Here is a 134141-nt window from a genome sequence, read left to right as displayed (position 1 = left end):
AATTCATCCACATTACTGTTAGTCATCCTGTTTTTCTCCCCCCCTCTCCCGCACTTCTTAGCATTATAGAGTTAAAGTTTAAAAGAGTCAGGTTTTCACACGATATGAAATCAATAGAATTTTTATTAGTCTTGACTGATTTGTGCATCATTATTTTCTGGATCACAGCAAGTAGCATCACCTACCAATTTTGAATGATCTCATAACAAGCTAAGCAGAGTTGCTTAACATTGCTTAACATTTGGATAGGAAACTCAATAATGTCCAAGGGTTCAAGGTACATTGAGAAGTTTGTTTGTTTGTTTTTTTAATGCAGTGAAAAACCATTTCCATATTGTTGTGAAAGAAACATCATAGAGCTGTCGAGGCAATTGGAAGTCAAACTTGGTCTGATTAACTTTATTCTTGAGTATGATTAAATTTGCCCACTATGTCTGTTCCCTTTTTATTTTGTTTTTGCAGCTGGACAGTATATGTTCTGAGGGGAGTCCAGGAAACATAGCAATGGAGGAATTGAAGTCATTAGAGAAACCATATATAGAAGAATTTCTACAGCTTGTGGGTGTAGATTTACAGAGCAAACAACAGGTTCACAATAAGGAGCTTTTCCTAGCTGCTCATTTCCTCCTCAGTGCTCTGGCAGGTACAAAAAAATAAATAAGCGAGTGGTTTTCTTCTAAAAATGATTTTTTGTTCAGAGCAGGTAGGGTTTTCCGTCTCAGATTTATAGTATTGTGTAGGGAGGGAAAACACTTTGTAAATTTAGTTTGTGAATATAGAGGAAATTCTTGGTGCATAAAGTATAAAGGAATGGAGAACTAAAGGTATGGTACTTGGATGTCAATCCTTCAAGGTAGACCTGATTAATGGTAAAGGTTTCCCCGCACATATGTGCTAGTCGTTTTCGGCTCTAGGGACGTACTTGTCTCCGTTTCTAACCCGAAGAGACAGTGCTGTTTGAAGACGTCTCCGTGGTCATGTGGCTGAAATGACTAAACGCCGAAGGCGCACAGAGTTCTGTTATCTTCCCACCAAAGTGGTCCCTAATTTCCTACTTGCATTTTTATGTGCTTTTGAACTGCTAGGTTATCAGAAGCTGCTGTCAGGGTTCCAAATAACATCCAAAAGTAAATCATAGGCAAAGAATTCCTCAAAGTTCCAAATTATTAAGAGAGCCATGTGGGCACATCTGGGAAAACCCTAATCTGAAAGCTTCCAGGTTTTCCCACCCAGTTGAAAGTTCAAGATCCTGCCCCTACACCCACAAGTCCATCACATGGTCCAATCTTCCACTGCCACGCTAGCAGCTTCAACCCATGCAGTTGCAGCCAGGTGCAGAGACAAAGGATGACCTTGGCTTTCTAGAAATAATTTTGTTATGGCCACATATTACCCAACTCCATATAATCCTCCCTCCCATTTTTCCTCAAAGAAAAATGCAGAGTAAAATAATAGAAACTGTGGCGGGTTTGAAGTCCAAAAGAAAAGATGGCTGCAGGCCTGACAACTGGGACAAGTAACAAGCTCACACCATTACACGGCGCTAGAGATTCAAACCGCTGAACTGCTGGCCTTTCTGATCAACAAGCTCAGCATCTTAGCCACTGAGCCAACATGTCCCTCTTAGCCACCTGATTAGGAAATCAGAATTAAAGTTTATTGAGATAAGCTATAATAATAACTTGTAAATCTGACTGTTTCTCCCCTTCTTCTTATGCCTCTTGTGAATAAGGGAGAAGTCATTCTGTCTTTCTAATATTTCCACAGACTTAAGGAAAGCTTCTGTCCTCTTCACAGTATTTACATAAGGGTTTCCAAAAATTTGCTTCAATGTCACCTCCCTAGCTTTCAGCATAGGAATTATTTAGCCTCAACTGCCTTTAAATGATGGCTTTTTCATTTGAATTCACATGGTGAATATTACTCATCTTGTGTGCTAAATTTATTTACTACTACTAAGAAAGAAACAAGAAAGGTTCAAGCTTTTATGTCAGTGGTATAAATTACAGTGCTTTGGAGTCTGTCTTAAAAGTAATAATTTAGAAAGAAATTGAACTAAACAAAGGAAAAGAATGCTGACTAGAATTGCCTACTTATTAATTAAATATTTTAATAATCTCAGGTAATCAAGTCTTAGATCATTAATTTCCATTTAAAATTCAGTATCTCTAAACAAAAAGGCTGTTTTTAAACAAAATTAATCTTTTTTACATTTTACATTACATTTCCTAGATATCTTTGTCATTTATCCTAGTTTTACAGATACTTAGTATTTAATTTATGTTTTCTGATAACATACTAAGATCATATTTATCATTTCTTCACTCTGTGTTCAGATCACTGACTCCTGATTCAGTGATAAAATAAAGACTCTATGTTTGGATCTTTTTAGAGTCTTAGAACTAATCACCTTCCCACCATTATAGAAACCCACACTTTTTCCAAGAATGACATTCATATATTTTCAAAGATTCTGTTATTATATTTGTCACCTATGTAAGATTTAACGCCACAGACTTTACATTGCAATGATTTACTTTAAATCCTACTTAGAGCCCCAGCTTAATAGCACTGTTTGTGAATCATTGCTCTAATCAGTCTTCGATGTCATGGAGGTATTTTGGGAGAAACACTTTCTCAGTGTTGAAGTATTGATCTTCTTGTGGACCCATGAAGTTCTTTGAAATAAAACTGAATTTTTTATAATCTCAGATTATTTTTGTTGTTAAACAGGGATTTTTAATTTCATATTTTTCCCTTTGGTATGGTTAATTACATTGTTATCTTGATCCTATCATGCATTAAGTTTCTGTCACTTATTCTTTTGCCTATCTATCTTATTGCTCATCCAGTGGGTGCTCCTACAGAATCACTCAGTATTGGGTCGAGAAAAAATATTTCTCTAATTTTTCCTTAAAGCCATCTGAAGGTTCTTTTTTTGATCCTCTGTTATCCTCTTACCTGTTTTTGGAGTTTTCATCATTTATTTGTTTTTCATTAGTGTCTGTATCATCATTCAACCAAGTTCTATACATATCTCCAGCAAGCCTTTCACTTCATCTAAAAGCCTATATGCTGTTGAGCTTGAACACCTTGTATAATTCAATATATCCAGGCTGTTCTTCATACCATAAACACTCTGCACTGGTACATTTAACTTATGACTGGTTGCCTCGTTTGAGGAACTTACCTGAGGGATACTAAAACCCAGATTCAAATTTCCTACAATTGTGTGACTGTAGTTCATGTATCAATGACCAACCAATATTGATGGTTGTTAGCAGCATCCTCCATTCACTTAATCAGATTTTATTACTGTGATGTTGAAAATTGATATTTACTCTCAGTTTTCAGCAAAATTCGCTCATGCTGAACCACAGGTTTGCTTGACAACTGTGGGGTTTGCCTTCTGAACCCCACAAAATTAATAAAATCAGGTCAGTCACATCATCTTGCTTTTTAACCATCATGAGTTATGTCTTTATAATCATACAGGTGAAACTCGAAAAATTAGAATATCGTGCAAAAGTTCATTTATTCCAGTAATGCAACTTAAAAGGTGAAACTAATATATGAGATAAAGACTCATTACATGCAAAGCAAGATAGTTCAAGCTGTGGTTTGTCATAATTGTGATGATTATGATTTACAGCTCATGAAAACCCCTAATCCACAATCTCACAAAATTAGAATATTGTGAAAAGGTGCAATATTCTAGGCTCAAAATGTTCCACACTAATCAGCTAATTAAGCCATAACACTTGCAAAGAGTTCCTGAGCCTTTAAATAGTCTCTCAGTCTGGTTCAGTAGGAATCACAATCATGGGAAAGACTGCTGACTAACAGTTGTGCAGAAAACCATCATTGACAACATAAGGAGGGAAAGCCTCAAAAGGTAATTGCAAAAGAAGTTGGATGTTTCCAAAGTGCTGTATCAAAGCACATTAATAGAAAGTTATGTAGAAGGGAAAAGTGTGGAAGGAAAAGGTGCACAAGCAGCAGGGATGACCGCAGCCTGGAGAGGATTGTCAGGAAAAGGCCATTCAAAAGTGTTAGGGACTTTCACAAGGAGTGGACTGAGGCTGGAATCAGTGCATCAAGAGCCACCATACACAGATGGATCTTGGACATGGGCTTCAAATGTCGTATTCCTCTTGTCAAGCTGCTCCTGAACAACAAACAACATCAGAAGCGTCTTACCTGAGCTAAAGAAAAACAGACCTAGTCTGTTGCTCAGTGGTCCAAAGTCTTAATTTCTGATGCATCTCATTTGGAAACCAAGGACCCAGAGTATGGAGGAAGAATGGAGAGGCACCAACTGCAAGATGCTTGAAGTCCAGTATGAAGTTTCCACAGTCTGTATTGATTTGGAGAGCCACGTCATCTGCTGGTGATGGTCCATTAAGTCCAGGGTCAACGCAGCTGTCTACCAGGGATTTTGGAGCATTTCATGCTTCCTTCCACAGACGAGTTTTATAGGGATGCTGACTTCATTTTCCAGCAGGACTTTGCACCTGCCCACACTGCCAAAAGCACCAAAACCTGGTTCAATGACCGTGGGATTACTGTGCTTGATTGGCCAGCAAACTTGCCTGACGCTAACCCCATAGAGAATCTATGGGGCATTGCCAAGAGAAAGATGAGAGACATGAGACCGAACAATTCAGAAGAGCTGAAGGCTACTATTGAAGCATCCTAGTCTTCCAAAACATCTCAGCAGTGCCACAGACTGATAGCTTCCATGCTATGCCGCATTGAGACAGTAATTGCTGCAAAAGGGGCCCAAACTAAGTACTGAGTACATATGCATGCTTATACTTTTCAGAGGTCTGATATTGTTCTATGTCCAATTCTTGTTTTATTAATTGCATGTAATATTCTAATTTTCTAAGATTGTGGATTTGGGGTTTTCATGAGCTGCAAGCCATAATCATCACAATTATGACAAATCACAGCTTGAACTATCTTGCTTTGCCTGTAATGAGTCTATCTTATATATTAGTTTCATCTTTTAAGTTGCATTACTGAAATAAATGAACTTTTGCATGATATTCTAATTTTTCGAGTTTCACTTGTAACTCAAGAATACCTGTATTCTTTATCAGTGATGCTATCTATCCATTTAACAGATATGAAATCTTTATTTTTGAGAAAAAATAGAAAATCTTTTATTTTCTATTCTATTTATGTTTTTTGAATATATACTGAAGTTGTCTCAGTTTTCATTTCTAACTGAATCATATCTCACAACGTGCTTAGAGATGCAATTTTGAAGTAGTCGGATTCCATTTGTCAAACCTTTTAAATGCAGGAATGAATTTTAGATTGTCTGAATAATAGTAATTTAAAGGCAAGATTCAATTGTGAAGTACACACAATTGGGAATGTTCTTTTCAGCATGGCGATATACATTCTCAAGACATTCTCTTTTAGGAACAACATAAATTGTTCTGTTTTGACAGATTCTAGTTTCTATGTGGACTTGGAGAACATACTGCCCTATTTTTTGAGTTATTCAGAAAGATTTCAGAGGCCTATGACTCAGTGCTCAGCAGGAATGATTCTTTTATATTTTAAAAAGTTTTTGTTTTTCTTTTATTTCTTTTCTTCAGAACTGTCAAGTTATTCTCTATGTCTGCTGATAGCCTGCTGTGACCTCCAGCTTGTCCCTACCCTGTGTTTCTTGGTAAGTCCTGTAAATTTAAGTTGGAAATGTGTTAAAATAGCATAAGCTCTAGCAGCTGGTTCTCAGTAGTACTTATTCATGGCATATCTCTTCCAGCCCTTATAAAATATATATTCCATTCATTTTAAGAAATTAGCTAGCACTAAATGGAAATTGTATTTTAATGTCATACACATTATCCTTCAAGGCAATTCACAGCAGGAAAGATAAGAAAAATTAGTACAAAACTGAATAAAAAGCAATCACTGATTTTATAAGCATTTTGTCAAAATTATGGTACTTCAAGTAATAATCTGATATCTGAAAAACATTATCAACATTTGGTCTGTTTCTTATACTAAAAAAAAATACACATTTTTCCAAATCACATAGGTTTTTTTTGAATTCATATTCTTTATTACTACAGATTATAACTCAGATTATCTAAATCTTAATAAAACCTACAGAATACAACCTATAATAGAGAACTTAATAAATACTGCATAGAAACTTCATACATTCCATTAAATAAGTCAGTAGGAATTAACAATTATTTAATAAAAGTATTTATTGTAACTAGATTTTTTGTTCATTTGTTGCTATCATCTGCACTTTTACTCCTCCATTCTAGTTTATCTTGTGGCCATAGTAATTCCATTCTCTTATCAGAAATAGATTGAGATCTTTTGTACACAAATATTTGTAGTTTGTCCCCTTCAAATGTGCTCCTTTAGTTCCTACTTATCTACCACTCCCTTTTGAAATAGATGGGAAAACAATAAAGGGGAGGGGCCAATATAGTTCTGACCTGCTTAGATAAAACCAGTTTTGATTGCAAGAAGCGATGACAATATCTTGCATCCTGACTATTGGCAGGGATTTGTTCAGCAACATTTTGATGTAGATAAGTTTTTGTGTCAACTTTTGGAAGTGTGAATGGTTATTTCTGCTTTTGCTTGCCCATTTGTAATGCTTTGTGGTCTTGAGCTGTGAACAGCAGAATCACAGGGCAAGAAGTGATAGTTTGATAGAATTACTCCCTTGAAACCAGAGGACCAGCTGAGTAATGATCTGATTCAAAGCGCTGTGTAATGTTTCAAAGTGCTGCACAGATAGAATGGCTTTTCTATTGCTTCTGGGAGACTACAGATAAAAAAAAACAATGTGCTGAGATATGAGGTACAATGATATTACAATGGTCTCTCTGTCGGTAACCTAAGTAGCCAATTAGATTGACCTGTGTCTATAAGAGTTCTTTTGGAGATCCAAGCCTTGTATTGTTTTCATTCATTTCTATTTGCTGTACAGGATCTTAACATTGATCTGCCTTGTTTTAATGGAATGTTCTATCCTACCTATCCAATTTTGAGGGTAACACAACTTTTAGTCAAAACTTAAAATTTATATAGTTGTGACAGAATTTGAGTTCTCAATAAAGATTAAGGTGATGCTTTGCTTGCTAAAACATTTAGTGTTTTTAAGAACAGGATTTATAATACTGTTGTAATATTCATCTTATAATATACAGTGGGGCAAAAAGTATTTAGTCAGCCATCAATTGTGCAAGTTCTCCCACTTAAAAAGATGAGAGAGGCCTGTAATTGACATCATAGGTACACCTCAACTATGGGAGACAAAATGAGAAAACAAATCCAGACAATCACATTTGGAAAAAATTTTTTTGCAAATTATGGTGGAAAATAAGTATTTGGTCACCTACAAACAAGCAAGATTTCTGGCTCTCACAGACCTGTAACTTCTTCTTTAAGAGGCTCCTCTGTCCTCCACTCATTACCTGTATTAATGGCACCTGTATGAACTTGTTAGCAGTATAAAAGACACCTGTCCACAACCTCAAACATTCATACTCCATACTCCACTGTGGTGACGACCAAAAAGCTTTCGAAGGACACCAGAAACAAAATTATAGACCTTCACCAGGCTGGGATGACTGAATCTGCAATAGGTAAGCAGTTTGGTGCAAAGAAATCAACTCTGGGAGCAATAATTAGAAAATGGAAGACATACAAGGCCACTGATAATCTCCCTCGATCTTGGGCTCCACGCAAGATCTCACCCCGTGGGGTCAAAATGATCACAAGAACGGTGAGCAAAAATCCCAGAACCACCCAGGGGGACCTAGTGAATGACCTGCAGAGAGCTGGGACCAACGTAACAAAGGCTACCATCACTACGCCGCCAGGGAGTCAGATCCTGCAGTGCCAGACGTGTCCCCCTGCTTAAACCAGTACATGTCCTGGCCCATCTGAAGTTTGCTAGAGAGCATTTGGATGATCCAGAAGAGGATTGGGAGAATGCCATATGGTCAGATGAAACCAAAGTAGAACTGTTTGGTAGAAACACAACTCGTCGTGTTTGGAGGAGAGAGAATGCTGAGTTGCATCCAAAGAACATCATACCTACTGTGAAGCATGGGGATGGCAACATCATGCTTTGGGGCTGTTTCTCTGCAAAGGGACCAGGACGACGGATCCGTGTACAGGAAAGAATGAATGGGGCCATGTATCGTGAGATTTGGAGTGCAAACCTTCTTTCATCAACAAGGGCATTGAAGATGAAACGTGGCTGGGTCTTTCAGCATGTCAATGATCCCAAACACACCGCCCGGGCAACGAAGGAGTGACTTCGTAAGAAGCATTTCAAGGTCCTGGAGTGGCCTAGCCAGTCTCCAGATCTCAACCCCATAGAAAACCTTTGGAAGGAGTTGAAAGTCAGTGTTGCCCAGCGACAGCCCCAAAACATCACTGCTCTAGAGGAGATCTGCATGGAGGAATGGGCCAACATACCAGCAACAGTGTGTGCCAACCTTGTGAAGACTTACAGAAAACATTTGACCTCTGTAATTGTCAACAAAGGATATATAACAAAGTATTGAGATGAACTTTTGATATTGACCAAATACTTATTTTCCACCATAATTTGCAAAAAAATTCTTTCCAAATCAGACAATGTGATTGTCTGAATTTGTTTTCTCATTTTGTCTCTCATAGCTGAGGTCTACCTATGATGTCAATTACAAGCCTCTCTCATCTTTTTAAATGGGAGAACTTGCACAATTGGTGGCTGACTAAATACTTTTTGCCCCACTGTAAATACTGGTATATGTAGTATACTATTCTGTGGCATTGGGTCTTATTGTATTAGATAGCCTCTATCAACATGCAGAATTCCCAGCTCAATCAGAGTGAATTGTAACACTGATAAAGGGGCCCTACTTGGAAGGAATCAAGTTTGTCAACTAGTAATGGCAATCTTCCTCGCACCCCAGATAACTTGGCAATCAGATGCAGCAAACATCACAAAGATATGTCTATGGTCATTTTTCAATATCGTTACCATACCAAGCCTGGACACTCACAGAAAGCAAGACAGAAAAATAAGTACTTGCTTCTTTAGCTGTTTATGAACTTTTTAAAGACCCTGGACATCTTTAGCATTGCTTCAATGCTTTACTAGTTGAGACACCAGGCTTTTTGCTAGACAATTTGGAGACTAACGGACTGTTCCTCTATTTCAAAACCCTTAGAGATACCTAGCTGATCCATGGAAGGATTGTTCTCTATTTCTGTATTCCATTTGATATCATGCTGCCGAAAATGAATCACCTACAGGCATTTAGTTAACCTTGGGCATTTCCTCCTAAATAGAACCACAAAGCAGGTTCATTCTCAAATCATGCCACTTCAGATCTCAAATCTGAACAGAATCAGGATTTGTGCTGATTTGTGCAGCCCTCAAATATGCACGTGCAAACATACTTAACAATAGATATGCTGTTCCTTTTCACAATAAATTGGAAAAGGAACGTGAAATAGAAATCCAAAGACATTTAAAGCCTGAGATAAAGAAAAGGACAAAGGGTTAAATTAATTGAGAGTTTCGAGATAATTAGTAATACTTTACATTTTCCCAATCTACCCTGAGAGATTGCTAGGAATTGTAGTTTATGAAATGCTGCACAGATGGTGTCACTATTGAAGAGACTGTTGCACAGAGCTTTGGCTGGAATAACAGATGAGTATTTTTATTTATTTCATTTCATTTATATCCAGCATTTCTTCCAATGAACTACCCTCATTTTGATTCTGACAAAAGCCTTTAGATCATCAGCAAAGTTGCCCAAAATGGGTATTTGGATTTGGCCTTGCAATCTAATATAGCATACTTTGACCATTACATTGCATTGATCCCCTAATTTGTTGCATTATTAAGAACGTGCAAAAACTACGGTTCCTGAATCTCTGAAGATTAATTTCTGGAAAACTGTTAGGCACTTTCAATGACCAAATTGATGTAATTTGAAATAAAATTCCAGTGTTTTCCAGATGTTCCATTCCCAGATTAGTTAGCTTCACATATTAAAAAATTGTCTTTTTTGCCATTATTTAAAAATTGTACTATTGTGGAAATGCTTTTAATCAATGTCTTTCTGTCTTTGAGCAGCCTAATATGACCTCAGAAGATGGTACAGTGACACTTGCAGACCCTGTACTGGCTTCACTTGCTGACCCAGGAAAGTTTCGGATAGCACAAAGGCTATTCGCTTTATCAAACATTAACCTTGAAATGATGGAATCTTCTATCAAAGCTACAACCATGAAAAAATCCAGCTTTTCCCCAGTCGTTCTATATATAGCATTGAATGGCCTCCATGCATTAGGCTGTGAAAAAGACAAGAACTGATGAAGCTGTTTCAATAGTTTAATACTACAAGTATCTCTGTTTAATGCCTCTTAATTATGAACCCACTAGATTTGTCTCCATGCAATTGGAATAGCTGCCAATGGGCTATGTTATTGGAGCAAGGCAAATGCTGAAATTAATTACCGTATTTTCACGACCATAAGCCGCACTAAAAATCCTAAATTTTGATCCAAAATCGGCAGTGCGGCTTATAACCCGGTGCGCTTTATATGTGGAAAAAGATCTCCCAGCTGCTTTGCTCCTCGCGACTGCAATAGATGTCCAGAGGCGGCTTTTGGGGCTGGTGGGGATTGGATTTCCGGCTCGGTGGCCCCTGTCGCTTCTGGACGTTGTGGGGAGCCGAGGAGAGTGTGGGGGGGAGCGCGCGGCGGTTCTTGGCGCTCTGGGAAGCGGGAGAGGCGCGCGGTTTGGTTTCTCCTCCCTGGGCGTCGCGGCGGCGGCCCCGGGCGCGCCGATCCCCGTGTTTTTCGCATCGGGGCATGCTCTTGCAGCACGCCCCGATGCGAAAAACACAGAGATCGGGCGACGTCCAGGGAGGAGAAATCAAACCGCGCGCCTCTCCCGCCTCCCAGAGCGCCAAGAACCGCCGCGCGCTCCCCCCCACACTCTCCTCGGCTCCCCACAACGTCCAGAAGCGACAGGGGCCACCGAGCCGGAAATCCAATCCCCACCAGCCCCAAAAGCCGCTTCTGGACATCTGTGGCTCCCGGCGCTCCAGGAAGCACCGAAAGCAGCTGGGAGAGGCGCGCGGCTTGGTTTCTCCTCCCTGGACGCTGCAGCAGCAGCCCCAAACTCACCGATCCCAGTGCCTTTCGCATCGGGGCGCGCTGCAAGAGCATGCCCCGATGCGAAAAACACAGAGATCGGTGAGCCCGGGGCCGCCGCTGCGACGTCCAGGGAGGAGAAACCAAGCCGCGCGCCCCTCCCAGCCGCCCTCGGCGCCCCCCGGAGCGCCAAGAACCCTCGTGCCGCTCCTCGCGATGTCCAGAAGCGTCGGGAAATGTGCGGCTTATAACCCGGTGCGCTTTATATGTGGAAAAAGTTAAAAAAATTAACGTTAATTGATACTGCGGCTTTTAATCCGGTGCGGCTTTTGGTCGTGAAAATACGGTATATGAATGAAAAGATGCAAAGATAAAAAAGAAACCCATGCAGGGATACTTGGCGAGATGTTTGATTCTCCTGTATTATTTTAAAGTTTAGAAAGATTATGTGTCCTCACTTTTCAGCCATTTATTCAGCAACCATTCAAAGTTACAACAGTGCAGAAAAAAGTAATTTTATGGTTCATTTACCACCATTCACAACCTTCACAGCATCCCTCAGCCATATGAATGCCATTACAGCTAGTGGCATGGACCAGACCTGTGATTTTTCTTCTTCTTTCATATATCCCTCACCCCTTGGAGAGAGAGATTTCAACAAAGCAAGTTCTTTGCTGTTCTACATATTATGGTCATACTGGCAGTAGGAAAGGAGAAATTGCCTGCAAAAATTGCTTGGTTTTTTTTCTTCCCATCCCACCCACATGTGAGTGGAGGGTTTGGAGAAACGGATTTCAAGAGAATGGCTCCAGTCCTAGTTTGTGACACAGTTGCATTGCTTTTGATGCATACAAGATAGCGAGGTCCATTTAGCAATGGCTTCATTTAGCACTAGACTTGCCATTGAAGAATTCCTTGTACTAATTATTGTGCTTCAGTACTAATCTTATTTTCCTTATAAACTAGAACAGCGGCTCTAATCTTTTGGGCACCAGGGATCTGTTCTATGGAGGGAGGTTTTTCCGCAAACTGGAGGGAGGTGGTTTTGCATGTTGCCTGCATCCCAGGGCCCAGTGCTGGTCCACAGGTTGGGGACCCCTGAATTAGAGTGTACAACAGAGTGTATTCAAAACTGAGCAAAGACCATCATGTAGCAGGAGAATAATTGAAAGGACCATTTAAGCAATTAACATTAAAAAAACAGCAGCACAGAAATAAAGTTAAAGCATGATCTGAAATGTTGGGACTTTCCTTTGGAGCCATTATTAGATTAGAGCCAAATGTCACAAAAGATGTAGCACGTTTCCATGTGTTTTTCTTTATGGTGTGGTAGAGAAGCTGGGAATGGCAGCATCCATTTTGAGAATCATATTTTTAATCTTTCTAGTTATAAAGGAATTTTTATTTACCCTATTTGATTCATGTGAAGTGTACCAAAATTCCAGGTCTCAGGGCTTCTTGTTTTAGATTGAGGAGTGGGGGGGGGGATGTATGTTAAGGAGTGAAATGTAATCTTTGTGAATCTGTATTCACAAAGGTATATAAAACCCATTCAATTCCATCCACTTGTTAGCAAAGCCATATGGCTTCAACCAGTGGAAGTTAACAGATTTTGGATATTATTTTCACGACACTTATTAAATGCTATTATAAGGTATATGGAATGTTTTTTTCAGCATTTTAATTAGGATATGCAGTGTAAAAATAGGATGACTTGTTATTTCATATTGATAAGTTTTTATATATCATTCAATATAAAATTATAACATCTATTGCAAGGAAGGCCTACTGTATTGCCTCTTTCCTGCTTCCTTTTCTGATGCCTGTTCTGTGCAGTAAGAATGCAATTCATAAGAGATCACACTGAATTTTCAAATATTAGATTTTATTTCATATATACAAAAATAACTTTCTTAGGAGTTTTCAGGATTTCACAGTTTTATACATTTCAACAATGATAAACAACTTAAATGGGGAAACATTAGTTCATTAAAAAAAAAGTTTAACTGAATAGTACACATTTGTCCTATGAAATTTCACCAAAATTTTTATGATTCTTTTTTAGAACTTCTTAATCTGATCTATGTGGCAATTTTGTTGTGATTTACAGTATGGAAAGACATTAAAATTTCCTATCCCATTTAAATCTTCTATTGTCCTAGGTGTGTCAATATTAGTACACATTTGAAAAAAGTTACCGTTTAATAGAAATGTTAAGAGTTGAAGCAATAAAAATTATACTGCATAAGTCTAACAGAAGTCATTATTTTAAAATGTACCTAATGATTTTCTATCATCTAATCTTAGAAACACAAAATAGCTACATATAATTCACAAAGAAATGTAGATCTCGATACAATACACATTTGAAGAAATGATATGACAGTGCATCCAAGATATATTATTTTAATAGTTTCCAAGTTAAAACATCTTTCTCTAGCTAACACATTACATTTTTTTTTAAAAAAAGTATAACTACTATATATGCACCTGAACCCCTAATCAGATTTTTTTCTTACCCTCATGTTGGGGCACAACTAACATCAATTGTTGTAAGACTGGACATGATTTTCAGCTATTGTACTTGAACATTAGGAAAATGTTCGATCTTATAAATGGACAATTCGTTTAATAGCAAGAAGCCTCAAAAAATTCAGTTATGTCGAGAAAACTGGTATAAGGCAAGGACATTGAAAGAAAAAAGATAAACAAGCGATCTGAGATAAAGGTATTCCTCAACTTACCACAATAATTGAACCTGAAATTATTATTAGTCATGATGGATTTTAAATACATCATCACTAGTCCATGCCCAGTTTTAGGGCCTTTTACAGTAGTTGTTAAGTAAACTCATTGTCCATAAATGAGTGCTTTTTTCTGGCAGCCAGAAGTAAACATCAGTTCCCCAAAAAATGTAAATTGCTGTCACATGACTGCAGGATACTGCAAATGCTTATTTATGGAACAATTATTCAGTATCCAGAGTATGATCATGTGACTGTCCAGAGGGTGGTCATCAGAACTTCAAATCCAGGTAATGTCCCTTTTTGTGGGGGGTGGGTTTTGTAACTTTCAACAGTTGCTAAGTGACTGGTTGTAAATTGAGGATTATCTATGTAATGAAATAGATACATAAGAGGCTCATTAGTTTGTTGCCTAAGATTTTGGTTTTTTTCTCATGGAAGTTGCCGCTTTAATATTCTAGAGAAAGGATTATCCAGTACATATTTCTAGTCACGATGAACTTTAATGGAAAACCAATCCAAAGCAATTTGCATCATGAACAAAAATATTTCAATATGACATGATAAACGCAGCTCTTGAGATAGTTGCTTTGTTTTCTCTGAAAGTTTCCAAGGTTTATGATGGGAACTCCTGCCAAATGAACCAAGACAAGACAGCAAAATAGTAATAATGTGCAATTGATTTAAACTATATTTGATTCTCAGCAGATAAAAAAATACTCAAGAACATGAATTGAATGAATTTCAAATATTCCAAAAAAAAAGTTCTACATTTTACATGTTTATTCAAAAAGTGCATACCTAACTAATATCCTTTCTATCAGTATCATATACAGATTTGAACAAGATAGTTTGCATTCAAAAATCTACATCTTTCTCAAAAACAGCAGTTGCTACTGATTCTACAAATTGCTGAAACAATACCTCATCGTTTTTAAGAACCCAAAGCTTGAGAAATTATTATTATTGATAGATTTACCAAATCTTGTGTAGATATCTTAGCAGTTAAATTATTGCTGTTTATTTTGGGTATTTTCTTTTTCCAAATCTTTTAACCATAAAAAAATTACTCAAATATTTTGTACATAATTATTTTAAGCTTTCTGCTTCTCTGTGACACTAGTAGGTTGAATAGAGAGATACAGAGTTTTTCCTGAAACCTGAAGGGGATGGTTCCACGTGTGCCTGCCACTCGCACAAATGGAACTGTACACACATGCTTGTCAGACTGCTGTGTGTTACAAGTAGAGCTGAACACACTTGTGCACTTGCCGCCTCTTCTGCAACTTGGTTTGGAATGGGCTATGGCCCGGTAAGTGGACTGCGGCCTGGGAGTTGGGGACTCTTGGTTTAAAACATCCCTTAGCTTCTGTTATTCTCTTTCTTTAGCTCTTGCTCTAAAGTTTTTTTTATATAATTTTCCTTGATTATGACAACTGTCTTTCTGAAACAGTAGCAGCTTTTCGTTGAATATTCAGTTATTGGCTATATAGAAATAGGCATTTTTACATTAGAAACTAAAATTAGCTTTGATTTAGGTCTGATTCAGCATGATTCATATAATTCTGCATTTTATTATAAATTTAAGATAAATGAAAAGCTTATATAAATATATAACAACTATATATTCCTGGAACTTCGTAGTCCCCATGAATTCAGTATGACCAATTGTAGTTTAGGTATAATTTTAAAGTTATCATAATTTACAAACTATAAATTTATGGAAATTTTTTTTTTAAAAAAAAACTAAAATACAATTAAGGACTGCCGTAATGGGTAAGTAATGTTTTAATAACTGTCATGCACTTTTATTGATTTTTTTCATTTCATAATTTTTGGTAAAACTATAGCACAGAACAATGAATAGTATTTACTGATCCATGTTAGTTTAGGCCTTTGCATAAACCATTGTTTTCTACTATTATTACATAGGCATACCTATACACTTAGCATATATATTTCAATATATATTTACTTTGGTACAGATAATTATGTACCCTAATATCAGCAAGCAATATTGTCATACCATTTCACATACACATGTTAAGCAAAGACGCATTTTCCATTTTTATACTGAACTTATACATGGAATCGCCCTTACATGATTTCTCATTTACTCTATTAATGAAGGAAGGATAAATATACTTTATCCTTTGAGGAAAGTGGTATAACATTTCTGGTATATTCTAGATTTATTATCCACAGGAATTTGCAATCTATCAGTTCAGATCATTGACAGGAACTCTGCAGTTGCAGACAAAGAGGACACTTAAAATGTTCTGCCTCCAATTTACACTTTCCCAATTAATCCATTCTGCACCTCATTTACTAAATTTAGCATAATAGTACTGTCCTTAGAAGCATTTTGCCTGTTACATACTTCTCCATTGCTGCCATTCAGTGGGAGGATAAATGCATGGGTCTCTATTCAAAGTTTTATTTATTCATACAGCCAGACAGCAAAATCAGTAAATGGCCTATATCACGTGCAGCGATATTCTGCCATTGAGCATAGAGGTGTATTTTATATCAAATGCAGTAATTCTTATGCATGGCAGCAAACTAACTCTTCCTGTTACATTTGGGACCTGTGGTTTAAATTTCCACATTAATGCCAAGAGTGAATTTTGTGATGAGCAGTTCTTCCAAGATGATATAAGAGTACCAGAACAAAAAGTCTTGTCCAGAGAAAATATAAAATGTTTCTTGACCAATTCCCTACTGTTAACAATTTCTTTAGAAAGCCATTAAGGCAAATACTGATATTCTGTTCTTCCTCCTTCCTGCTTTTGACAGCACTGAGCTTCTGAGCCTTAAAACCAAAATCACTTGCATTCCTTTAATCACTTGCTAAACTCTCCTTGAACTAAGGCCAATTGGAAAAACCTTCTGCTTTCCAACAGGAGTGGATAATACAGATCAAGGGCTAGAAACAAAATAAGACAGGAGTAGATTGAGTATTCTGCTTGAGAACATTTTATTTTTTTAAAAAAGATGGTTCAGGTAGAATCTGAACAGAATCACGGCTACTTAAAATGCAGCCCAAACTCTCATCTAGCAAAGAGCAGTAGCAACAAACCAACTGGAATGCTATATAATGTAATATTAGAAAACAAAGGAATGAGAAACAGTTATTTGACTTGAGGATTCAATAATGCCTTCTACTCAATCTCCAAACAGCATTATATTCAGTAAAAGTATAGTCATTTTTTCACTTTATCCCACTTCATAACCTTACAATGACATTGAAATTACAGAGTAAAATTTCATTTTGGGTACTGGAATTTCCCTCCTCCCCCCAGACCTAGGTATACATATTTTTAAATATTTAACATCAGCCTATCTACAGAATTAATGCAACAGAAATAAATTTCTGTATAATATTTCATATTGTTAGAAGCTAATTTCTAAATACCAATAGCAATTAAGACACATATGCAATTATTTGCATAACATTTACAAAATATACTTAAGTCTTTAAAAAAATACCACAAAGGGTTTTTTAAATCTACAATACCTTTTTGGTATCAACATTTCTCTATATAAACTAAAAATTATTGAAACCCTGTTTCCTTGTGCATCTTAAAAGCCAAAATACTTAAAAGCTAGCTTGTACTGTCTTGGCCCTTTCCAATATTTTTTTCATTGTTGGCATCTTGTGTATGATACTTTGGTATTGAAAATAAGTTCTGTAATCCTAGTGACCAAACTCATATGCAAAATAAAATGGGGGGATGATAACCACCTCAGGTCCTCTGTGTGTTAGCAATGGATGGCTCTATTTATAACAGCAGGCATAATATAAAATATGATCATCAGATTATTTCCTCTTAGTAAAGCAATAGCACAGACTTATATACCGCTTCACAGTGCTTTAAAGCCTTCTCTAAACGGTTTACAGAGTTAGCATATTGCCCCCAACAATCTGGGCCCTCATTTTATCCACCTTGGAAGGATGGAAGGCTGGAAGGCTGAGTCAGCCTTGAGCCTGGTAAAATTTGATCTGCCAAACTGCTGGCAGCCGGTGAGCAGCAGAAGTAGCCTAGAGTACTGCACTCTAACCACTGCGCCAGTATGGCTCATCCATATCTACATCCCCTCAATAGAATATCAGAAATGTATTTATGAAATCAGTAAATATGAGCCTAACATGATTAACTAACTAAGGGAAGAGTTATTGGCTAACACTATAAAACATGAGTGTGAAACAAAAATAAATTATTTGATAAATAACACTGAATTTTAGCATTTGACAATAATTTTAGTTTCACACTCTATTTGGTGAATAAAGCCATGTAACACAAAGGATCAGCTCAAAGCCCCATCACATCACGTTTTTATAACACACAAAATCACTCATAAATACTCTGGTATAAACTAAAAGCCAGTCGTTATAGAACGATATACAAATACAGAGCGAGGTCATAATAAAAAAGCAGATTTTGTTCCTCTAAGCTATGAGTTTTCCACAACTAAGAACATACATTCTACATGCTGAGCTCTTCACTAAGACTGTAGCATGAGGTTCTTTCAGGCTACTTCACCATTACCTCAAACACAATGAATTTACATTACGAGAATTATTTGAAAAATACTTACTGAATGGGTTGAAATGTTGGCTTTTTAAAAGGGTCTCTTAGGGAAAGTTCAAGATATTGCTTTTACATTTATGTAAAAAGAGAATCTACATAAAAGTCTACAGTACATCTGTCTAAGACAAAACAGCTGCAAAACATGAATAAACATTAAGCAAATATGCTTCAGTAACATGGCTCAGTGCTGGTTGCTTTATTAAAAGTTCTGCTTATGTCAAGATGATATGCTTATTAGAACAAGGATTATATCTAAATAATAAAAACTAATCAGATGAAACATTTGATTTAAAACAGAGTTTTACAAAAACCTTTTCAAGTATTTTTCTCCTTATCACAGTGAAAATGTAAGATCAAATGTATAAATGAATGACTGGAAAGTTCTTTAGATGAATAAAGGCAAAGTAGTAAATCAAAACATTTATTAAAATGCTTCAACGCATTTCCTTCATGTGATATGAATAAAAAGGTTATTTGTAAAAAGTTAGAAAAATTAAAATAAATTACATATTAAGTACACTTTCCCTTCAACATTTTGTATAAAATTTTTTGACTAGCATACTATTATTTTAATATACATAAAATAAAAACATATTGGGTCCTGCCAAGGATCTGGCACCACTGTACAATATTTTCTTAGTATAGTGTTTGTTTCAACATTACATGACGTTGTTTCATCTTTAAAAGAACTCAGTATACCCAGCTAATTGGGACCCACTGTGATTCCATTCTCAATTTCTCTGTAGCAGTTTGCAACTTCTCAAAAGCTTTGTCTAGGTTGTCATTCACAATAATCAGATCAAAGTAGTGACTATAAGCTCTCTGGATCCGTGCACTCTCATCAACAGTTTTCTTCAAATCGGTATCCTATTAAAATATTGACAAATATTAAAAATAAAACAATACTATAAAAAGCAAGTGACTAGAGTCAGATTTAAATCTGAGACACTGCATTTAAAAAAATCTTTAGAGATCAACAAGACCAGTTTTTTAAATATAAAAAGTATTTAAAATTAATTCCTAAAAATATGATGATACAGGAATCTGTGAAAGTGCAAACAGCTATTTAGATACAACAGATATTCTTAGTTACGTTACAGTCTAGCTTTAGGATTTTCATAGCTATGCACAACTCTTTAAACATGCACATAATTTGCATACTTTGAAATCTTTAGAAATGTTTCAATATTATTTTATTACAATACTGGATTTCATCAGAAAAAAATTAATAACAAAGCAGCTACATTTTGTGCTAGATCAAGCTGTATGGACCATATTAACCACTTACTTAAATGAACAGACTTGTCAATGAATATTTTCCTGGGCATTTTAATATGCAGGTGTTTATTTATAAAGCTGTATCAGCTGAGAATTAAGGTGTCATAAAGACCATCTTCTGTGACACTGATTTATCTAGCTATTTTGCCTGATAGTTTTCGCATGAAATTATTTTTCACTTTCTTTCTTAGAGCTTCACATACATTAGGCTAAATTTAGATTTAATTATATTCAGAATTATATTTGATATTTGAAATTATTCTTACTAGCTCTTTATCAATCCCATTGTCTTCCATATTCTAACACAATCTGAATCCAAACTATTATTTTAATGCATGCTATTCTGGCAATTTTAAATGGATAAATATAGCATCATATATTTAAATACAGGAGCTATGTCATAAGCAACAGATAACAACACATATTTACAGTATCTAGAAGTGTATCCCACTTTTCAATTAAGAAACTAGATTAGGAATGTTATTTGAATTAAAAGAACTTCTTGCTCCATAATATATTTTAAAACTGTATTGAGAGACATCAAGTACATTCTTTGCCTCACATCAACAAACTACTTAGTTTACCAAGTTTTCTGGAACACATGAGGCAATTATAACAAAATGAAATAAAAATCTGCAATAATCTATGCCTAAACAGTTTAGTAAAAGTCCAAGAACTACAAATGGCCAATAGAAAGAGGGAACAGAGTCTGAAGATGACCTATACTATATTAAGTGTAGCTTTAATAATGCTGATAAAATAAACTAGATTACTGAAGCTGAGTTCAATGTAGAGATATTTTAGACTGTGATTGTTCAAAAGTTATACCAGGTATGGTCTTTGGGAAGTCGGGGGGAGGGAAGGGAGGTGGGGATTTAGGGGGAGGGGGGAGGGGGGAAATACAATATGTGTTAAATTCCATGATTGTATTTGTATACTGTGGCTTTTCAATGTTAGTGCGAAAATAGAACAAACCGAATATACTGGAAGGTAATAGATACCGAAGGAGTCGAGTGAAAGAAGAAGGAGGGTGGAGAGGGTGAGAGAGAGGAGGAGGAGAAGGGAGGGAGGGAATGGAGAGGGAGTGAAGGTTAGAAAGAAGGGGAGGGGAAGTAGGCGTAGGGGGGTGTGTGAGAAGGAAGAATGAAAGTTGGAGGGGGTTGAAAGAGGGTGTATGGCAGGCCAAGGTGGTATACTGGGTTTGTATTGTAGAGGGCATTTTCTATATAAGTGAGGGCCGTGTTTATTATTCAATGTTATATGCCCTGATTAAGCACAGTGAATATGTGATTGTATAGAATGAAAACATAATAATATATATATATATATATATATATATATATATATATATATATATATATATATATATATATATATATATATATATATATATATATATATATATATATATATATATAAACTAGATTACTCACATATATTTTTTAAAAAATTATAATTTTCCTTACTGTTAGAAGCTTGGTTGTAATTCCTGCATCAACCACAGCTTTGTGCATTGCACGCAGTGTTTCAAGTTCTGGAGCAGCAATAAAAACTACATAGGGCATAAACTCTGATGTCCGCAACACTTTAAGTGCCTAGAAAGAAAATAATTAAGTTATGCATTCAATTTTTTGGATAATAGGCAGCGTCAGTGTAAACACAGAGGGTAATATGTATTTTTCACTATATAATAAACAACGTGCTTCAGTCCTTTCAAACGATGCCATCTATTAGGACACAGGAACTATGCTTCTTCTGTCACTGCATTCAGCCTCTTAAATTACATGCCACAAGAGATCCATGTGACTCTGCTGCCTTGAGGATGTTCTGGAAGCCTTTACAAATATGGCAGTTCTCCCAGGATATTAGTGGTGGACTTAGTAATGGTGGTGAGATACAGAATATGGTTCTCAGGATGTATCAGAAATTTTCTCTGGAATGTTTTCGTAAACTGTAAGTTGCTCAAAATTATAGTTAAGTCTAAATCTATATTTCAATTCAGTTATATACTTCTCAAAATGATAGCACCTAATGACAACACATGGTGTATTTATCAGGTTACAGTTACCATATTCTAGTTACATTTCAAGTATTTCTGCATACATTTTAGTAGTGAAAATAGCATTAGAAATATTTCAGTGTTCATTTCATTTTTTTTAAAAAAGCAAAATAAATAAATGCAAATATAAATGACTTGCCACACCACATGCTGAAGAATTAAGTGAGTTCTAGTCTTGCCTTGGGTATAAAGGCAACTGGGTGACTTTGGGCCACTCACTTACTCTCCATCTTGGAAAGGAAGCAATGATAAGCCATTTCTGAAATCTTGCCAGAAAAAAAATGTAGGAACCTGTCCAGGAAGTCACCAGGAGTCAACACTCATTGATAGGCATCCATTCCCCTCGCCAACAAAGCCTCCTTTTGGAATGGAATTTACACTAAACCAATAATTTGGGTTCAGAGCCATATCAAATTTTGTAGGATATTTAAAGTCAGACTGGAAGGGAACAACTCCCAAAACTGAGTGAAGGCAGGGCAGGATTAAATTCATATTAATTCCACTCCCTTCTCCAACCTTTTAATTATTGTATTGAGTTCTTTTCAAATTTTCTACTATAGGTATAAGCATACAGTTACCAAGCAAAGAAGCTTCCCTCCCACTGCCATTGACCTAATCTCCAGAGATTAAGAGAACTAGTTTGGTCTCATGATTAAAGTACTGGACTAAGAATGGGTGGGGGATTTCTTGTCCTGCCCTTGAGTCAACCTCCCTAAGCTGTAGATAAGAATGGTGAATCCCTTCTGAAAGGTTGCTAAGAAAATTACTTGACTTCTTCATGTAGTAACCTGAAGTCAACCTCAAACAATAAAAGAAATAAGAGGCTTATTCTTTATCCATCTACTGCTTCCACAGCCACAATCTCCACCCTTTGGAGACAGTAGCAAATATTGGCTAAAAAAGAAGATGGAAAAAAGTGCAGTAATGGTAGGGAACGTAAGCTCAAGAACAAACATTATGAAGCTATAAATGCTATTCCAGATGGCCTTTGGCTCAACTTTATAAGCCACTTTGCAATTCTACACATACAGTGAGGTTATGGGAACATTCATTTCAAATATGTAAGTTCTAGCTCTCCTTTAGCGACAACTGGGAAATCCACAACTTGCAAATTTCTTCAGGTAGGCATGAGTGATTTTTTTTAAAGACTATTTCTTCACATGTAGAGACTTGGGGGGGGGGGTTTAAGAGTCAGAATGGCCACTTAAATCTTGTGAAAATGACTTTTAAAACATGCTAAAATAGGAAAAGGACCAATACTGCTTTTTCTGGCCATCATTTGCAACAACAAGGGCTGATGTGGTCCCCATGTCCTGTTGAAAGCCTAGCCCTCTTGTGAAATCTGCTCACTACTCAAATTAATGTAATTACAGAAAATCCAACTCTTACAAAGTTTCTCCAACTTGATCAGATGCAAAATTTTCCCACTGATACTTGGCTATTAAAGTATTAAACTAGCATACCTGTGGATTCACATCCAAGATACATGTTCTTCCAGTCTGAACCACTTCAATAATAGAATCTATTTTTGTACCATAAAGATTTCCTTCATATTCCCCGTGTTCTAAATATCTTCCTGCTTTAATATCTGCCTCCATTTCATTTCGTGACACAAACCGGTATGCTTGTCCATCTTTCTCATCATCCCTCGATTTCCGTGATGTAACTAAATAAATTGACATACGAGCAAAACAACAATATACAAAAGATACAGCCAGGTGTGCTTTTATGTAAGAACTTTCTTACACAAAGATCTGAATACAATAGATTTCCTGTACTAGTAGAAAGGCTCTTCAACCCAAGAATAGTGTCCTATTATAGCTCACAAAATAATTCAGGTTCAGGAAATAGCAATAGCACTTACTTATGTATCACTTTACAGCCCTCTCTAATCAGTTAAGAGATGGCCTATTGCCCCCCAACAATCTGGGTCCTCATTTTACCAACCTCAGATGGAGGAAGGCTGAGTCAACCTTGAACTGGGGAGACTCAAGCTGCCAAACAGCAGGCAGCCAGCAGAAGTAGCCTGCACTACTGCATTCTAACCACTGTGCCACCATGGCTCATATAATATTTCAACCTTGAGGTATAAACCTGAGAGAAGGATTGGGGGCTGCAGGAGATCACATAAAAGCTCCAGAAATTAGGCTTTTAGTCTGCAGAGCTATTTTAATTTGCATTTTTATTTTCATTGTGAGTTCACGCAGTTTCTGCCACTCTCCCATCTGCAACTGAAAAAAACAAGTATTTTACCAACTATTTATAATTAAAATGTTTAAATGAACTTGCATACAAATAATTTAAATTCCACTCTGTAGAATTCCTTATGTAATGCATCCCAAAGAGTGGTTGGAAGTACTTATAATAGGGCTTATTCCCAGGTGAATATGCTTTGAAGCACAACTGCCATGTTTGCTGATACTATTTTACTGCCAAATATGTAAAACATGCCAATATTAGAAAAAATGAACTAGTTACACAACTTCACATGCATTTATTCATATTTTAACTTGTACAGGTAATCCTCGAGTTACAGATGTAATGGAGCCTGGCAATTATATTTGAAAACCAAGGATTTGTTGGAGTAAATCACGTAAAGTGAACGTGAAAACTTCCTGCTTTCAGCCATGCATTCACTAATTGAATGTGCTGATCGTTAAGTGTGCATGGTAGATACCTCATCACTACACAATTGCTTCCTCACTATCCTACCATGCCAGACTGTTCCCTTGCAACCTCTCTGATTTTAGTTCAGCATCTGATTGGTTTGCAAATGCTTTTCACGCATCGAGAATGTAATGTTCTGGAGGTTGTGATCTCTCATGACTTCAAGCATCCATTCTCTACAAAAGCGGATGGGTGCCTGAAGTCGTGTGATATCATGGCCCCCAGAATCTTTCATTGTCAGTGTGAAAAGCATTTGCAAGCCAATTGATTGCTGGAAGCAAAATCGCCCTGCTCTCAAAGGAACAGTGAGGAGACAGATCTTTGCAAGGTAGGATGGGGGAAAAGTAATTGTGGGGAACTGTGAGGTGAAATAGGCAGCAGTACCTCTGTGATCGTTTGTAAGGGTGAACGCCTGCTGTGATATTACAACATTCTTAGTTTCAGGACTGTGTTGTAAATACTTGGGAGGATTATTGTGTAACTTTGAACGGTCACTAAGTGAACTGTCATACCTCAAGGATTACCTGTAGTTTCCAACCAATACGATCCTGAGCTTTCTTTTGCCAATTGAGCCCCCAATATTTGTTGATGTTGTCACATATTGGTTAGAAACATGTGGAAGATAGTCTATCCTGCAATGGATAGACAATAGCTAAGATGATGATGATGATGAAGAAGAAGAAAAAGAAGATTTTTTAATTTGTCATTACACTACCTCATTTCATAATGTCTGTCTGAGATTAAGGTTATCAGGAATCAAAATAGTTTAGTGAATCTATGTAAAATAAGCAAACAAACAAGAGTGTTATAAAAACTTACATGGGACTGTGGTTCCAAATTTTGTGGGATTCAGTACAATAAATCTGTTTTTCAGACTTCTTCGGCCAACTCCTTGGGCCCCTATTAAGACTAGTGTTTTTCTTTGAAATGGAGGCATTTTTGCTACTTCCTCATATATTTGAATTTCATGTCGATCAAATTCTAGATGCAACAGAACATGTTAAAATCAAGGCAATGCGAACAATATAAATTTCACAATTCTATGGATTTAATCCGCCAATCAGCCATGAAGCTCATTGGTTGACTTTGAGACAGTTATTCTTAACCCAATCAATTTGTGATTTCTTGAATCTCAGTTGGGAGGCTGTCCAAAGGGTTGGGTGAGCCACTAGGATTAGAGCCTCTGGCGCCCCTATTACGTGACATCATTTGAGAAGGCATCTACAATGCATTTACCCTATTTAATAGGATGGACAAATTACTTCAAGAAGAGGCAGGTAAGCTAACCAAGCAAGGTTTTCAAAGTGATATCCATTTTTATTATTTCCAGCATTGAAGGTAGTGTATGTATGTATGCATGTATGTATTTTCAGAAGGGGGTCAGTATCCAATCTGGCCACTGAAAGCCATGGCAGAAAGCCCTCTGTAATAAGTGGATAGGACTGGGCCATTACAGTTGATTTAATGTAAATTTAAGTTTAATTAAAATTAATTACACATTACTAATATTAGACACATTACAAATTATGATTTGATAATTTTGGGAAACCACTGGGTGAAAGGTCTTATAGCCTGGTCCTTCAGATTCTACCTCTGATTTCATACAATAGTTTTCAAATGATGAATATACTATGAATATAGATGGATCAACAGAGTAACATTGCTAATTATATGAATGATGTAATATACAACAGCTGCAGCTTGTCACAAGGAGTAAAATATGTTTTCCTGTAATAGGATTTCTACTACTGCATGGCTATTTTTTTTTTAAATAGTGCTGTACAGAAGCCCATTGTTCCCAGTTACTTCTGGGAAACGTAGATATAATTTGTAACATAGGACTCCTAAATTATTTAATACAGTAGTAAAAAAAATCATTTATGTGCCCCATTTCACTTTAATATTAAATTGCTAAACATGACAAACTAAATTATCTGTGAGTTCAAGGATAATTTGAATTATAAAATAAATTAGCAAAACAGTGTAAATATACATTTTTACACCATAACAAGGGATATCAAATTGCCTACATGTAGGAAAACTCAGAAAAGATCAGTTTCATTTAAAATCACTTCCTAGATTTGTATGTATAGCCACTGGAGATACAGATAGTCCCTGATATATGACCATAAGTATGATTGTATACCATATTAGTTGTTGTATGGTCAGCCTGTGAACACACCCAATTTTACTATCTTTTTTGCAGTAGTTATTAAGCTAAATAAATATAAATAACTTTCTAAATATTCTTGCCAAGTTATTTTTCTGTATTCTAGTATGTAATGCTGAAATTCACAAACCTGCATTTCTAGTTGTGAGATACATCATTTTTTTCTTCTTTTTACTATTTATTGTCCCACAGAAAGGACCTAAAAACAAATGAAATATTTTTGAAATTACAATTCATTATGTTGGTTTGGAACAAAGTCTTAATGTACTCCATTGAAAGCCATATCACCCTAACTGCTTGTAACTGCTAAATTTGTTTATATAACTATAATAAATTGTTTAGACTTATGATTATAATACTCCCTATTTAATTTTATCTAAGTACCAGCAGATGGCAGAAAAGATTCAGGAATCAGAAAGAAAGCAAATTATTTTGATTACTAATTTGTAATTATGGACAATAATGTATTCCATTATTAACAATCCATGGAATTTGAAGAATGTACATAATCAAAATGATATTTTTGAGTTCCTTACTTGAATTTTCCCAGTCCCGTCTAACAAATGCTTTCCTCTTTTCTTCTAAGAACTGGCTAGGAATAAGTCCTGCACTTCCTCCTTCTTTGACATGGCTGGCCTGAATTAAAATTAAGTATGAAGCAAAATTGATTTTTACATTATATGTTGTAATGTAAATTATAAGTTGTAAAGTCAGACACAGTTTTACAACTAACTACAATAAAGTTCTAATGTAGCCAAAAGCAATTTAATGTTCAGATTTATTCATATAAACAAGTTGGATGCAAAGCACTGTAACACACTAGTAGACAAGAGATATCTGAAACATGTTTAAGTATGAGAACAGTTGAACATTCCAAAAAAATTTCCACCCACCTTTCAACAACCAAAACCTATTTTTCAGTAAATATACTAAGTGAAGGCCTAAAACAGTACATATTAAAAATGCATTTTTTTAAAAAAAAAATCCCATTTCCTCCCTTTACTTTTATTAAACAATTGAATGAACAGATATGAACTTTAATTCAGAATTTCTTATGTTCCAAAGACTTGTACAAAGTCTTTAGATACCAAGGTGCATAGCAAGCCAAAATAATACTAAAATGTCATAACACATCTTCTGTCATTTGAGCCCTAATTCCTGGCCATCTAGGCTTAAAAATAAGATTACATAATGTAGATCACTTAAGTAATATAGACCAATTGATTTGTAAAAAAACAAATATATCCTAAGGAAGCAGATTTATCTTGATTATATCTAACAATATAAGCAGAAATAAAAATAAAGTAGCAATATCCCCTTTCTAAATGCTTAGATGAATTCTATTCAATCCCCCCCCCCAATTTGTATTCCTCCTGAAATACCAAGACTGATAATCCATCCCATAGCAACAACCCAAGGCTAGCTGTTTTTGAATGCAATGGACAAAAAAATTAGGAATGTGCCCTTTAGTGTGTGTGTGTGTGTGCTTGTGTTTGTGTGTGTGTGCTTGTGTGTGTCCGTCCGCGCGCACAGACACACAAAGAAGCCCATCCCAAAAGCATGAAGGCTTTTTTATTCACACATTTCATAAAGGTTACTAATATCCATGTATTTCTGTAACAATTTAATAAGTACCGTATTTTTTGGAGTATAAGACACACCCTTTTTCCTCAAAAAAGAGGCTGAAAATCTTGGTGCGTCTTATACACTGAATACAGCATTTTTTTTGCCTCATGAAGCCCCACCCCCTCCATTAAAATAGCGGTGCATACCTTTATGGAAGCTTTCAGAGAGCTCCTGGGGGCTGGGGAGGACAGAAATGAGCAAAAAATGGGCCATTTTTGACCCCCCAGCCTCCAGCAGCAATGTATCAGCCTCCATAAGGCATAAAAATGTGCATGCAATTTTTTTGACAAAAATGGGCCATTTTCTGCTTGTTTGGGGCCCCCCACCCCCCAGGAACACTCTGCAAGCCCCCCCAAGGCTATTCGTGCCCCTCTTTTTAAAAAAAAATGGGCCCATTTTCATGATGTTTGCAGAGTGCAAAATCTTTTTTTTTTTCCTTTTGGAAAGCTCTCTTAGTGATTGATGAGAATTACATTGATCAAGTACTGTGCCAGCAGAAACAAAGTCTTAGGTGCTTCAGATTGTCAGCTATTTTCTTCTCCAGCACATGGATAAATACACTTGGAAACATCTTCCTACCTATCTATTCTCTCTCTGTCCCTACCTATCTACCATATTTTTCAAAATATAATACGCACCGGGGTATAAGACACACCAAGATTTTGAAGAGGTAATTTTTTTAAAAAAGTCCCACCACCAGCTCCCAGGAACACTCTGCAGGCATCCCAAACCATCTGCATGCTCCATTTTTTTGTGAAAAATGGGGCATGCAGAGAGCTGCCAGGCTCCAGGATTACGGCGCTCCTGTATTCCAAAGTTTCCTTTTCATCCTGCACTTCTTCCATTAACCAAAATACCAACGATGCAAATAGCAATTTTCCAGAGAGAAAGTGGAGATCGAGGGCCAGGAAAAGTCTTTGTGCAGAGGAGATTGGTTTTCTTCCTTTGCGCCACCTCCCCCCCAGTCTCTCCGGATCTGTTATGCAGTGCTTATTGCTACTGCTGCTATCGCGCCCAGCCACCGTATCTCTTTGGTGCATGACAAATCGTGTGTGTGTGTGTGTGTGTGTGTGTGTCAGATCTGTCATGCAGCAAAGAGATATGGTAACTGGGCACAATAGCAATAAGCAGATCCAGAGAGATTGGGGAGGTGGGGGATGGAGGAAGGAAAGGGAAGAGGAACAATCTCTCTACGAAGGCTTTTATCAGAACACTAGATTGGGAAGTTAAAAACTTGGAATGGGATATAATCAAGCTTGATTCAAAGGCTTTGGCTCTTGATATCATGCTGCCACCTGTAAATGCTATTACCACGATCTCTGCCTCCTGGAACCTCCCGAGAAGGGGCAGGTAAAGCAGGTGCTGCAGAGATTGGGTACAATCAAGCTTGAATCAAGCTTGATTGTACCCCATTCCAGGTATTTAACTTCCCAATCTAGTGTTCTGATAAAAGTCTTCCTAGAGAAATTGTTCCTCGTCCTTTCCTCCACCCACCCTCTGCCCCAATCTCTCTGGACCAAACCCTTTGAATCAAGCTTGATTGTACCCCATTCCAGGTATTTAACTTCCCAATCTAGTGTTCTGATAAAAGTCTTCCTAGAGAAATTGTTCCTCGTCCTTTCCTCCACCCACCCTCTGCCCCAATCTCTCTGGACCAAACCCTTTGAATCAAGCTTAATTGTACCCCATTTCAGGTTTTTAACTTCCCAATCTCCTGAGAAATCTACCATCTCTGAGGCATCTTTTGTTTGCAGGAGGAGGAGGAGGGTGGCTTAAAGCAGTGCCTCTTTAAACCAAAGCCTTTGAGTAACTGGTAAAGAAAGGCGTGCTTTTCGGGCGGCAGTTTTTGTCAGGTTCCAAGCTCGGCTTTCTTTCTCTGTTACTCAAAGTCTTTGGTATACTCTGCCATCACTCTCCTCCTCCTCCTGTAAGTGAAAGGTGCCTCAGAGATTTGCCGGGCAACTCAGGGGAGACAATGGCCACAATGACTTCACTCCCCAGCAATGTGAGGAGCCGCTGCCACCACCGCCACTGCCTGAGCCCTCCTGGGAGCCCAGCCAAGCGGGAGCCCCGAAAGTGAAACGTCTCTCCTTTCTAGCCATCACAATCTCTGCAGCGCCTGCTTCACCTGCCCCTTTTTCAGACAACCTAGGCCGCTACATTCAGAGTATAAGACCCACCCAGATTTTCACCCTCTTTTTTGGAGTAAAAAGGTCTGTCTTATACACCTATCCTCCGCGAGCTGCACTGGTTACCGATCAGTCTCCGGATACGCTTCAAGGTGCTAGTCGTAATTTATAAAGCCCTTCATGGTATTGGATCTGGGTACTTGAGAGACCACCTGCTGCCAATTACCTCCCACAGACCCATTAGATCTCACAGGGTTGGCCTCCTCCGGGTTCCATCTACTAGCCAATGCCATCTGGCTACTACCCGGGGGAGGGCCTTCTCTGTGGCAGCTCTGGCCCTTTGGAATGAACTCCCCGCAGGGATTCGGACCCTCACCTCTCTCCAGGCCTTCTGAAAAGCCGTCAAAACCTCCCCGCTTGACATGTATGGTTGTGCGATTGTTGCTTATTTTTATTATTTGTATTTCATTTTGATGTTCCCCTTTCCCTTTTTGGATTGTTCGCCGCCCTGAATCTTCCCGGAGAAGGGCGGCATATAAATAATAAATTCCATTCCATTCCATTCCTAAAATACGGTACTGTATTTCTCTCTCTCCCCCCCTCTATTCCTCTAGCTACCAACCTGCCTACTCACTCTCTCTCCCTACCTACCTACTGTATTTCTCTCTCTCTCTCTCCCTCTACCTACCTATCTCTTTTTTTAAAAAAATTGCCTCTTCAAAATCTTGGTGCGTCTTATACTCTGGTGCGTCTTATACTCTGAAAAATATGTTATACTACAGTATATCTGTGTGCTGATTTGTATAATTTGGTCATTCTAACTTAGCACAGAATTGCACATGATCTCGACAAGTCTGTATTACTTTTTACAGACAGAATTATAATTTGACCACATAGAAGGGATAGCCTAAGGATCTACTCTACTTTCATGAAACAGTTCTGAATTTCTGTCTGTTTTTTTTTTTCATTCCTTCCTTCAAGATCCTGCAGTTTTCTTGGGAAGCTTTTTCAGAAGTGGTTTGCCTTTGCTTTCTTCCTAGGGCTGAGAATAAGTGACTGGCCCAAGATCACCCAGCTGACTTTGTTCTTAGGATAGAACTAGAACTGATTTCTTAACTACTATACCAAACTAGCTCTCTTGCCTGAAATTATATTTAACAGTAATTCCTCATAGGTTACAAAATAGCATTTAAATAAATAAATAAATTCAGAATGTATATAGAAGAAGACTGGATTAATGCATTGAAAATTTGTATTACATTCAACAATCTCTAACCTGCCACCAGTTTGGGTCTTCTCGATTTACAATCTGAAGAATTTCTCCCTTGGAAAATTTAAGACCGGCTTCTTTGCATGGAATGAGATTATCATTGAAGGGATTATAATCAAAGTGACACTTCACAAATACCTGAAACATAATTTTAAAAATAGTTTAAGAACAACCATTCTAACAGACTTACAAATGCTCATCAATTTTGTCACTTGCTTAAGATTTTAATCATTTTTTTTCTTTGTTTCAGCAAAATGAAGGGTCCAGAGGACAATTGTGAAAGATGATTAAGTTTCTGGTAAAGATTCAAGCTGTACAAATCCCTTGAAATGCATTATTACAGTTATTGTATGGTCATTTATGTTATAATTTGTGTTTTACTGATCCCAATTATTTTTAGATGTCTTTATTCTCAGAATGCAGTCAAGTGAGCTGAAGTGAAACCAATATTTTAATTAAGAGTTCAAACTTGCATAGAAGATTCTGCCATCTGCCACAGAAGAAAACTCTGTCCCAATGCAATAGATTGAAAGGTTACAATTGATTAATGTTGTAACAAAGTGACTTGCCTTTACATTAAATAATCACTTCCATGATTACTAAAATAATGAAACAATTCTTTTAAATACAATTTTAAAGATATTTTACACATAGTTTAATGTTTATTCAAAGTTAATTTATTTTATTCCACATCTTACAGTCAGTCGTCTTTTAGAAACAGTGTTTTGAATAAAACATGACTAAAAAGCAGTGAATACATGGATACTATAGAAAGTTCCAACACACAAATTCTTACAATGTAATATTTTTCAAATATTGCATCAAAACATTTTAGGTTTATTCAGCAAATCATAGTTCTGAAAAGACAAAATTACTTTTTATGCAGTGAGATTGGACTAGGCTACAACTCAGTCAACCACTCAGTATTGGCTTCCCAAAAATTTATTATTACTGCTTAAGCATAAATATTTTTTTACATATAAAATTTTAACATAAATGGAAAACTGACACCTGAGATATAGAAGAAACATAATAAACAACAGTATTATACTCAAAGGCCTGAGAATGGTTAATACATGAGCTATAATTATGGAAGACTTTGCAACAATAGCTGCCTCATTTTCACTGCTGCTGCACAATATTTTGCTACCATTTGAATAATGGAAGATGTAGCATCTGAAAATAACATAGAAATTGCCAATTCACCCAGATATTGTTGAAGAAAAGATAGAATGAATATATATATATGTATGTATGTATGTATATATGACACATCTGTAAATGTCACAGCAATATGACACATGTTGGGCTACTTCAATATCCCTTGTTACATAACGGCAGACATGTTTCTCTAATGGGTTTTAAGAGTATATTCTCTGTAGAAATACTAAAGGGATTATATTATACACCTAGCTCAGAAACCACCTTACCATAATTCGGGAAATGTCACTACAGGCATGCTAATTAGCCACTCCCAAGCAACTCTTATGACAACCCAGTGCTGTTTTTTGAAAATTAAAGTATTTGTCTGAATTTCAATTTTTCTAAAGGAAATATTTGTCATATGCCAATTTCTCCCATTTCCCCAACAAGATTATTCAGGTTTAGTGGAAAGTTTTCAGTTGTTATTAATGGGTAAGATCCTAAGGAAAAGAAATGGAGTTAAGTAGTAATTTAGTCTTAATCACCATGCCTTAATCTCAAATTCGCTTCTAGGTTAGGCTTCTAACCTAAGGTAGACATCGACAATTTATCTGGGTGTAGTAAGTATAGTCCTTAAACATTTAGTCTGGGCTATCTTAAGAATATTTTTCTTACCATAGAGCCCCAGGTGGGCATTTTAGCCTGGAAAAATTTCAAAATATCTCAAACTAAACTATCTCCTTTAATGAAGAAAAATCATATGATGGCTGTTACAGATCTTCAAATCATTAGACAGATGTAATCATGATGGGCCATCCTATTTCCCTTACAATAGAAAACAACTTCCAAATATTTAAAAATACTGGCAGCTGAGAACTCCCAACTAACAGATAATTTACAATTATTAATACATTTCCATAAACACTATTATATGAGAAAAATGTCTTAAATGTAAGAGTTTGAAAAAATGCTCTTAAAATTTGTAATATTCATAAAAACACTGTTTTCATAAATATTCTGAAACATCTCTGACATTTTATATATTCAAATCTGACTAAAGGATGATAAATAAGAACCATATACACCTGAGTAACCTAAAAATTCAATTTGAGCACAGACTTGGGAACAGATCTTTTCCATAATCCGGAGACTGCCTATATGAGCTTTTCTAAAGTTTCCCTTTATACTTCATCTGATAGAAGGAATCATTCTTCTGTGGTCCAACAGCAGAGTGGGAAATAAGGACTCCATTATCTGCATTTAGCAGTATTGATATCTGCAGCCTGCAAGTTTAAGTGCATGGCTATCTGATTTGTTCACAATTTCAATTACAGAGTTGATGAACTAATTAAACAGAGCAAGGACTAAAATACATCTCTGATGCATTCTATGTTCCATCCATATTTCATTAGAGAGTAGCTCTTGATTATTATACACCTTACAGCATTGAGATACAATGAGATACAAGCTGGAGGAACTGCCTGCCCATGGTGTGTTCTTGAGCTTATCCCATTGAATTGTCCTACTATGGAATCAAAAGTGACTAAAGTCGAAATATTATGGATATAAGGATGGATTTAAATTATTCATATATTTCTGAATAAACTGTCATAGTACCAGAATAGGGACAACAGTTCATTATCCATTCTTAAAGTCACCCTATTTATCCCCTATGATTCCTTCTATGAATCTGTCCATGACTCATATTCATTGTTTAGATGACAATTGGTCTACAGTTAGCTAGATCATCCCACTTACCCATCTTATAGAGAAGAACCATTAATGGTAGCCCCAAAATCTTAGAAATGTGCCTGGTTTGGTTGACACACACACACACACACACACACACCCATACAGAGATGACAGTAAAGGCACTAACCATTTGCAGTTATATTTGATCACTTCAGGCAAAATACAGTCATTGACCCCATCATTTAACCACAGAGTAATAGGGTGTTCTTTCCAGACATAAAATTCTAAGCCAAGAACTTACAGAAGAAAACGAGTAAAAATAAGATGTGTTCATGTGCCATTTGTACATAGGGGCAGAAAGAAATAAAAACCAATAAAATATAATGTATAATTTTATTCTCAAGGAATTGACCGAACATCCTGTTTTTAAGAATTTACTAAAATTATTGCATTAATTTTGTTGCCCAGAAATCAACATCTTCATTTTCATCTTCAATAGTGAGTCAGCTTGGTGTAGGTGATTAAGGTGCTCACCTAGAAACTAGGTGACTGTGAATTCTAGAGCTCACTTAATCATGGAACCCAGTTGGATGACTTTGGACTAGTCTTAGCCCAACCCATATCATAGAGTGGTGTTGTAGAGGGAAAATAAGTAAGAACATTAAATTTGTTTTCTGCCTTGAGTTGGCCAAAAATATTTTAAAAGGGGAATACAAATCTAATAATAATAATAGATATTAACATGCATCTTTTCATATACTTGAGTTGTAGTCTGCTGCAGCTTTATAATGCTTGCATTCTGAATGAAATTCCTGTAACTACAGTGCATTTACATATATATTTTAAGTGGCTCTTAGCAAAATATTAACTGCAGACAGCTGTCACCTTTAAATATGACTATAGCTGGATTAATTAACATATTTGATTAGACTTAGGAAAGAAAACAAAGTAACATTTACTATATAGCTTCAAATCAAGGATAGTACTACTAACCTGTTGGGGAACAATATTATCTTTGTAGCTAGGAAGAATCTTCAGAGTGACACTACCACTAATACTCTTCAGGAGTTCTTGCAATTCTTTTGGATTGTTTCCAACTTCATGACCATTAACCTCTTTAATGATATCACCTACATGTAGGAGACCTTGTCGGTCTATCATTCCTCCATGAAGGATTCTTGCAATCACCAGGTCATTATTCTCCACCCTAAATGTCACACCCTAAATGAACATTTGAAGGGCATCAGAGTTTATCTCTGAAACATTTATACCCATTTCAGAACTAGAATCTTAACACTGTGATTTCTTTTTAGTTGACATCACATAAGAACTCTTAAAACTTGTACACTGTTATGATCGTGAAATCCAAAAGCAAAAGAGGATTTCATACAAGGAATTAACTAATAAACATGGATTTTTCACATTTTCAACTTACTGAACACAATTATTTTAATCTTTATCTAACTTATTAACAAATTTATTCATCTACTCTATTTACTAGCTGAAGAACATGTATAGAGATATGAAAGCAAATCTTTAGCATTTCTTCTCCCTGGAGTATATCATTGTTTTCAATGAACTTGATTATTCTTCTTTCATATACACTCACACACTAAAAGCTTGCAGTCTCACAAAAGCATTGGACTGCCTTAATATATAAAAACAGATATTTAAAAAATTATGCCTCTCTCACTACATGTTTATATTTTAGTGTCTATTCAAGAAGTATTTTGCCATCTTATAATTTTAATTAAAGAAACAACACAGATTATGCAAGTCTGTCAAATACATTTCATATTGAAAAGGGAAAGGGGAAGTCATACTTACCAAAGGCTCCCCTGCTCTTTTATGAATACCAAGTATACGAATAGCATCTACTGGTACTATCTGATTGTTCACTGAAGCATTATTTATTTCTGGGCTAGAAGGAGGAGATTCATAACACTTTGATGCCACAATATCATGCGCTTCTAAGAGTGACTGTAAATAGAGAATGGATGAGATGATTCATTTAATACATTTTTTTACAGCTATAATTGACCAATAGTTACACCGAATAATTTGAAGGCCATTTCCTCGCAATCCAGAATGGTCCTACAATATTAATAGGGCAACTTCTCAATTTTATAAACAGCAACTACAATATATGATAAACTCTATTCATCATACAGAGAATTTTTGTACAGATTGCTCATTCTAGCATCGTTTTTTCAGTGCAAAACAACAAATGTGATCCAGTTCAGAAGAAAAGCTAAATTATGCTCTAATCTGAATTAAATTAAATAGAAATTGTAATTAAAGTTATTAATCAATCAAAATATATTTATACTCCAAGACCAAAAGCTTCTGAAGTTATATCAACTTCAGTCTAACATTAAGACAATCATTTTTAGATCTGGACCATAAAGTCTTGTCTTAAAAAAAAAAAAAAACTACCTATTTTCATGTTTTATAGCAATTAAACAAAAATATATTTAATTGTTAAGACTAGAAAATATACTTACCAGAAAGTGTGGCTCCTTTAGTATACCAACTAATTCGGCAATATTTTCATCTTTATTTATTAATGGACTGATGTCTTCAAGAATCTCATTGACCAGCTCCAGATTGTTATCACTCACAGCCTCAAGTTTGGAATCCTCTAATCGTTCATGAGCCTATGAAAATTAGAGTAAGTCATACTAACAAGAAAAGGGTTTTTGATTTACCATTGATTTTACAATATTTACTAGGTATTTTGATAACAACTCAGCTAGATCAATTATATTGTACTTTCTGCAAATTGTTTTTTCATGCAGTGCAATTTAGGATTTTTATCTTTGTTGCAGGATCCTTGAAAAAAACAGCACTTCTGTTAAATAAAGCATGCAAACATACTTTTCTGAATTTTTTGTTTTTGCTCCTAGTAACTGAAGTAAAATAATAAGGTTAATACACAGCCTTTTGGAAATAGTAAGGCACAATTATGCTTCAGATTCTGGTAGAGATTCTCACCACAGGTAATGTTATAAAGACTAAATATCTTACAAAATAAAATGTTTCATTGAAATATATGTATCAGTATAAAATGGGTGTTTGCTGAAAGGTGACGTTCTTAGGGTAACCAAGTTAGCAAATTAGAATCATTATTTTACATCTGCTTCCTTATGGTGTCTATTTTTACCATAGAAGTCTGATTTTATTTTTGTTTTAAAAATGGATAGGGACACCAGTTCCTAAGCCTTGAAGCATTACTTCAAGGCTGAAAACTCAATGCAAAGTAAATGAGACCAAGGAAGTATAAATCATACATACTGTATCCAAATTAGCAAAAGCAAAAGGATTTTTTCCCCAAAAGTTTATCTTCAGCTGAACCGCAATTGAGAACACAATAATGAATATCCACATTTATTTATTTTCCATCTGATATCTAGAAAGACGGGGGCAACTAAATTCAGGTCATCCTTTCATCAGGTCAGGGTAGACAGCTCTTGATTTACAACCACAATTAGGAACAAAATTCACTACATAGCAATCATCAAGTGAGTCATGCCCAATTTTATTATCTTTTTACTGCATTATTAACTTGTTAAGTCTGGCTTCCCCCATTGACTTTGCTCGTTGGAGCCAGCTGGGAAGATTGCAACTGGCAGGCTCATGATCTCAGGATGCTGCAATGAATGAAAATGCATGTTAGTTAGTTAGTTAGTTAGTTAGTTAGTTAGTTAGTTAGTTAGTTAGTTAGTTTATTGGTCTTGTATGCCGCCCACTCCCGAAGGACTCCGGGGGGCTTACAATAAAAAGGGGAAGGGGATAAATAGACAAAACAACAATTTAAAAGACACAACATTCATAGTTACCGTGGGGCTGGATACTTCAACAGCCCCCCGGCCTGCCGGAGCAGCCAGGACTTAGTGGCTTTCTGGAGGGCCGGGAGAGTAGTAAGGGTCTGGATCTCCATGGGGAGCTCGTTCCAGAGGGCTGGAGCTGCAATGGAGGGTCACCAGCCGACATTGGCTGACAGATGGGATCTGGAGAAGGCCTAGTCTGTGCGATCTGATTGGTCTTTGGGAGGTAATTGGCAGGAGGCAGTCTCTCAGGTACCCAGGTCCGATGCCATGTAGGGCTTTATAAGTAACGACTAGCACCTTGAAGCGAGTCCGGAGACTAATGGGTAGCCAGTGCAGCTTGCGGAGGATAGATGTAATGTGGGTGTACCTAGGTGTACCCACAATCGCTCACGCGGCTACGTTCTGGACTAGTTGAAGTCTTCGAACACTCTTCAAGGGCAGCCCCATGTAGAGTGCATTACAGTAATCCAGTCTTGAGGTCACGAGGGTGTGAGTGACTATCTGAAGGGCCTCCCGGTCCAGGTAGGGTCGCAATTGGTGCACCAGGCCTGGACAAAGGTCCCCCTGGTCTCAGCCAACAAATGGTATTCTAAAGTCAGCTGTGGATCCAGGAGGACTCCCAAATTGCGAACCCTCTCCAAGGGGCGTATAATTTCACCCCCCAGCCTGAGAGATGGAATAATTGGCCAATCTTTGGGAGGGAACATCAATAGCCACTCGGTCTTGTCGGGATTGAGTGCAAGCTTGTTCATACCCATCCAGACCCTGACAGCCTCCAGGCACTGGGAAATCACTTCTACCGCTTCACTGAGTTGGCATGGGGCGGACAGATACAACTGCATATTGTCCATGTATTGATAGTATTTAATCCCGTGCCGGCGTATGATCTCACCCAGCAGCTTCATGTAGATGTTAAATAGGAGGGGGGACATGACCCCATAATTGAGGGACCTTGGGGTCGACCTCTGCCCTACGACCAACACCGACTGCGACCTGTCCGAGAGGTAGGAGAACCACCAAAGGATGGTGCCTCCCACTCCCACCTCCCGCAACCATTGCAGAAGGCCGCTGAGGGGTCAAGGAGCACAAGGATAGAGGGGTGACCCCAATCCCTGGCTCACCAGAGATCATCAGTCAGCGCGACCAAAGCAGTTTCCGTGCTGTAACCAGGCCTGAAACCCGACTGAAAGGAATCCAGATAATCGGTTTCATCCAAGGACCGTCGGAGTTGAAAGGCCACCACTTTCTCAACAATCTTCCCTATAAAGGGCAGGTTGGAGACTGGACGATAGTTACTCAAAATGGCTGGGTCCAAAGAAGGTTTCTTCAGGAGGGGTCTCACCACCGCATCCTTTAGGAGGAGCGGGAAAATTCCCTCCCGGAGAGAGGTGTTAACTATTGTCTGGATCCAGCCATGTGTCACCTCCCTGCTGGTCGAGACCAGCCAGGAGGGGCACAGGTCCAGTATACAAATGGAGGCACTCAACGCTCCCATGGCCCTGTCCACTTCCTCAGAAGAGACAAGTTGAAATTCAATCCATGAAATAGCAATAGCAGTTAGACTTATATACCGCTTCATAGGGCTTTCAGCCCTCTCTAAGCGGTTTACAGAGTCAGCATATTGCCCCCAACAACAATCCGGGTCCTCATTTTACCCACCTCGGAAGGATGGAAGGCTGAGTCAACCCTGAGCCGGTGAGATTTGAACAGCCGAACTGCAGAATGAAATGCGCTCAAGACCTTCCCCCGGTACCTCGGCTGGTACCGTGCAATTGGAGTTCAGCTCTGTCCGAATCCGAGCGACTTTATCCATTAGAAACTGAACAAATTCCTCAGCTCTGCCTTGTAAAGGTCATCCGCATCCCACCCTTTCAAGAGGGAGCGGGTTATTCTAATGCCAGTTGCCAAGCAACGAAATTTTGATCATGTGACTTTAGGGACATTTTGAGAGGTGTAAAGTCACATTTTTCAGCTGCACTGTAACTTTGAATGGTTGTTAAATGAATATTTTAAGCTGAGGATTACATAAATAATAATTCCCCTTTTGGAGAAGAAACTGCCATTCATCTATTAAGTGTGTACAGGTAGTCCTCAACTTACAACAATTGAATTAGTGACTATTTAAAGTTACAACGGCATTAAAAAAGTGACTGATGACCATTTTTCACACTTATGACTGTTGCAGCACCTCTATAGTCATGTGATTTACATTTGGCTGTATGGAAACTGATTCATATTTATGGCGGTAAAGGTATCCCCAAGTCAAGTGATCCCCTTTTGCAACCTTTTGACAAACAAAGTCAATGGAGAAACTAGATTCACTTAATAATTTGTTACTAATTTAACAACTGAAATGATTCATTTAATAAATGTGGCAAGATAAGTTGTAAAATGGGGCAAAACTCACTTAACAAATTTCTCACTTAGCAACATAAATTTTGGGCTCAATTGTGGTCATACATTGAATACTGAAGAAACACAATATTGAAACTTCAAATTATAACTCACCATGCACATAAACATCTACTCTTCTTTCATCTTTTCACATGCTATTTTTGATACAACAAATTAATGAATTTAATTAATGGATTTTTACTGAAATCTAAAAGATGAAGTTAAGAATCGTGGTGGTAGAGTGGTTAGAATGTAGTACAGCAGGCTAAATCTGCTGACTGCTGGCTGCCAGCAGTTTGGCAGTTCGATTCTCATGGGCTCAAGGTTGGCTCAGCCTTTCATCCTTCCAAGGACCCAGATTGTTGGGAACAAAAGACTGACTCTGTAAACCACTTAGGAAGGGCTGTAAAGAACTGTGAAGCAATACATGTCTAAAGGTAGGATCTCTTCATCTTTTTAATCTAAAAATATTTAGTACACTCCCCCACACCCCTCACATTGTTACAATTCAATATTTTTTCCTTCTGAATTAAAGCAGTGCACTCTTGGGGTGTTCTGGAGCAGTGTTTTTCAACCTTTTTTGTGCAAAGGCACACTTTTTTCATGAAAAAAATCACGAGGCACACCACCATTAGAAAATGTTAAAAAAAATTAACTCTGTGCCTATACTGACTATATATAAAGTAATTTTCCCACGGCACACCTTACACTATGTCACGGCACACTAGTGTGCCACGGCACAGTGGTTGAAAAACACTGTTCTAGAGTCCCCCACAGTGTACCCTTTTTTCGAAAACTATTTCATAATCAATTCTCCTCATGTGATACATCAGGGATTTCCAAGGGGCTAATTAGTGTACCTGAGAAGATGAAGTCACCATTTGGAAATTAACTGCCATAAATAAATATTTCATACCTTAGCAAGTGATTTTACAATAGGATTCTCCATAATTCCTTTCAAGAAAATAAGGTCTATTTCTTCAGCTCCTGATGATGAGGGTAAATCAGTAAGATTATCCAAAACTTGCTGCATTGCTACTGAAAAGAAACACAGATAAAATACTTCAAACTTATTATAGTAAATATATAAATAATTAAAACAATTAATAAAAGTGACCAGCCACTTAAAAGGCCAAGCACCAATTATTTTCTCCTTTAATGGTGGTTTGGAGAGATTTTAACAACTAAAAAAAACAGTAAGAAACCCTTTGGTCACTTTAAAGCCAACAAATTTACAAGTAGTTTTGGCTTAACGATTGTGCTGTTTAGCAGCCAAACCTATGATGCCCCTGAAAAAAAAACTTTATAACCAGTCTTCTCATGACCACGGCAGTGATTTTTATATGGAATGACTGCATTGCTTAGTAATGGAATTGCTGATTCCATTCTAGTTGTTAAGCAAGGACAAGCTGTATTTGGGATAAATATTTGAGCATTCATAAAACTGGAACTGGGTGATGGCTTTTCATCCGTTTCTTTACCTACTTTTGAGAGAAAAACATCAGTGTGGTAACTTCCCTAGAGGATGGAAAAGACTGTAGAAAGGTGGAGTTAATCCTGTCAGTTTCCATTCATTGCCTATTAGACAAAGCTAAATACACATCAGACAGTTATGAATTAGTTAAGCATGTAGAACAGGCCTATTAAACTGGCAGCTACATCACATGCAGGCCACGCCTATCCTGTCTCCGCGAAAGCAAAAAACATTGCAATACATCACGATTCGGCCCATGACGCAATCGAGTTTGAGAGTTTGTGATGTAGAAGGACATAATCCTTTAAAAGTGCCAATTAATGCATAGCAACCTATGTGTCTATTTATAAACCACTATTTATTGAACAGTAAAGTAAATGGCCTACATTAGGGTGTAGATCTATATGCTGAGATAAGATTCCATACTTCCATTACTCAACTCAGTTTCTAATTTCAACTTTACTGATTTAATTGTAATTACTGTAATATAAGTGGAGGGAATGCTTGTAAACTACAGGTAGTCTGGCTTTGTTTAATGACTGTTTGGAGATAATAGTTGCCTCAGAAAAGGTGCTTTATAACCCATAAAGTACTTCTAGCCATCGCAAAATGTTGCATCCTCCTCCCATGGTCACATGACTGCATTATGGAAACTGACCGACATTTTTTTTGCCATTTCTAGTGTGTTTTGCCAAAAAAAACCCACCCTTTCAGGAAAATAGGTTCACACTTACAATCTTGTGATTCACTTAACAACCATGTGATTTAGATTCACGACATCTTGATTCTCTTAATGATTGCCATAAAACAGTCATAAAATTGGATCTGATTCTAAATTTATGACCATCACCACTTAATAATTGAAATTCCAGTCCCCATTGCTGTCATGAGTGGAGGACTACCTATCACACTAATTTTATTCTTCAAGGGTATTTAATTTTGTATGGATGTATAAGTGCAATAAAACAACTTGCATATAAAAAGTGCTTGTGTAAAAACAGGTCAAGCCTAAAGCACTGGACCAGAATGGTAGTTACTGATCCTCAATAGTGATTTAATGTGCATTAATGTGCTTGCATTAATTTTTAACAATGATTAATAATTATGACATCACTGGAAACAAAACACAGTAATTGAGTACAGCAGACATCCTAGGCTTGCTTTCTATAGTGAACAGAAGCAATCATAGGAAAAAATAATTATCGTTTTTAAAAGAAAAATCACATCAAACAGGAAACAACGAGATTGTTAAAAATAAAAGTTTCTACAATATTGCCCATAAGGAGTACTTCAAAACAGAACTTCAAGCGCTCATGAACCACTACACATTATCTTCACAATAGTTTTCACTAAATAACACTAACACCTACGTTCTTAATATGTCCTCGCTTGAAAGGGGAAAAATATTTTCTGGAAAAATATTACTAAGTAGAAAATTTTAACTATGTGGTACCATTCTTAAAATAAACATGTATCATACAATGAAAGCTTTTTAAAAACGTTGCTATAACCACACATTCCCATCTCCTTCTAGCAAACAAGTTCTCTTTGAAAAGTTTGTGTAGGAGGCTAATGACAGTTACATTATGCTTTCAGGAATTCTGACAGCATTTTTTCTTTAGTTGATAAGCCAAGATTGTTGTCAACCATACTCAAATTTCAGGAACATAATGCACTTTTATTAATTAAAAAATGAGGAGTAGCAGTTGTGTAGGTAGATAGTAGCAAGAAATTCAAGTTCATTATCTAGATTAAAGTCAATAAATTGCATAAGAACTGTTTTAATAGTTGGGGGCAAACTTACTTCAAAAAGATGGATGCAAAATATTTCTCACATTTACTTGTACAATATCTAAATTTATGCACAACTCTGAGGTAACAAAATAATGTACAAAACAGCTTCCTAAAGTTTACTATCCTGGATGTCAAATGCTGCAAACCTGGGGAAAAAAATTCAATACCCAGAATACAGTTTTTATTTGTAACAAGCAAAATATTATCTGCATGTATTAATCTAAAAAACACAAAAAAAGCTGCAGCAAATGATTAACACCACAATTATATAGATGATCACAGACAGTGGAAAATATATCCCCCCAAACTAACATTTTTTCATAATCTGCTTCTATGCAGATGTATTTGGATACAGTAGGATCCATATTATGTAGATGGCCACACTGACAGGAAATTATGCAATTCAATCTTTCTGGAAAGCATAAGGTTGGGAAAAGAAATCAATTCTTTACAGTAAAGTTCTGTTCGACTTTGGGAACTTTAAAAAGAACATTGGTCCTTACCTGAACATTCCTTTTCTGTAGAATTGAGAGAGGGGCTACGAGTGCTTATTCTCAAAGCCTGATTGGTCCAAAGTCTGAGAGAAATTTCTTTTAATATCCTCCTTTCCCTGTTGGTTTCTAGTTTCCTCGTGGTCGAATTATGAATGACAAAGGCTGAAAAACAGAACACAGAGACCACCCGACTGCTAATCATCCTTCCTGACTAGTTACAACTAATGCTGAACTAAGGGGGGGGGATGTAGCTCCTCCCTCAATTCTACAGAAAATAAACTTTCAGATAAGGACCAACATTCTTTTTCAGTATAATTGAGGGAAGGGCTACACGTGGGACATACCCAAGCTCCATCCCAGGGAGGGATATTCAAGACCGAGGGGAGGGGCAGTCATCACCTGCTGGAGAATCCTGTGCCCAAAGGATACCTCCACAGATGCAAAAGTATCCAGATGATAGTGTTGGATAAAGGGTGTCAGGGACAACCAGGTGGCCACCTGGCAAATGTCCTCGAATGGGGCTCTTGTGGCCCACGCTGCCATAGTAGTGGTGCTCCACATGGATTGAGCCATGATCCCCATGGGTGGAGTCTGGCCTGAGGACTCAGGTGGTGAAGATGGCTTGCCGTAACCACCTGCCAATTGTGGCAGATGAGACCCTGGCCCCCAGGGAACTAGGCAAAAAGGAAATGAAGAGGGCCTCAGACCTGCGGATAGCTGACATGCACCTGAGATAGATGCACAAAGTGCAGCGAATGTCTAATTGGTGCCAAAGGTGTTCCCTCTTGTGGGAGGGAGCTGGACAAAAATTAGGGAGAATGACTTCCTGCACTCAGTGGAAGGGGGAATTGACCCCTGGGAGTAAGGTGGGGTCCAGGTGCAGGACCACTCTATCCTGATGGAATTGGCATAGATTTTCTTTGGATGACAGGGCCCCCAGCTCAGAAATGCGCCGGGCGGATGTCACAGTGACTAGGAATGCTACCTTCAGGGATAGGAACCTGAGATGGACCATCCACAATGGTTCAAAGGGAGTCCCTGTCAAAGCCCTTAGAACTAGAACAAGAGCCGAGGTGGTGCAGTGGTTAAATGCAGCACTGCAGGCTACTTCAGCTGACTGCAGTTCTGCAGTTCGGCTGTTCAAATCTCACCGGCTCAGAGTTGACTCAGCCTTCCATCCTTCCGAGGTGGGTAAAATGAGGACCCGGCAATATGCTGACTCTGTAAACCGCTTAGAGAGGGCTGAAAGCCCTATGAAGCGGTATATAAGTCTAACTGCTATTGCTATTGCTATGTCCCATGTGGGAAACTATGGACTGGAGCTGTAGCCACTGGGGCTCCAGGTGGATTAGGACCCCCTGGCAGAAGGTGATCTCCTCCAGAGGAATCCTCCACAGGGGAGAGATGGAGAGCTGAACAAGGTCGGCAAACCAAGGCCATCTGGGCCAATGAGGAGCTATTAGAATGATGTATGCTCTCTCAACTACCTTTCTCAGAGTCCCCGGGATGAGTGGAAGAGGGGGAAAGGCATAAAGTAGCCCCAGCGGCCATCTACTCATGAGGGCGTCTGTTCCTTCCGTGCTTCAAGCCGGGAAGTGAGAAAAGAATCTTGGATGTTGAATGTTCACTGGGGTTGCAAATAAGTCCACCGGGGTGTGCTGAATCGGTGACAGATCTTTTGGAATAGTTCCGGCTGGAGCTGCCACTTGCCGTGGTCGACTATTGTGTGGCTTAGTCAGTTGGCCTGGTGGTTGGCTGTGCCCAAGATGTGCTCTGACACACTGATGCAAAGTGTCTCTCCACCCAGGATCTGAGTTTCAGGGCCTCCAGCCATAGGCTCCTGGAGTGCATGCCCCCCTGATGGTTTATGTGGGCTTTGTGCCAACGTTGTCCATCAAGAGGAGCACGTGCCAGCCAGCAATCGAGTCCTTAAAGTGTCAGAGGCTAGGCGAGCTGTTTTTAGCCCTAGCCAGTTTATGTTGTGGTGCAGGTCTGAGATCGTCCATCGACCCTGCACCAACTTGGGAGTCCATCAGGGCTCGCCAACTGAACAAGCTCACGTCTGTTGTGATCGTAACTCAGTCCTGCTCCCAGAACTCGGATCCGCATCACAGGGCTGGAGGCAGCCACTACCTCAGGGACAGACATACTTCCACTGGCAGAGGAATTGTCTTTAAGGAGTTGCTCATTCATTAGTATGGGATGAGAGCCCATTGAAGAGTCCTGGAATGTAGGTGTGCCCAGGGCACTATTCCTATGCATGATACTAACTTGCCTAGGAGGTGGGCCAATGTGAGGATGGAAACTGAATGACTTGAGTGAACTTGATGCGCCAGCAATTGAAGACTGGTGAGAAGTTCCGGGGAAAGATGGACCAGTCCCACTTCTGAGTCTATCACTGCCCACAGATGAAGGATTCAAGTTGCAGGCAAGAGATGACTTTTGGGGAAGTTGACGGAGAATCCCAGGGACTGCAGTGTATGGATGGTAGATGGAGGTCGTGAATCGCCTGTGCATGTGAATGGGCCTGAATGAATACGTCCTCGAGGTAGCATTGGAGTCTCACCAGGGTGGATCGTAGGTGAGCCGCCAATGCTGCCGGGACCTTCGTGAATGTGCATGAGGCTGAGGCCAGGCTGAAGGGAAAGGCACGGTACTGGTAGGGGGGCCTGTTGTGGGAGAATCTTAGATATCTGTGATGGACTTGCAGAATCAGGATGTGGACATAGGCTCCGTTAGATCCATGGATGCTAGATAGTTTCCCCTGCCTGATACCCTGGAGGATAGATCTGTAGACCACGTGGGAATTGAGGCATTTAAGGTCCAGAATTGTCCTCCATCCCCCCAAACTCTTTGGGACAACAAACAGTTTGGAGTAGTTACCCAACCTGTGTTCTGCCTTCGGAACCGGCTCCATCGCCTGAATGTCCAGCAGATGCTGTATGGCTAAAGTCATGAGGCAGCTCTGGATTGGGTCCCGATATGGGAAAAAGTTCCTGAAGAACGTCGGGGGCAGAGAGAGAAACTCCAAACACAGGCTGTTCTTGACGGTCAACTTGACCCAGGCGTCTATGTTATCTGGTCCCACTGATCTATGAATTGCTCCAGGCGGCCGCCTATGGGGAGACTCAGATTGGAGTCATTTCCCCTTGTGGAAGGGATGCCCCCCCCATCCCTCATGAAATGGCCGCCTGGACTGGCCCTGGTACTCATGTCTTGGTAAAAGGGCCATTGAGCCTGACTGTCGGATCTATAGGAAAAATACCTATGCTGTTGGTAGTCTAACTTGGGTGCCCTTTAAGGAGGCCTGCGGTAAGAAGTCAGGCAAGTGTCTGGTTTTTTAGCATTAGAAGGTAGGACCTTCTTCTTGTCTTTGTTCTCTATGAGAATCAGGTCTGGAGATTCACCAAAGAGATTAGTGCCTCTATGGACAATACAGATGGACAATAAGTCCAAATGGAACGTGGCTACTGCCACGTTCCATTTGGACTTATTGTCCATCTGCCAACTGCGCAGCCAAAGGAGACATCTGGAAGTCACCAAGGTAGATATGGCTTGGGACGCGTATTTAACAGAATCCAAGAAAACTGTGTGGCTGCAATGATCTTCATGATGTCTTGCAGAAGATGCTTGTCCTGGACAAGAATGCATTCCTGCAACTGGCACAACAACATGACAGCTGTGCGGTTGAAGTAGGAGGCCATTACAGCAGATTTAATCGCTCAAGCAGAAGTGTTAAAATTCTTATGTAATGTAAGTTCCTCTCGCCTGTCTTCCAGTTTCAATTTGTCGGCTGCATCCCCTGACACTACAGAGGAAGAAGCAACTAGGGCAGCTAGTGGTGTATCTACAGCAGTAATTGCAGGACCTGGAAGAAGGCCTGCTCCATGTTGTAGAATCAGCGATCATTGCTCCCAGGGTTGGGAAGGTGGAAGGGCAGGCCCACTGGTTCTTGACCACCTCTAGGAACATAGTAGTGGTGGAGAACATCACCAAGTTTGGATCTCTTGGCTGGGAAACCGCAGGGTCTCCTGTCCCAATCTTAGTGGTCTTTCTGGCTTTGTGTAAAAGAGTTTTAAACATGGATAAAGAGAAAAGACCAGGAAAGCCGGATGTTCAGGGGAAATGGTGTCTTGGTCCTCTGAGAACCCCATATCCTGTTGGGCCTCTTCCCCTAAAATGGAACCCTCGCTAACCACTGATGGGGAAGGAGGCTGGAACTCTCCTGCTTGCAGGTACTGGAGGAGGATTGTCTAGTCTGGTGATCCACATGAGGCTAACCTCACCTTGGGGCATGCCATAGCTATGCCTTTGGTAATGGCTGAAGAAATAAGCCTCTTGATACTCTCGGGGAGAAGTTCTAGGTCATCCTTAGATGGTCCTGTGAAGAGTGGAACCTGGGGACCGAGGCCTGATGGTGGAAAGAAATCCCGAGAAGAGCCCTCCAAGGGGTTGTCCCTGACTGCCCTTGGAGGGGACGGTCTAACCTCCTGCCTAATCTGTCTATGTGCCCCAGCAGGGGAAACTGAGGGAGAAGAAGGGCTGAAGTCTCTAGGAGGGAAACCAGACTGGTGAGAACCAGGCCTAAAAGGTGACCTAGATCTATTAGGCCTGCTGGGGGAACTGGGCCTGGTGGCTTGGGCCTGCTTCTCCACCCTGGCAATTTGTTTCTCCAGGGCTTGCTGCAGCCTTTGCTCATCCCTAACCATGGATCTGGAGGGGCATTGTGCAGCCAGAGGCTTAGAGGATGCTGTCCTCGTCCTAGGCCTGTCCATCACCCCCTCCAGTGACTCACCGTGAGTCTCCATGGAGGCCTCCGCTGTTTCGGTCCTTACAGCCGACATCACACACTCATATGTTGCCTCAGAGTCAATCTGGGCCAATGGGGATGCCTGCTGGTGTAGCGGCCCTGCGGGAGCTGATTTCAACTGCCAAGAACTGTCCCAATGCCTGCTGCCCTCGATTAGTGGCCGCGATGCAGGTCTGACACTCTGGAAAATGGCCGCCTCCACGTGTGCAGAGAAAAGGAGACTCTCCTCACCTCCAAACAGCCATGGTTCGTCTTTTCAAGCTGCGGCTTGCTTTTTAAAGCTTCTTGGCTTTGAAGTTGCAGACTGCTGCGCCACTTCTCTGCTGTTTCCAGGACTGTGCAGCCACTCCCATGGAGCTGCCTGAAGGGAACCTGTCGCCCCTGCTTGGCCAGGGACTGGAAAGAGCTCCTTAGGCCCTGAGGTAGGAGGGAATTCTGGAGCGGCTCTCCTACCCTGATCTGAGATGGATGACCCAGTCTGAGGGTTACAGGGTTACCTGAGGGTTGTAGCTCAATCAAATTTAGAATTTTAGAAGTAGAAGCCAATTAATTGAATTTGAACGAGTATAATTTTCTAATACTTTTCCTCTAAGGGAACCAAAGCCAGTGCTTGGACCAAAGACTGAGAGGAAACTGGGAACCAACAGGGAAAGGAGGATATTAAAAGAAATTTCCCTCAGTCTTTGGACCAATCAGGCTTTGAGAATACCACGCATAACCCCTCCCTCAATTTTACTGGAAAATGGGTGAAATTCAAGTTCCAGAAATTGTCAACTTATGCTGGTTGGGGAATTCTGGGTCCATACATCTTTAAGTTCCTGAAATTCATAAGGGTATTCTAGGGTAATAGCAGTGGCTCAGTGGCTAGGACTCTGAGCTTGTCGATCAGAAAGGTCGATAGTTCAGCGGTTCAAATCCCTAGCACCCTGTAATGGGGTGAGCTCCCGTTACTTTCCCAGCTTCTAGCTGAAGCATATAAAAATGCAAGTAGAAAAATAGGAACCATCTTTGGTGGGAAAGTAACTGCGTTCTGTGCACCTTTGGCATTTAGTCATGCCAACCTCATGACCACGGAGACGTCTTCGGACAACACTGGCTTTTCGGCTTTGAAACCTTTAGGGTAATATCACTGTAATGGCTATAAACTAGAATTCACCGTTTCTTTCCAAAGTTCACTTAAAGCAATAAACTTTATTTCCATAACTCAGCCGAATAGGGAACAGACTTATTTTTAGAATAAACAAATAGATAATCAAGCCACAATATTTAAACTATTGGTGTTCTCCAGCCTTTGCTTAAATACATCCAGTGATGAGAGAAATCCACCCTCTATATTTAACCAAAGGACATTTCAGTAGCTGCCTTCTTGTTATTTTAAACCAGCTTTATTTAAAACTAGCTTTACCTACACTAAGAGAACAAAATTATTCTTGACCTTTTTCTATGTAATCATTCTTTCAAGATATTTAAGAGTGCCATGGTATTTACAGGTAGTCCTCGACTTACGACCACAATTGTGTTTGCTCAATTCGTGTTGTTTAGCAAGGCAGTTGTTAAGTGAGTTTTGCTCCACTTTACAATCTTTCTTGTTAAGTGAATCACCGCAGTTAAGTGAACCTGGCTTCCCCATTGATTTTCTTGTCAGAAGGTTGCAATAGATCAGGGGTGTCAAAGTTCCAATGACACATTGTCATGTGACATATTGCAACTTTTCCCCCTTCACTAAAATGAGGGTGAGGGTGGCCCCCATATGATGCATCCGACCCACAGGCTGCGAGTTCGACACCCCTGCAGGTGATCACATGACTGTGGGACAGTGCAAGCGTCATAAATGTGAACCAGCTGCCAAGTCTCTGAATTTTGGTCACATGAACATGGGGATGCTGCAACAGCTGTAAGTGTGAAAAACGGTCATAAATCACTTTTTTCAGTGCTGTTGTAACTTCAAATGGTCACCGAATGAATGATCAGAGCACAAGCACAACCTGTATTTATTTATGGTTCTACATTTAAATAGTTTTAAAATAATTTATGAAATGTTTGCAAGAAAACAATCAAGCTCAGAGAGACAAAGGATCCAATTATTTATTTATTTATTTTAATCCTGCCTATATTATTTTGTTCAAGGCAGTGAAAATACCCAACACAATTTAACCCTGAGTTGAAGATGGGTCCGGAACTCATAGTATCGGTTTTCTAGTCTGGTGCCTTAACTAGACCAAACTGACTATTCTCACTGTTTCCTTTCTCAAGGCTAAACATTCCTAGTGCCTTCAATTTTTCTTTTTGCCCTTTTCTGCATGTGTTCAACTTTATCTAAATCCCTTCCCCAAACTAAACCCAATGTTTGATAACAAGAATACCACTGTGGAACAACCAGTATTATTTCCATCATATTTAGTTTGTGATGAACTACAATTCCATGATCCTTTTAATATGTCCTACTACAAAATAATATATCATGTATCCCATCTCTGCATTTATCTTCAGTATGATTTTCATTTCTCCATACTAAATTTAATGGTTACTTTTAGTCCATTTTTCAAAAAGTATTAAAATTATTTTGGATTTTATTTCTGGTTTTTGAAGTGTTATACAACTTTATATCCTTTATAAATCTAATAACCATTCCCTTCACCTCTTCATGAATAAAAATGTTGAAGAACAAGGATTCAGAAAACGACCATTGGTCTTACCTGAAGGGTCCTTCTCTGCACACTGCGGGAGAGTCCAAGCTGTGGGTTATTTCAGTCTGGTTGCCCTGGAACTGAGGAAAAGACTTTTCCTTGGCCACGCCTCCAGGTGTGCCTAATCCCCAGAAATTTGAGACACTTTGGCCATGGAGATGCAGCTGAAGACGACCGTAGAATGGAACCGTGTTGACACGACGATCCGTAACCCTGGACAGACCAGGGTGGGTTGGACTCTCCCGCAGTGTGCAGAGAACGACCCTTCAGGTAAGACCAATGGTCGTTCTCCTGCACACTGCTTAGAGAGTCCAAGCTGTGGGACATACCCAAATTAATGTCCATCTGGGCAGGCAGAATCAGAGTCATGGGGTCCGACAGAAGAAGCCACTGCCTGCAGCACCCGCCTGCCAAAGGCCGAAGCAAACGTGTCTAGCTTATAGTGTCTAATGAACGGAGATGGTGTAGACCACGCGGCTGCCCTGTAGATCTCCTTGATTGGAGCTTGCGTGGCCCAAGCTGCAGAAGTCGCCGCACTGCACGTCGAGTGAGCCATTATTCAAAGGGACACTGCTCTCGACTGTAGTTCGTACGCAGATGCGATACAGGCTCTGAGCCACTTGCCAATCGTGGACGAAGAGACCTTCTTTCCCAGCGATCCGGGCTGGAAGGATATAAATAGAGCTTCGGACTTCTGGAAATCTGAGGTGCGATGGACATAGATTTTCAGTGCTCGTCGCACGTCAAGTTTGTGTCACTTGTGCTCGCTTGGATGGGAAGGACGCAGGCAAACGTTCGGCAAGACAACCTCCTGCGCCCTGTGGTACCAGGAGTTGATCTTGGTGAGAAAGGTCGGAAGCCGCAGAACGACCCTGTCGGAATGGACGACGCATAAGTCCTGGCGCATAGACAGAGCCGCCAGCTCCGAGATCCGACTGGCGGAGGTGATGGTGATAAGAAAGGAAGTCTTTAGTGAAAGGTGTTTGAGAGAGGCCGTCTGGAGAGGCTCAAACAGTGGCCCCGTGAGGGCCTGTAGCACCACAGAAAGTTGCCATGTCGGATAACGGTGGACCGTGGGAGGCCGGATGTTAGCGGCGCCCTTGAGGAAGCAGCGCACCCTGGGAACCTTGTTGAGAGGAAGAGCCCTCTCCCCTTGCAGCCCAGTGGTTCTGTTAGAGGGGTAGAAAGAGGTAGACATAGAGGGCTCTGAGAGCCGAAAGGACTGCCGCCTTGTGTAGGGCGTGGACTTGCGTTCCTGTTTTTGGGACATCGAGGGAAGGATCTTTCTTTTATCCTTTGATTCAATAAGGAAGGAATCCAAAACCTCACCAAACAATTTGGACCCCTTGAAGGGGGCAGAAGCCAATTTCCATTTGTGCTTCTGGTCTGCTTGCCAATGTCGGAGCCAGAGCAGCCGGTGGGAGGTGACATTCGTGGCTAGAGCCCTAGAAGCGAATTTGGTGGCATTAAGGGCCGCGTCAGCAGCATATTGCGATGCCGCGATGAGCTTGGTCACGTCCTGATGAAGCCGGGCGTCCCCTACGGGAATCTTATTTAGGATGTCACGTGACCAGATTACAGCAGCCCTACTGAAAAAGGAGGTGGAAGAGGAGGCCCTAATGGCCCAGGCCGCTGCCAGGTGAGTCTTGTGACAGACTTTCTCGGCCTTTCTGTCCTCCGTCTTGAGACCTTCAGACAGGTCTGCAGGCAGGGAGGCATTAGAAGTAAGGGCCGTAATGGGAGGATCTACAGCCGGAAAAACCAAGAGATCTTTCAGGACTGGCTCCATTGTGTATAGTTTCCTGTCCACCCTGCTAGGTGAGACAAGGTGGCTGGCTGAACCCACTGACGCTGGATAAGTTCCAGGAACAACCCCGGAACGGGAACCAACTCTTGTTGGGAAGTTGGGGCATTGAACATGACCGCATTCGGGTTTACTGGAGCCAAATCAGTCTGAGTTGGAGTGGGCTTTGGCTTAATGCCTACCATGGTGGTGGTCTTCACTTTGCCGAGGACCGACTTAAACAAGCTGGGCTTGAATAGGCCGGAGAAAGAAGGAGTGTCTGTGGAGAGGTCCTCATCCTCGGACAGACCCTGCTCTATGGGATCCGCTGCCTCCAAGGCCGAGGCCTCGCTAACAACGAAGGATTCCAGGGATGGATGACGCACCCACTTGGCCGGGGGAGGGCCACCCTGAGCCTGGGGAACCAAAGGGGCCACCGGCTTATCCCGTGCCCACATGGCATCAGCTATGCCTTTCGCTATGGCACGTTCCACTATCGCCTGCATCCTAGGGGACAGCTTGGGATCCTGGTCCGAGTCACCATCAGCACCCAAGAGTTCCTCCCCCTGGGAAGGTGGATCCTCTGGGGGAACAGCTTCCTGGGCTGGTTCTTGTTCAGGGAACCAAGAATTAGCAGGGGAAGGAGACTCAGAAAGGGACCGGTCCGGGGACAGGTTTTGAGAGTCAACTTCTTCTGCCATAATGGCTGTCAAATCCCTTCTGGGAAGTGGCAGGACAAAGGAATCCCCAGAGGGAGTCTCCTTAGCCGCCTGGCAACGGGCCTTTTCAAATTGCTTGTCAAGCGTCCCTAGCTTCAGCAGCAGATGGAGTTCTGAGGGGAGGGGTCTGGGAGGAAGCTCTGTCTCCACTAGCCCCCCAGCCCAAAGATAAAGAAGGAACCTGATCCAGGCCCTGGGAGAGTCTCAGTCTACTGGACAGAGGTCCCGATTTATCCATGCAAAGATTGCACAAGCAAGCAAGTGCAGGCCGAATAAGGGAGAGCTGCAGTAGATGGTAGGCTGCTCTGTATCAAAGGACAAGAGAGAGTTTGTCATTAATCAGGACACATGCAAATGCAAAACATAACGTAATAGATAACAGAAGTCAGAAGGTGCCTGAACTGGAGGTTTCTTGTCATCAGGCTATAGTCAGTGATAGACTGGCCTAGCAGGGATGAGGGGAGGTTTGGGCCTTTGAGAAAAGCTAGGATTACAATAGGCCTCCCAAGGCCGGGCAATGGCCTTTGATTAGACCAAGGCGCCAGCTCTGCTCGCCCAGGAATGGCGAAAAATGCACGTTGACAGAGGAGAGGCAAAGGCCAGAGGGTCCCACCCCTTACTGGCCTACTGCCTCTCAGCAGTCCCTGCTGTAGCATGACTGCGCGGCCTGCAGCTGGGCTTAAACGGCATAATTCGCACCTAAAATGGCTGCCACACCATGAGGGAATTGAAAAGGCCATGTGGGGATCACACTAGCCTTTGGGCGATTGTGCGCGCACCTCCACGGCAGTTCCTATGAGCGAGGGCTTGAAAAAGCGAAGAAAACTCGCAAGAAAACAATAAAATGGAATCACGAGGGGGAAACAGGCTCCTGGAGCCTTCCTGCCGTCGCTTGCGCCGTTTTAAAGGTGCAGCAAGCCTCCGAGATCGGCCTGTGGAGATCGAAGAGGGAGGCCCTTCCCCCAGCCAAAACGCTTACCTCCTGCCTCCTGGAGGCTTGAAGACAACTGAGAGTGATAGTAGAATAAGAGAGAAGGCAAGAATGCCTAAGGGGAAAGATAAACTTACTGTATTTTCACCCATATAACCCGCAGGCAATATGCGTTTTTACCTACCCCGCATGCCCCCCGCGGGGTATAAAAGTGGGCGGGGTATACGGAAAATATTTTACACGCGACTAACAGATTAACTAATCTGTTAACAGATCTCAGCACTTTCCCTTCTCCTCCGTTCCTCCCGAGGCGGGAACAAAGGAGAAAGCCTGGGCGAGCTGGGGAGGGGTTGGAGGAACGGAGGAGAAGGGAAACTGCTGAGATGGGGGAAGGCACGGGAGGCAGGAACGGAGGAGAAAGCCTGGGCGAGCTGGGGAGGGGTTGGAGGAACGGAGGAGAAGATTGGTTTTAATGGGGAGGTCCGATGGAATAGCGCTAATGCAATGTTTGACGATTGGAACATCCGCTCTACATGTAACATTTAGAGTGAAATCTTATGGAGATGTAAATACTATCCCTCCAAACATCATATGGATTCAGAAATGCATTTTTTTAAACTACAAAAACTTTCAGTAATGATACCATTTCTATTTAATTACTCTAAAATGAGCTATTATATACCAATCTTTTATGAAATCATTTTATGGTATGTTGTCCTTATTTAGAGAAATTGTTCATTTTTTAATCATTGTAAAGCTATTTGATACTGCCTCAACTCAACTCACAAATATATTTTTTTCCTATTGAATTTCAAGATCTCTCCCTTGAGTTGAGTTCCTCCAACCCCTCCCCAGCTCGCCCAGGCTTTCTCCTCCATTCCTGCCTCCCGTGCCTTCCCCCATCTCAGCAGTTTCCCTTCTCCTCCATTCCTCCAACCCCTCCCCAGCTCGCCCAGGCTTTCTCCTCCGTTCCTGCCTCCCGTGCCTTCCCCGATCTCAGCACTTTCCCTTCTCCTCCGTTCCTCCAACCCCTCCCCAGCTCACCCAGGCTTTCTCCTCCGATTGGTTTTAATGGGGAGGTCCGATGGCTTACTCGTCGTGGGTTATATAAGAGGGCGGGGTATACGGAAAATATTTTACACGATCTTGAAAACCTGCGGGTTATTTGCGTGGGCGGGTTATTTGCGTGGGTGAGTTATATGGGTGAAAATACGGTAGTAGGAAAAGTCAGAAGAATTAAAGCGAGTCCAAGCAAAGCACTATTTCAGCTGGAGCTCCCAAAAACAGCTTCCAAATGGGCCAAACTGAGGAAAATTTCTGGGGATTAGGCACGCCTGGAGGCGTGGCCAAGGAAAAGTCTTTTCCTCAGTTCCAGGGCAACCAAACTGAAATAACCCACAGCTTGGACTCTCAAAGCAGTGTGCAGGAGAATAGCTTTGTTTCTATTTGGAAACCATTTTTGGATTTTTTTTGCATGAGAAAGATACAGATGAAAATTTGATTTTGGAATGATTAGATTTGTTATGATTAATGTTGGGTATATTTATTCTTATTAGACTTATATTCTTTAAACCTATACTTTAAATTTATTTTTAAACTTAAGAGTAAGGTTTTTTTTATTATATATATTTTAATGTTATTTTGATTTATTAATTTGTATTTGTTACATGATGTTTTTATGTTTTCGTTTCAACTTAGAATAAGAGGTACTATATATTTGTGTCTGTCCTGAAGAAAATCAGTAGTCAATTCCTCACTTTTTTTCTTGTCACTTTTTCCATAGTCCCCTTTTTCATTCCCTCCCCACAAATTTTTCTTGTTCTGTTATTTTATATTTAATTTAATACAATTGTTCAAAAACAAAAGAATGATTTAAGACTGAACCATCTACTAGTATATATTTATAGTTACTTTTTGCATTATGACAATTGTTCATTAAATGTAACTATCAGTAATAAGACTCTACATTGGGACTTAATAATCAGATTTTTGGCCCACCTAATCTAGTAATGTCAACCCAGGCAACAGCTCTGCTCCTCTTTTATCTGGAGATACCAGGGAGTGAATCTGTAAATGAAGGATGATTCTGAAATCAAATCATGTTTTTGCTTGTAACAGATTTTACTATTGGTCCAATCCTAATCCAAATACACCAATGGTGGGTTCCGGATCCCATTGCAACCAGTATGGTTGTAACGGGGCCTGGTGCCCTCCAAATGAAGGCAGGCACAGTGTGTGCATGCATCTTACCTTCCAGTGATGCCTCTGCAAGCCTCCACGATGCTCCAACAGCTTGGCGGAGTGTTGTGCAGGCGCTGTACATGCCATACATATGTGCAGAAGTGCCGAAGGCTTTAAAGACAGGTAAAGAGTGCGGGCAGGGAAATTTGCAAAATACCAGATTTTAACTTCAGCCACACCATAGTTTCTCCACTACTCAGTGTGAACTACCCAAAAACATCAACATGTCTCTTTGAATTCTATGGAAGAATTTGAAACTTTATTTTTGCTAAGTGTTACAGCTGAGGTCGAGAAGGCTAGAATTCCTGTGGTTATTTCAGCTTCCTCTGTTTTGTATAACTAAGAGTCTGGTTCAAAAGTCATTATGAGTTTTTGCCTTGGAGGAATCATTCCTTAATTGTCATTTTATGTTACAAAACAATATTATGACCATAGTCCTAACTTTGTTTAAACAAGGCACACTCCCTTTGTTTGCAATGCAGACTTATTGTACTAATATGCGGAAGGACCTTGAGAGACTGGGTAAAGAAACATTACCACAGGAATCGTTAGATAAGAGATGGCATAGGTGCTGGGGGTGGGGTTTGCTTGACTTGCAAGATTGATGTCAGCCTCATAGGATTAACTAGATAGGAAACACAACCAGATGAGCTAATTCTACTTCATCGTAAACAAAAGCTTTCAAGTCTGAGTACAATTCTTCCATGCCCATCTCCTTTACAATCCAACCTTTGTCCTGAGAGTGACTTCTGAGCCTCTTACACCACCCATCATCCAGTTGTGGGCTAAGCTGTCTGTTATCTTCCTTGGCAATGTCTCTTTGCCCAGTCTCCCAAGGTCCTTCTTCATACATACCACTATAGTTATGTACTATCCTAAACCATTATGTTAAATCCTTCATTCATTTTTTTCTTTAAATAATGCTCTATTATAAATCTCTATGTGTGTGTGTATATATTTGTGATATAAATAATTACCAGCTATTTCCAACTAGAAATAAAAATAATTTCAATCCGAAGCCACTAAGAAACTAGAACATACCATACTAACAATCAACAATTATTTCTCTACAAAAGAAAAATAAGAACCCCTTAAAAAGCTAATTTTTGGAATTCAACAAAATCCTTCTGAATTCAGCAAATTCTTCTTGAGTGGAGCAAAATTCCATGTTATTTTTCTTGACACTAATATGGAAATTGTTTACCACTGCTTTTCTCAATGTTTTTTCTATTGTAAGTCTAGCCTATTGCTTCTGGTATTTCCTGTGGCTTCCCATGAGTTTTTCAGTTATGAGCCATATTCAGCTAGGCTTCATGGAATATAAATAATCTTATTAATTTAACATCCACTAAACTTGACAAATATACTTCAATGTAATAATCAGTATAATCAGCTTCCAAGACATTGTAGCAATGAATTTGATAAAATGTGGTTGATATGTGGAACTTTTAAAATATGAAATTAAAAAAAAACATGTTGAGGATATTTGTATTTTCTTTCCATCTTGGTAAACAACAAATATGGGTATTCTTCATTTAGTGAGTGGCTCATTTAGCAGCCACTTGCAGGTACAATAAGAATGAAAAACTAACTTGTGACTAGCCCTCACATTTGCTACCTTTGCAAGTCTATAAAGTAGAGGAAATCTAAAGCAAGCTCATAAGTACTGTACAATCACAGTTTTACTTAGCAAATGCTTTGCTTAACAACCAAGTTGCCATTCCCAATTGTGGTCACTAAAAAAGGTGTACCTGTAAGACTATCCGCTCTAGATATGTCTAATTTTTTTTCAATCCTGCCAATTATTGGCCTTGACAACATATTCCAAAAATTAAACCAACAGTCAAATAATCACCCTGGTTTGGGATCTTGGGAAAAAGTCACTTTTCTTGAGAAAGGCAACCAAATACATTTGATTTAATGAATACTGTATGTTTAATGCTTTTAAAATAATTATTATATAATGGCTTAAGAAAATGACTGTTTTATATTTTTACTGTTGCTGGATTTTTGCATGCCATCCAGAGTGAATTTCCATGATATGGACAGTTATATAAATTTGATTAATAAATACTTTTCATATAATGGCTTTAGATAATGATTGTTTTATACTTCTACTTTTTTATTTGATTATTGTATGCTGCCCTGAGTCACTTTTCACAAGATGGGTTCAAATATAAATTTGATTAATAAACAAATTAATAAATAGTAGTAAGTTCAATACATCTTTAGACTACGATATGAATTCATAGTTCAATGTAGGTTTCAATATCAATTTGATTAGTCCTGCTTTATGCATGAAATCCATCTGGGCATTCTTGGGCCAGACACTTTCTCTTAGCCCAACTCATACCACAGTTTCTTCCCATTCTTCAGTGCCTCCAAACCTAGTCTCAATAGAATGGTCTGGCCTGTTTTGTTGATATGATGTTAACATCATGAAAGCAAGGTGATTGGATTTCCATAAACGAACATGACCCATATCTTTGGCCTTGGCCTTTCAGAATGTCCAGGTAGAATAGTCCTGGCCATCTGGAAATCCACCCGCTAGGAGGATTCACTAATTATTTAAATAAATAAATAATAGCACTTTTATAGCAGGTACTATGTATCTAGGAATACAGTTAGCAACCATAAATGGGATTGGTAACTCAGCCACTAAACATTACTCAATTGCTAAGTAGAAAAGCATATGACTGTGACAGGCTTATGACCATACTTGTCCTTCGGCCATTAAGTTGGTAAGCAAAAAACCTACATGTTTAAGACTTATGATTTTACTACTCTTGCCTTCCCTATTAACTCCGAATGTCGTAAGTCAGTTGCAAAGCATACCAATGGTGATCTTTTGACTGCAAGTCACTGCAACTGCTGAACATACGAGGATTGGTCACAAAGGTTTCAAAGTTAACTAGTTATAATTCTAATGCAGCCTAATCATTTAGTTTATATTTGTCCACATTCAATTTCAAATAAGTATCCCACAAGAGGGGTGTCAAACTCCTGGCCATAGATCAGATGTGTCATGCACTAGCTATGCCCACCCCCATTTTAACAAAGGGGGAAAAGTCACGATATGTCATGTGATGACGTGACGATGAGAGTTTGACACCCCTGTCCTACAATAATGGAAAAATGTTTAGTGTTCAGTCACATGCATAACTCTCTTGAAGGGAAGACTTTGGTATCATAGCTAAGAATCTGCTGTAATTATGACATCTTTTACCTCCTAAGGTATTACAGAAAACTTGCAGAAGGTGGGATGAAATCTTGTAAGGCAACAAAAACTGTTACTATACTTTAGAAAATATGACACAGAAAAAGTAACCTTTTGTAGGATTATTACTCATATACCACCTGTACTGTGATTCTAATTATGTAAGTGTAGTCATCCAAGTACACTTACTAAGTCTCCTGTTACGCAGCATTCTTACCCTAAATGGGCAATTTTGTTTTTATTCTGTCGTAAAGCCTGAGAATTACCCCTAGGTCAAAATTCCCTCTAGGCTTCAATCTATTTTAGGACATGTTATGATCACCCATTACATTAAAAAACTAAAGCCTCAAGCCACTCAACCAGGAAATCATATTAATATGCCTATAATAGAAAGATAAATTGACTTCATGATTCAAGTTACAAAAAAGGTTTTATAAATTAAGATGTTTTTTTCAGTGAACAACAGCAACTTTCCATAGTTTGATGCTTTTTCTTTTTTTCTGAAAGATATTTACCAAATCTAGGACTTTTTGACTAAAAGAAGAATATTACTACTCTTTGTAAACCCATGTAGTATGTTGCATAGAATTTTGTGTAAATATATCAGCTTCTAGAAAATATAACCTGTAGTTTTTAAAATTTGAAAATATTCCAAATAATTCTGACGTGTTAAATCATAATGTAACTGATTTCTGTGCAAACAAGTCTACCAGGCAATAATCAGGAAATCATGTTTTAAAAATCATAGTTTAAAGTTACCTATAAAAGTTTCCTTAAGGCTTTTTGAAGACTTCCAGCATTATTGATGAAGCTTTTTCTATCTAAACCTCATATTTATACATCTATCTGTGGAGGTGTAAGATTTTATGGGTTAGAATTCATTCAAGGGCAGCACTTATCAGTCTATATATGGGGATAAAAAAAGTCTTCTTTACCAAACTGCTGTGAAAGGACATCTTCTGTATAACTTCATTAGAAAGAGGTTTGTATATTTAATTTGGACTGCTCAAAATGCATATTCAAGTACACCTTATTTGGCATATTCACAATCTAAAAAACATTTAAAATCCAAGCTTATATTAAAAAAATTTCAAAGGGCTACCTAATAAAAACTTGCTGTCTATTTCAAAATTGTTATTTTCCCAATGTAATTTCCATTATTTTATATCTGCTATCCCTCCATTCTGCTTTAGAGCTCATTGTTTTAAGTTGGGCTCCAAGAACACATTGAAGTGTTGATACAATGCAATTCTTGGTGAGCTCAGTTGTTTGCTTGCAGTCTTTTCATTTCAACTCAGAGCTACAAATATTCTCCCTTATTGAGACTTTTCATTACCCAACTGAGTGGAATAATCAGTGTAAGCAGCTGTGCATCTAATTATATGGTTAGGTGTGCAATATGTATAAGCTGCCCTTAAACTGTAACTTAATATGTCATAATTTGCAGCATCCTCTTTTGTGCTAATTGAAAACATTTATCTCAATTCAATAGTATTTACAAGATTTCTTAAACATCCATACCTGAAATTCTACTAGAAGCCCTGAGACTCACAATAATTGGATTTCTGAGAAGATAATTCAGGGTGAGATTTTTGAAAAAGCTGTTCATCATCCAGGATAAGTCCAACTGTACAGTTTAATTTCTAGCTAAACTTACATTACTGTTAATCAGGAAAACTATATAAACATGGAATTACAGTTAGAGAATGAAATGGTCCTGCTTTCTATCAAAAGCTTCATCAATGCTAAGTCCTACTTACGTCATGTAATTATATAGCTTAAGACCTCTGAAACAGCAGAGTTTCAAAAATCATGTAACTGCAGTTTTCAGATAAATGGCCCCAAAAGCTTTTAACTACTAGTTCAGAAGACAATGATATGTCAAATCCCAACAACTGTAGACAAGAATATAGAAAACTAATCTCTCCAATTTTTTTTCCTTAAAAGTTCAGACATGCAAAAAAGCACACCTTAAAATGGAGATAACACTCTTTAAAGTTTCAAGAGATTACTAGTTAATGGAAAAATAAAATAGAAATACCTTTTAAAAAATAAGGTCTTCACTATGTTTATAAATCCAAATTCTTTTAAACAAATGACTTTGCTGACTACTTTGAAAACTGACAATTGATTCTAAGATAACTATGAACAGTTAGATACCAAGACAAATATTTTTAGAAACAGTTAGATACCAAGACAAATATTTTCTCAATCTTAGCTGCATCAGTTCATTTTGCAAATCTTGAAATAAGTGGCAAGTTTTAAAATTTGAACCCCAAATCCCAGCAGTTGAGATTTTTCTTTTTTCCTTTTAGTAAAAAAGCACAAAGTACACAATGATGTGTAAACTCTTATTAGAAATTCTAAGGTTTATTTTATTCATTCTACACATTTAATCCTGTTCAAATTCACGTAAGTGAACAGGACTTATTTTTTGAACTCAAATAGAATCACATTCTTTACTTTCTCCAAACTTGAAAAAATATCTGCATTTATTGGGGGAGAGGTAAGGGCTGAAATATAGATTTTAGTAATTCAGAATTCTGGAATTTAATGGCAGCTGTACATCTAATTATACAGATTACGTGCACAACCTATATAAACTGCCCTTCAACCATGTCTTACTATGCCACATAGTTGTAATAATAAAACTATTATCGAAGATCAATTAATAACACACTGTACTGTGTTAATAAAAAAGGATATTTAAAGAAAAAACCCTAGTCTCTCTTTTAAATTCAACAATATTTACAGCCATAATTTCTAATACTTCCATTTGCAATTCTACTAGAAGCTCCAAGACTCACTTTTCGTAATAGCATTTAGGCTTAGGACATAAAATCATTCATTATATAAGACATAATTCTATTTCAAGCTTTCTTTTTAATTTAATCATTTGCTTAATTAATCATCTGACAATTCATATTTCTTGTCACCCTTAGTTAAGGTTGTAGCCCCAAGGGTACTTTTTCAAGAGGCAACCGGACTTTCTGGGTTTTTTTCTTTGAAAACGTTTCATTTCTCATCCAAGAAGCTTCTTCAACTCTGACCGGATAGTGGGGAATGGAAGGATTTACACTCCTTGCAAACAGCTGATCATTTGCATTCTTTTAGTGAGTCACTAAGGTCACCTGGAGGTTTATCTCGGTCATCAGGGTCACCTGAGTAGTGCAAATGGTGTGGACCCTTCTTGGAACTGTTGAAAGGACTGTGTTGTAGATTGGGGATAGATGATATCATATCCCACCAGCTCTGTTGAGAGAAGGCTGTTTAATTTTGACATAGATGGCCTCTTTGACCCCTCTTTCAAACCAGTGGTCCTCTTTGTCCAAAATGTGGATTTTGCTATCTTCAAATGAGTGGCCTGTTCCTTTTAAATGCAGTGGACTGTTGAATCCAGTCCTGATGTGTTTGTGCTCCTATGTTGCCATATGCTTACAATGAAAAAACTTGATCTTAACTACAGACACCTAACTCAAGACCACAACTAAGTATCTACCATTTAAAATATGTTATATTCCTAATCTAGCAATACGTGGGATCACTGAGCTATTGTTTTGGTGAAATACTTTGGAAAGAAGTTAAAGGAACAAAGGGATGGGGCGAGCAGAGGGCAGGTTCTTTCCATCCCTGTTCCTGTATGACCATGTGATGATGCCTATGCAAGAGTATTTTGATGCTGCTCAGTTCAAGCTTAGAGAAATTAGATATGATGGAATGTGCACCTGGAGTTGGCAGTGGGGGAGGGAGTTTGGTAACACATAACTTTCCTGGAGTGGTGGTGGTCCAAATTGAAAGACAGCACAGCCCTGAGCTGGATGAGACAGTGGGGAAAAGGTTCAGGCTACCCTAGAATCTCTCAAGATGTACCTAGTGGGCTAGGGCTAGAAGGTTATAAATGCTGTTTGCAAAGGTTCTGTCCATTAGGTGTAAGCAAATAAAGCAGGGTGGATTTAATTTAAATCAAGTTGATTTAAATCATTATTTAAATCACTAGTAAAAAGATTTGATTTAAATCAACTTGATTCAAGTCATAATTTTTAAAGAGCAACTGTCATCTCTATCCGGCAGGGGCTTCTCCTCTGACCCGCTGTTGACTCACCAACAGTTCCATTCATTTTAATGGGTCAACTGGTGATGCGGCAGTGACACAACAAGGTGAGGAACATAGCAGGCAGCAGAGGAGTAGATGCCCGCCAACAGGTGCTGCCATGATGAATCTGAAATGGCAGGTGCTCTCTAATATTATATTTATAAGCTGCTTAGAAGGTTTCACTTTTATTTTTGTTGCTTGCCCTTCCTCCTCATATGTACACTTTAAGAGCCTGGTGGTACAGATGCATTTCTCTTCAAAAAATCATAGAGTTTGTAGTGTACATATATTTGCAAAACAATGGAATAAAGGAATATTCCTGAACTTTGTTTTATGATTTATCTCATTGTTACTGTGGATTTGTGTGAAGGCATCAATGTAGTGCATGTTATCTCAGCTTGTATTCATTGAATTTACCAAAAATGTAAATATTGCAGAATATACAGCCTTATGCTACATAATTAAGTTCCATTTCGTGCTGAATAAACTAAATTTATCTTAATCTTTAGATTTTTAATCCAAAAGCATTTTATTTAAAATAAATTTAATAAAAATAAAAAACTCCAATTTAAAATTTAAAAATCCATTTTTAATTTTTTTAAAATCATCTATTTTTATCTACCCTGAAATAAAAGATTGGACTTGAATGGATTTTGCTGCTTTTTGCTTGGATCTGATGTTATCTATACTTTAAAATAGTGGATGTAGCTGAAGCCCCAATGATTTGAATGGCAATACAGATCTTCATTTCCATGTTGATAGGCAGATGGGGATAATGTGCAGGATAGCAGCTGTGAGTTGCATGCAAAAATAAGGAGGCAAAATAGTCCACAATTGGAAGAATGGAAGCATACACTAGTATATGACTACGAAACATACAATGAATCAACATATCATAATGTTATTTTTTGGGGGAAACTACATGCACTTACTTTTTTCTCTGCTTCATAGAAATAACTTTTTATAAAAAATGTAGGTTGTATCAAAGGTAATAATAATGAGGAAGAAAATAGAAATGGAACAGGAGCCATACTATGAATCATTGCAGCTTTTTCAATCTCCTTTAGTCTGTTTTGCAAATACTTACCAAAGCAGTTAATCAATGCTACTTTGCTCTGTAGCAGACACAGAAAATAATGAAAGGGAAAATTTGTGCAAAATAATACTCCCAGACTTACCACTGGATATGAAAATCCATCCAAAGATTACTAAGTACATAAACCTGAAAATTGGTAAAATTATTTCAATCAGCAAAATAGAAGGAAGAATATAACTGTTATTTGTATTTTATTTTCCATTCCACCAAATGACAACGTAGTTTCTTAATTATTAATAAATAATGCACTGATCACATCTATTCCCATGTTCTGAAAACCACTAGCCACATTTGTGTTTTATGAATGCATTGTCATCAAGTAAATTTGGAGAGGTTTATTTATTTATCCTATTTATATGGCCACTTATCTCAAAAAGTAACTTTGGGTAGTGAACAGTTAAAATGTAATAAAAACAATTGTACACATTACAAAATTTAAAATACAGGGTAGCCAACAATGTGAACACAAATCACTAGTATAACTAAAAAGTGGGTCTCTGTATACCCTAAGGACTCAAGCCTTGGACACAAAGCACCACCTGCCAATTTCCAATTGTTTGTTTTAAATCAACACTGTTCATTGGAAATTCCCCCATGCTATTCCCATAGAGTTCATGCACTTAACTCTGCTCCCTTAGCTCTGCCTGCTCTTCTCCTACATCAACATTTTCTATATAACAATAGAATATATTTTATTCCCTTAACAAGCTTTGAGAAATCTTTGTTTTGCTCAATTAAACAGTGAATAACCAATTTGCTGCTGAAACTTTGTTACAATCTTTTGCAGGAAAAGTTCTCTCAGATAAATTGTTCCTTGCAATCATTTATTGTTTCTATTCCCTATGTACAGAAGAAATCACGGTTTGGTAGTTTTTTTCCAAGGCAACCATGCAAAATTATCAGACAATATTCTTATAAACACAACTACTAAGTAATTCGGATTATCTACTTTATCTTGACTAGGATAGCTATACAATTGCTTTAAATTAAATGCAGGCAATCTAACCCTAGACTTGTATAGATAGTTTATAGGCAAACAAATGAAAACATATGCAGAGTGTCCTCAACTTATGACTGCTACAGTTGGGACCAGAATTTCCATTGGTAAGCAAGGCAGTTAAGGGTGTTGTACCTATTTTGCAACCTTTTTAATTATGATTAAGTGAATCACTGCAGTTATTAAGTGAATCCCGCTTCCTCTAGTTATTTTGCTTATGGGAAACAGCTGGGAAGATTGCAAATGGTGATCACATGACTTCACATACCTCCATATACTTTCAAATACTTCCTCCTTCCAAAATTAGTTATTTGGGAAATTTATAAACAAGACACAATGGAAATTACTCATTTTCATAATTCTTTTTATCTTTAAATTGATGTTTGACAGACAAAAATGTTAAACCAACACTTAATCTAAGGATTTTCTCTTAAATGTGCCCATTTGATATTCTGTTGAAACACATCATGAATGTTCGCAATTAAATATATTTAGAATTGGTACAAATTTATAACGAGGCTACTTTTAAATAAATTATAAAATTATCATATCAATTAATTTTACCAACACTGGAACTTACTGCAACATCTTCAAGATCCATATACTTTATTAATATAGTTCTTTATGTTAGCATATCTGCATAAAATCCACAAATGTGAAGTAATTAGACTAAGTAGTATATTTAAAAAATGTTGTAAACCTGAAACATAGTACCAAATATATACAGTGGTATGTTGGAACTCTTTGAAACTCATTGAATTTGGTACTCATTATGTTTTATACAAAATTTTTATCCCAACAATCATCATTTGTTTGGTACTCAACACACAACCTAGAACATATTGGTGTCAGCTACCTTGTGACTTACTACATTATTCCTTATTGGACAAATTTGTCTAATATTGTTTTTTATACACATTGCACTCTAAGAATCAATTAACAATGAGTACCTAGAGACCACTGTACTATATAACTGTAGGTTTGTAGAAGAATAGCACTAATAAAAGTACTACAGCAGCATTATTTGTACTTACAATGCCAACATGCAGATCTCTAGATGTTGATAATCTTCAATTAACTATCATTCATGCAGCAACTGCTACAATCTTGAACAAGGAGACTTATCTTTGAAATTATGGCTGTCACGGTGTCCCCACAGTCACATGATCACTATTTGGGGCTTAACAACTGGCTCACAATTACAAGGGTTGCAGCATTTCACAATTACCATTTGCTGCTAAAAAGAGATTGGACAACCATTTATGTGAAATGGTTTAGGGTTTCCTGCCAGAGCAGGGGGTTGGACTAGAAGACCTCCCAAGTCCTTTCAAACTCTATTATTCTGTTATTTGTCACTATTTGTAACCTTCATTATTAGGTTCAACAAATAAAATCAATGGGGAAGCCAGAAGAAGATTACATGTGGCAATCATATGATGTTGCCCCTAATAACCACATGGTAGATTAGACATACAATATTGCACTTTATGACCGTGTTGCTTAGCAACCGGGTTCCTCATCCCAATTACCATTGCTCACCGAGGATTACCTATACAAAGATGTCACTCTTTGCTTACATTCATTTCTGTTAGCGCTACATTGCTTCACAGTTGTAGTCAATTTCTTTTCTTTTTTAAAGTATAAATGTGAATATTGGGTAATTTTGGGGGGAGAGAGATGTGTCTCTTTCTATACCATGACACATTTGATATTTTTTGTTGTTGTTACTCCCTTCAACTTAAGTGAGGACTCTTGACGGCTGCCTGTGCTGGTCCTTGCAGAGTTTTTTTGGCAAAAAAATAAAAAGAAGAAGAAGAAGAAGAAGAAAAAGTCCAGTTGCCATATCTCAATCTACATACAACTGTAACTGGATGACTGAAAATCTTCATCAACATTTTCTTAGCAAAGTTCTTCAGTGGTTTGAAATTGCCTCCTTTCTAGGACTCTTCTCTCTGTAAAGACTAATGCAGAGTGCTGGGGAAAACAAGCTTTTGATCCTATCACCAATATAGTTCCACTATCCTTAACTTTTTATTAATAAAAGATACCATGAGATGATAAAACAATACTGGTATTAAAATCTGGGGAAATCATGTTGAAGTAGGTTTTCTCCTCAATGATTCTCACTTAGTAATGTATGGGCAATTGATGAGCCAGATGACATCAAGAAGGGGATCAGAGAAGCAACTCCCTTTTTCTCTCCGCTCCTTCCTGATAGCAACTCATAAAAGGGTCTCAAAAGAAATATCCTATTTCTCTATTTATAAATTACAACATATACAGGACAGAATTACAATGTAAAAGCAGACATGAAATTAGATGTATATATTGAGGAAAGCCAAGGAGGCTAAAATAGTAGGTGAGATAAGGCAGGCAACCCTTTGCCCCTTTTAATACGCCTGCAATAGATATCTAAAAGGAGCATGGATTTTATCACCAGGTTGTACCACAATTTCTATGTTGCTGGCCCTTCCCTCAGATGTATCTGTGCAAGGCAAATCAAGGCCACAGAAACTGAGAACCAGAATTGATGTATCTACAGGTATTCCTGGTTTTACAAACACAATTGGAATCAAAATTTCCACTGCTAAGTCAGGTAATTGTTAAGTGAGTCACACTCAATTTTACAACCATTTACCATGGTTGTTAAGCAAATTACCACAATTGTCAAGTGAATTACATGGTTATTAAGCAATTCCAGCTTCCCACATTGACTTTATCGGAAGCTGGCTGGGAAGGTTGCACATGATGATCACATGACACAAGGACATTGCAACCATCCTAAATACATGCCAGTTGCCAAGCACCTGGGTTTTGACTATGGGAATGCAGTAATGGTTCTAAATACAAGGGGCAGTCTTGAATATTTTTTCCAGTGCGTTTGTAAATCTGAATTATTACTAAGCAAATGGTTGTAAGTTTAGTGTTTATTTGTTTAGTTTGATTTCTGGTGATGTCATGAAAGCAAGCATGCAATTTTATGACACAAGTAGATTATCATTACCTTTCAGAAATTCTTACAGCTTCAGAATCTAATCTGTATCTTGGAATTTACTGATGATTTCCCATCAAAATATTAACCAGATCCCAGACATTTAACTTTTTAAAATCAGGAATGGCTATATGGAAGAATTGTAAGTGACTTCCATACAATTGTCAAGAAAATTATTTGAATATGTATACACTATCCCATATATTCATAGACAATATTTTCTCTTCCTCTTATAATTCTTGCTTATTTATTTGGTAGCAACCAACAGCTGCATATTTGTGCAACAATTTAATACTTATCCAAATATAACAGTGGATTCTGAACATTAGCTATAATTATATGATGGGAATTCTACATATAGCTGGCTTCTTAATGAAATTGAACCATTTTCTATTTGTCCTTTCATGGTCACAGTACTGAAGAACAGATACTTTCTATTTTATAAAGATTCAAAAAAAAAAGTTCCCAAAAAACCCCAGACCTTAAAATAGTGTTAAATCTCTTGCATAATTGCACATCCAACACTGCAGTCCATTGGCAAAAGTTCCAACACACTTACTTATTAGAATCATTAGGGCTAACAAGCAAGACATCGCTATTTCTTCCACATAGTCATTTCTTTCATTGAAAAGAAAGAGGACATTAATGAAAACACCAATCAACATATTATCAATACAGGACCAAAAAACTCTCTTCATTTTTTGTAAAACACATAAGAATTTTTGGCATCTAAATTTTTTACAATTGCAAATGAATGCACACAACCAAGTCAATTCCTTCAAAGTTCCATCAATCTTTATGCTAAGTACTGTACCTACTAAAATCATTCTTAATCCAAGGTACAATTCTAATTGAAAATCCATACATACTAAAATTTCAAATAATTTGATAGTCAATTAGGTACCAAAATATTGTAATATGAATACAAAGAATAACATAATAAAGTATTATGTTATCTCCACTATGATTCAAGGCACAAAATACTTCGGTTGTAAAGAGTTCACCTAAATGGATAATTTTGAAAAGCCCACAAGTTGTAAACAAGAGAGATGAAAAATGAACAGATGGCTGCAGCATGTACTGAATATTCTAGAGTTTCTCTCATTGATATGGTTTTTTTTTTTGAGATTTTGAACGTACCAAATTCAAATTTTGATCCTGTCTGTAGTACCCAGATATGATTATAGTTGTTGAAAAGGGGTTTTAACTGAGGCATTTTCACAGAGAAATTGCTAAATAATAGCTTGTCTTTTAAAATAACTTATAACATGCACCCAAGCCAGGAGTCAAGGTAGAAACATTATGACAGTCATCCCTGCAAGATACTTGCAATTCACATACAGTGTTACTAGAATTTACTTGTCTTCCTCTACTCATTACAAGTAGTCCAAAGGTCTATTTATAGTTGCCCAAGGCCCCTCTCTTCCCAAATAAAATGAACTTTAATTGATGGATGAAACCCTGTACTGCAGAATTGATTACAAACTCAGCAGTAGCAGCAGGCAAATTCCTGGTGCTTACCTCCAAAAGGTGAAAGAAAAGGGGTGTTGATGATACTAGCAGATTACTACCACTTGCTCTGTCATGAGTTAAAGATTATCCTATATACACTCTGTCCCCACAACAATAATTGAAACAATGCCCCTCCTTCAGCAATAGCAGTGACCAGTTGGCTGGCAGCCATAAAGTACAGTCCATTCTATTCAGGACTGACCCCTACTAACAACAAATGACACTCAGCCAGTCTTTCATTCACATGTTGAGTTTCAGTAAACTCTTTCAATTATTCTGATGCAGACCTTTCTAGAGATTGAATCCAAAATAAAGAGATACGCTTGACAGTTTTGTAACAATGGACCTGAATGCACCTAAAAAATCATAATGCCAAAGAACATCGTGTGATTCCTTGTTCGTTTCGCGTCTAGCAGTCCAAATGGCTATTTTACTATCATGGGTGAAGCGCGACAGTACGTTTTCCCTGCATTTGGCAGACTTCAACACTTACCTATCTTCTCCCCCAGAAAATCGCCCTTCCCGCGGCCAATCCTTGCGCTTGTCCTGCCTCCCGCCCTCCCAGCTCCAAATGTAGTGAAGTGACAGCACCACAGTGGCAATTACAACCCACCCAGCTCTTCAGTCAGCTCCGCCACCTTTCCCCCCCTTACTCAACTGAATGCGTATTGCAGCTACAGGCAACAGGGAAAGGGAGCGGGAGAGAGAAACCAGAATGTGTGTTTTTCATCTGAAATGGCAAGACGGATCCCCTATTTTGGGGAGAGCGCGCGCAATAATCGCTGAAGGAAAGGGGAGGAGGGTGATCTGTCCGCGCACCGCCCCTAAATTTTGCGAAAAGAGGCGGGGAGAAAGAAGAATAATCCCGCAGAGGTCGAGGAGATAATCCCGAGCGGGAAACAAAGATTATCCCCCATGGGAGATAATCCGGGGCAAGAAAAAAAGACAGCCCAGAGTTGGGAGGAGAAGGGACACGGAAGAGGTGGGGAAAGCGGCAAAACGCCCCATTACGAGCCACGAGTAAAATACCTGCACGAGCCTTAATCCCCTACCATAAAACGCCCAAAGAGGCCGCCACCAGTTTCGCTCCGAGGCAAGCTAAAGCGAGAGTCACGGGGTAGGCTCCTCGCCGGGAACCAGTTCCTGTCCCACAAGAGCTTTGCCCGCTTCTTCTCCGCCCTCTTCCATACACAGAGGCTCGGCATTCACACAGGGTGCGCCACGACAGGACCTTATGCCCCCCCCTTCCTGCGCACCCCTGCGTAAGGAGAAAAAAAGGGGGGACTCGCCTGCCCCAAAAGCCTCTCTCCAGAGCTACGAAGGTGGGCAGTTACCGGCAGTTACCGGTGGGTTGACTCGCTGGGCTCGCTGACTGGTCTCGCCTCTCCTTTCGCTCGCACGCGCACCCACAGCCTCGTTCTCTTCAGTGGACGCTGCCGCCGCTCCGCCTCAGCCCCATCTAATGACCTGAAACTCCCGGCAGCGCGCCCCCGCAACCGTCTCTGCCCGTCGAGAGGCGCACACGGTAGAAACGGGTACCCGCCGGCCGGGCTCTTTTGCGCGCGCAGCAGTCCGTCCTACTGTTGCTGCTGCCGAGGCAAAGAGCGCGCGAAAGAGCTTCTCTAGTCTAGTTGATCGGGCGGGAGCGCGCGAAGCAAGCCCCTCCCCCTTTAACTCTTTCGCTGCCTTCTGACTGGGCTTGCGGTTGGTCCCATCTTTCTGGCCTGGGGACGCCAGTTTCGCCATTCATGCCAAGGCAAAGAAAAGGGAACTCGCATGTGCTTTTGTCTTTTGTCCCGGATATCTTCTATTGCCTGCATTCTTCGGGCTGGAATGTAACGAGGATGAAAACCAGGCGATGTCAAGGCCATAAATGAATGCGTGTCAACATTGGACAAATCAGGGTGCAGAATTAAAGATGCAATACTATTCGCACTTATTCTGAAATAAGCCCGATTAAATTGACGAATGCTTACTCTGGGCAGGCGTGTTTAGGCGTGTTGTTAACTAAATAAGGAAGTAACCCCATTGGAAGACTAGGTTTATTTATTTTTTTACTTTCAAAGGTAGATATTATTCAGAACACGGCTTGGATTGAAAATAGTTTGAAATAAATCGGAATGAATTCAGAATTAATCCCTCCCTCCCACACACACACACATACTCACTTCCTTTCTGAACTAAAAACTTTTGTTTTTGAGAGTTGAAGTTTTTTTTAACATCCCAATCTCACATACATTAGCTGCATTTGGCAGTAAATTAACATAAATTTACCTGTAGTTGTTTACATGTCATTCAGAATGCTTGGGTTGATTATTTCAGAAATTTACAATTTCAAGAGTAGGACTCCCAAAAAATTGTTTTGAATCAGAGAGTGTATTTACGAACACAGTTAAATTGGAAAAAGGTGATGTGATTTATTTGCACATTTCAGCTTTGATTCTCAGGATGGGTGAGTTTGTAGATGGAGAACCTCTAAGCTCTTCAAAGATGAGGTGAAGTAAGAATTTATAACATGGAAATAGCAACACACTTTTAAAAATCTTAATATAGTTATATACTCCTACTACTTGTTTATTGAAAAGCTCTTACATGTTTTGACTAAGTAAAGTCTATTTGTGTTGCTCACAGAATGTAACATTTTTCTCCATCCTGTTCATTTCTATTTTCTGAATGGGATTTCCACTAAAACAGAGAAGTTAATCTTATATTTAGCTATTGGTTATGAAAAAGACTGATCCTTTTTGCAGGTTTTAAAAAATATTTCTAGATTTCTTTTTTTAATATTCTCAATAATGAAATAACTAATAAAGTTAATAGATGCCATCCTTACAGTATATTCTCATAAATTCAAAACCAGTATAATAAAATATATACCTGAGGAAAAAATGGACAAAAATATATAGGCCTTCCTGATTTTCTTAAGGCTTGTAATGATTACACACAAAATGGCAATCTATTTCAGAGTCACGAGGCCCTTTTTTCTTAGTCATAAGAGTAAGAGCAAGCTGATAATAAAACAGGTGCTACTTTAAGTAATTTGATAAGTAGTTTAGCATATCCAACAAAATCTATATACTTGTGGCATCACATACATTTTCTATAGTACCCAAGTTCAGGTGGTTTGCTTATTTTTTTTTACTACCAGCTCAGGCGCGCTCCCATGTGTGCTTGTGCATGCACAACTCTTATGTGCATGTGCAGAAGCGTCCAGGTGGGTGGGCGAGCAGCAACCCACCTCTGCCCCAGTTTAAAGGAAAGACTCAGCTACTCGTTTTAAAAGTCTATACTTAATCAGTATATTGCACATGGGTTCAGTGGTGCTTTTCCACAATGTGTACACAAGATAAGACTCTTGAGGAATAGAATGATAGAGTAAAAATAGTACACTGTTTAAAACAACTTATTAGTATTGTGTCCTAGAGTTGTTATTGATAGTATTGTGGTGATTCCGCTATAGTAACAATCACTAGTTTGACATTGTAAGTCATATAACAATATATAAATTATGTTGGTACCTTAAAAGAGCATTTCCTTTAACATTATCCAGCATTCTGGTTTGATTTATTTATTTACTTATTTGTCTGATTTACATCTCACTTGTTTTCCCAGGAGTTCAAGGAAGCTTACATTGGAATCTTCTTTTATTTCTATAGCCATACTAACAGCCTGGAAAAGTAATCACCGAATGAATCTCCATGATTGAAGATACACTTGAATCTAGGTGTCTCCAGGCTTAATCCACTACCTTACCACCCTGGTTTCCATATAATCAGGGTGGTATTCACTTACTTTCCCTACCGGTTCACATAACAGCACTTGGCTGTCCATGCATGCGCTTTGATCGTGCATGGCTTGCACACATATGCGTGGCTTGAAAATGTGCCTAAATAGGACGGCATAGGACCGAGGTGAGCCCACCTTCAATTTTCACTGCTAGTTTGGGCGAACCAGTCCAAACCAACTGAATACCACCTATGCATATAATACAGCCTTTTAGTTAACAAAATAAATAAAATTATTAGTTAACAAAATACTTAATAAAGACAAGGTTCATAGTAAATTCTGGATGGCCTTCTTTTTCTGATTAGAAAAATATGGTTTTTCACCCAGATCTTTGATGAGGAAAAATAAGACTCCTCACTTTATTCAAAATTATTTCCCCCCTGATAGTTTATTGTAATTCCTTTGTTTCTTGTAAGCTGCCCAAAGTCACTGAAGTGTTAGGTGGCACAAAAGTTGATGTATTAACTATAGTTTTTTGCATCGTCAGCCAGATATTTAGGTTGAATTTGGCATTTTTGTCTACCTATCAAGTCCTTCTCAAGGACCTGGGATAGGCAATATAGACACAAAGCCAGCCAGATATTTAAACTGGATTTGGAATTTTGTTTTCCAATTGAATATTTCCCAAGAACCTGGAATAAGCAGATGTCTTTTACTAATGTTAAAAGTCACAGGATGTAACCTGTTCCATATTGTCTTTTACAATTGACTGGTGGTGATAATATATTTGTTCTTAAGGCTTGAGCTTACGAAGCCAAAATTAGCCCCTCTTTCTGATTATTCAATTTTTCTGCTGTTAGTCATGGCCAGGTATTGTTATCTATGTTGTGTGCTAGGTTTTTTTTAAATGTATTTGCCTTATACTTTCCTTGCTTTGGCTCTTTTCTTTTCCTCGTTTGATCTTTTTTATAGGCCAGTTTGGTCTATTTGGTATTTAGTAAGGTTCATGGTGTAGTGATTTCAGTAATTCTTCTTTACTGTCCTTAGGTATTCTTCCAATGCCTTTATTTTCTTCTTTAACAGTCTGGTGTAGTTGTAACATTCTATGCCTGCCTACATTCTTTGGTAAGTAGAATGCCAACATAGTTATATGGATAAAGGGCATGATTCATTGTAATTAGTTTTCTGATCTTCCTATCCAGGGCTTTCAATTCTGCTTGAGTCCAGTATGTTAGCTATCTCTATCATAGTTGGCATTCCTCAGATGTTAATTGCTTTGATGGCATTTCCTCTCTGTGTTTGGACTTCACTCTCATGATGTAGCCTTGACTTCAGTGTGCTTTGGTAATAATATCTTATTATTACAATGGGATTAGCATATCAAAAGTACAAAAAAGTCCTTATCACTACTTTTCTCTATACAGTCATCCAGCTGTTTTCTGAATATTTTCAGCCCAGATATAGTAGCTTATCTTCAGACCTTTTTGTGGTACAGTTTTTTGTGTTAGAAAAGATGTTGTCAGGCTGGGAAGCTATTTTTTTATAGTGGCCTCAAGCCTGCAACATATTCTACTGTGGGAAACTGGGAGGGGGGAATTGTATGGAGCATTGGAACTTTGTAGTCAAAATAATATTCCTCAAGGTCATCTTACTGCAGGACCTGGAAGGGGATCACTGGGAGGAGTCTTCTTTTGGGACAGTGACTGATTGGACAATGTTGGTGCTGGGGCAGTTGAACTTTCAGCTGGGTGAGGAAAACCTGGAACCTTTGAGATTCGGGTTTTTCCAGATGTGCTAACATGGCTCTTCTAATAAATTGGAACTTTGAGGAATCTCTAGCCCCAGATTTTTATTTTATTGAGGATGCTATTTGGAACCCTGACAGATGTTCTTGATTGCTTATAATGAAATGTGGGGGTAGTAGACTACAGCTGCAATATCTTGTGATTAATTGTTCATTAAAATGGTTAATGAATACTTGAAAAAAGATAAAGCTGCCTATATATTTTTCTATTCTTCGTATCTCTGTCAAACCTGATTTTTCATAATTTTTGTAATTTTTCCATATTTCCTGCTTCACACCAAATACTTTCCAGGAAGTTGTAAAGTTCTCAGTCAATAGGTTTGATTCTGATATTTTTTGTTTATGCATCCGTATTAGGTGAGATGTAATATAGATGAATAAGGTTTCAATGCACTTAGGATAGAGACTCTGTCTAACATTAGACAGACAAGTTCAGGATTCAGAAAACAGCTTGCCCTGCCTTTCAAAGCCAGAATTGGGTGTATAGCAGGGGTGGGTTTCTTGCCCCGTTCCAACCGGTTCGGTTGGAACGAGGCCGGCGGCGTCCTCGCGCATGTACGCGGTGCGCGCGCGCATGCACGCACTGCACGCATGTGTACTAGCGCCTGTGCGATGCTCCAGCTGCTCCTGGAGGATCGTGCAGGCACTGTATGCGTCCTGCGCATGCGTGGAAGCGCAGAATTCGGCAAAACCGGGTAAGGAGCGGGGGCGGGCGGGCGCGGGGGGGGGCCTTTGCCATTCCCGGAAGTTACTTACTTCCGGGTTCGGCGACCAACTGGATCGCGGGGACCGCCGTGAACCGGTTGAAACCCACCCCTGGTGTATAGCCAGGAAATGCTTTTGGATATATGATTTATCAGTAAGACACAGGGTGGCTACTGTTGTCAGTGTTTTCCCCAGTTTTAGATGGTAGAAAAGTGATACCAAGCTGGTCCAGCACCTGCCATAATGGAACTAATCCCAAAACCTATTATTGCTAACACCAACTTCTCCCCATTTAATAGTAGCTGTACATTATAAGCAGAAAGTTTGGGTTCAGGGAGTCATACCTATAACTATATTTTCTGAATGTCTTTGCTCCATTAGAAATAATGGCCTTTTCCCATTATACGAAACCATCTATCAATAAACACATAGAGATAAATGTACATGCTATTTAAAAGGCACAACCAAAAGTTTAATGAGGAAGGAAACAACCTTCAACACATGCCCTCCAGCACCCAACACTCAGAGAAGCAGGAAATAGCACTAGATAAACAATGAGGAAGGAAATCTAATCAAAGCATCATCAAGGAGGAAGCCATACACCACCAAGATTTGCAGGGCAAGCTCATATATATAAACAGCCACCAAAACTCACTTTTCCCTTGCACTTATGATGTTACCTGTTGGGCAAGTAAGCTGCCAACCACAGAGAACACCAAAAACCCAACAGAAAGGGAAAACAGTGTCTTAAGAAAATTGGTCTAGAATTACAGGTGGGAAAATGCTCATAATACTATCATTGGGATGTATATAGATAGTCTTCAACTTAGCAATGAAGGGGAGGGGCACTAAGTGTTACTGCTACAATGTGGATTCAAAACTCTGCCCCCTCTGCCCACCCACTATTATTTAATTGCATTTTGTGTGTTTGGCAACTGTCCTGTAGCACTCCATGGTCACATGATCACAATTCACAAGACTTTTTGCTGAAAACCAGCATTTACTTCTGGTTTTTGGCTAAAATTACTATTGCAGACAATGGGTTCACTTAACAATCAATTTGCTTTACAGTCATGTGTTCACTTAATGATTGCCAGAAAAGTATCATAAAACTGGGCCAGTCATGTGGGTGCTTTGACATGATCATCATGACCTAAGATAGAAATTCCAGGCTCTATAAAGTTATAAGTTGAGGAGTATTTGCATACCCATACTTTGTATGTTTGCATACCCACTATTCTTCTACTCTCAGATATATTTTATCAGTTTAAAATATATTAACATCAATTTTAAACAACCGAAAAATCAGATGCCTTCAGTAATCTAATAGACTCTAATAGAGAACTCTACTTATTAATAAGATTTAAACGATCTGAAGAGAAACCAGAGTAATATACTCTTTTGCTGATTAAGGGATTCCAGAACTACTTTTGCACCTTTAATTACTTACTTGAGACCTAAACATTTCATATCTTTGATCTTGGCCCAGGGACAATGAAGTCAGCACAAGATCATCATTGTCTATCCTTTAATACCAGGAATTGGTGATCTGCAACATACTTATGAATCTTAATCTCCATTTTGCAAAGCAAACAGGGAAAAACCCCACCTCAAAGCACCCTCTGGATTATGTTGCCCAAATTTGGTAGCAAAACCACTTACTGTCAAACAGCTGATTATACTGATTTTCATTTTTACTTCTTTCCTCCCAAATGCATAATACAGTAAGCACATAAGCCACCACAAAGTGTAATGTACCCATTTTGTATTTTAAACCACCCATTAACTTCATAACAGAAAAAAGAAAGAGACAATAAATATTACACTCCTGCCAATGACAAAATTGCACCAGCAGAAACAAGATAAAGTATTTCTGTGAACATTTTCTTGCTCTAATTTATGTTCGCCATTTTATTAGGAAGCAGCTCCTATTCTTTACCATTCCAGTCTTTAGTAATGCAACAGTCATGAGTTTATTATGACCCTTTCCCTTTTAGCATCAAACCTACAATGGGTCACACAGTTTATGGATTGTAATTGCAGACCATGTATAATCGACAGACTGGATTTTATTATAGATTTTAGTTGTTTATTATTTTATACTAGAATTTTTAATTGTATATTTACTGAGTTTTATTTTGTTCTGGTCTCTGGTCTAAGGCAGTAATAAATTGAAAGCGTTTATTATAACCATTGTTTTCCAATAACATGTTTGATTTGTATGCTGCATTTATTTTGAGAATTGTGTGTATTGCATGCAGTACAGATATGAGAAGCAAACATGATATCTGGCATATGAGGTCCTCTCAGTTAAGAATGCTATCTTGCAGGACCTCGGAAACATGCCTTATTTATTGTTCACGCAAGCCCTCGGGGTTAATAGAAATGCAGAATTCCATATGGTTCCAGCCCTGTGGTGTTTTATTCAAACCTTAAAGATCAGTTTCACCAACAAGCCCTGGAGCAGCAGGACTGTGACCCATTCCCTTCCAGATGTTTTACAGCATATGGTTTTATGTTTAGTCATGTTGTTTTCCCCTATGTGTCTTTGCTAAATTTATTGTGTTTATTTATTCGTTTGTCATTTGACTTCATCTTATTTATTTTCTAGAGTGGCAAATGAAACTGGGGTGTTGTAATTGTTTGATTAAATTAAAAATAACTCTATAAAGCTTAATGTACATACTCCATATATTAAACCACTGAGTGAGAAGTCTAATAAAACCCTCACTCTAAAATATAACTTTAAATATTAAGAAAATAACTAAAAATGTAGACTTTTTGTGATTTTCATTAAAATTACTTAATAGTAAGAGAATTTTGAGAGAGGACACCAAGTTAGAGAAGTCCCTGGTAGTGCATGTCCTCAGGCAGAGACAGGACAGAGCCCTTTGCTTGGAATGCTTTGGTTTATAATCCGGCACTAAAATGGGGGTTGGATTTATTCGTCTAAATAAAAGAACTCCTTCAGCTCTCTACTTTGACACAGGTAGTCCTCAATTTAAAAACCATTCATTTAGCAACTATTCAAAGTTATAGCCCGTTCAATTAACTTTGGTTGTTTCCCAGAATCATGTATGGAGATGGGCAACTATAGAAACCTAATAAAATGAGTATTTCAGATTTCTAATATGTGCTGACATATATTTATGACAGTTGCAGCATCCTGGATCATATGAGCGCCATTTGCAACTTCCCAGCCAACTTCCAAAGGGCATGTCAATGGGGGAAACCAGCTTCCCTTAATGACCTCATGATTCACTTAACAGCTACAGTATTCACTTAATTATGGCAAGGAAAGTCATAAAATCGAGCATCACTTACTTAACAACCACTTTGCTTAGCATCAGAAATTATGATCCCAGTGGCTGAAAGTTTAGAACTACCTTTAATGGCAGTTTGCAAAGATCCCACAACCAATCAGATATTTTCTACATCTGTAAACTCAATAAAATAAAAATGTGTGAGTATGGTAACCCTGGTGGGAAACCTTTATTTATATACTGAAGATATTACAATTAAGGTCAAATATTTAATGGCATTCACAACAAACAATGTAGGTCACATCTGGCAAAACCCAGCTGGAAGTTTTACTGCATAAGATTCAATGACATCAAGCAATTATAATTTCTAAATCGATATGGATTAAAGGGTTTCAATAGCTATGCCATTTATAGTTCATATATGCTGCAAGGGACGTTTAAACAGCAGACGCTCAAAGAATGTTTAGCTTCCCTTCATCAGTTGTTATTCATATGTTCTTCTACTTCTCTGTCTTTAAAAAGTGCTCTTTCCCCCAGTTTGAATGGTTTCTTGATGTAATTTCAATTTATTTTAACAACTGCAGAGTCACATTTAAACCTTTGGGTTAAAAAAATGAAAGGTAAATTGTGAAAAAAATATATTTTTTTCTTAAAGAAATAATAAAAAATAAAAGATAAAAGCTACAAAATAGGTTAGAATCATGTTTTTGAAAACCACAGTTACCCTAATGCCTTCAAAAGGGAAGAGAAAGTTGGCTTTTTAAAAAGGAAAATAAATTAAAGTGGCTTTTAACTGTGATTCATCCATGCCTATGTCAAGCATTTTTAAAATTCTCATTAGAAATGATTTTATAATTAAAGAATTAAATGCCTTTTAAAGTTTTGACAAATGAGCAATTGGAAGCTAACAACAGCGCCCCAATAAAAGCATTCCAAAAGCTAAATTGGGGTTTGCTTTTATAATAGCTCATAGTTTTCTGCTTCAATTATTTCACAGTAATTGACAGTAAATATATATCTTCAGAAAACACATTTTTTTCTTGGAGCTATAAGAATCTATACATTAATAGCAAGATTATGCAGATGTGCATGTGCATGTCTATAAGGAAAAAAGCATTTAGTATTTTTAATTTAAAACTCAAATTTAACCAAATATCCCCAAAAATCTATAATACATTCATATTTTAGCATTCCAATGCAACCTGCCTTAAATGCAAATTGACTCATGAGTTCATGTTATTTTTAAAATCTAATAATTAATGAAGACAGAGAAATGAAATGATATGAGTTGTTCTTTATTACTTTGAAGAACATCCTTAAGCTTTGCCCTTCAGTTATTCAGTTCAATTGTTCAGAGGATTGAACTCATTTTTAATAAACAAGGAATCCTAAAGGATAAGAGTTTAATGTGTATAGTAAAACAGACAAATATATACCATTTGAAAGGATCAGGACAAATATAATAACAATTGGAAATCAAAGATGTTTTCAATACTTCCATCAGCGTGGACTTCTCTTAATAAATAATGGTTCTTGATTTATGAGAAATTAAATAAGTCCTGTCACATTTTAACTCGTGAATAAACTCCTGGTGCATTGTCAACAAAGTCCATGTGGAATAGTTCCACTGTAGAAAACTTTTATTTTCATTTTCTAAACATCCCAACCATGTGTCTAAAAGAATTTGTCTGAAGTGTATTTGCCACACTGATGACATGTTCTTTACAGAAGTTGCTGAGTGTGATTTCTAAAAATTACTATTCTTTCTTATTTTGGAAACTGGCTTAACCAAGTTCCACTTTGTATTGATTGCCTCAAAAACTAATGATGATGTGGAATAAGATAATCCAATATTTAAATGTCTGCAACTTCTGACATAATCACAACAGTAATTATATCGCTTTGGTTAGTGCAGTTTTCGCTAAAGAAAAGGCTTAATGTGACTCAATGCATGTTACTGAATGCAAAAAAGGAGTCATTTAGTCTCAAATAGGTGCCTTATCTGTATTCTACATTGCCTCTGAAAAATTCCTTGAACTGATCAATAGTAATACAGGTAGACTTTGACTTACAATCATTCATTCAGCAACTCTTCCACCATCTTTCAAAATTAAATTGCTGTACTTATATATTTTTTTCTGTTTCAAAGTTTTTAACTAACTAATTAATTAATTAATTAAATTAATTAAATAAATATTTGAAATTACAATGGCATCAAATGAAGGGAGTTACAACCAATGCCTAAAGTTACAACCGATGCAGGGCAAAAAATTGTAGCTGCTCCGAAATGGTATCTACTTCCAGAATGGTGTCATATGGCCTCCTTTCTTTATAGAGAGGCCAAAGTGAAGATTGGTCATGAATGTGGTTTGAGACACCTGCGAAGCAGAGTGGCTGCTCTACCAAAAAGATAGCTGTTAGATATTCCCCCCCGACAGAGGTTTCCACCAAGGTTCTCTGTTCCTGCGGGAACAGAGGTTTAATCCCATTGGTCAAAAGGTCTTGACAGATCCCTTTAAAAGGGGATGCTGCCAGACCCTTCTTCAGCCGGATGTTTACTTGACTTGCAATAAAGAGCTGTTGTTACTGGAGCCTTTGTGTGCCTTCCTTTACCTGATCTAACACTGGTGATGAGGATGGGATCGGAAGGCAACTAGACAAACAAAAAGAACAAACGTGATCCTGCAAGTACATCCAGCCCAGAGTATCCTGTGCGGCATTGAGCAAGCCATCGCTGAATGACGAAAGGGAATCAAGATGGCTATGCATGCCCCACCAACTCCGTATGATCCAGCCACTGAGCACTGGGAATTGTATATGCTACGATTTGAGTGTTTCCTCGAAGCGAATTATCTCATGGGCGTTCCAGAAGCCCGTAAGAAGAACATGTTCCTCAGTTATTGTGGCCGGAAAGTGTTCAAAATTGTGAAAAACCTCTCAGAACCAACCCCGCTCCAAGCAGTGTCCTGGTCTGCATTACAAAAAATGCTGAAGACCCACTACGCACCCAAACCGTCCAAATACATTCGCCGGCACAAATTTAACATCCAAAATCAGATGGAGGGCAAATCTATCAATGAGTATGTGGCGGCACTCTGTAAAGCAGCAGCCTACTGCAAATTCTGAGACCTGGACGAGCTGATTCTGGATCGCATAATTTGCAGTGTGCGAGATATTACTCTGCAGAGGAGGCTACTCGCTAAATCCAACCTCTCTCTGCAGATCGCACTAGACGAGGCTAGGGCATCTGAATCAGCCGCCAAATTGACAGAAACCTTACAGCGTCAGAGTGCACCTCAGGACATGTGGAAAAGTACCCATGTGCATCACGAGACTATTGAGCCTGAGAACTCCGAAAGCAAGGAGAAAGACATCTACTGCATGCGCAGTAGACGCCTAAAGCCAATTAGGCTAAAGCCCCGATTAGGCTAAAACCTAGGAGAGTGCCTTTCGCTCTTCGTCCTAAAATTGACAAAGAAATTGATAAACTTGTGAGCCAGGGCATCTTAGAACCAGTCAATCACACACGCTGGGAGATGCCAATTGTGACACCTGTCAAATCTGTTGGGTCTGTCCGCATCTGCACAGATTATACGTGCACAATTAATAAAGCATTACAACAAAGCACCTACCCTGTACCCATTGTACAGCACCTACTACATTCGCTTGGCCCAGGAAAAATCTTTACAAAATTAGACATGGCGCAGGCATACCAACAATTGCCAGTAGATGGTGTTACCGCAGAGGCCCAAACCATTGTGACGCACAGGGTTGCATTCAAATGCCACCGCCTGCAATTTGGAGTTAATATCGCCCCTGGACTGCTCCAAAGCATCATGGAATGACTTTTGCAGGGGATTCCAGGAGTTTTCCCCTATTTCGACAGCATCTTGGTATCAGCTGCAAATGAGGCTGAACTTTTAAAACGCATACAGTTTTGGCCAGAATTAGAGACAAAGGTCTCCACCTCAAAAAAGAAAAATGTTAGATTAATGTGCCAAAGGTCGAATTCCTAGGGTACCTGATCGATGGGTATGGAATCCACCCGATCTCACAAAAAATTAAAGCTATTAAGGATGCCCCCACACCTCACAATCAGACGGAGCTGCAGGCATTCATCGGGCTCCTTAATTTCTAAAACGTCTTTTTCAAACAGAAAGTCACCGTTGCTGAACCATTACATCACCTCCTAACCAAGAACGCAAAATGGCTCTGGGGCAAAGCTGAGACCGCCGCATTTGCTGCAGTAAAATGACTTTTATCAGCAGATTCGTTCCTAGTACAATACAGCCAGACCCTGCCATTGGTGTTGACCTGTGACGCCTCTCCTTTTGACATCGGCGCTGTCCTTAGCCACCGCATGCCCAATGGAACCGAAACCCCCATTGCACTTTACTCCAGGACATTGTCCGCTGTGGAGCGGAACTACAGCCAATTGGACTATGAGGCTTTGGCTGCAGTGGCCGGAGTAAAAAGGTTCCACAAATATCTCTACAGCTGTGACTTTGAACTGGTTTCGGACCACAAGCCATAGTTGGGCTTACTGGCTGGGAATTGTCCCACCCCAGTATCATTATCCCCCCACATGACCAGGTGGACTATTTTCACGCTGCCTACTCCTAACCGCCTCATTCACTGACCTGGCACCACTTTAGGGCACGTGGATGCCTTGAGCCGCTGCCCATTGCCCAAAGTCCTCACCGACCCCACCCCCGAGATGTTGGTCCTCCTCATTGACTGCCTGGAAACTGGACCCATCTCATCTAGTGATGTTGCATGCCACTCTGCCAGGGACCCCAAAATAAAGTAAATTTTGAACTCCGTGTGGAGGGGGTGGCCCAAGGGGCCTGTTGATTTCAAAATGTATTTTGCTAAACATGATGAACTGTCAGTCATTAACGGGTGTTTGCTGTGGGGGGACCGGGTAATTATTCCTAACCAACTGCACACTGCAGTAGTATAAGCATTACATGTAGGGCATCCTGGAATTGTCAGGATGAAGGCGCTGGCAAGGAGTTACGTTTGGTGGCCTAACACAAACAGGGAGATTGAAGAATGGGTGGCCACATGCACACCCTGTCAGGAGTCCAGACCAGCTCTCCCAGAGGCACCCGCTAAGGAGTGGGAGTGACTACAAGGACCATGGTCCAGGGTGCACATTGACTTTGCTGGACCAGTTCATGGCCAAACATTCTTCATAGTTGTGGATGCTTACTCAAAATGGTTAGAAGTAGTCCTGATGACTTCCGCTACAGTGGTATCAGTCATCAAGGTACTATAGAGACTCTTCTCTACTCATGTCCTGCCCAATGACTTGGTCTCTGATAATGGGCCCCAATTTACCACTATGCCATTTGAGACCTTCCTAGCATCTCAAGGAATCAGGTATGCCCTGGTCACGTCATTCTATCCGGCCTCCAATAGTCAGGCAGAGAGAATGGTAAGATCTGCAAAAGAGGCCCTCACTAGGATGGGCCCAGGCAAACATGAATCGACCACTATTTACTGATCCAACACATCACACCCAGTGCTACCACTGGGAGAAGCCCCTCTGAGCTTCTCATGGGCCACTGTCTAAGGTCTCACTTAGACCGGCTACATCCAAATTATTCCACCTCAACACCCCCTGACTCCACAAGCAAGGTTTGAGCTTTTGCCATAGGAAATTCGGTATATGCCCACAACTACACTGGGGGAACGTGGATTCCTGCCACAGTAATTGGAATTACCAGTCCTTGATCATATACAGTAGAGCTCGAGGACGGTAGAAATTGCAGAAGGCATATTGACCAACTCCGCAACCACATGTCCAACTCCACGCTTAGGCAACCAACAGTAACTCCTGCACAAACTAGTCAAAACCATGCAAAACAAAATAACAGTCCTTCCAGGTCCAACTCAAACCCGAGAATATCGGAAGACTTATCTAACTTTGATGCAGGCCCGCAGTGAGCTCCAGCAAGTTAACTCCAGAAGCTCCAGCCATGGCCTGTGAAAAGTTCCAGGAGTTTCCATCAGAAAGAGCTGTGGAACAAACAAGTCCGTCCGACTTGTCCGAAGGAACCATCAACACTGAACTGCAAAGGTCAGGCAGAGCCACAGGTAAGCCCGCCTACCTGTGTGACTATGTCACCAATTGGATTGCTCCATCCTAGAGGGGAGGCGTGTTAGATATTCTCCCCCCACTGACAGAGGTTTCCACCAAGGTCCTCTGTTCCAGCAGGAACAGAGGTTTAATCCCATTGGTCAAAAGGTATGACAGATCCCTTTAAAAGGGCATGCTGCCAGACCCTTCTTCAGCCGGATGTTTACTTTACTTGCAATAAAGAGCTGTTGTTACTGGAGCCTTTGTGTGCCTTCCTTTACCCAAACTATCAATAGCTCTCCATCATGGTGGTTGGAGAGGAAGGTATGGGACTTAGTGAAAGGGGAAGCAAGCCCAAGACTTGTGGATACCTATTGGGGCAGGAACAAGCCATGTGGTAGCTAAGGAAGTACTATAGAACAGGCCTGGGCATGTGCTAGGCCTGCCAGGGCCTCTCTTACCCCTGAGGCAGCCCATGCTCTGTTTAATTATCACAAAGGGAAGAGCAGGGATTAGAAAATTGTAATTGAAAACTGATTTGTTAATTGGTAGGAAAAAACAGTGCATAAATAATTGAAGGTTATGGAAGGAAAAGCTGATAAAAACCCACATGGTTAAAATCAGGAGGGTTAAAGAAAGACATTGGAGGCTTTATTTTAGTGACTCAAGAATACATTTTGCTGACTGATTGCATGAAAGTAAAAATTCATCACGTAACAAAGAACATTAAATGTCGCCTTTGTAGTGAAAAGTATGAGACAATTGACCAGTTGATCAGTGGCTACTACAAATATTCAGAATCTGACTATAAACAGTGTCATGACCAAGTTGTCAAAATTATTCAATGGAAACTGCCAGAGGTTTGGAGTTAAATGTGGGAAGAGGCTAGGCTGCATTAACAGGGTGATAGAAATCAAGATCACATGAATTATTAGTACCACTTTATGATGCCCTGATAAGAACACACTGGGAATATTGCATCCAGTTTGGTTGCCATGATATAAAAAAGATTTGAGATTCTAGAAAGAGTGCTGGGAAGAGCAAGAAAGATGATTAAGGGACTTGTGGCTAAATCATATGAAAAATGATTGCAGGAATTGGATCTAGTTTAATGAAAAGTACTGGGGGAGGGCATGATAACAATCTTCCAATATCTGTCACAAAGAAGAAGAGGCCAACTTATTCTTCAAAAATTCTGAAGGCAGAACAATAGATGAAAACTAATCAAGGAGAGAGTCAACCTACAAATAAGGAGAAATTTCCTGACAGAACAATTCATTAGTGGATCAGCTTGCCTCCAAAAGTTGTGCTCTGTTCACTGGGGATTGTTTTTTAATTTTTAATTTTATTTTAAACAAACAAACACAGACAAACATAAAATCATCTTCCAGTTAAATACAGTGTGTTGATTGGTTACAAAACTTTTGTGCTTCCTCACCATAGTCTTCACTTACAATTTATATAGAATCTCATATTATCAATCTGATATATATGTATACAATTATTATCATTGTTAAACATTTATTTGATAACTTATTACTTCCTTTTATGTGAGATATTCTAAATTTGGAATAAATTTATATTATGGCATTTCATTACATCATCCTAAAACCATCAAGTAGTAGTACATCTTTATATTATATTCTGTATAAAATTCTTTATCTTTGGTTACAAAATTTTTGTGCATTCTCTCCATAGTCCTCACTTACACTTTATATAAAATCTCATATTATCAATCTAGTATATATGTATACATTATTATCATTGTTAATAATTTATTTGACTATAACTATTATTACTTCATTTTATGCATAATATTCTAAATTTAAATAAATTTACATTAATTTTTATTATAGCATTTCATTACATCATCCTGTATCCATCCAATAGTAGTACAATCGTTTATGCCTTGCCATTTGTAGTATTTGTGTTCTAATTGCTTTCTTGGTAGATCTTATATGGACTTCTCTTGGCAACTTGTTTTTCACTGCATATCTTGTAAAGACTTGAAACACCTTGTCTGTTTCTTCCATCATCTTCCCTTTGGTTATTACCGATGCTTCTGCCAGAATTTCTATCATTACTTCTGCCAAATTTTCTCCCTTTTCTTCTTCTATATTCTGGAATCTGAGGTAAAATTTTGATCTGTTGATCTCCCATTCCAATATTCCACTCTTTCAACCACACTCAATCTGCTGTCAATATCTCCAATTTTCTTCTCTTTGTTCATTTTTTTCTTCAATTTTTTGAAATCTGTCCTCATATTTCATCATCGTTTGGTGGATATTCTCAATTTTCATCTGTTTTTCCTATTCTTTGTTCAATACTCTCTGTTCTCTTTTCAATGATCACTGTTCTTATATTTTTTGAATTTCTTGCATAATCATCTGCAATCCCTTCCTTTTCTTTTTCCTGCTGCCACATCATCTATATTGATCTTTTCCTCCAGATAGTAAACACTGCCACTGTATAGAATCCAGGGCTTTTTTGTTAAGTACAAAACAAAGTTAACAGTTCTCTTTCCAAGTTCACTGCAATCTTCTTTATTTCAACTCCAAGCTTTCTTTTCACTCCAGTCCAACTACTGATAGTACCCCAGAGGAGCACCTGTATAAACAATTCATGCTCATCCCACTATCATTTTCAATAAACAAGCTCAGACTCCTTGAAATGTAACACCAGCTCTTACTTTGCACAAGATTATCAAATGCTCAAATAAAGAAAAGAAAAACAATGTTTCCAAGCCTCTAAGTGGCAGTGTTACTTCTTTTCCTCTACTTTTACTTCCCTCTTTATATTACAAACTTAAGAAAAAAAAGAGAAAAAAATTAAAAGAAAATGCAATAGAGCATTGAAAAAAGTAAAAGAAAGTCTTAAACAATAAGTATTAAAAAAAGAAAAATAAGAGAGAGAGAAAACTAGTCCAGTTTAAAAAATAAGAAGCATTTGTAAAAATTCCAGCAATAAAAGAATTAAAGAAAAATAACACCCTAAGTTTGACTCAGGCTTAATCTCGCTGCTTGACCTCTTCTGTCTTCAATTTTAACTTTACTTTTGATCTTTTAGGGTGTTCTCTCAACTAATAATAAAAATTATCTCACCAATTTGACACACTTTCTCTCCAGCTTTCCTGCCATTCTGGAGCTGTCCCAACTTTCAGCAGCTTTAATGACTGCTTCTCAGTTGCTGGAAAAAAGGGCTTCTCCTGGATCTACCAGAGACTTTGCAATGTCCCTGGGACCAGCAGAATGTGCCCTTCTCTATCACCATCTCTATGGGACGGTTTAGGTCCAAAAGGACTGTCCAGCAGCAGAGATATCGACAGCAATCTTGGAGCTTCAAAATCGCACGTTGTATAGTTGTGACGTCTGCCCCATCTCTCACTGGGGATTTTTAAGAAGAGATTGGGCAATCATTTGTCTAAAATAGTATAAACTCTCCTGTTTGAGCAGGTGGTTAGACTAGAAGATCTCCAAGGTCCCTTCCAACTCTGTTTTCTGTTATCTGTTCTGTTAAGAACCACTGAGAAAGTTTTGAAAATGAGTGAGATAAGATTTTATGGGACATTAAATCCAGAGAGACAGGCACCATAACATACCTGATATAATAGTAATTGAAAAGAAGCAAGTCTGTTCATTGATGTTGCTATATTGGGTGATGCTAATATTCAAGAAAAGCAATATAATATATTTGCAAGTCTGAACTAACATTTGTTTTATGTTTCATGCATATTTCATTATGTACATTTCTTCAAGTATGTTTGTGTTTCTTAACCAGTTGCTGTTCAATGTAAAATATGTCTGTAATGAAATTGTTTTCATCCATTACTTAATTTAATTATGGATTAGAGTGGAGAACTGGCCTGCATCACTGAAACATGATGCAGAGGTCTGCCATCTTTCAAAGGTCAGCCTAGCCAAAGGATACCAAGAGGACTGTGATGGTGTGATACAGCAACTATCCATGAGTTTCTACCAGTATCTATAGGCCCTACTCTGCAGAGACTCTGTTTTTGTAGCATATATATTGCTCTCTATGCTGTACATTGGCATCCTGGCAAATTGTCAGGTTGCCAATGTGCAAGGGATAGGAGTGAAATTTTTCAGTCTCATAGGTTTCGAAGCTCAATATGCCTTTCCTTAATGAGGAAGTTTGGAGTTCCCAAGAATTCATGCCACTCTGACAACAATAGACTTAGTTAAATTATTGAGCACCTCCACACACTTTGGCTGGTGAGGTGAGAATCACATATTGGATCTAGTATCTTTTAGGGAGGATACAATGTAATTTAACAGTGAACATGTTGCATTGATCTTAGCCTGGCTATGGTCAGATCACATTTTCATAGCTGTAGAGTTCCATTGGACATATATACCTCTTTAGCAAGGAAGAATCTACTAGAATTAGATTATTCTGTCCTAGGTGCCTACTGGATCTCATGGGCTGTCAGAGAGAATTCAGGGAGATTTTCAAGGATTCATGGTCAGTTCATGTGAAAACATAGCCTCCTGCTGAAACAGGAGGGCAGCTGTGGCTTTGGAGCGACTGGCACAGTAGCAGCCTCTCCCCTATTTCAGAATCTGTATAGTTTTTTTTTTCATTCTCTGAAGTATTTAGAAAGGCGAAGCAGCAGCCAAGAGATGCTTAAAGGGCTATTATAGAAAAACTCATTTCAAATGGTCCTTCAAAATGGTCCTTGTTACATGCTCACATTTGAACCTACCCAGGGATCATATCGTAAATGAAATATACATTCTGCTGCTGTTATTATTTGGCTGATGGAATATCACCAGCCAAGAAGTGACGCATTCCATCCTACAGATGGAGAATAATCAAGAATACCTGAAGGGCTACTTTAAAGAATTCTTGTAGCAGTTGGGCAGATAAAGCCATCCAGATCTGAGCCAACTTGGATTCTAGCTGTTCATTATTAGTGCAAATGACTTCTATATAATGTGAAGTTATCTGGGATTAGTTTGAGTCTGTAAGTCTCAAAGAAGTAAATAGTACTTTCTATAATAGGTAATATCCTACAGTATTCTACTCTTCAGCTACATCCTGGGATCTTGTGGCTAGCTTAGGATTTCCAAACAGGGCAGAAGGTTAGATCTGACCAATAGTCAATGTTTCTTTTGGTAAAGGAGTGTTTCCATTGGTTCTGAAAGAATCCTGCTCAAGAGGCCATAACATGATCCAAATTTGAACAAATTTAGACCAGTTTCTAACTTTCCATTTTTGGTGAGGATATAAGTGAAAATGGATATGGTACAACGTCATTTTTGAAATATAATTTTATTGAAAAGTTTTTAAAATAATATAATTTTAAAAGTATTAAATATAAGATTAAAAATTAATACAAGCTAAAATAGAAAAAAGAGGGGAAAGAAAGTTAAAATAGAAAGTTAAAGTGCAAAAAGAAAGAGTATAAAGAAGTAGCTTCTGATCTTCTTTACAGCACTTATAAACAAAATTATATCTTTATCACTTACTTTAGTTACATTGTTTATTCACATATATTGTAATCAACTTGAACTCAGTTTATCATACATTTTTTCACTTGATCTATTTCAAATTTCAATAAAAATTATACATTTTAGCAATATGTTGATCATTTGTACACAATTTAGAATATTGTCAGTCTTACAGTATTCAATACCACAAGTTCTTTTGTTTACTTTTAATCTTTCTGATAAAAGTGACAAATAGGGAAACCATTGCCAGCTATGTCCTTCTGCCATAATTTTATTTTATATTCCCTTTGACAGAATTCTAATATCTCACAGTATGTAACAAAAATCTCACAGTATGTAACAAAAATCTATTCAAAGTTTGTATCTTTCAAAACCTTAAGTAGGCAGTTCAAATGGCCACAGATGGGGAGCAAATTCAAAGGATTCCAGAAGAAGCAGATTGTGTGGAGTTATGATAATCAGGTTTTTGCGTGTAAACTGTATTGGTTTTATTTGTTGATGACTTTTTGAATGACAGTGTCAGGAAAGTGCAACCTTTCTTGTCATCCTTGACTTCTCAGTGGCTTTTGCTGTCATCAACCACGGCAGACTTTTGGACCAGCTCTGAGTGGGACAGTATTCTTTGGTTGTGGTTTTTTCTAAGGGGATCAGTCATATCAGTGTAAGGGATTAAATGGCAGTCTGACCAAAGACTGCCATTCTGTGGAATGTCCAATGCTCTCCATTCTTCTCACTTGTTTTTAACATCTACATAAAACAGTTGGAAACGACCATCTGTTTCAGGTACCAATAGTATCCTGATGATGCCAAGCTATATATCTTAGTCTTTTGCCAAAGAGGCAATGTAATAAAAGTGCTAATATGAGCCTGGAGTTGTTAGTGCCTAAGTGAGGAAGAATAGAGAAGGGCTGTCACACTTCCAGCCCTCGGGCCAGATTCATCATGCACTGGTTATGCCCATGCCCAATTTAACAAAGGGGGGGGGGGAGTCCCGATACATCATGTGATGCTGCCATAATGACGTGACATTCCTGGAATAGAACGAAACTGAATCTCTTTCTACTCTGATTTAGGATTGTGAGCCAAATAATTCCAGAGTAGCACCATTTTGGGCCCTGAATGCAGTTCTGCTTCCCCACCTGTCAACAATTTGTAGGTCTCCCAGCTTCAGCTCAAGGAGAAAATGGCATCTGTGGCCAGAATGTTTTTTCCACATTTACATGGAGGAGAAAATCAACCTAGAACTAAGGAGACATTTCCTGACAGTTAGAAAAATTATCCAGTGGAACGACTTGCCTCCAGAAGTTGTAAATGCTCCAACCTTGTAAGTTTTAAATGAGAGATTGGACAACCATTTGTTTGAAATTATATAGGGTCTCCTGCCTGAGCAGGGGGTTGGACTAGAAGACCTTTAAGTTCCCTTCCAACTCTGTATTCTGTTTTGTTCATGAACACCCTGTGTGCCAGTTGCAGCTGTTCCTGCATCAGGAAGTCCTACTTATTTTCCTTACATCTGTCTTTAAACAATAAGAGATGTCCTCCATCCTTCTTCTCCGAGGACAAAGATGGTTTTAGAAAAGATGTTAATTTGCATCGGAGAAGGAGAAAGCTTTAAAGATTTTTCACTAGCAGTGATGAATGATAATTTTTGAACTATAGGACCTCACTTAATCTTGAGCCTTTCTTTCTCAAGGACAGCCCAAAAATGATAATTCAATACAGATTCAAGGAATCCCAAGATAGTAAATATATATCACAAAATCTAGTGTCTTAGAATCCACTAAACTGTATAAGTGAGCGACTCAGTATACTGTACCATGTAATGGTTTATTTAAATCATATTTCTGACTTAACGAGCTGTATGACCTCAGCCACAAAACGGATTTCCAATTCAAGTGTGAAAGCCTTGCAAACACCCCAACCACCTGCTAGAGCTTGTTGAATGTATTACCTCAGCATCTCAGCTGGTAATCCTATATAGCCTGTGCTAGTAAAATAAGTAACACTCTGTCACAATTAAACTGGCAAGAGCCAAGCCTGACTTCTATTTGCTTCCTCCTCGTTTGCCATATCCAGCATCACTACATATAAACATTGGGAATAAAGAGTATGTTAACTTTTTTAAAAATTAAGTTTCAATTTTTTTAAAAAAAGTCAGATATCTAACTCCTATTGCGACTAAGAGCACAAGAGAAATGAAAGCACTCTTCTGTGCAATATTTTATTTGCAGTCATTTGTGCAAATAAATAGCCCATTTCTTGTGCTCTGTAACAGGCAAGTTGGAATTCACATAAAATATAGCTTTTCTACAGTAACTACCTTTCTGTAAAAATAAAAACTAAGAGGGAGGTTTGAAACAATAAACAATGAACAAGACCTAATTTTGCACAAAAGCCAATAAGAAGCCTCTACATTACAGTATTTGCTCACCAATGGTTAGTTTAATTAAAGATGTTGCTGATACTCTATCTACATTAGAAGGATCCAGTAATAGGACACTATACCAACTCCAACCATGCACAGCACTGCACCAACACTAAACTGAAGATCAGCGGACCTAACAACATCCTCAGGAAATTAATGAGCTCTACTTGGGGTGCCGAACCAAGGGTCTTTAAAACAACAGCTCTGGCCTTTTGCTACTCAGCAGGCAAATATGTCTGCCCAGTCTGGTATAAATCAGCACATGTTGAGAAAATACATGTTGCTCTGAATGAAGCTAGCATAATTATTACCGGATGCCTTAAACCTACCCCTGTAAATAAGATCTACCACCTAGCTGGCATTGCCCCACCTGCAGTTCACAGAGAAGTAGCAGCATACAGAGACAGACTGAAAGCATCTATGTCTAAACAACACCTTCTCTATGGCCTACAATCAGTTCATCAGAGATTAAAACCCAGGAAAAAAATGTTTAGGTTATTGGAAGACATTGAAAAATTTGCTTTCCAGAGGGGACCTCTGGAACCAACAGTGGATGGAACCAATGGAGGTGGTTCCTTGGATCTGAAGAAAGCTGGAAAGTATGGAAATCATTGAATAGACTGCACAAGGATACAACAAGATCCAGAGACACCTGAACAAATGAACAACTGCCCTTTCCACTCATGCAAACACACACACACACACACACTCTTTGTGTCCTGGTCAAGTATATACTTGAGATCTTATGGCAGCCTCTTCTTCTTCTTGTGCCATATCAGTCATCAGATGTTGGCGATCATGTTGGTGATCCTATTTTTATCAACAGCCGCATGAAAAAGTGCTGTTGAATTTTGTCTGAACCAGTACCTTAATTTTTGAAGCCATGATGTTCTTCTGCTTGGACCTCATTTGCCTTCAATCTTTCTTTGGAGGATTAAGTGAAATATGCCATATTTTTCTGGGTGTCGCATCACATGACATGGCTGCATGATAGAATGCAATTAATGTTACTGGTTTCTGGACAAAATTTGTTTAACTTGTGCATACTTTAATCTTGTATTTTATATTTTATGTTATATAGCATGCCTTATTTTAATTGTGAGGCTTTTGACACGAATAAACAAACAAGCCATGAATGGTCGAACTGAATATAAGGAGAAAATAAAGCTACCTAATACCAAAGCAGCTCATTGCTCCAACTTGCTCAATATTGCTTCATCCAACTTACAGTGGGTCTATCATAATTTGGACAGAAAATATTATCCCTGTCTGCAAAATTAAGTGTTCAAATTTTTGCCTGCAAAATATAGTTAAGATCTTTCTTCATTATGTCATGTTTTACTTGAGCTAAAGCTCTCAGTTGAGTTAAAGCTATCAAACCTATAACCATCAAGGTCCTCAACATTACTGTTCAAAGTTATTGATAACTAGGGTAAAACTATATGGAATTCTCCTAAGGGTTTAAACAAAATTGACTTGTTTTTGACAAACTCCTATATTTCAATTTGGGAAAAGATTTGCCTCTACAATATTTCAAAGATCTCTTCCTATTTTTAAAAAATCTTTTAATCATTTCTATGAGCACAATTTTCAGTGCAACAGGCCTGAGGCCAGGCCTCATAATAGCTCACAAAGAGCAATTGATAGCCCTGATTATATTTCATCAGCTTCAGGAGGGCAGTGGTGATTTAGGTGGCTTTGCCTGGTCATGTGCTGAGAGTTATTTGAACCAGAAGATAATACAAATGCTGGAGGAAACTAGGATTTGGAGATTTCTTTGGGAGGAGGACTTTGAGCTTTATTTGTGTCATAGCTTATATATTTCCCATATGAAATGACATCCCATATATTTTCTGAGTCATCTTTGGCCTGGATACAAATTTAACCAATTGTACGGTGCCCAGTGAAAATCTTTTATTATACTGTTATCAAGTAGCAGAATTAGGAAATGGGAGGTCTAATAAACTGACTTTTAGACCCCAAAAAGTAAGGAACTTTAATACTGTATATTTTACTCATTATATATATGAATGTTACATATTAGAGGGTTTCTTTAAAAAAATAAATCCATTAAGCTGTATAACCCTGGTCCCTTATCAACAGATTCATTTTTTTTAAAGAATGAGAGATTATTACAGCTGTTATGGGTTTAGGTTACTTCTTTCAATTTATTTGTTTCTCTTTAAGAATCTGTCACTACAATTAAATCCAAGGACGTAGAGAAAACTCCTGCCATGGAGTTTTCCAGTCAAACAGAAGACTGAATTCTTCTGATTAATTTATTTTGTTCAATATTAACATTATTCATTGTTAATTCCTGGAGAATGCCTGGACAAGTCCTTACAGTTTTCTTGGCAAGATTTGAGAAGGAGTTTGTCATTTCCTCCTTTCTAGGGCTTGACAACAGTGACTGACCCAAAGTCACCCACATGGCTTTGTACTTAAGGCTGAAATAGAACTCACACTTTCCCAGTTTCTGGCTTAGTACCTTAAACCACTACACCAAACTGACTCAAAATTATGGTCTTAGTATAAGATTAATAGAGCAGAAATTTCCATTGTGTATACTGATCCCTTACCTTGATGCTGGAGGTACAGTTTGTAAATTGGAATATTAACTTAGATTATTGAATTTGCCCTAACATTGCTAACTGGGCCAAAAAACAACAACAAATAATGGTTGACATGATTTCAGATCAGTCCATGTTGGCTAATTTTATAATTATCACCCCTGCACTGGAGTTGATCAAAATAATAGTAAATAAATTCCAAGTATATCACTTGTTGATATGAACTCCTATTATCTGCCCAGTTAGCAGTTTGAAAGCCTAACAATGTAAATAAATAGGGAGATGACAGCATTCCATATGCCTTGACATGTAATCATGCTGGCCACATGGAGCATCTTTGGATAGCGCTAGCTCCCTCAGCCAGGAAACAAAGATGAGCAACCTCCTCCTAGAATTCAATGCAACTAGACAAGGGAAATCATGAACTCAGATTTTTGCTCCTCTGCCCTAAAAGGAAGTCTAAAAATGAATGTACGCATTATAATATATGCAGGCAGTCATTGATTTAGAACCATTCATTTAATAACATTCAAAGTTACAATGGCACTGAAAAAAGTGTCTTATGATCAGTTTCCATACTTACGACCATAGTATGCATCTCTATGGTCATATGATCAAATTTTGGGTGCTTGGCAACTGGTATGTATTTATGACAGTTGCACTCTTGGGATCATGCGATCACCATTTGTAACCTACCCAACCAGCTTCCAACAAGCAAAGTCAGTGAGGGAAGCCAGATTCTCTTAATGACCATATGATTTATTTAAGAACAGTAATTCACTTAACAAATGATATCAAAAATGGTCGTAACATTGGACAAAACTCACATAACAACTGCCTTGCTTAGCAATGGAGATTTGGACTTTATTATGGTATAAGTCAAGGACTACCTGTACCTGAAATTAAATTATATTAAATACATGGATAAATCTTTGCTTTAGGCTTAAAGTAAATGAAATATCTTAATGCAAGGAGAGACTTTTCCTGATGGCAAAATCCAGTCTTTGACTTAAATTATGAGGTTCTTGCTTAATTTCAAAAATTTGTTGGCAAGCAATCAGCCCAGACTCTGGCAAAATTGACCTGTGATCTTCCCTTCAAAGATTGCTGCATGAAGAAAAAGAGGAAAGAAGGGAAAGGTTCTAGAGTAAAACAAAAAGAAAAAAGTCTACCATATATTTTGTAATGGAGCAAGAGGTACAATTGACCTGTCATTGCCAAATGATGCCCATGATTCTACAACTCATGGAAATTACTTAATTCATGTCATTTGTGTAATGATACACCAGTCATTACCAAATGATGCCAATTATTTGCATCCCGCAGCTCATGGTAATTACTTAATGCGTGTCATTTGTGTAATGACATTATAATGTGTGATGTTATTGTTGCTTCTACAGATAACTCACTGACCATCCCACATTTGGCTCTTTGAAGAATTTTCTCTGCTAATTGTACACAGTATAACAATATGCATTTTTTAATGAAAGAGAAGATGTCACTCACTTGTAATTTAACAATTCCTCTTCATCTGCTTTTAAAATACGATAGATTTATCTATCCATCATGTCCTATCTCTGGAAATTATATTTATTATATTATTATATTTCATTATATGCTGTCTGTCAGTTGGCTGTTTTACAAGTAAAGGCAGGGCAGACATTTATAAATAAAATTTGCTAAACAGTGAAATAATTTGTGCTCAGAGCTGTTAAAACACCCAAAGATGTAGCAGGCCTACAGTGCAAGTGCTGACACTTCAGGTGTGGGTTTCAACCGGTACGGCCGTACCAGATGGTGAAATTTAGCATGCCTTCCCGTACCTGTTGGTCAGGAGGCCCCATACCGGAACGCTCCCCCCCTAGTTTGTTCTTTCACTCACCCCCCTCCCATCCTCACCATGATGCCGAAAAGTTCCCAGAAGAAGAAAACTGGTGAGTGGCTGGGTGGGAGGATGTGAGGGAAGAGGCAGAGGGGCTGCTAGAAGACTGTGTGTGTATGCACACTTCCAGCCCCTCTGCCTCTTTCTGGATTCACTCAGACATTTTTAAAACTCATAGCCTGTGCACAGCACACACTCTTCCAGCCCCTCTGCCTCTTCAGTCTTCCTGGATTCACTCAGACATTTTTAAAAGAGCAGAAGAGTGTGTGCATGTGCACAGGCTGTGAGTTTTTTAAATGTCTGAGTGAATCCAGGAAGAGGAAAGAGGCAGAGTGGTTGGAACAGTGGTGGATTGCAGGCGGTATGCTCCAGTACAGGCGTACCAGAGCCTGCCAGGAGCACCAGATACTGTTCCGGTTCGGTGCTCCGGAAGGCCCACCCGTCCACCAAAGCTCCTTACCGATCTTTTAAGGCTTCCACGCACGATGCATACAGTGCCCGTATGACACTCTGCTGAGCAGCTGGACCGTTGCAGAGTCTCAAGGAAAGAGTAAGATGCATGCGCATGCTACACTCATGTGCGCACATGCTGCACACATCCATGTGGATGACGGCAGGTACCGGTTGGAATGGGATCTGGAACCCACCACTGGGCTGGAAGTGTGTATGTGTGCACAGGCTGTGAGTTTTTAAAATTTTGTGTGAATCCAGAAAGAGGGAGGAGGCAGAGGGGCTGGAAGTGTGTGTGTAAGGTGGTCACTAATGTTGAAGACTGGTGAGGACAGCATATTTCCTCTGTAAGTAGTTGTTTTATTGTTTTGCGTACTTATTTTATTCTTATTTAAGTAGTAAGTGCACAAAATAATAAATTTCATTTTTTTATATCTTCTTCTTGTAAGTCATTCTTTGGGACAAAGAATTCAGTGACATCAACTTGGCCACTCCCACTCAGTCATATGACTGCCAAGCTACTCCCACACAGTCACATGATCACCAAGCCACTCCTACAAAACAGGCCACACCACCTACAGAATAAGTTCTAAAAAAAATTGAAACCCACCACTGTGACACTTCCATAGCTATTTCTGGTAACTTTGTAGACTTCCAGACAAATAGAAAGTTAAATCTGGAATTAATCAACCCTGAAGTATTTACAGGTGAAAGTTGTCATCCACACACTAGTCTGGTTTTCCCTAATCTTGGTTGTGTAGTTGTGTAGTCTTCAACTTTCAGAATTTTTAGTAATGGGGTTGCCAGCTGGCAGCTACATTTACATGGAGGGGAAGCATGCAATTCTGTCTTAGACCAGTATTTTCAACATAGAACAAAATAATGTTGGAGTTGGAAGGGACTTTGGAGGTCTTCTTGTCCAACCCCCAGCTCAGACAAGAAACCCTGTAACATTTCTGACAAATAGTTGTCCAATCTCTTCTTTAAAACTTTCAGTGTTGGAACACCTACAACTTTTGGAGGCAAGTCATTCCGCAAATTATGGTTCTAATTGTCAGGAAATTGTACCTTAGTTCTAGGTTGTTTTTCTCCTTGATTAGTTTCTATCCCTTGCTTCTTGTCCTGCCTTCAGATGCTTTGGAGAATATCTTGGCTCCCTCTTCTTTGTGGCAGCCCCCAAGATATCAGAACACTGCTATCATGTCACCCATAGCCCTTTTTCTCATTAAACTAGGCATACCCAATTCCAGCAACCATTCTTTATATGCTTTAGCCTCCAGGCCCTAGTCGTCTTTGTTGTTCTTCTTTGCACTATTTCTCAGCATCTGTTTTATATCATGGCAACCAAAACTGGATGCACATTCCAAGTGTGGTCTTACCAAGGTATTGTGTTATCTTACCAAGGCATTGTATATTTAAATCTTTACATTACATTTTTACATCTTCATAAACAATGTAGATGAGGGGATAGAAGGGGAAATCATCAAATTTGCAGATAACACCAAGCTGAATGGGATAGCTAATCCTTTAGAAGACAGGCTTGAGATCCAGAAGGATCTCTTGGACACTTGGACATCCATTTGATGTAATTAAGTGGTGAGAAAAGAGTTTATACTTAGGCAAGAAATACCAAATTATCTTGCTAGAAACAGTGCAGAGAAGAACAGCAAATATGATTAGGCTACTGGAGGATGAACCATACAACAGACTGTTGCAGGAGTTGCATATGTCTACTTTAATGAAGAGAACATCTAAGAGTGACTTGATAGCAGTCTTCCAATATTTGAGGGGATGTCACAGAGAGGAGAGGTCTCCAAACACCCGAGAACAGCGCAAGAAATAATAATTGGAAAGTTATGAAAGAGAGATCTAACCTAGAATTAAGGAAAAATTTTCTGACAGCAGTAACAATTAATCAGAAGTTGTTGGTGCTCCATCCTTGAGAATTTTAAGAAAAATTGGACAGTCACTTGCCAGTATAAGGTCCTCTGCTTGAATAGGGGATTGGACTGGAAGAGCTCCAAGGACTTTTTCAAATCTGTTACACTGTTAAAACTATTAACTAAAGATCTACACATCTGGAAAGATCTCAAGTTGGGAAAGACTATCCAAATCTTAACTGATGCTAATAGAATAATCTAGACTTTGGGGCTTAAACATTTTAGCTTCAGTGGGCTACATATCTTTTACTATTCCATTTGTATTCCCATTTTTAAAAAGTGTACTGAATTCAATTTAGATATATGTTTGAATCATTCAGCTTGTTTTTTAAAGACAACTATTGATAGTTCTTCTATTTTCCTTTTGCCTTTGTTTTGCAACATATAGTAATTAGAAATTGAAGTCCAAGTTATTGTTTTTTTAAGATTTCTTTGGAGCATAGCATTACATTATAGTATTAGTCTAATACTCCAAATTCCTCTTATCCGAGTATGTTTGTTCTTGTTCAGAGGAGACTGAAACCATTATCCATTTACTTCTAGATTGCAATTTCAACAGAAACACAAGGAATTCTCTTATTTCACTTTGTCTAGGAAAATATCTAGGACCTAGAGAGTCTTACTGCATAAAATTTCTACTTTCTCATTCTCATGCTAGTGTAAAAGCACTATTATGGTTAGATTCTGTGCTGCTACATTTAAAATGTGTGTCAAATACTCATCCCCAATTATTATATTTTATGTATTTCTATTTGTTTTTTATATTTTTACATGTGTTTATATATTTTCATGAGTTTAATCCTGGCCATTGATCACAATTAGGAAAAAATATAAGTACATGAGTTGCATGCAAATATAAACAGCCATGTTTCTGGATTTTTTCCAGGTCAGCATGCAAAATCCAGGTACAAAAATAATGCTACACAGTCTTGTATTTTAAAGGGCAGCATTAGAGATTAAATAAGAATAACAAAGTCACAAGATAATCAAGCTGCTAACAAGGAATGGCTTCTTCCTCCAATGCAATTGTTTGTGCCTCAATTGTCTGCACCTCACCAGCTATAATGATGTTTTCAGGTTTCACTGATAAAGTACATTACAGATTTGTACAAGCAAAAGTAAAACCTTATTTCAAGGCAGGCTTTATTTTGCCTCTTTTTCTTTTTTTCTTTTTTAGCTAAACTGATGATTCACCAAAAGGAGTGTAAATGTCTTATCAAATACTATTAAGAATTCCTGAACCCAAAAATTGCTTTTGAGCAGCAGTTTTGAATGAAGTTTAGCATTCTTCCATACACAAATCCACTATATTATCTTCTATCTATTATCCCTAATATAGGGATAATACCCCTATATTATCTTCATTTCAACAGTATAATTTAGAGGATTGAGGACACTGAGGTTAGGGTTAGGATTAGGCACATTTCAAAAATTGGTATAGAGATTGAATATATCTGACAATCTCCAGTCTCTTATACGTCATACAGATATTTATTAACAAATGCAGTTCTACCTTACCTCCTGCTGTTTGTAAATGAAGTTTTATGAGTCAATATGTTTACAGCAGGTTCTCTTCCAAAGTTCTAACTAGATCTTTCACATTCAAGATTAAATCTCTCTTATTTTATTTCTAACCTCTCACTGAGAACCCAAAAGAGTTCTATAAATTCTTATCTAAAAAAATCTTGCTTTTGCCTGAAATGAATTGATTATTCCTTCAATATTACTGGTAGATCAGACTCTTTATCAGCTATTAAGTAGTATAATTTCATTTCAAAACAAAAGCTTGTATGCCATCTTTTCCCCATATTTGCAAACATATTTTACATCTAGTGGGATCAAGAAGAAGGGCCTTATCATCCCTGCAGAAATAAGATTGGCCCCCACTTTAACATTCTTTCACAAGGCCTTAAGAACCTGGTTTTGCCAATGGACCTGGGGACCCAGAGTGGGATGGAGCCCACCAAGTGCCTTATTTGATTGACTTTTATTACCAGGGAGATGGAGGTTATTACTTTATATTTGTTTTTTATCTGGAGTCTCTGAGAGTAAGTTAGGCAGCCATAGGAAGGAAGGAAGGAAGGAAGGAAGGAAGGAAGGAAGGAAGGAAGGAAGGAAGGAAGGAAGAAAGATAAATCTTGGAAGAATTCTTTTTAAATAAACTATCATTAAGTATTGTTTATTTGCCAAGAAATCAAACAAAATATAATCGAATATAGCACTAGAATATACTACATATAAATATATTTTATAGGTATCTTGTGTAAGATTACTGCACTAAATATGATATTCTGCAAAATCTTACGAAAAAAATAAAGGAAAACCACTTCCAAAGTTTCCATAATGCATTTTAGTATGAGAATATGGAGTATTTTGAGAGTACATTGTATTACTAATTATGTCCCACTCCCAAATCAAAGCCAAAAACTCATGAATTTATTAATCTTCCACCTTGGAAACCATTTTCAATGCCAGACCTCTCTGAGAAACTGAGCATTTTCCAATGAGATTTGGTATATCATGGAAAACTGTGTAATAATGCAAGCCACTTTGATTTTCACGGTACTTAAAACAATCCATTGGCTCTATTCTCCCTAGACAATATCCCTGGTATGTCAAAAACCTACACCTAGGGACATTGATTGGGTGCGTATATGATATTAAGATGACTTGCTTTAAGGTACCATATTTTTCAGAATATAAGACGCACCTTTTCCCCTAAAAAGAAAGGCTGAAAATCTGGGTGCGTCTTATACATTGAATACAGCATTTTTTGCCTCCTGAAAGCCTGTCCCCTTAACCAAAATGGCCATGCATAGCCTTTAGGAGGCTTCCAGAGTGCTCCTGAGAGCTGGGGAGGGCAGAAATGAGCGAAAAATGGGCCATTTTTGGGAGGTATGCAGAGCGCAAAAACTTGTTTTAAAAATTTGCCTCTTCAAAATCTTGGTGTGCCTCATACTCCAGTGCATTTTATACTCTGAAAAACATAGTAATTTGTTGAATATACCAGATTTGGCAGAGTTTATACAATACATAAGGTTACCAGATTTTCAGATTGGTAAAGAGGGACACCTTTGACCGGGGGGGGGGGATGGGTTTGATTAAAAATTTTATACGGAGCAACAAAAATTTTCATACAATGCAAAAATAGTATTGTAATTTTTTTAAAATTTCAACATAACTACAATTTACAAATATGAATTGTAACTGTTGCCAAACATCAAAATTTTGATCACGTGACCATGAGGATGCTGCAATGGTCGCTAAGTGTGAAAAATAGTAATCAGTCACTTTTTTCAATGCCATTGTAACTTTGGTCACTATACCACCTTTCTCAGTTCTTAAGTGAATAACTGCAGCTGATAAGTTAGTAACATAAGTGAATCTGGTTTCCCCATTTGACTTTGTCAAAAGGTGATTATATGACCCCAGAAAACTGAAACCATCATAAATACAAATCTGTTGCCAAACATCAAAATTTTGATTGTGTGACCACGAGGATGCTGCAATGGTCGCTAAGTGTGAAAATGGTCGCTAAGTGTGCAAAATGGTCATCAGTCACTTTTTCAATGCCATTGTAACTTTGATCACTAAGCCCATTATACCACCTTTCTTGCCACAGTTCTTAAGTGAATAACTGCAGCTGGTATTTTGTATTTTGGATAGAATCTTTTTTTAAATAGCCTAAGACAATTTAAAAAAAGAATCCACACAGAATAAATTGAAGTAAAACATTTCAAACTTTTCTTTCTATGCACAATATATTTCAAAGTATTGTGCATAGAATTTTTAAACATGGTTTCACTTCAATTTATTTTGGATTTTTTTTTTAAATAGTCTAAGACAATTTAAAAAAAGAATCCACACAGAATTTTAAAAAATCCTATGCACAATAAATAAAATATTATTTTAAAATACATTTAAAAAATAAAAGAAAAAAAAACTCAGCTCACTTACCAGCAGGCTTGCACTCCAAGTAAACCAAGAATGATGTAGATGTTAATACAAAGAACTGAGCAAATTGAAATGGTGAAATTAGTCAGGGAAATATTTTTCAAAGAAACTTTGCCACCATTTTTCAGAGCAGACCTCCAACCTCCGTGCCCCTCCCCTCTGGAAAATCCAGGAAGTAACACTTGTGACCTCTCTAGCCATTTCCTGGAGCTCTATGGTACTAGGTCATTTTTTTCTTATAAAATGAGGTAAAAAAGGGGCGGCGGGGGAGGTCCGTTTTCTTGCTTTAATGTTTTAGTATCTTCAATGAAAGTACTGAGACAGAGAGGTTAGACAAAGTGTCTTTTGTCTTGCCTCGGTTAGGATTTCTTAAGCAAATCCACTGGGCTTTCAACATGAAGCCAGAAAATCGGGACTTTTTAAAAATGGCCCGGGAGACGGGATAAATTGTTATAAAACATGATTATCCCGCTGAAATCAGGACGTCTGGTCACCTTAACAATACACTAAGACCTACCTCAAATGATTGGGGGTCATAGAACAGGTTAAACCCAAACCGAAATACATTATACTCAGCACAGTTTATGAAATTAGGATTTCTTTTGGAATTCAATACTAGACAAAACATTTTATTAAGCAAATTTGGTTTTAAAAATATAATTTTTAAGATCAGCAGAAGTCACAAAAAGATATTTTAAAGAGTTAAGAAATTGAAATAAGGCCAGAGAGACCCAGGTTCAAAGCCAGCTTTTGAACTAATTCTCTGTTACTTTCCTTTCCCTGGTGTGTTTTTTTTACAAGGATGAAGTGGAAAAGAGAGTGATAAATATACCACTTCATCTCCAGCTAGAAAAGTGTAATGTAGATGTAACAATTTAATTCTTTATCAAACAATTTTGAGCTATACTGTTTCCTAACTACAGTTGCAAGTTTCATGTATTTACTGCATTATAAAAGCTTATATGTCAGAGAGAAAAAAGCAGTTCTATATGGCAATCTAAACTGCTTGTTTCCCAATCCATCACAATTCTTCCTAGGCCAGTTTTTTTTTTTAAAAAAAACCAAGTTTTGCAACAGGGATGAATTGATTCTCAATTCAGAGTATAGACATTAGACTCTAATATGTGTTTCTTTTGTTTCCCTCCCTTCCCAATCTTGTTGACTGGTTCCTGTATGGACAAGTCTGTCATGTGAGTACTTTCTTTTGGTTCCACACACATGGACACCTTAATATCCTCATCCAATTTTCTTTGCTTTGTCATTAGTGTGAACCCTATCTGTATTAAGCCCAGGGCATTGTTTAAAACAAGAAAAGCATGTTTTTCCTTCAGTTCATTTCATTTTAGGTCCATGGAACTTGTGTGGAAAAAACCTTGATGGTTCAGCTTCAGAGAAGCAAAGTAGCATTCACTGTAACACTGGAGATTTGTTCCAATATTGTGTTGGATTTTTTTTTTTAAAGAAAGAGAACCACTGCAGTATAGTTGGCACAAGGTAGAAGGAAAGAATAATAAGAATAAGAGCCAGAGGATTAAAAGAAGAAGTGAGGAGAATATGGTGGTCAGAAGACTTTAGTGGATTTTATGGGTCTTCATTGAATCAACCTAAAAAGGTACGGGGACGGGGGGTAAATATGGACCACATGAGAGCATAGAAACCCTATGTAACATTTTTCAGACAATTAGGGGAGCAGGGATATCATTAGACTAGACTGATCTACAGTAAATTAACTGCTTAGAAGGACTAAGGTAGATTTAGATAGCAAACAATACATTTGTGGCAGATGGGGGGAAGGGTTGCATTTCTGGTGGGTTGAAGACATCTGCTGTACACTCAAGAAATAATGAATACCCATTCTGGCAATGGGGCAAGCATAAAATGCAGATTTGGCCTGAAATATTTTTCAAATGCTGAGAATTTTCTTTATGTCAAAGGTCAGTGAGATTAGCTTTTTTTCTGAGATAATAGTGTCTAAACAAATATATGAAACATCAGACTATGCAAATACCTCCATCCTATTTGTTTTAAAATATGCAACAACATTCTCAAATGTTTTCTTTTTTGAAATGGTGGAGAAAGGGCAAAGCACTAGATTTTCATGACAATCAGATCCAAACTCTGTGTATTATTGCAAAAGATAGAAAAACTTATTTATCAAAATATAATTTTCTTTCACAGTTCTAGGAGGAAGAACTCTTAATATATGTTACAGATTTAATTTGGCCTGTATCATTTTAGGAATTTTGGTTTAGGAGACATTCTGACTCTCAATGAATCAAGTTAACATCTGTGTAAACAAATATAATTAAAAGAGATTCAGAGTTGTTATTGAATTTTTATTTGCAAACAATATTACACACATCTGGTAAGGGTACTATTTCACTCCTGCCCTCAGTGCCAAGAATTAAATAGCAGGCAGAGATATTGCAGGTTTGTTACTAAAAATAGCATGAAATCAATAGGTCATAAATGGTCTGTTTGACTTCAGAAAAACAAATACATGAAGTGTGTTGCAAGTGAAACCTCACGCTATATGTTTCCAAAACATTATAAAAGTTCAACACTTCATTTTATTGGAACAGATTCAAATAGGATGAACCATTAATGATATTTGTTTATCATGACAGATTGTTGCAGGTCATGGTGGAATAAAAAGACACAGGGACCTCTGAAGGATTGAAAAAAAAAGATTTAAAATGTTTCAAAAATTATTTTCACACATTAAATTTCTAAGTATATCAATGCAATCTAAAAGACACGATAAAAGAAGAGTATTAATTAATCTAAAAGATAATTAATTAAAATAACTACGCTCGTTTTAGATTTTGAACCTATAACTTCTTATTCCTGTTTCTCTGAAATTTGGTTCCTTGCTTTTCAGTTTTTAAAAGACGTGTTATACATCTAAAATAAAATTAAAGAAAGGTAGGAAGCCTGCTAATAATCACCCAAATATAATGTATTTGCCGCTTGTTATGCTTAATTATTACTAATATTTATTTCTGGCCTGTCAGCTGAGATCTTTCTTTTGTCTGTTTTCAAACTGTTTGATCTTCCCAGCTGTTCCTCTATTCTTTTTAGGGCACATTTATTTTAAGTGATTGGGTGTTATAAACACTAGTCTTGGCAGGTTGGTGGGGAATACACTTATTAATTTGCCTCAATTTACTCTGTTATCCTTTCAAATTTCTAGATGTTCCTTTTCTCCCACATAAGTGCTAATGTCAATAGAATGACTCCTTAGATGATTTCTGCTGTAAATATTGCATTTGTACCTTTTCACCTGTTTCATCTGATAAGCTTTATTGTCTAAAATGACTTTTCTTCTAATTTGGATGTTTTCTTTGTCTGTCATTCTTCTTAATTACAATATCTGAATTTATTTCCTTTCTTTTTTCTTCTTGTTTGTGCATATAAAACAAGCATTGTTTTTCTCTATATGTTATTTGTCTATGTCCTCTTCATAGGTTTATGATATCATGGTAAATGAGAAGGTCCTTGAGAGACCAGGGAATAAGAAATGATACCTAGGTAGTAGAGATTAGAAAGGGCAAAGGTCACAGCTGTATAATGAGTTGACAAAGGGGCTCAGAGTTTATTGGGCTGTAAAGGGGAAAGAAATGTATCTTCAAACTTGCAAAATTCTGTTAATGTAGTCTTACAATAAAGTAGAATTAGCTGTGTTTCATGTCTTGTCTACCTGGGAAGGCTAACATATATCATCCTGCACAATCTTTGCTTGTACTCCCACAAGGACTAAGCTGGTTGAAAATAGTCAGTGAACATTTTTAAAATGCATATATTTTTAGAAATGCTTGGCAATTTCTCAGTGTGCTAGGCAATTCTGTCTAGATTAGCTTAAGTCTGTTGCTCTCTAAGGATATTATTTATTTGTCTCTTTCATTTTTAATATTGGCAACAGCTCATTTATTCCTCAGCATGTATTCATAAATGCAAAGATGCTCCCAACCTGCATTTTTTCTCTAAAAGCAAATGAACTTGGAATTATTATCAACAGAGAATGTCACTTTCAAGGTTTTTTTTTAGAGAGAAAGGATTAAAAAAAATTCAAGATGGCAGCTAGTATAAATAGTCAAAACCCTGTTCCTTTTTTTACATGATTCGTGATGCATGTAAAAAGAGCCCCATGATTATATATGGTGATGCCATCTTGAACCCTTCCTTGTGGATACACTGCTCATTTTTATATACTTCTAGGCCAGAGATGGGGAAATCTGTGAAGTTTGGGTCAATAATATAAAATCTGGGATCTCTTTCCTACGCATGAGTAAAATCAGAATTTCTAGTTCCTCTTTAAGGTAAAGGTAAAAGTTCCCCTCGCACATATGTTCTAGTCGTTTCTGACTCTAGGGGGTGCTGTTACTTCCCAACAAAGGTGGTTCCTACTTTTCTACTTGCATTTTTATGTGCTTTTGAACTGCTAGGTTGGGAGAAACTGGGACAAGTAACTGGGACTCACTAGGGATTCAAACTACCGAACTGCTGACCTTTCTGATTGACAAGCTCAGCATCTTAGCCAGTGAGCCACCACATCCCTCTTAGACACTGAGCCACTAATTCCTCTTTGGTCATGGCCAAAATCAATAGCAAGTACATTTAGTCTTATAAGGCTGCATAGTGCTTTAAATTGAAATTGAAATTCAAAATTGAAATTTAATGAATTTATATGCCGCCCAATCCCAAAGGACTCTGGGACTCCTTGAACACATGCCTTTTCTTTACACTACTCCTTGGGCAGTTTACAATGTCAGCATTATTTGCATATTACCTTTAATATGTTGGAGGCATATTACCTCCAACATATTGCTTCTAGGTCCTCATTATGCAGCCTTGGATGATTAGAAGGCTGAGTGAACCTTGAGCCCTATCTGGATTGACAGAGTCTGGGCAGAGTTTGCCTGCAATACTGCACAGAATCACTGCAACACCTTCATAGCTTTTCACAGTTTTATTCTTAAAAGTAATATATAATTTGTTAAATATAGTCAAGATGGCAGTTGTGACCATGAAAATCTCTGCATTTGTTAATGTGTTGTTGCTCAATTAATGTAGAAAGCAGCACAGTTTCAATGACATGGTTGCAATCACTTTTTCCCCTTCTCCTGTATAAATCTGGGTAGATTTGATAAAACTTAAACAAATGTTCAGGCTATGGCCCCTCTTACTTACTTCCACATTATGTTCTCTACTACCACTTTAATCTTTCCCTCAGCGTGGGAAAAAAACTTTCCTTATTCTTGCTAACTATTGAGAAATGTCTCCTCATTTGGGAGTAGAGATGTACATTGCATATAGCAATATTTTGGCAGAATACTTTCTAAAAGACTGCTCTGGCCTTCAGGTGATGGCCATCCATCATCCCCTCACAGGATTTAGAATGTCAGGTGGCTAGATATGATAAAAAAGAAAATGTATTATTATGGTCATCCATAAAATCTCTGTGAAAGCAAGGGGCCAATAGGACCAAAATCCATCAAGATGATTGCCTTCTGTGATTTGCTTTGAGTGCTCAGCAGTTATAGAAAGTCAGGCTGACAAGACACTATTACTCTTATTCTCTTGACTGATCAGCTTTTTCTCAAGGAGTCCCTTTTTTCCAACTTAAAAACCATTATCTCAAGTTTCAAAACAGGTGAAGATTCAATGATTGGGTCCTTTGCAAAGATAAACAGGGGATATTGAATTTTCTGCAAACTTGTTTATCAAATCTTAAAGTAAACCTATCTGTTATTGAACACATGCCTTTTCTATGTCTGAAATAAAAACCTTGACAACATCATCTGCTTTGTTTGCATAATCTCTGCATGTTCTGTCCACAGCATGTTGGAGACGAAAAGTTCCTGACAGTGTGCAAAAATATATTAACACTCATAACCTTTTATTAGCTGAGCCAAAATTGTTTTAATTTTCTTCTGGCAATTGCAGAGGTTCCATCAAACTGCACACCCGAGCAGAATCCAGAATGGAATACTATCCTTGCTCTCTTGTGGGAATATTTAACTTTGATGTATGAAAATGTAAAAAACAGTTGAACAGCATTTTCTTCACATCAAGAGCACCCTGCAAATCAAGAAGTAGTGATATTCATGAAATGGTAATACAACTATCCAAGCTATTTAGGTAATACTGGGATCACTATTTAGTATTTGTGATTCGTCTCTGTGTCTAAAATTGTCCTATGAGATTATTCATCAAATAAACACATTTCCCACCTGGTTTAGAGAACTTGAAATAAAATAATATAAAAAACTTACAACATCAAAATTTCTTTGTCAAAATGATGAGTGTATATAGATAGATAGCTGTCTGTAGCCTCCACATAGAGTTTTCTATCTCTCTTTCAAGGTGCTGTTATCTGTGTTATGGGCTTGTTTAGACATCCAGTATCTTTTTTTCTAGCAATTGATTCAATTGGCCTTTTTAAAAAATGTCATAATATTAACCTTCTGCCCCAACAAGATCCTATACTTCTGATATATAGAAACCCAGTAGGTAATTTTAAAACCATTCAGTGTAATGAAGCAACTCCAAAAATGATTTGTTCTCTCTTGTGCTGTAGTCATTAAAGGTAGGTATGCTCAACAAGGAAGGAAGATTTCTTCCTTGACCAGGGGCAGCTCTTGAAGAGCATTCGGAGACTTCAGCTTGTCCAGAATGCAGCCGCGCGAGCGATTGTGGGTGCGCCTCGGTTCACCCACGTTACACCTATCCTCCGCAAGCTGCACTGGCTGCCTATTGGTCTTCGAATACGCTTCAAGGCGCTAGTCGTCACTTATAAAGCCCTTCATGGTATTGGACCGGGGTACTTGAGAGACCGCCTGCTGCCAATTACCTCCAATAGACCGATTAGATCCCACAGATTAGGCCTCCTCCGAATTCCATCTGCTGGCCAATTCCGACTGGCGACCACCCGGAGGAGACCTTCTCTGTGGCTGCTCCGGCCCTCTGGAATGAGCTCCCCATGGAGATTCGAACCCTCACCACCCTCCAGGCCTTCCGCAAAGCCCTTAAAACCTGGCTGTTCCGACAGGCCTGGGGCTAATGAGCTTTTGTCCCCCCTCGAATGGTATGGTTGTTGTGTGCTTTTAAATTGTGTATTGTTCTGTTCGTCTTTTTTATTCCTTATTTGTACCCCCCCTTGACTTGGATTGTGAGCCACCCTGAGTCCCCTTCGGGGAAAAGGGCAGCATAGAAATATAATAAATTCAATTCAATTCAATTCAATCATTCTCTTGTCACCAGGTTTCAGTTGATCTGATTATAACATGATAAGTCATTCTGTGAAAGGAAAGCTTTGAGTTTCTTTCTATATCAGCCTATTAGGATTCTATGTGCTTTAAGGATACATGTGGGATCACAGCTGGTTACTGCTTTTTTGACAAGACTGTCAAGCAAGGCTCCAGTCTGAGTACATTCATTGAAAGATGTGGCAGCCATTGCAGCCAGCGGGCACTCCCTTCTACCATTAACAATCTGCTGGAAAACTACGGTAGTTGGAGTTTCTTTCACACAAGTTTCAAAGCATCACTGCCTCAGCTTCATACACCTGCAGGCACTGCTCTTTCCTTAATCTATTTTGGAATACAGGCAGGGCTCAGGAGGCTAGTCTCTGAATTTGCCTGCCCCTGTTTAAAATCTTATTGTATGTGCAGTGGATAGAAAGGCAATCATTCAACTCTATTTAGAATAGAAATGAGCAAACCACAAGCAGCATGCAGCCCTGAAGCCCATTTGGACATTCATTAATGCATTTGTTCATTCATTCCTTGGTCATTTTCACTTTACACACACACACACAACCAGTTTCAGCAAGAAGCAAGAATATGTCAGGCTCCAAACCCCCCACCCTCCAAATGCTTTGAGATTCTTCCAAGCAGTTTCCTTTATTGTTCCTCACCTATAGGCACAAATCTTTTCAAACTAAGGCAGATTACTTGCACCATAAAACATATACTCTGGAGCTATCAGGTGAAAAGTCATCTTAACTCTTTTTCTCTTCTTCTCTAAACTATGTGTCTTTTGCTCCTCTGGAATGCACTTCCTCCCTCCTGGGAATCAGGACAACATTCCATACCAGAATGCCACATGAGAGAAAGAGCGGAAGGAGAAGCAAGAACAGAATGGTGGGAAAGGAGAACGAACAGCAACAGTCTGGGCAGATGTGACTGAGATGATGAACACTTAAAATTAGGACTATCTGGGTTGCATAAATCTGGATGACCAGTAAGCACAGAAGAAGGGCAGATTTACTGCTATTTACTGGTTGCCCATAGAATCCAATTCTTGTATCTCCATTAACTTTACTGTTAATCATTTGCTGATTCTTGAGGGTTATTTGGTGAATGTGCAGTCCTGGTTATGAGATGGTCCCTCTGATAACCCAATGGCATCTTGCCCTGAATTTTGTCATTCGAAGCAATTGAGAATGTGAAGGAGAAAAATATTCCCAAATCCCAGTTCAATTAGTGATGTTGTCAGCCATACACTATATTTCAGGACATTCTCAAACAGCCTAGAAATAGATAGATGAATGGATAAATGAATGGGAGGGAGGGAAGGAAGGCTGGGTTGTCATGTCCAGCAAGCTAGATATCCAGAACAGATGGGTAAATGGTTTGAACAGTTCAGATCAGTTGCATATGTGTTTTAAAAGGGTTAAACTGGGGTTGTTATTTGAATGTAAATGTCCTTTATCTCTTGAAATTCTGAAGAGAGAAGTCAGGTGAGATTAAAATAATGGCTAAAGAAAGAGAAGATAAATTGGAAATGATTTTGACTCCTATGATCACCAAACATTGGCCTCCAAGATGTTCTGTCCAAAGGTATAATATGTACAGCATATGTCCTTAGACTGGGAAAAATGATAGGAAGGAAGCACATATTGTTGGATAGAGTACATAATCTCCATCCATTAGATTGCTTCCTTCATGGTGCAGAAAAAAGGAAGGATCACCTACTTTCTATCTGCATTTGCTACTATCATGTACATAAAAGAATTAAAGCAGGAACCAGACGAAGGATCCTCCCTTCAGGCTGTTTGTGCTAATTACCACATTTCATACCATTTCATCAGATGCTCTGGAAAATTCTGTATCTTTTGATTTAAATAGCTTGGTTGTTGTTCATGTCTTAATGTAGTTTTTCCTGCCTTTTGTCCCATTTTGCCAGTTAAGTATTTTTAATCTTTGCAAATGTTTAGCCAATACATATACATACATACATACATACATACATACATACATACATACATACATACATACACACACACACACACACACACACACACACACACACACACACACAGGAATTGTGACCAGGAATTAACTGGGAATGTGATTTTGTGCAAATTAAACTGAAAACTACCCAATTTTCCAGTAATAAAAGTGTTCTTTGGGACAGTTATTTCTACATGGAATAGAACGATCTTTTTAGGCAGGTGGATGGAAGATTGCAGTCATAGCACTTGTCCTATGATATTCTGGTGCCGCTGCACTTGCTTCTTTGGGTGGCAGATAGAAAATCTAGAGGCACAAGATCAATCCATGTCCCCAAGTCATTAGTGGGCAACTTAAACACCATGTTTTATGAGCTGTTATAATTTGCAGTCCAACACCACAAGAAACATAGTTTCTTGCCACTCTAAAATGAAAAACAGATAACTGTGCAAACCTGAAATAGGAGTAGTAAGGCTTAAAAAACTACCCCCCACCCAATATTCATGAATTCTACAGTCATCCTTATAGTTGGTACTCCCCCCCTCATTTTTTATTAACCACTCATTCATCATGGGTGTTCCCAAATATGTGCCAGAGGTTTCTGGGATACCAAAAGTTTGCCCACCCTGCCCTGTTTTCTTGTGCTTTGGTATACACCCTGCTTACCAAGGATAGTTTCTGGAGCCTTGATAACCCTGCAAAGTTAAGCCTCTTTGAGTTGTTACCATTTTGCAAAATCTAATTGTGCATGACAGCATCACTCTGTGGATAATTATCTGGAAAACATTTAACATGGAAGAAATGTATTATTTAGAATGTTATGACATTGCTGGGTTTGCCACTGACTTTCCTTAAGCTCTGGAAATACCGTGTAAAGCTGCAAAAAAAAAGTGGCATTGTTAATATCTCATTGTGAAAGGCTTCCTGGCCAGCTTTTCAATTCACCTCTGGTTTCATTTTTCCCCCCTTACATATTTAATTTGAGCAGTCACCTGTTTAGAAACAGAGGAGATGCTGCTTCCTCTGTTGTATCTGAATTTCTATACATTGCAGTATATTAATCCTATTCTTCGTTACCTGATATTGACTTATTTTACTCTTCTTTGCCTCCAATCTCCAAACAAATATCAAAACTCCCTGATTGAAATATTTTAAAGGATGCTGATTTCACATGCTTTACACCCATTTTAGTAGATCTTGTTTTGGAAACTGAAAATTCAATTTTTTTTGTTTTAGGGGGAGTGCCACACACAACCATCAGCATGATGAATGACTAATTCTGCAGTTTCACTGGAAGCAGAGTAAATGAGATCTATTTTCCAACTGTGCAAATGATATTCATGCTTACATGGTTCAGTAAAATTACTCTTTTGATTTAGGAAATGCAGAAGAAAAACCTCACCTGAAATAAAGGATTGGTCTGTCTAGTAAGTTGAGTGCAGTCTGTTTTGAGAATGGCAAGAATTTCTTCAGGGTATTAAGCAGAAAGGCATTTTACTACCGTGTTTCCCCAAAAATAAGACAGGATCTTATTTCCTTTTGCCCTACGAAATATGGCCTTGGGATTATTATAGGGGGAGGGCTTATTGTTTTGGGGTTGCTGGGCAGTTGCTCTCTTGCGAACTGGCTCCTGAAGAGCCGGGCACAGCTTCAGGATGAAGCAATCTTGAAGTGACCATGCTCACAAGGAGCCGCCCGGCAAACCCCCTCTCCAGCCGGGCAGAGCGCCATTCACTGACTTAGGGGGTATTCCTAAGGCACCAAGGAACATGGTGCCCTGCCCACTCCCCAGCTTCCGCGGCTTGGCACTGCCCATCTGGAGAGGGAATTGTGCCAGCGCTGTTCCATCCCCACCGCGCTCCGAGCATAACTTCTTCTCCGGCTTCCAAACTCCAAAATTTGGCTGCCAAGTCTTCCAGCAGCGGCCGCTCTAGGAGTGCGCTCTATGGTTGTGGGCTGGCTGCTGGAAGACTCTCTGTCTAAAAGATTCTCTGTCTGCCAGCCAGCCCACAACTATAGAGCGCACTCCTTGAGCGGCCACTGCTGGAAGACTTGGCAGCCAAATTTTGGAGCTCCATGCACTGACCTAGGGGGTATCCTGAATATGCCAAGCCATGGGAGCTGGGGAGTGGGCAGAGCGCTACATGCCTTGGTGCTTTAGGGATACCCCCTAGGTCAGTGAATAGTGCTCTGCCCAGCTGGAGAGGGTGTTTGCCGGGCGGCTGCTCATGAGCATGGTCACCTCATGGCTGCTTCGCCCCTGAGGCTGTGCCCAGCTCTTTGGGAGCCAGTTCACAAGCGACCAGCCACCCGGCAACTCCCCCCTCCAGCCAGGCAGAATGCCAGTCCCCAACCTAGTGGTATCCCGAAGGTGCCAAGCAACATGAGTGCCTTCCCTGGCTCCCATGGCTTGGCGCCTTCGGGATACCCCTAGATCAGTGAGAGGTGCTCTGCCTGGCCGGAGGGGAGGTTGTCCAGGGGGCTTATTTTCAGGGATGGACTTATATTTTTGCCCATGCAAAAAATGTGGCAAGGAATTAGTTTCAGGACAGATCGTATTTTCGGGGAAACACGGTATTCACCTGGAAATGCCGGAAATGATACCTGGGACTTTTATTGTCCTGAACATGTTCTCTGTCACTGAGCTGGGCTGGGACTCGGTCTTAGCTCCATTTAGCATTAATTGAAGTGGTAAGAAATATCAAATCTCAAATTGGTCAGCGGTTCAGAATTCATTGCACTGCAGAACAAAGATGGAATACTTGACTGCACATTTGCTGGGTCAAAATGCAGAGATTGCCATTGTGTATTGATTCTGCATGCATAACAAATGGAAGTTCAGGTAGGCTCCTTTTCTAAAGGTAGAAGAGTGAACAAGCAAAGGCGCTGAAAGAAAGAAAAGTGCCAAAAGCTATTCTGATGGTCTATACAATACCCCAGTTTAAGACTCTGGGGACATCCAAAGGAAGACTTGTAGGACTTAACAGAAAATAAAGTATAGATATCGCTTGATGAAAAATATTCCTGAATTCATTGATGCTGGTCTATTTATCTTTATATGGGCTAGAAATTTGATTTCCTCCCCCCAGGAATCTGAAGAATGCACTTAAGCATTAGCAGGAAATGAAATATGACTGACATGCATTAATTAAGGGGTAAGATAAGATCTATTTGTTATCCTGCATTAATTAACATTATTTTGCTATCCCCAGGAGCCAACAATAATTTCCTTGTTCCCTTAGGAGCAGGATTTTTTGCACACAAGAATAAACATTATATGCTAATTGGGTTTTCTTAATTTTACACTGTTACTCTTGGCTTAGAGGCACCTTTGACAAAAGAACAAGTTTTCCCAACATCTAGCCTTGATTAAAAGATACCATATCTATATGGCCAAGCTTTCCCTTTCCTATCCAGTGTTTTGGATAGGAAGATTAGTTGCTCCTTATTCTCTGTGTTTTACTTTCTTATATCAGAGAACCACATTTTACAGGAAGCAGCAGCAGCATAGAGTAGCATGGTTGAATATTAACCAATCAGACAGCAAACCAAGGAATGGCACTAAATTGATAAGAATTGTTTATCCCTGTTCCAAAATCGCAATATGGTTTGTATTGCCAAAGCATTATATCTTCTTGAAATAAGTCATAGGAATTATGCCTCCAGGTATGGTGCAGCCTGAAAGGATAAATGTATGAATGCCTCCAGGGACCTTTTTTCTCATGGCAGGCTTTCTGATACTATAACAGGGAAATAATATTCAGTAAAATGTGGAAACTTCATTCTAGATGCCATGTCTTAATAAATTCTGTTGATTTTGCACTTTCCTTTTTGCCTTTTATTCTTTATCAAAAATGTAGAAAATTAGCACCATGCTGTTTGGAAACTCTCTGGTTATTTCCAAAAATGCAGCTTAATAATATTCATCAGGAGGGGGCTTGTAATGTAATTCAATGCTAGGGCTCTGGGGTAAAAGAAGACCAGGGTGTTCTAGAACATATACTGATCTAATGGGCTGTACAAAGACATGGGAGATCCAAGTCTTGGGCATGACGTGATAATACATTTTCTTTAAGATGACTGGGTTAAAAAAGAATGACTATCCCAAAGTCACTCAGTGAGCTTCCATAGCTGAGGTTGAAAGTGAGCCTGTGTTTCTTCAAATCCTACAGTACCATACCATATCTGCTATATGTCTGAAGAATTACTTTAAGGTAATCTAAATCATATGTTTGGGTTTTGGAACTTATTTGGATTTTTAAAGTTTAAATCTAGATCAGTGTGATTTTAGTCCTCTACAAATCTAGTTTGCTTAAACTTCTGTTTTTCCAGGCATACCTCATTTAAACATATACAAGTTCAAATACCCTTTTATCTGATTGCCAAAAAAATGTGGCCATCCTTTCAAGTGGGAGATGGTTTGCAAGTCAAAGCATGAAATGTAGAAGAAGTAGACTCATTTCTCCTTTTTTAAACAATGCACATTGCATGAAATGAATTATACTGATTTCATTTTCACTTACCGGTAGCTCAGAATTAAAAAGGGATTGATCTGTTTCCAGATCTGTTGAATTACCTTGGCAAGTTGATAGGAATATAGTCCACTATGACTGGAGAATTTCCTTTTAAGGAAAGCTGATAGAGGAGTGCAAAGATAGCCCCCGTATTTTTGCCTAACCAAGATTATTAAACAGCTGTCATATTGTGACAATTTGTGGACTGTTTCTAGGTGATTTTTTAAAATGTACACTGGCAAGAGTCTATTATGTTAATTTCAGAAAGAATGCAGATGTCATCCTGTAGTCGTATTTCCCCTTTTGTATTGTATGTGGATATTTTATTTAGCCTGAAAGTTCCAAGTCCTGTAAGAAAGGCATGACTATAGGCATGACTTATCTGCCTGCTTTGCTCCCATAAAATTTTAGGTGAGGATAACTTCATTTATAAGGGATATTTATTGAACCTTCCTCCCATCCATATCTTGTTAGCTCTCTTAATTTTTAAAAAAGTTTTATTGGATTTTTATTTTTAAATATACATCAGTATCAATACATGAACAATTATATTCAATGTGTCCTTTGGGTATAATTCATTTTGATACAAGTAGCAATAATAATATTAATAATATTTGTTACATTAATCGAATGAATGTAATCCTTGTATTAATATATGTTTGTTTAAGAGTAGTCATTCAATATTTCAGTGTTCCATTTTAATGCCAATGATATTATTTAAGCATATATAGTAATACCATCTTTCAGACTCTAATCTTTCCATCTAGTTATTGCTTATATTCTATTATATAAAAATTATATATGCTAATATTCCCCCTATTTCTTATTTCTACCTCTATTCTACCTTCTAGTCAGGCCCTCATTACTAATCCTAGTGTTAATACACATGTTTATATTAAGACATAGTCCTTCATTATTTGATTATTCAATGTTTCAATACACCATTATAGTACCAATCATCATATTATTTAAACATACATAATAATACCATCTTTCAACCTCCAATCTTTCCATCTAACTATTGCTTTGTATAAAAGTGCCTACCCAGTTAAAAGTCCAATTTTCTATATGTTTAAAGGTCTTTAGCTTTTCTCCCCTTAGTTCCTTTCTTTTGGGTCTAGGATTTTTCTCTCTATGGTTATTCACTACTTTAAGAAATAGTTCTAAGAGTCTCTTTCCTGGATTTTCTTTTTTTTTTCCTTTTAAAGTTAGGGTCTAAATAAAAAAGGAATCTTCTCACCCAGCTCCAGTCACTGTTCATCTACACCACTCCTACACATTTCTTTGTTGCCTCGGCTCTCGCAGTTTTGTTGCCATAATGGTTTGTCATGGATGAAAAGGAAGAAGCTCTGGGTCAAGTCAGGAGACTTGCGGCACTCCGTGACCTTCAGGGTGCCCCTCTTTACTTCATCATCCCTACAGTTGTTTCCGCGCCTTTCAGAGCCCTCCAACAGGGAGAACTCAGCATGGGAGCATGGAAACCTGCTCCTCACATCCGATCTTTCCACATCGTCAGCCGGAAGTCCTGCTCTCTTAAATATTGATGCAGGTTTTTGTAGAGATTGTGCACGGGTGTGTAAGCATGTGTTTTTTTAAAAAAATCGTACACTAGAATTCAAACATTGGAACAATCTTGTCAGTTTATCATTTTGTAATTTGTTTGGCACCTTGCATTGCTGTCCTTTCAATTTTCCTGTTCAGACTAGAAATGGGTGCTGTAAACACATATTGGCCACTGGATTTTTCTAAAATTTTGATTTACTGAGTGACGTACTAAAAATGCTAGCAACAAGGTTCAAATCCATGCCTAGCTACAGAAACCTTGGGCCACTAACATACTCTCAGCTTAACCAACTTTATGTTGTTCTCAAGATGTTTGGGGAAATGAGGAGGAAGAGAAGTAGTAATAAGACAAATATGTAGAAAGCTGAACACCTTATAACTACTGCATGGTTAGCATTTTATTTTTATTTTTTTAAAATAAACATGAGCAACAAGTTATGTGGACACTATTTCAATCAGGAAAAAAGCAAACAGAGAAACAACAGCATAATGTGGAAGCAAACTTGCATCTGGACCCAGTCAGGGTCATAATTGTGTTTGGACAAGTGTTGAGGTAGAGAGATGAAAACACCAGCAATTTTCTAAGGCAGCCAAGTGTCTCTAGAGCCTAGAAATTGTTCGGAAATTGCTATTGTATATTTTGTAATATGTTGTAAAGAGACTGAAACTTTTGGAAGTTATTTCCCTGTGGTTAGGAAGTCACATTTAATAGTATTTTTTTCTTTGCTCCACAATTGTTTTTTTTCTGTAGCTGCCCATTAAAGCTTAATTACCAGAAGCTACTTCATCTACTTATTCTTTGCAGCTAAATGATAGACTGTTGTTGTTGTTGTTGTTTCCCCCAGATAAAAAGTAAGAGAGAATTTTTTACCGTTCAGTATTCTATGGGGACAGATTGTTCACTATTCAGTCCTTTTCTGACAAATTGTGCTATTTTATTTACCCTATATAGTGCATGGTAAGGACAGGGATTGGTGGATTCCTTTGATTTTCTTTGTTCCCTTCTTACCAAAATTTACCAGCTGGCAAGGAAAATCCAACAAATGGGCTGGGACAAAAGAGTGTTTTGGTAGATGGCTTAATTAATAGATTTAACCATTTGCCCTGATTTTACAAATATATATTGTGAGGGAGAATTCAAAGTGAATCTGACTATCAGTTGACATGACTTTTGGATATGGGTTTATTGCAATTCAAAAAAGCACTAAACCTAAAAAAGCTTGAACAAACTGACAGATTTATTTATCATACCTTTTTATTCAAAAGCGTAAAATTATATACATAGCACTCTTTCCTTCCAAGTAATCATGGAAGATCTAAAATTATAGAGCTACACCAATGAATTTATTCTTCAGAGATCCCAAGGGATAGAAGCATTGAAAACTCAAAATAAGGAAATATTTCTTGATCCTGAGATTTTTTAAGAATAGCCTACCTCCTGAAGCAGTAGTGGGTTCCAGATCCCGTTTCAACCGGTATGCTGCCACAAGGCTGGGAGTCCTTGGGCACGCGTGCTGCATACGCATGTGCACACCACCACCCAGCAACACTCAGCTGCTCAGCAGAGGTCGTCAAGGCACTGCACACTGTGCACGCGTGCACAATTGGCCTGTTTCCTCAGAAAGCAGTAAGGAACGCAGGCGGGCAGATGGGCAAATGGCCCACTGTTCCGGTACGGTAGCCACTGCTCCCAGCTACCACCGGTACTCCCATACTGGGCCATACCGCCCGGAACCCACTACTGTCCTGAAGTCATGGATGTTTCAGACTGGTTGGGCAGAAGGAGGATTCTTGGGTAGAGAGTTGCATTAGGAGACCACCAAGCTTATGATTCTGATTTTACAAGAACAATATTGGATCTCAGCATTTTTATGAACTAATTACTAAAGTTGGGTTGCTTTAATATCTGCTATAAATCTCTGGATAAGCTTCGTTACTTTGAGAAAGAAGCTATCCTAAAGTTACCCAATGAACCTCAGGGGCTGAGGGAAGACTCTCCCACTGTCCAAGTCAGAATGGTCCCATAAAGCAATGCCCAAGGATCAGAGTAGAGGAAGCCTGCCTGTCCCAGTTAAAGTGACAAATAGATTCCAAGCTAATTCCACTCCCCTAAAAGTCAACTGGCTGTGATATTTTCCAATGGTTGGTTAAGCACATCAGATTTCTGCAGCTTGATTTGAGAGAGAAAATATTAAAGATATAGCAGTTAACGATGACTTTTAGTTACATCAGGTATGCATTGTGGAAAGAGATGAAGTCAACATCACAGGAGAAAAACATGGTTTTGCTATGTTTAGCTGCAACTATAGTACAGAAAAGCTCTCTGTTGAATGGGAAAACAGTGTTTGGGGGGGGGGGAAACGCCTCTTCTTCAAGACCTGAATTTCTTGAAGAGTAGTATATTGGGAACCATGTGCATGTAATAAGCAGGATAAAACTATCTCTTTCCTTTCTGCTACCATTTTTTTCTTTCCTTTCTCCTTTCTTTGTCTTTATTTCTTCCTGCCATAGTTGCTTCCAAAATGAGTCTTGATCCTTCTTTAAAGAATTATGGATGTATTTCCCAGCCAAGTCCTGAAAGCACTCCTTTCTACAGCATTTCCATAACCGATTTTTACCAAACAACTGTAGCATTTACACATGACTCAGTCTCTCTGGCAAATTACACTCCTACCCAAACCTTCAAACTTCTTTTCTTTTCCGGTCCCACTCAAGAAAGATAGGTTATGTATTTGCTGAAACAAACCTTGAATTAGCAAGCTACTTCATAAACCTATAAGAAATTTATGCTGCATATTCAAACATTTCTAAAATATTCATGTTCAGTAATTAGAGAATGCAAAATATCTTCCAGGAAGAAGGATGCAAAAGACTGCCTTAGTAGACAGAACATCAATGAATAGATTCCATTGTGTGACTATTACTGGTGACTTCCATTCTGTATTTCAGTACAGAAAATATTCGATGCAGCCAAAGCTGGTCTTTGCAATTAGTTTAAGGCCCCAAAGGTCAACTAGAGAGTTATAGTAGATAATAAAATAATCAAACTTCAGGAGATCAGCTCATACGACATGCTGAGACCCAATATTGTTCTTACAAAATCAGAAACATAAACTTGGTGGTCTCCTAATCCAACCCCTACTCAAGAATCTTCACTCTATCCAACTAGTGTGAAGCATCCATGACTTGAGGAGGAAGGCTGTTCTACTGCTTAATCGCTCTCAGGATCAGGAAAACTTCAGTCCCTTGGGAGCTCTGAAGAATAAATCCATATCCTCTTCTCTCTGACAGAGTTTCAAGGATTTGAAGACTGCTGTATCTATCCATAGCTTTCTCATGTTTAAGTTAGGTGAAGATAAAGGTTCCCCTCGCACATATGTGCCAGTCGTTCCTGACTCTGGGGGGGGGGTGTGCTCATCTCTATTTCAAAGCCAAAGAGCCAGCACTGTCCGAAGAAGTCTCCGTGGTCATGTGGCCAGCATGACTAAATGCCAAAGATGCATGGAACACTGTTACCTTCCCACCAAATTTTTCTATTTGCATTTTTTACATGCTTTTGAACTGCTAGGTTGGCAGAAGCTGGGACAAGTAACAGAAACTCACTCCATTATGCGCCGCTAGGGATTTGAACGACCAAACTGTTCACCTTTCTGATCGACAAGCTCAGCGTCTTAGCTACTGAACGACCCTTAAAATTTTAAGCTAATCATACCCAATTTCCTAAACCATTCTATAGAGCCAGGATGGTGAGTCTATAGCACACGTGCCACAGGTGGCATGTGGAGCCATTTGTCAGGGCATGCGAGGCGTTGCCCTGTTAGCTGGCCATGGCGCATGTGCGTGCTGAGTTCAGCCTTTCTTTAAAGGCATTTTTTGCTCTCCCCAGGCTCCAGAGGCTTTATAGGAGTCTCGGGAGGGCAAAAAGAGCCTCCCTGCCCCCCCAGAGCTTCCCTGAAGCCTCTGAAGCACAAAAAAACGGCCCTATGGGCAAACCAGAGGTTTGGGAATGGACTTCTGGTTTGCTCATAGGGTCAGTTTAAGTCCTCTGGAGGCTTCAGGGACCTTCAGGAGGCTTCCCTGAAGCCTCCGGGGGGAGGACTTAAACCGGCCCTATGAGCAAACTGGAAGTGACTTCTGGTTTGCTCGTAGAGTCCTTTTTAGTCCTCCAAGGTCCCTGAAGCCTCCAGAGGGCCTCTAGTGGGCAGGGAGGGTTTTTTTGCCCTCCCCAGGCTCCTATAAAACCTCTGAAGCCTGCGGAGCATGCAAAAGCATGCAAAAAATGGGGAGAACGCCTCTCATGTGTGCATGTGCACTGGGGGGGGGGTCACACGTTGCATTATGGGTGTGGCACACTCACACATGACCCCCCTGCGTTCCCCCCTTACGGCACATAAGCCAAAAAAGGTTTGCCATCATTGCTATAGAGGATTATAATAATAATTGCCTATAGACACTTCAGTTCTATTTTGGACGCATATATTATTAAGATTATTTTCTATGAATTTATTTTAATTACCAAATAATAGACACAAATGACTTAAGGTAAGGGTGTCAGAGAAAAAAGCAAGGTCACAAAGCTTAGGGCCCAAAATTATAGGGGTGGGTTTCAAAATTTTTACAACCTATTCTGTGGGTGTGGCCTATTTGATGGATGTGGCTTGGTGGACATGGCCAACTTGTAAAATGTGGTAAACTCACTTAACAACACTCTTCCTTAGCGACCAAAATTTTGGACTCAATTGTGATCATAAGTTCTTTTTCTTTCTTTCTTCCTTTTTTCCTTCTTCCCTCCTTCCTTCCTTCCTTCCTTCCTTTCTTTCTCTCTCTCTTACTCTTTTTCTTTCTTTCTTTCTTTCTTTCTTTCTTTCTTTCTTTCTTTCTTTCTTTCTTTCTTTCTTCTTTCTTTCTCTCTCTCTCTCTCTCTTACTCTTACTCTTTCTTTTTCTTTCTCTCTCCTCCCCTCTCACACACACATCCCTTCCAGGTGAAAATTTTTATTTTGCCAACTGGGAGGCCGGCAAAGAAGTCTCCCTTACCCTGCTGCCACTGAATGGACTGTGCCCTCCCCCTATGGATTGACGCCCAGAAGGGAAGGGAAGAAGCCGGTCTTGGGAGAGACCTTCCCTCCCCCTTCAGAGAGGAGGTGGCCTGATTTGAACATGGGTGGGTGATTTAGTGGCTGATGCCTCCTTCGCTTATTGGGATGGGCAGAGAAAGAAAGGAGGTGCTCAATAGCTGAGGGTGAAGGCAGTCGCCCTCATCCTTAGGGAGTGGGTGGGGGGCTGCTTTATCATGCGCCTCCTTCCATTGCTCAGTTGCTATCGCTGGGGTGCCATCAGGACAAGCAAGGGGCCAGAGAAAGAAAGATATGCAATAGAGTTGCCAATCCTTCTACTGGCCCAAGAGGAAGCTTCTACTGCTACCTTTATAGGCACTGCAGAGGTGCACAACTTTCCGTCGGCTTTTCCCTTGATGGTGTGGATCTGGAGCTCTTAGGATGCCACTATGGCCAGAATCTCTGTCTGGCTGCACTGCTACTAACCAGGTAGCAGTCTGAGTAAGGTGAGGGCACATGGGGCGAAGAGCATTTTCTCTTTCTCTGGTGACCTTGCAAAAAACAGGGTCTTCCTCCCAGATGCTCCCAGCCTATAAAGGTGGCAGCAGAAGGTCTTCCTCTTGGGGCAGCAGAAAGATTGGCAATTCTAGGCAGATGAGCTTTTTTCAGGATCCCAGGCTAGGAAATCTTTCGCGGGGTATAGCAGCCCTGTATGGTGCAGACTGAGGAGACAGGAGAGATGTCCTGCCAATCTTGGGAAAGGAAGTGCGCGATAACTGAAGGCAAAGGCACTCCCTGTTGAATACTAGCGCGGGAAATACGAGCGCGCGAATAAAGGATTCCTTTCCTGATTGGTTCCCGGGCGGAGCCGGTTCAATCTTCGCCCTGATTGGTCGAGCTACTCGACGCCCCATTGGCTCCTCGTTCAAACCCGGGGGTATAAATGTTTGGCGCGAACCACGCCACGTTGAATCGCAGTTTACTATGAGCTGAATAAAGTCACTTCCTCATACTTCTTGTCGCGTCCTTCCCTTCGCTCCAAGATACAAAACTGGCGACGAAGGATGGGATCCCGATTCCCGCGACCACGGAGAAGAACAACCAGCTGCCACCGCGTCTGAACCAGCTCGAACGCTATCTCAGACTGAGAACTCCGGCAGCGAACGCGAATTCTTCTCCGCCTTTTCTCTCTCTCTCTCCGGCTCCACACCACGATGGCATCGTCGCTTCCTCCTTTCGCGCCATTCGGCGGAGCCACCGGGGAATCATGGGACGGGTTCATGGAGCGGTTCGAGTGTTACCTGATCGCCTCGAAGAACCAGGCTCAGACCGACGAGGAGAAATGCAGCTTCTTCCTGTCCTGCTGTGAGCCTTCCATGTTCGCCTCTGCGAGAGCCCTGGCCGCCCCGAGGCCAGCCTACAAACTTGGGTGGGACGAGCTGATGTCCAGGCTGAGGAACCACTACGCTCCCTCACCCTCTCTATTTGCACGCCGTTTCGCTTTCCGCCGCCGAGTGCAAAAGCCCAACGAATCCATCAGCCAGTTCCTGGAGGCTTTGCGCACAGTGGCCGCCCAGTGTGATTTTGCAGACCTGGAGGAGAACCTCGCGGAGCAGTTTGTGTGCGGGGTCCGCGACGTGCAATTGCGCAGCCGCATGCTCCGGAATCACAAAATCACCCTGTTGCAAGCCGTGGAGACAGCGCGAGCAGCCGAACTTTCCGAACAATCCACGGCCGACATGGAACGCCTCCAGCTGAACCCCCCCGCGCAAGCCGCCGCGGGGCCATCCACCCAGACGCACCTCGTCGACGACCTCTCCCCTGTCGAAGACGAGGAGGAGGAGGAGGAGGAAATCGTCGGGCAAATGAGGACGCAGCCGAAGCGGAGGCCACCCCAGCAACCACCGACGCCCGCTCAGCCAGCCGCAAGCGCACCTTGCTGCGGATGCGGCGGCCGCCACAGCCGCGCGGCCTGCCCGTTCCGTTCTGCCGTCTGCCGCCGCTGCCGAGGAGAAGGGCACCTCGCCAGGGTCTGCCGGGCTCTCCTGCCAGCCCCATCGTTTATGCAGCCCAGCGACCCGCGCCAGGCATCGCAACCGCAACGCCGCCAACAGCCACGTTCCGCGAGGCGAGCTGAGGACTGCCATTCAACCTACCAGCCCTCCAGCGCCGACTGCGTGGTCTACCAGGCATCCCACGTTCCCGCTGGCAGCCGCAAGATAAGCACCGCCGTCCGACTCGAAGGTCAGCTTTGTCAAATGGAGGTGGACTCCGGGTCTTCCCGTTTTCTCCTATCTTGGGCTTTGTTTTCCCGCCTTTGTCCCGGGGTCCCCCAGAGCAGATTGCGCCCCGTCGGGGTCTCCCTCCTAGACTACCAGGGAAATGGGATCCCCACAGCTGGGATATTCCACATCCGGGTGGAATACGGGAATTTTAAGGGGAAACTCCCAGTCCTAATCGTCAGGAACGACCTGCCCGCTCTCCTGGGGTTGGAATGGTTTCCTGCCTTGGGCCTCACCATAGAAGGGGTGCACAGGGTAGTTCCCCTCTCCGCAGATAGCGTCCTAGATGAGTTCGCGGATGTGTTCGATGGAAAATTGGGTTGTTACAAGGGCACCCCCATTTCCCTCTGCCTTGATCCCCAGGTCGCTCCCGTTAGGCTGAAGGCACGCAGGGTCCCCTTCGCATTGAGAGCAAAGGTAGACGCTGAACTGGATAAACTTATCGAGCAGGGGGTACTCGAGCCCGTAGATCACGCCCGTTGGGAAACCCCCATAGTCCTCCCGGTCAAACCCGACGGATCGGTGAGGATATGTGCCGACTACAAGTCGACCATCAATTTGGCCCTGCAGGCAAACCCGTATCCGGTTCCCGTAGTGCAGCACCTACTCCACTCTTTAGGACAGGGCCGCATTTTCGCCAAGTTAGACATGGCACAGGCCTACCAGCAGCTTCCCGTAGACGACGATGCGGCTACAGCCCAGACCATCGTCACCCACCGCGGGGCCTTCCGTTGCCGCCGCCTACAATTCGGCGTCTCGGTTGCCCCGGGGATTTTCCAGAGCCTCATGGAGCGGTTGCTCCATGGGCTCCCAGGCGTCGTCCCCTACTTCGACGACGTCCTGGTCGCAGCCCCCAGTCACTCGGAACTCCTGAAAACACTGCGGGAGGTCCTCACGCGTTTTAGGGAGGCAGGACTGAAATTAAAGCGCAGCAAATGCGAAATCGCTGTTCCCAAAGTCGAATTCTTGGGGTTCCTCATTGATGCCCAAGGCATCCACCCCACTCCTTCCAAAGTTGCCGCCATCAAAAACGCACCCGCACCCACCTCTAGGGCGGAATTACAGGCGTTCCTGGGGCTTTTAAACTTCTACGCCCCTTTTATCCCCCACAAGGCGTCTCTAGCTGAGCCGCTACACCGACTACTTGACCGGTCAGCGGCCTGGAAATGGGGTAGCCGTGAAGCACACGCGTTCGCGGCTATAAAGGATATTTTAACTTCATCGGCAGTCCTAATCCAGTACAGCGATAGGATGCCTCTAATTCTGACTTGCGACGCCTCCCCCTATGGCGTTGGGGCGGTCCTGAGCCACGTCCTCCCGAACGGCTCAGAAGCCCCCATAGCTTTCTATTCCCGGACACTCTCCTCCACGGAGCGGAACTACAGCCAAATCGATAAAGAGGCCCTGGCTGCAGTGTCCGGCATTAAGCGGTTCCATGACTACCTCTACGGTAGGAATTTCACCCTGGTCACGGATCACAAGCCCCTCCTGGGGCTACTGGCGGGCGACAAACCAACTCCCCCCATTTTGTCCCCCCGCATGACTCGGTGGACGGAGTTCCTAACGGCGTATTCGTATACGCTGTTATACCGTCCGGGCAAACAGCTAGGGCACGCAGACGCTCTGAGCCGTTGCCCTCTGCCAGAGACGGACACAGCCCACGTGCCCGCGCTCTCTGTTCTGTCCATCGCCGAATCCGACCTCCCCGTCTCGGCCGCGGACGTTGCAGCCTGCACAAAGGCTGACCCCGTCCTATCTCAGGTTGCTTCATGGGTTTTGAGGGGGTGGCCCACGGAAAAGGTAGCGGAAGAATTCCGTCCATTTAAAGTGCGACAAGCCGAACTCGCCCTTCACGGGGGGTGTCTTGTCTGGGGGGATAGGGTAGTGATCCCCACGGCCTTGCGGGCACGAATCCTGCCCGCACTCCACAATAACCACCCAGGCATAGCACGAATGAAAGCCTTAGCCCGTAGCTACGTGTGGTGGCCCTTGTTAGACTCGGAAATTGCAGACTACGTAGGCCGATGCAGGATCTGCCAAAACTCTAGGCCGAATCCCCCCACAGCCGCCCCTCGTGAGTGGGAGATCCCTAGAGGCCCATGGTCCCGTTTACACATCGACTTTGCCGGCCCCTTCCACGGCCGGAACTTCATGATAGTAGTCGATGCTTACTCCAAGTGGGTGGAGCTGGTAATCATGACCTCCACCACAGCGGAGAGTACAGTGAGGGCCCTCCGTAAGATGTTCGCTACCCATGGGTTACCGGATGTGATAGTTTCCGATAATGGGCCCCAGTTTACCTCCACCACGTTCCAAGAATTCCTGGCCGAGCAAGGAATCAGACACGCGGCCACAGCCCCCTATCACCCAGCTAGTAATGGCCGGGCGGAGCGCGCAGTTCGCTCAGCGAAAGAAGCCTTGGGCCGCATGGGCCAGGGCGACTGGCAAGAAAGAGTGGCGGCTTACCTCTTGAGCCAGCACTCCATACCCTGCCCAACGACTAATAAAAGTCCCGCGGAGCTCTTGATGGGTAGGAGATTGCGAACCCCCCTAGACAGGCTCCATCCACTTTACGCAGGGGATCTGCCGAGCAACCTGGGGGCCCTCCCTTCCCACGCGTTTAAGTTAGGGGATCCTGTATGGGCCCGCTCTTTTTCTGGGGATCCACGGTGGGTTCCCGCAACCATCACAGCCCTGACTGGCCCCTGTTCCTTCAGGGTCGGCCTGGCCGACGGAATACAATGGAGGCGCCACGTGGACCAATTAAGGCGTCGCCTTCCCGCGGAAACAGACGGCCCGAGCCCCTCAGACACCCGCTCTCAGCAGGAGCCACCCCCGTTGACCCTTTTCCCTACGGACCGTTTCCACCCGGGGAACGGGAGACAAGCCGATGCGAACTTTCCGAACAGGCGCGCCTCACCCGGCTACTCCCTTCCTCGAAGCCCTTATCGAGACTCTGAACCTACACCCCTACCGGACTGCACGGGGCCGCTACCGGGCACTCCGGCTGCCACGGAATCACCGCCCCGGACAGATGGACATCGGGCACGGGACCCGGGGCCAGCGCTCTCTCACAGGGCCGCACCGCAGGTTCACCGCCCCACCGCGGACACGCCTCCACCGGCGGTTCCCCCCCCGTCGACGACCGCCGGGGAGCCACGCAGATCGGGACGAGAACGCCACCGTCCCGCCTACCTACAAGACTATGTTTGCCCTTCCTAAGGGAACTCTTTGACTGGGGGGGGAGGGGTGTTGAATACTAGCGCGGGAAATACGAGCGCGCGAATAAAGGATTCCTTTCCTGATTGGTTCCCGGGCGGAGCCAGTTCAATCTTCGCCCTGATTGGTCGAGCTACTCGACGCCCCATTGGCTCCTCGTTCAAACCCGGGGGTATAAATGTTTGGCGCGAACCACGCCACGTTGAATCGCAGTTTACTATGAGCTGAATAAAGTCACTTCCTCATACTTCTTGTCGCGTCCTTCCCTTCGCTCCAAGATACAAAACTCCCCTTCACCCTTGGCCGCAGGGGCTGCTTTATCATGCACCTCCTTTCTTTCTCCATCGCCTCACTTGTCTTGGTGACAACCCAGCGATAGCTGAGCAAGGGAAGGAGGTGCGCAATAAAGCAGCCCCCGCTACCAAGGGCGAAAGGGAGCGCTTTCGCCCTCCACTATTGCACACCTCCTTTCTTTCTCCACCTGCCTCAACAAGTCTTGAGGCTGTTAGAGACTGGATGGGGGTTAACAAGCTTGTGCTCAATCCAGAAAAGACTGAGTGGCTGCTGTGCTTCCCTCCCACGAATTGGCCAAGTGTTCCATCTCTCAGGCTGGGGGGTCAAATTGTACGCCCCTCAGATAGGGTTCGCAACTTGGGAGTCCTCCTGGATCCACAGCTGACTTTCGAACATCATTTGTCAGCTGTGACCAGGGGGGCATTTGCCCAGGTTCGCCTGGTGCACCAGTTGCGTCCCTACCTGAACTGGGAGGCCCTCACAACAGTCACTCGTGCCCTTGTGACCTCTAGGCTGGAGTACTGCAATGTGCTCTACATGGGGCTGCCCTTGAAAAGTATTCGGAGACTTCAGCTGGTCCAGAATGTGGCCGCGCGAGCTATCGTGGGTGCGCCTCGTTTCACCCACGTAACACCTATCCTCCGCGAGCTGCACTGGCTACCTGTTGATCTCCGGGTGCGATTCAAGGTGCTACTTGTCACCTACAAAGCCCTCCATGGTATTGGATCTGGGTACTTGAGAGACTGCCTACTGCCAATTACCTCCACTAGACCGATAAGATCTCATAGATTAGGCCTCCTCCGAATTCCATCAGCCAGCCAGTGTAGACTGGCAACTACCCGGAGGAGAGCCTTCTCGGTGGCTGCTCCGACCCTCTGGAACGAACTCCCCATGGAGATTCGGACCCTCACCACCCTCCAGTCCTTCTGTGCCGCCCTTAAAATCTGGCTGTCCCGGCTGGCCTGGGGTTAATGATTCTAACCCCACTCGAATTGTATGACTGTTGTGTTCCTAAATGATGTAGTGTCTCCATGTTGTAAATTGTTTGTCCTCCCCCCCCCTTTTGAACTGTGAGCCGCCCTGAATCCCCCCAGGGAAAAGGGCGGCATACAAATAAAGTGAAAAGAAAAAAGAAAAGAAGTGAAGGAGGCACCGGCCACTAAACTGCCCACCTGCATTCAACCAGGCCGCCTCCTCTCTCCCCTCAGGGGCTCTCTGAAAGGGGAGAGAAGGTCTCTCCTAACACCCGCTTCCCTTACCTTGCGGTGTAGTTCCGGGACAGTGGGATATTCTTTCTTTCGCCGGTATGGGGGCCTGGCCAGGCTGCTACCGGTCTAGTCCAGCCCACCAGATTTTCACTACTTCTTGTAGTGTACTGTACCATACTGGGAGGAACCCACCTCTGAACTACACCAATAGATTCATGGAGCTAGGTTTCTAACCACCTAAGAAAAATAGCAACTCAGCTGTTCGTAGTGACAAAACAATAGTTCTTCACTTATTTTCTATTGTTTTCATAGAATCATAGAGCTATGCAGTTGGAAAGAATCTAGCCTAACTCTCTGCGTTGTATAGGAAACTGAGCCATCCACTTCTTAGTAATCTGCAGAGATGGAGATACTACAGCTTTCATATGCCACTGTGTGACATTTCATTAAAAGAGATTGGAGTAATTGGAATATTAGTAATATATTCCAGATTGAGCTCAAATAAATTGAATTATTAAATTGCAAATATATAATAGTCATATACATAATTTCCTTCAAAAATGTTATTTTCATACACAGATAAACTCATTTGGAGATTCTAACCAGTCTGCTGCATTTCTTTTTAACCTATACTTTTTATATATAAAATGATAATAATGCCATATGTCTTAGTAATCACTCAGAGCAAAGAAAACAAAATCTGATTGGCCTGGGCTCATACAGACTTTACCTGCAGAAGGAAAAAAAAAAACTACCTCCAGGATTATGAACATGGAGTCTATGTGTGCAGTCAAACAGCCACATTTCTCCTTTCACCTTGTATCTTTAGACTGTTTCAGTCACCACATACAATAATTGTTCAGCCATGAAGGGGAAAAAAGCCCTCAAAAGTAGACTTATTATTTC

General features: G+C 39.5%; 2 protein-coding genes across 5 annotated transcripts in view; one reads left to right on the top strand and one right to left on the bottom strand.

The window, feature by feature from the left end:
• Window positions 1-10506, top strand: part of GSDME (gasdermin E) — a 28370-nt gene extending 17864 nt beyond the window's left edge. The window contains exons 8-10 of the mRNA XM_087712795.1: window positions 463-643; window positions 5613-5686; window positions 10130-10506. Of these exons, the coding sequence (XP_087568921.1) occupies window positions 463-643; window positions 5613-5686; window positions 10130-10369 (495 nt within the window). The 3' untranslated portion in view covers window positions 10370-10506. The remainder of the gene's footprint in view (window positions 1-462; window positions 644-5612; window positions 5687-10129) is intronic.
• A 2512-nt stretch (window positions 10507-13018) lies between these two features.
• Window positions 13019-73157, bottom strand: PALS2 (protein associated with LIN7 2, MAGUK p55 family member). 4 transcript variants are annotated; one of them, XM_014054341.2, is made up of 12 exons: window positions 72878-73157; window positions 41665-41783; window positions 37029-37181; window positions 36352-36504; window positions 35518-35745; window positions 31696-31827; window positions 27201-27300; window positions 26795-26863; window positions 25314-25475; window positions 23291-23493; window positions 21235-21363; window positions 13019-19357 (listed from the first exon to the last, which is right to left on the bottom strand). In XM_014054341.2, the coding sequence occupies exons 2-12, from the start codon at window positions 41779-41781 to the stop codon at window positions 19181-19183; spliced, it is 1623 nt and encodes a 540-aa protein (XP_013909816.1). In that variant the 5' UTR covers window positions 41782-41783; window positions 72878-73157; the 3' UTR covers window positions 13019-19180. The 4 variants fall into 4 exon arrangements, with proteins under 4 accessions (XP_013909816.1, XP_087568919.1, XP_013909817.1 ...); XM_087712793.1 differs by having other exon boundaries at window positions 41665-41786; window positions 72933-73157; XM_014054342.2 differs by having other exon boundaries at window positions 41665-41786; window positions 72923-73156.
• Window positions 73158-134141: the final 60984 nt, after the last annotated feature.

The sequence above is a fragment of the Thamnophis sirtalis genome, unplaced genomic scaffold (assembly GCF_051295495.1).
Source record: "Thamnophis sirtalis isolate CommonGarterSnake01/CBP01778 unplaced genomic scaffold, rThaSir2_p1.2 scaffold_4, whole genome shotgun sequence".
Lineage (NCBI taxonomy): Eukaryota > Metazoa > Chordata > Lepidosauria > Squamata > Natricidae > Thamnophis > Thamnophis sirtalis.
This window is presented reverse-complemented; position numbering and strand designations above follow the sequence as displayed.

Excerpts from the sequence above, each read along its gene's own strand:
- PALS2 (XM_014054341.2), bottom strand. The coding sequence starts at position 41,781 with ATGCAGCAAGTTTTGGATAATCTTACTGATTTACCCTCATCATCAGGA. Across the intron at positions 27,301-31,695 it reads AAGACCCAAACTGGTGGCAG|GCCAGCCATGTCAAAGAAGG; the intron begins GTTAGAGATTGT and ends ATTTTAATTCAG. Across the intron at positions 26,864-27,200 it reads ACGGGACTGGGAAAATTCAA|GTCCTTTCTGTGGGACAATA; the intron begins GTAAGGAACTCA and ends ATTTGTTTTTAG.